This window comes from Erigeron canadensis, chromosome 7 (genome assembly GCF_010389155.1).
Source record: "Erigeron canadensis isolate Cc75 chromosome 7, C_canadensis_v1, whole genome shotgun sequence".
In the NCBI taxonomy this organism is placed as follows: Eukaryota; Viridiplantae; Streptophyta; class Magnoliopsida; order Asterales; family Asteraceae; genus Erigeron; species Erigeron canadensis.
Window position 1 is genome coordinate 34,882,555 of NC_057767.1, and position 144,179 is coordinate 35,026,733.

At 32.1% G+C, this 144,179-nt stretch overlaps 18 protein-coding genes, 1 long non-coding RNA gene and 1 pseudogene across 26 annotated transcripts; 7 read left to right on the top strand and 13 right to left on the bottom strand.

The window, feature by feature from the left end:
- Positions 1-2,768: 2,768 nt before the first annotated feature.
- Positions 2,769-5,879, bottom strand: LOC122607817. 2 transcript variants are annotated; one of them, XM_043780867.1, is made up of 3 exons: positions 5,770-5,879; positions 4,486-4,958; positions 2,769-3,013 (listed from the first exon to the last, which is right to left on the bottom strand). In XM_043780867.1, exons 2-3 carry the CDS (start codon positions 4,931-4,933, stop codon positions 2,889-2,891), a joined length of 573 nt encoding a protein of 190 aa, XP_043636802.1. In that variant the 5' UTR covers positions 4,934-4,958; positions 5,770-5,879; the 3' UTR covers positions 2,769-2,888. The 2 variants fall into 2 exon arrangements, 1 of the variants encoding a protein (XP_043636802.1); XR_006325107.1 differs by lacking the exons at positions 4,486-4,958; positions 5,770-5,879 and adding an exon at positions 3,437-4,479 and having other exon boundaries at positions 2,869-3,013.
- Positions 5,880-10,693: 4,814 nt separating this feature from the next.
- On the top strand, positions 10,694-11,149 carry LOC122609398. The gene has a single exon (XM_043782446.1). The coding sequence runs from the start codon at positions 10,694-10,696 to the stop codon at positions 11,147-11,149; it is 456 nt and encodes a 151-aa protein (XP_043638381.1).
- A 3,037-nt stretch (positions 11,150-14,186) lies between these two features.
- Positions 14,187-16,582, bottom strand: LOC122606903 (40S ribosomal protein S18). Its single transcript, XM_043779790.1, has 4 exons — positions 16,473-16,582; positions 16,164-16,324; positions 15,036-15,224; positions 14,187-14,489 (listed from the first exon to the last, which is right to left on the bottom strand). The coding sequence occupies exons 1-4, from the start codon at positions 16,473-16,475 to the stop codon at positions 14,384-14,386; spliced, it is 459 nt and encodes a 152-aa protein (XP_043635725.1). The 5' UTR covers positions 16,476-16,582; the 3' UTR covers positions 14,187-14,383.
- A 1,974-nt stretch (positions 16,583-18,556) lies between these two features.
- LOC122606762 lies at positions 18,557-27,452 on the bottom strand. Its single transcript, XM_043779617.1, has 11 exons — positions 27,184-27,452; positions 23,368-26,873; positions 22,468-22,609; positions 22,270-22,352; positions 21,707-21,945; positions 21,229-21,315; positions 21,050-21,149; positions 20,613-20,826; positions 19,391-20,189; positions 18,865-19,161; positions 18,557-18,757 (listed from the first exon to the last, which is right to left on the bottom strand). Exons 2-9 carry the CDS (start codon positions 26,860-26,862, stop codon positions 19,411-19,413), a joined length of 5,139 nt encoding a protein of 1,712 aa, XP_043635552.1. The 5' UTR covers positions 26,863-26,873; positions 27,184-27,452; the 3' UTR covers positions 18,557-18,757; positions 18,865-19,161; positions 19,391-19,410.
- Positions 27,453-30,411: 2,959 nt separating this feature from the next.
- LOC122608449 (40S ribosomal protein S24-1-like) lies at positions 30,412-33,112 on the bottom strand. The gene is made up of 6 exons (XM_043781558.1): positions 33,019-33,112; positions 32,686-32,771; positions 32,519-32,560; positions 31,537-31,707; positions 30,803-30,889; positions 30,412-30,649 (listed from the first exon to the last, which is right to left on the bottom strand). Exons 2-6 carry the CDS (start codon positions 32,758-32,760, stop codon positions 30,614-30,616), a joined length of 411 nt encoding a protein of 136 aa, XP_043637493.1. The 5' UTR covers positions 32,761-32,771; positions 33,019-33,112; the 3' UTR covers positions 30,412-30,613.
- Positions 33,113-52,865: 19,753 nt separating this feature from the next.
- LOC122607865 lies at positions 52,866-54,100 on the top strand. The gene has a single exon (XM_043780935.1). It carries the CDS (start codon positions 53,070-53,072, stop codon positions 53,976-53,978), a length of 909 nt encoding a protein of 302 aa, XP_043636870.1. The 5' UTR covers positions 52,866-53,069; the 3' UTR covers positions 53,979-54,100.
- A 908-nt stretch (positions 54,101-55,008) lies between these two features.
- On the bottom strand, positions 55,009-56,664 carry LOC122609399 (non-specific lipid transfer protein GPI-anchored 16-like). Its single transcript, XM_043782447.1, has 4 exons — positions 56,337-56,664; positions 56,203-56,229; positions 55,418-55,513; positions 55,009-55,350 (listed from the first exon to the last, which is right to left on the bottom strand). Exons 1-4 carry the CDS (start codon positions 56,662-56,664, stop codon positions 55,079-55,081), a joined length of 723 nt encoding a protein of 240 aa, XP_043638382.1. The 3' UTR covers positions 55,009-55,078.
- A 6,769-nt stretch (positions 56,665-63,433) lies between these two features.
- On the bottom strand, positions 63,434-63,943 carry LOC122609400 (F-box/kelch-repeat protein At3g06240-like). The gene has a single exon (XM_043782448.1). The coding sequence runs from the start codon at positions 63,941-63,943 to the stop codon at positions 63,434-63,436; it is 510 nt and encodes a 169-aa protein (XP_043638383.1).
- A 39-nt stretch (positions 63,944-63,982) lies between these two features.
- Positions 63,983-64,645, bottom strand: LOC122609401 (F-box/kelch-repeat protein At3g23880-like). Its single transcript, XM_043782449.1, has one exon. The coding sequence runs from the start codon at positions 64,643-64,645 to the stop codon at positions 63,983-63,985; it is 663 nt and encodes a 220-aa protein (XP_043638384.1).
- A 2,650-nt stretch (positions 64,646-67,295) lies between these two features.
- LOC122609403 lies at positions 67,296-69,258 on the bottom strand (annotated as a pseudogene).
- A 609-nt stretch (positions 69,259-69,867) lies between these two features.
- Positions 69,868-72,060, top strand: LOC122606749. The gene is made up of 3 exons (XM_043779608.1): positions 69,868-70,179; positions 71,509-71,650; positions 71,782-72,060. The coding sequence occupies exons 1-3, from the start codon at positions 69,899-69,901 to the stop codon at positions 71,863-71,865; spliced, it is 507 nt and encodes a 168-aa protein (XP_043635543.1). The 5' UTR covers positions 69,868-69,898; the 3' UTR covers positions 71,866-72,060.
- A 592-nt stretch (positions 72,061-72,652) lies between these two features.
- LOC122606748 (COMPASS-like H3K4 histone methylase component WDR5B) lies at positions 72,653-75,045 on the bottom strand. Its single transcript, XM_043779607.1, has 2 exons — positions 74,327-75,045; positions 72,653-73,071 (listed from the first exon to the last, which is right to left on the bottom strand). Exons 1-2 carry the CDS (start codon positions 75,002-75,004, stop codon positions 72,775-72,777), a joined length of 975 nt encoding a protein of 324 aa, XP_043635542.1. The 5' UTR covers positions 75,005-75,045; the 3' UTR covers positions 72,653-72,774.
- Positions 75,046-78,182: 3,137 nt separating this feature from the next.
- On the bottom strand, positions 78,183-79,097 carry LOC122609404 (F-box/kelch-repeat protein At3g06240-like). Its single transcript, XM_043782450.1, has one exon. It carries the CDS (start codon positions 79,095-79,097, stop codon positions 78,183-78,185), a length of 915 nt encoding a protein of 304 aa, XP_043638385.1.
- Positions 79,098-80,469: 1,372 nt separating this feature from the next.
- LOC122609405 (receptor-like protein kinase HERK 1) lies at positions 80,470-82,244 on the top strand. Its single transcript, XM_043782451.1, has 3 exons — positions 80,470-81,381; positions 81,760-81,963; positions 82,062-82,244. Exons 1-3 carry the CDS (start codon positions 80,470-80,472, stop codon positions 82,242-82,244), a joined length of 1,299 nt encoding a protein of 432 aa, XP_043638386.1.
- Positions 82,245-82,264: 20 nt separating this feature from the next.
- On the top strand, positions 82,265-83,944 carry LOC122608582. Of its 3 annotated transcripts, none has more exons than XM_043781677.1 (4): positions 82,265-82,623; positions 82,734-82,946; positions 83,105-83,193; positions 83,297-83,944. In XM_043781677.1, the coding sequence occupies exons 1-4, from the start codon at positions 82,321-82,323 to the stop codon at positions 83,790-83,792; spliced, it is 1,101 nt and encodes a 366-aa protein (XP_043637612.1). In that variant the 5' UTR covers positions 82,265-82,320; the 3' UTR covers positions 83,793-83,944. The 3 variants fall into 3 exon arrangements, with proteins under 3 accessions (XP_043637612.1, XP_043637613.1, XP_043637614.1); XM_043781678.1 differs by having other exon boundaries at positions 83,307-83,944; XM_043781679.1 differs by having other exon boundaries at positions 83,105-83,168.
- A 1,381-nt stretch (positions 83,945-85,325) lies between these two features.
- LOC122608128 lies at positions 85,326-89,688 on the top strand. Of its 3 annotated transcripts, XM_043781222.1 has the most exons (8): positions 85,326-86,317; positions 86,525-86,728; positions 86,917-87,020; positions 87,104-87,473; positions 87,584-87,862; positions 88,028-88,116; positions 88,220-88,410; positions 89,344-89,688. In XM_043781222.1, exons 1-8 carry the CDS (start codon positions 85,406-85,408, stop codon positions 89,358-89,360), a joined length of 2,166 nt encoding a protein of 721 aa, XP_043637157.1. In that variant the 5' UTR covers positions 85,326-85,405; the 3' UTR covers positions 89,361-89,688. The 3 variants fall into 3 exon arrangements, with proteins under 3 accessions (XP_043637157.1, XP_043637155.1, XP_043637156.1); XM_043781220.1 differs by lacking the exon at positions 89,344-89,688 and having other exon boundaries at positions 85,338-86,317; positions 88,220-88,778; XM_043781221.1 differs by lacking the exon at positions 89,344-89,688 and having other exon boundaries at positions 85,339-86,317; positions 87,593-87,862; positions 88,220-88,778.
- Positions 89,689-97,571: 7,883 nt separating this feature from the next.
- On the top strand, positions 97,572-102,597 carry LOC122608289. Of its 3 annotated transcripts, XM_043781378.1 has the most exons (8): positions 97,572-98,554; positions 98,826-99,035; positions 99,682-99,782; positions 99,859-100,228; positions 100,351-100,572; positions 100,720-100,799; positions 100,905-101,406; positions 102,214-102,597. In XM_043781378.1, the coding sequence occupies exons 1-7, from the start codon at positions 97,793-97,795 to the stop codon at positions 101,377-101,379; spliced, it is 2,220 nt and encodes a 739-aa protein (XP_043637313.1). In that variant the 5' UTR covers positions 97,572-97,792; the 3' UTR covers positions 101,380-101,406; positions 102,214-102,597. The 3 variants fall into 3 exon arrangements, with proteins under 3 accessions (XP_043637313.1, XP_043637312.1, XP_043637314.1); XM_043781377.1 differs by lacking the exon at positions 102,214-102,597 and having other exon boundaries at positions 97,573-98,554; positions 100,905-101,451; XM_043781379.1 differs by lacking the exon at positions 102,214-102,597 and having other exon boundaries at positions 97,573-98,554; positions 98,853-99,035; positions 100,905-101,451.
- A 610-nt stretch (positions 102,598-103,207) lies between these two features.
- Positions 103,208-104,226, bottom strand: LOC122606637. Its single transcript, XR_006324968.1, has 2 exons — positions 104,176-104,226; positions 103,208-103,386 (listed from the first exon to the last, which is right to left on the bottom strand). It is a non-coding gene; the product is annotated as an uncharacterized LOC122606637 (long non-coding RNA).
- A 6,297-nt stretch (positions 104,227-110,523) lies between these two features.
- Positions 110,524-118,321, bottom strand: LOC122607123 (ent-copalyl diphosphate synthase 1). Its single transcript, XM_043780041.1, has 15 exons — positions 118,210-118,321; positions 117,548-117,601; positions 116,371-116,459; positions 115,960-116,266; positions 115,386-115,569; positions 114,473-114,687; positions 114,240-114,360; positions 113,733-113,845; positions 113,418-113,644; positions 113,001-113,116; positions 112,088-112,186; positions 111,737-111,985; positions 111,368-111,482; positions 110,944-111,138; positions 110,524-110,847 (listed from the first exon to the last, which is right to left on the bottom strand). Exons 1-15 carry the CDS (start codon positions 118,319-118,321, stop codon positions 110,632-110,634), a joined length of 2,412 nt encoding a protein of 803 aa, XP_043635976.1. The 3' UTR covers positions 110,524-110,631.
- An 11,499-nt stretch (positions 118,322-129,820) lies between these two features.
- LOC122607969 (ribosome-recycling factor, chloroplastic) lies at positions 129,821-135,611 on the bottom strand. The gene is made up of 11 exons (XM_043781052.1): positions 135,471-135,611; positions 135,284-135,380; positions 133,129-133,198; positions 132,922-133,017; positions 132,201-132,298; positions 131,583-131,694; positions 131,278-131,319; positions 131,140-131,196; positions 131,007-131,057; positions 130,167-130,223; positions 129,821-130,091 (listed from the first exon to the last, which is right to left on the bottom strand). Exons 1-11 carry the CDS (start codon positions 135,580-135,582, stop codon positions 130,074-130,076), a joined length of 810 nt encoding a protein of 269 aa, XP_043636987.1. The 5' UTR covers positions 135,583-135,611; the 3' UTR covers positions 129,821-130,073.
- Between the last annotated feature and the right edge of the window lie 8,568 nt (positions 135,612-144,179).

The window sequence follows — 144,179 nt, forward strand, 5'->3', positions numbered from 1 at the left end:
AATTTTTTTTAAGATGTTATATGTAATAAATGTATTATTATTTAAAATTTTATTTTTTATATATATATTCATTCTCTGTGAGTACCAAACAACGGAGTCCATTCTCTTTCCAAATACTCATTCTTTTTCTCACTATTTCCATTCTCTATTACATTTTCATTCTCTATGATTCTCTCCTACCAAACACCCGCTAGGAGATAATCTAATGGCCAACCATTGGATTATCCCCTCAAAAATAAATCCGTACCCTTTATATCCCCCCCCCCCCCCACCCCACACACACGCGCGCGCACACACACACGCGCGCGCACACACACACAATCTGACTGTCTCTCTTCCCCGCTTTTCCGGCAACAACGACGGGATCTTGAACCACCACCATCTCCACCTTTATCTCTGACCGGCGACTACCACCACCACACACACGCTCACTCTCGCTCTCCCCCTCTTGTTTTCCGGCCGGCGATACAACTGTCGTTACCACCTCCTCCTCCTTCTTCTCCAGCGATACAACCGCCGCCACTACCATCATCTCCGATCACCCCTGAAACTCACAGAAACACACACAATCACTCGATTTATCTTTCTCTCTCTCTCCTAGCCACGGCGCCGACGCTGATAACGGCAAAGGCGGAGCCTGTATTGTATCGCCGGAGAAAATTCGACGGCGTTAGTGTCTTAGTGATCTTGATTGACCAATCAAATATAATTAGATAATGTCGCCGGAGTAATTCACTGGAATTGATTAACCGGAGAAGTCGCCGGAGAAGATTCGACGGCATTAGTGTCTTAATGATTACCAATCAAGCTTGATTTGGCTTGACCAATCAAATATGATTAGATAGTGTCACCAGAGTAATTCACTAGAGTAATTCGCTGGAGTACTCAATCAAGCTTGATTGGCTTGACCAAATCAAATATGATTGAACAATGTCGCCGGAGTAATTCACCAAAGTAACCAATCATGTTTGATTGGATTTTGATAATGGTTGATCCAATGACTTAGATTAGTCCCTTGGTTTCTACCATTTTTTAAAGATCCATATGAATACAACCCTTAGTGTATAATGAAATACTATCATTAAAATATTAGATGTTGAATTATTTATGTGACATTTTTTGAATGCATGTGTAATAAAAAGAGTAAATTAACATGTCTATGTCATTGATCACGTGATAATCACATGCCTAAGTCGTCTTTTTGCTTCTTTTGTTTTTGTTTTATGTCATTAGAACAATTGAAGTGCCGCTATCAGACTTCATAAACATATTGTAGTGTAGTATCAGTGTATCACTCATTTGTATATAGTGTTTTTCTATTTCTGTAAAATAATACATATTGTGGTACCCGTTTGCCCGTTTCTAGCTTTCTTGTTTACAAAATAATAAAAAAAAAAAAGTTCGGAGGAAAAGTTCGATTGATATTTTCGGTTGGCTTATAACTATTTATTACTATTAATAGCTTACTTTCTTTTTTTAAAACGAAAACTTATAGCCTTATAGGGTGTTTGGAATTGCTTATGGATAAATATTTTCTTATAAAAAAATGGAAAATGCTAAATGGTTGTACGTTTCCATATCAAAAGCTCACTTCCTGATTTTTATAGTAAGTGTACAACTATTTAATGCACTTTAAGGAAAAGAAAGACTAGGTAGCTAGTAAACTGAAAAACTTTTTTAATTAAGTGAATGAGTGATCCATATAAAACATATAGTATAGCTGAATATATGAGTTGTTGAAAAGTCTCAAATTATATCACTAAATCGTTGTTTCAGCTGTGGTCTTTTGGAATCATATCATACGTGAGATTTGATGATCAATAATTCAGATTCCAATTTTTATGTTTGGTGACTAATTAAGATTAGCTTTATTCAAGCACAAAAAGACGAAGTATAATGTTTTTTAAGTTTAAATTATGGGTCATGTTAAACACAACCCTTGAAAAAGTGCATAAGATAATTGTATAATTGTCATATAATTCAGGAGTAGACTTTTGAATTTTGATACGAAAGATAACATTTGATACAATTTTTTATCTGCACTAGCGAAGTTGAGTCTTTTATGACTAATATATACACAATCTAACAGGGTTAACCAATGTAGACTACGACTAATATATACACAATCTAACAGGGTTAACCAATGTAGACTACCAGGGTGCATTGGTTATGTATGGTCCGAATCTCAGTCCATGATATGAGATAAAGTTGGTTCTCGCACGAGTCTGGTACGTGCAGTTTGATTTTGGTCAAAACCCGAATTCATTTCTAACAGTTTAAATAGAACATCGTTTACACATTACACAGTGAATTATACTTCAAGTGCACCCGGCAGCTCGTCAAGACAATTCTCCAATAGAGACCAGGTTCAAAACATGTAAAATTGTCATGTAACCGATATTATGTACTGCAGGAGTCACAAATATCAGCCTTTCCATATATCCAGTTTTGCTACTTTTTGGTTTTGTATCGTTATACTCCCCTAATAAGAAGTTTGACTAAATAAAGATCAATAAGCTCTTAGGTTATTTCAAACCGACTAGGTCTCATAACTCAAAAAATAAAAGTTTTTGCTACTCTCTATGTATTCTTCAATGTGTTAAGATATGAATGAATCATCGGAAGCTAGAAGCAGGTATTCGTATATTACGTGCGTCCAGTTTGAAACAATTTTCACTTCAAAATGAAAGAGCATAACTTTTTAGCAACTATGACAGAAAAACAATATTAGTCATCAAAAATATGTTATCTTTCAAAAGCGGTGTAAATTTTGAACCAAACATACTTTTTCTCCCAATTAGACTGTTAAATACACACCATTTTAAAAGAACAAGTTATCTTTATTGTGAGTTCCACGAAATCGAAACATAGACATAACACAAGCATTTTCATAGCCCATCAAACAGAAGTCTTGTTGGGAAGTGAACGAAACAAACACAGTGACATGAAAAAACTACTACCATCAAGCAAAAGAATAGCCTCCTGAAGATGTTTCCCTGGTTGGCTACCTTACCTGCAATGAATCATAAAAAATGTTAGCAAGAAGAAGATTTGCAGTTTGAGATTATAGGACTATAGGTGGCAAAATGAGTGGGTTGGGTAACGGGTCAAATGGGGTTGACCTGAAACACTCCTTACTACGTCGGATATTATCAGTATGATTACTATACCATACCATCTTTATCTTTCGTGTTACACAGTTACACACTACACTATTAATATACATACTTGTATGCATTTGAAAAGAAAACTTTATGGCCGATTTTTGACCCATTTCCTTTTTAGATATATTTTTGACCCATTTCCTTTCTATATACTTACTATTAACCCGTTTGATTAGCTAATATAAACATAACGCTAACTGACCCATTCATAAATAACTGGATCAAATCGCTACCTCTAAGTCAAATATATTTCACGTATTAAAAACACTCACCTTGTACTGTAAGTGGCTTGGCAAGATCAATTTCCAAAGACAAAACCATTTGTAGAACTGGACAAGTGGACAGAGACATTGTAAAACAGAGACAGTGAACAGGACCTGCTAGCAACAATTACCCAAGAAAAAGAACACTACAATTGACCTAAAGAGTAGAACAGAAAACAAGCTAGCAACTTTGACTTTCCCTTCTCATCTTTCTTTCATAAAAACCAGAAAAGATGATAAAGAGGAACATTAAAGTATTAAACATGGGGAAATTACTTAACTTAGGTAAACAAAAAGATAAGTTAGACTTGGTATGAAGATGAATTAAGAAAGAGACACTCGAAAATGAAGATAACTTACACACTGCCCACATACAAGTTTGAAAGGGAGGTGCTTGAAAATCACTAAGAACCGACTACAGAGAAGGAATCAACAAATTGAGCCCGGAGTTGGTTTTTTAAGTTAAAGAAGTTTGAAGAAGGATCCTACACAGCTACACAACTAGAATGACCAACAAGATTTCTGAACTATATACAAGTATAGAAAACTAGATGCCTATAGTTGAAACTGACAATAACGACAATAATGTTACTCCAGCAGCAATATCATCGGTTCATCAACCATAAAGAATGCAGATCTCCTCCAAACTGCCAAAAATGTTACTACAACACCATGACAGAACGGTCAGAACCTATAATTTCCTATGTCTACCTTCATAAAGAACCTGCCTCGTCTCTCTAACTCACTGTCTTAATCCATTTTCAGCATACTGATCAATTACCTAGAACCTTTAGATATCCAGACTTCAAGAAAGAACCATTCACTTAACTAGTATGAAATCCCGAAAGAGCGTACCAACAACTTATTCACTCTATACACAATCTACCTCTATTATGCTCCATTGAAGTATGCATTTTTATTTACAGAACTATTAACCACTCCTAGTCAGTCTCAACTCTCAACCATATTAAGGTTGAGAATGCGACGAAGAGTATTGGTAGCAGAATCATAATCACCACTGTCACAAAAGTCCATTTCAAAACACTCCTGACGCATACCTGTTGGCGAAGCAGGAGCTGATTTCGTAAGCAGGGACAACAAATCAACATCATCTGAATCCGAACGTGAAGGTATGTCAAGTGAAACAGTCCTTTTTGGCTTAAAAGAAAAATTAGGAATAGGCAAAGAACTAGGTGGTGGTGAGTTTGAATATGCCGGTCCAGCCCAAAGCTCAGAGTAAAAAAACTCATCCATACAACCACTAATATTCGCCTTAACAGAATGGTCAACATGTTTAACATTTATCTGCATAGGAACCGAGCTATGTTTCATTATTCTCTCAGACTGTGTAAGGTTTTGGTCATTCAACGTAAGTTTGGATGATATATTAGGGGTGGGTAGTATGCCTACTCCGGATTGAAACGCACGACAACTAATTTCTCTGAAATTTTGGCTTCTACCATAATTTTCGTCCTTATGTCGTGCAATAAACATAAGCGTCTCCATTTCACCTCAACGAACGTTTATTAACCTGAATCGTTACAAAGAATAAAATTGTCACACAAAATGACAAAGTTTGTCGCCTTCATTCATTAAAAGGGTATATCTGTTGCACAATTCGCAAGAGTATATACTTTCTACTTAGCAATATACAGTAGTTTTTGTATACTTTCCGTTTGACACCGCCTAGCAAGTTTTTAATACTCGACATTGTTGATGTTTTTGCATTGCGATTTAAAAAACCTCGGGTTAAAAATCTTTGACAAAAATTAGGGATGTACTTAAATAACAAAGGGCGCGTTTAGTTACAAAAAGTTTCCAACTTTCTATTTCCACTTTTCAGGAATATAAAAAGTGTTGTTTAACGTTTATCCCCCGGTTAGCCTGCGTACATCAGAGTCTCACTTTCAAGGGTAAACCGAATAGCGAAAACCTCGTCCATTTACCCAATTTATCTCTAATAAACTACATTACTATTTAAAGGGTTGCGTTTTTTCTAAATGCATACAGCATATTTTAGCTTATTTTTAACTCAAAAATTCACTTGCTTTTAAGCTATGCAGGCTAGGAAGTGTTGCTAATTTTGAACATAACTTTTAGAGCTATAATAATCAGGCATATATTTGCACCCTATACTGGTAGTTAAAAATCTTGAAAATGGGTTTCATTTCTTTATTCATGTAACATGTTAATCAGGACAGTTATTTTGTAATTGTTACATGCAAATTTAAATACATATAACTTTTCATTAAATTTGTATATATTGTAAATAAAATAAAACAACCAGATCTATGCAAAAGAAATTAATTACAATATAAAGAACGTAAGCAGTGATAGATTACCTGATTAATGATGATGTAGATTTGTGAGATCTGTTAGTATTTGTGTTGTGTGTTTTTTAATTGTCTGTGATTTGATGTATGTGTTTATGTTTATGTTTTTTTTTTTTTAATTGTCTGTGATTTGATTTATGTTTCAATGTTTGTGTGAGAGTTTCTTTTATTTGTTTTGTGATGGTAAGGAAGGTAAAGATAATATAAATTGGATGTGAAAATTACTCATAGGTGTATTGAAACTAAGGTGCCGGATGAAATTGGAATTACACATTTTAATTCTTTAATGTGTTTGGTTGTTTAAAAAAGATAGAATCTCATTCCGTAATAATGTAAATATTTCATCATTTGATAGAATTTTTATTCTTTGAGGATAGATGAAAGAATTTCATTTCTTCCAACGCTTGAATTTTCAAAAATCAAAAACATTCCGTCAAATTTTATCTCTACAAATTTCAATTCCTTTAAAAGATTTCATTCCTTCCAAAAACATTATGTGAATTAAACGTGCCATGAATGTGATGGCTCCACTAACAAGATATTAAAAATTTGGAAATCATGAAAAAAGCAAAAGTCATGTTCAAGGAAAAAAACTATTGGTTGTTATTGATTTTTTTATCAATCGGTATTTGATGTTAGGAGAAATTTAAGGTAAAACGTTGCACGTATTTTGTAGCATGGGATATAGATCATGAGTTATTACAAATAATTAAAGAAAACCCCAAGAAATCCAGAAAGTCAAACCCGTTGTTTGAGGTAGAAACAAAAATGACTACAGCCACTTGATCTATCATTCATTATCGATTGTTATCGATTCATTCTTCGTTATAATTATTTTTTATAATGAGTTAATACCATTACTATTGACTCATTATGAAACCACTTATTATTAAGATTGAATAAGAGGCTTTGTTTTTTGATTGGAGTGTATAGTCGGGATCAGACCAACTTCATTTCTTGAAAAGAACCTAATAACTTGTTCGCTTATAGGCATGACAATAAATTAATGATAAATTCAGTGCAAACTTTTATTTAAATTTTGGTCTCTCCAAGCCAAATCTTAATTGATTAACTCTCATGTCAATCCTTCGAGCTTTTGTTCATAACTGAAGCTGATAGCTTAAACTTTTATATGTAGCTGAAAGTATTTGATAGAATAGCTAAAACTATTAAAAAAAAGGTATAAAATGACAAGAAGCTTTAAAGCTATCAGCCTGTTTATATAGTGTTTTGGATTAGAAGTTTTTTTTGTTTTTTACTCAAACTAAATGCTCGAAATTCCTTTAGTCAAATGAAAATTCTATGGTAGGGTTATGAGATTTTTCGCCCAAAGGCCAAAACTAAAAACTAGTAACTTTAAAAAGCTCAATACCAAACATAGGAGAAAAGTGAATATGTGGTTATCTTGTACCCAAATTTGGGTATATATATCCCTTTACATATCGATTTTTTAATATTTGTTTCAAAATGAATAAATCACATGGCTCCCATGAATTTTATAGTTTAAAAAATTGACATATAAGAGGTTTTATACCCAAACTTAAATACAAGATTGACATATATTCACTTCTCTCCAAACATAATTATAACTCGACTAATTTGTTTACACATGCATATCATTTATTCATTATCTTCCTTTAATAAATATATTGGTAAGTAAACTTATGTATGTTTTTCATTAAAATATAAATAATAGAATTAGTAGGGATTTTCTTAAGTTTACAACTTGACTAGTCAGAAATTTTGACCATTGAATTAAAATCAATGGTTAAGATTCAAAACTTATTTTTGAATATTGACTATTATTTTTATTCAATGGTCATGATTGTTCTAACTTGACCCCTCAAGTTATAAACACTTAAGTTAGAAACAACTTGAGAGGATCTACCTAATCTTAATCTTAATCTTAATATATACTATAAGATAGTTGAATTAATGACTTATTAACCAATCAAATTGCTCAATTTTATCAAATTGACTAATTAAAAACTCTAATAATCATTATCCAAATATATTATTATATTATTGTTTATATTAATTTGTAGAAAAAATCTCATTAATTTACACTTTTTTGTTTTCCATCAATAATTTACACTTTTTAGCCCTCAATACTTAATTTATATTTATTTATTTTTAGCATCAACTTGAGGAGATTTTTTAAAAAGGTTAGTTTTTTAAAGTTTCAATTGTCATTCAAATCAAGAATCCTAATTGTTATCAAAGAGTAAGAAAACAATCATAATTGTTATCTAATTATCATAAGACATGTGATTGAAAGTAAACCTATTCATGTTATGAGTCTGCATCATGATCAAATACATATACTTGAATATCATCTTAGGCAATTAGGCAACAAAGGCTCAAGCCTAGGCCCAAACTTTTAAGGGGCCCAAATTTGTGTAGATACACATAACTACATAAGTGAAAAAACGACACCTTTTACATTTATTCATATTTTTTCTACACTCGACAGACTCGTTCCTTACTTTTCCATTTATATGTTCATTTGGTTCATCAAAGTTCATTAGAATAGCATTTACGGGTCTAATTTTTTCTTTTGCCTCGGGCCCTGAATTTTTTACTATTTTTGGAGACAGTCCTGTACATGAGCATAAGTATGTTTATATTTCAATTATTAATACTCTTTAATAATAATATCAAATTATGAGTACAACTGGTTTCAAAATTCTATGATAGAGAAATTATTGTAACATGTGTCTTGTGAAATGACTACGACAAACAATTCGATCAATATGTCCCAGTTAATAATGACAGTGACGAACACGTGATTATTGTACTACAACTTGCAAAGTATAACACTTAAAACTGTATACGTTCAAAATTATAAGTTTTTATAAATTAATGTATTAACATCTAATATTGATAATATCGTAAATCCCGTGTCCAGTATTGGACACGAGTCTAAAATCTAGTTTATAGACTATTGAGGGGGTATGCTAACATTGGAAACTACTTCATTGAAATTTAATGAGAAAAATGCTAGTAAAGATATATTCAAGGTTTGCAAGAATACTTAAATTTACGAAACAATTAATTTGACTATTGTGTTAAACTGTTGGCCATCTTTGAAGGAATTTATCGCAAAACACTCGGATATGACAATGAAAGCATCAAGATCAAAATAACGCAAATTGCTCAAAGAGGATTACAATTACTTTGTTAGTGTTGAAAAAAAGTAGCTCAATTTTCAAATTTTTATCTTTATCTTTACCTACTAAAGAAAATTGATCAAATCACTTCATGTTCTCAAATTAAATATTGCTTATGTTACATATCTTTATATCTACATTTTAAATCTTACTTACAAAAGTTACAACTCAAATTCCATTTCCAAATAACCGGAAGAAAATAGAAATCGATTTTTTTAAGTGAATAATTTCATGATTATCTTAAGTTTGTATTTGACAAAACTTGAACTCATAATTATCTGAAAAGTAGTGGTTGGTGGTCACTAAACTATTACCTGATGGTTTAAAAATACAAGCCTAATTTATTTATAGTTATAAACATTACTAACTTTAATCCAATATTACACTTTCAATTAAAACCTTTCACCATTATCACCATCACCTCACCAACACCACCATTCACTACATCTAAACCAAAACTCTTTTTTTGGACATTGTTGTCGCAATTTGTGGGTAGTGGTGGAGTATGTGGTAGCCAAAGGTCTTCATGACAACCCAACAATATCTATAAACTCTATATTCCTAGTATTATGTTTATATAATTATTTAGTTTTAAAAATAATTGAAAACCCCATAATAGTGTAATTTAATTTTGTAATTTAATTTTACGTTTATTAGTATCATGAAAACTGTTCGGCAATCCCAAAATGAAAATAATGACTTCATTATTCTTCGTGGTTTCCCACTAGTATAACTATATTATGTATAATATAAGGGTGGACGGAAGGCTTTACCACCCCTCCCCTCCCCGATTTTGCTTCTCCTCCTCGCTCGCTGTCTAATGCTAGGAATGCCTCCCCACCTCTCCCCTCCCCTCCCCACCCTTTCTATTTATTTAGGAAGAAAAGACAAAGAATAAAAAGGAAGAAAAAGACAAAAAAGGATAGGCAGGAGATCGGGCACCGTGGTACCCAATTCGCTCCCCACCCTATAGGTACCGGGGGTGGGAGCGGTGTGCCAACAGGTACCTATCCGGTACCGCCCCCCTCCCCTTACCACTCTGTCCACCCTAATGATACAATACAGATAAGCGGTCTATTTTTTATTTTGTATCCAGAGATAGCTAGCCCCGCGTACCCCAGCTATATCTATAGGGTCAACCATGAAACGGACAATGAAACTTTACGACAGCTTTTTTCTACACGTTTACTTGCATCACATCGTTATTAACGATCCACATTGGGGACTGTACAGACCCGAAAATCACAAAATTGTGGTACCAGTCCCGGTCTATATAAGGCGGATCAGGATGAGACCGAAAATTTCGTAGTTTGCGGGATTTTACCGGTCTCCCGAAAACCATAAAAAACCGATACAACTCCCGATCCCATTTGTCACTTGATGACACTTCCCGATATCAAGATTGGGACGATACATGGATAGGACTCTGGGATTTTCGGCTCATTCCCGATCCACATCATTGATTTCTTACACAAGACCATATTTTTATTTTTATTTAACATATCTTTTTACTACTTTTTTATTTATTTATTTTTATTTTTATTACTCGTAACTTTGATATAATATCCATCTTTTCACTCAAATCCCCAAATCCAAAGAAACTCACAAATCAGACACACAAACATATACATACACCTTTTCTGTACGTATATCCCACGAACACACACCACCAATCCTTTATTCAATCATTTCCCAAATCCAATATCTCTCCTTCCAAATCCAAATTCAATCAATACCCATCTCCCCTCAAAAAACCAACCACCATGAAAGTTCACCCAATAACACCCATCAAACGAAACTTAACCATCCAACCACCACAAATCACCACCACCAGCCACCGCCAAAAGAAACTCCGGCGACTCCCACATATCTTTGCCAAAGTTCTCGAACTTCCCTTTTATTCCAACACCGATGTTTCAATCCAAGAAACCTCGGAATCTTTAAGGTTTGTTGTCGACACAGATGATGATATTGGGCCTAATATTTCGGCCCATATGATTGAGATCTATCCGGGTGTTACTAAGATTGTTGTGGGTGGCATTAATTTTAGTAATATTAGTAATCATAGTAATAGTGATAATAATGATAATGTTGTTAATAATGATTTCGACATGATTGATGTATGGAGGTTTAGGTTACCGGATTATACGCAACCGGAGCTTGCTACCGCGTCGTTTAGCGATGGAGAACTTGTAGTAGTTGTGCCCAAATTTGAATAGTTTTTTTTTGTTAATTGTTGTTTAATGTTACTTTGACTTAAATGTGATGAAATTCATGATTATGATGATGATGTTTTTTGATCTTCAAGTATATATGTCTATGTTTATGATTGCTTGTGTTTAGTTATGATGATATTTTGTTGTGTTTACACTATTAGTTTTTTTTTTGTGTTTTGTGATGGTTTTAAGGGTAATGGCATTCGTAGTCTGAATATTTCGTTCTGCATATTGTTTTTCAGGGGATAGTTTAGGATTAGTGGCTGTTGTAATCTGAACATTGCGTTCTACATATTGTTCTCTAGGGGCTGGTTTAGGAATTAGGATCAGTGGCCATTGTAGTCTGAACATTGCGTTCCGCATATTGTTTGTTTTAGCCTTTTAGGGGTTAGTTTACAATTTTAGTGATCGTTATTGCATGTGACATATTGTTCTAGGTGCAGGGTTCTTGCCTTCTTGGGAATTGGGATATGTATGTTTGATGAACTCATAATGTTTTTATGCTAGTTAAAAGTTATGGTCATTCGTCATATTGTGGTACATTGATGGCAAGTCACATGTCGCTGTTTGGTGTATATTTCGAATTTTAGGTGGAATTTTTATGTGTATTTGAAACCTACAAAGAAGTTTTGATCGTTTTGGGTGATTAGAATAGTATGATTGTCGAAGGAAGTCAAGTTAGTCAAATTAGTCTAAACTAAGGGCATTTCTTGTACTAGTTAGTATGGAACTAAGTGTTCTCATATTATTGTTTGTATGACCTTTAAATGATAAGATAGTTAGAAGTTGAAATGGTTTGTTCAGGCTTTAGAAACCGAACTTTGCCACTTTTTCAAATGTATGCCAGATATCTATCAAGTTCATAGAGGCTGTATGTGATGTGCATATACTGATGTTTAGAATTCAGTCGGAAGGGGTAATATCAGGTCCTCATGTGGCATTATAATTCATGAACATTGCCTGCGGCGAATGAGAACCTGAAGTTTTGTGCTACTTATTATTTAAATCAGCAAATTCAGCTTTGCAGGTGCAGAAGTTATGCATTAGAAATGACTAAACATCTGCTTTTTCGAACGATTTTATGGTTTTATAATGCGCCAACACTATCTCTAGTGTCTCTTGCTTACTATTCAGTCTCGATAGCATGTTCTAGTACTCTTGCCTGCTATGCCGTTATCTTATGAACAAATATCATCAAGTTTTACATACATCAGTAAAACTTAGAACTCGACTCTGCAAACCCACAACTCCACCATTTTCGACTTTCTGTGGCTACATCGCATCTTTTATAGTCTCCATGCTTCAAGTGTTAAGTCTGTTCATATTCTGTTTGTCTTTCTTGAATGGTAAAGTACTTAGAAGATTAAAAAAAGATAATTATGTTACTTTTATTTTCAAAAGTGAGTATAAGACTTGGATAATGGTTATCTTGTTGAACATCATTTCACACTTTGATAGATGCCCACCACATGCCTAACTTTTTGTGTCCTTGGAAACCTTTGCACATGGCAGTTTTGTTACTTTTTGGTTTTAAAATTGAGATGTTGGTTTTGTTAGTATTTCATTGGGAAAAAGACTCGAACTTTTTCTTCTTTTGGAACAACATAGGAAAGTTCCTTGAGTGTACTTAATTGTTTCTTACCACCATTGAAATCAACCTAAAAGTTAAACCCAAATTGCTAAACAAAATGCATGGTGTGGCTGTGGCTGCGGGATGTTGTTATCTTGTCACATACCAAATGGTTTTTGAGATTTTGGATACGGGAATAACTTGTGTTCAAACTGCACAGTAACTAGCTTATAATGTTAAGGTAAAAGTGATCACGGCTTTGAATTTTTGATTATATAGGGTCAACACGAATAGATTTGGCGGAAAAAGGTAAGAGGTTGTTGTGATTTACGACTTTAGTGAATACAATATAGACCTATCCCTGTATTATATCGATCAAATGTTAGCAACAATTGAAAAGCTAGCTTACACTCCTAGTAACTTATTATTTACACGACTGGTCTCAAATAAGACTTGTACCTACGACCTCTTGTTTAACGTGGCATATCCAATACCGCCAGGCCAAAGGTCTTTGGTATTCATTTCATGGTTCATCTGAAAAAAGTAATTCTTACTTTCTTTCAGATTACACGTTTAAACATATGGTTCATGTGTATTACTATATTCTAATGTTTATCTCTTTTTGAGGATTATGATGGATAAAGTTGGGGTATGGTATACTATGGCTTTTACTTTGTTTTCTTCTTGCATCTTCTTATTAGCTTATAGTGGTTTGTCATATCACCAAAAACATACAATTGGTCATGATTATATTGCATATGGTGTGATGTGACTTGGTATGGTCGATTTAAGACCAAAAATGATGGTCAGTGCTCCACTTTGGGATGAGTACTTTGTCGTTTTGATGTGGTTTTTCTTGTTACCTAACACGTATATGGTTTGATTCACTTTTAGATTGAGATTAGATATCATTGTTCCCTTTCGGGATCTGAGAATGTATGTGTTACGACTATGTGATTACCATCACGGTTATAATAAGGGTTGCGATAGGTGTGCAAATGGGCTGAGGATTCCTAACATGATTATGATCTCGTTTTAGAGAACTCTCAAACTTAGCATGTTTTGAATTTTAAACGTAGAGCTCAAACTTTGCTTATGAATAATATTTAAGATTCAGCCGATGGGAAAATAAAAATTTTATTAAAAAAATTTCTCATAGATCAAATATGGTTTAAGTTTGTGAGTTTAATCGAAAGGCTTCGAAGCTCAAGCTCATTATCAAATAACCTTTAAAAATGGTTGAACTCCACTTTAACAAAACTCAGACTCAAATAAGTTATTAGCTTCAAGCCCTTAACAAAACACTTTCAAGCAAGTCATGAGTAACTTGTCTAATATACACCCAAAACTAAAAGCTACCCAAATATTTAACTTTCAATTGTTTGAGAAATGGAGGACAAAACAGTTATAGGTTCACTGTCTTGTTCCTTAAACAGGTCGACAAATTTATAGAAATGGGCAAAACTGAAGTAGAACCATAAAGCCAAAATCCATTAATCATCCATTGTGAACAATGAACAACATGAGATCCAATAAACATTCTAGCAAGAGCATTCAAGAAAATTGAAGTATAACCATGTCATTAAAACTTAACACAAACATTCAGAACTGATAACAATGAAGACTCATGAAATTGTCTAACACCCAAACACAGCTTAATTTCATGTTTATCTCTTCTTGGACACACCAACAGTCTTTCCCCTACGGCCAGTGGTCTTGGTGTGCTGTCCACGAACACGGACTTGCCAGTAATGACGAAGACCACGGTGGTTCCTGTAAATAAGCCATATAAAAAACCAATTTTCAAACTAAGCATTGGATGCAAAACTGTTTAAACATAAATGTCAAAGACATTTAAACTAGTCTCGTACAAAGATAACAAGGCATTGGGATAACTATCAACAAGGCAAAACATACTTATGTTATGAAAGACTTGAAGGATGTTTGGAAAGGATTGATTAATAAGTAATTGTCTTTCTGCATAAATAGGCTAAAATGCACCTAAAAGCCAAATTACTTAAATACTGTGTTTTACTTTTCCAAATACACTCTTAGTTGGCCTAAACCATTGAACCTTTAGGTTTAGAAATACTTAATGCCTTGATGATTAGAAAAAATACCTTTCCAAACTAACGATGTAATCTGTTTCACAGTACATTTAGATGGTCACATGCATAAAGTGACTAGCTAGACAAGAAGTTAATTTTAGATGTAATCTTAAACGGTTCACTTGAAGTTAATTTTTCATTTTGGGAAAAAGTGACTAGCTAGACAAGATATAAACAAACAAAGCCAAATATTGAGTGTCAAAAAACCAACCTGATCTTCTTCAAACGCTCAAGGTCATCTCTCAACTTCATGTCAAGGGCATTGGAAGTGACTTGAGAGTATTTACCATCCTTGTAATCCTTCTTCCTGTTCAAAAACCAGTCTGGGATTTTGAATTGGCGTGGATTAGCCACAATTGTCATCAGATTATCAATCTCAGCACTTGAAAGTTCTCCAGCCCTGTAGATATGAAATTTAAAAAACTTAGATTTGGATAATAACTAAAAGACAATATAAGCTAACAAGAGTCTTAATGCATCCAGTCATTCAAAAGATATTTCTTCACCAAAAACCAACGATAAATATTTCTGTGAAAGACAAACTGCAAAAATATATCTTCAAAGCCAAGAAAAAACAAAAAATTCAGTAAAGAAAAGATGCATACCCAGGTATTGTCATCAAGCAACACGAATACTAAGCAACAACCAAATAATTCAGTCAACATATTAAGATAAAAAACACACTAAAATAGAATCAAAATTACAAATCATAGTGTATGGTTACTTATCTCGTGATAAGTAACAAGGTCCAACGTATTCCAAAACTGTATTGTCATCCAACTTACTCAAAAAGACATGCAAACATATATATTGAAGAATACGATTACAACATCGCTACATGATAATAAAATTTCATAAAAACAAGACACTTATTTACCATCCTGCCGGCTTTTAAACCTTCCTAGTCATTAAATGTTGTCCAAACTGGTCTCAAAACTCAGTTAAAAGATCTATTCCAACTTTTCTTCAAAATTATTTACCATCGCTAAGGTAAACTAAATTACTTTTTAAAAAAACATTTTTTGACAAACATCGTCTCTTCGGTATCGCAATGTCTTACAATGTTTTGCACACTATTATTACCCTAAACATAACTCCATCAGTATTTAATTTAATTTAATTTAAGTTATTTTATGTAATTTAAAGTTTCATAACTATATACAATCAACCTTAACAACCTCATAAATCTCATTAAACAGCATTTATATGATATAATCAATAATAATAATAATAATAATAATATTTATAATAATAAAAATAATGATGATGATAATAATAATAATAATAATAATAATAATAATAATAAGAGAAAAAAAATAATAAAGAAAAAAGATTATACCTTTTGTTCATGTCGACATCAGCTTTCTTGCAAACGATGTTGGAAAAACGACGACCGATACCTTTGATTGATGTCATGGCAAACATGATCTTTTGTTTTCCATCAACGTTTGTGTTTTGCACACGCAGAATGTGTTGGAAATCTTCATTTGCTACCAACGACTTTTACACATACAAATAATTAATTAAGTCACAACAACAGAGAGTAAAAAAAAAACACAAACAGAAATGAATTCAATAAATAGATACATATATAGAATAGATTCATATACATATACATAATAAATATAAAGCTTATATATGTATATACCATGATTGCGGAGTTGCAGGTGATGCTGGTAGTGTTTGGCGGTGGCTGCTGCAATGGAATTTGATGGAGAAAATATAAAACCCTAATTTAACATTTGATTGTATATATAGGTTTTATACACAAGGATCAATTGGGCTGGCTGGCAAAGGTTTACTTTCTTTTTCTTTTGGACTAATGATTGGGCCATCTAAAATATGGGCCGTGTTAAAATCATCAGAGTAAAAACATTTCATATTTGTTAATGTGAATGTGAATAAAACTAGCTAATTAGTCCGAGTTTATCTTGAGTATATTAATTAAATTTAAAAAAATATATATACTTAAAAAATGTATGTAATGGTTTTTATTGGTAGATTATAGTTTGATATGCAAATAGTTTATAATCTAAGAGTAGCTCTAACACAGGGTTCGATACTTACTTTCTATATTTAAAAAGATAGACTATTGAGAGGGTTTTTCGAAAGTCTTAAGTTCCATCTTAAGTATTCATGTAATTTAGAAGTAACAAAGTTTGTCGTTCTAAAAAAAGCAACCATTGCAGTTAATAAAATTTAAAAAAAAAAACATTTGATAGCATTAGATAATATAGATTTTTCTCTATTTTTAATAAGTAATTAAGATTTTCTTTAAATATTTAAAGGGGTAATATTTTCATATAAAATATTAAAAACTCATTACATCATAACCAACAAGAAAGTTTTTATTTAATAAATATAGGTTTGACATATTATATTATTTCTAAAAATAGTTATCAAAAACAATTCTGTTTTATTTATAATAATAATAATAATAATAATAATAATAATAATAATAATAATAATAATAATAATAGAGTTTAGATTATATTTTATTTTAAACAGCAAAACATTTTATAATTAAGAGATGTCATAATCGTACCATTATTTTTTATGGATTTACTACAAGTCTACAACATATATGTTTTATAAGAGTAGTTAATTGTATAAACCAATGATATACACTAACGGTACATCTATTTAGAAAAGTGATACTAATATAATATCACTTCCTTATAGTTAAACTCACAAGCCACTAGAGAGAAACAATTACATTAGTACATAAAATGACAAGCACACCTTTTATAGGCGTGTAAACTATGCGTCCTGGTCTTACACCTATTGAAATTTCATAAGTATCACATCAAAACAACATAATGAACTCATCTATACGAGAACTTTGAATTAACCCATAGGTGTATCACCAATGTTTCTATAATTCTATTTAGGCCATCACCAGACAAATGAAATCGCATTCATTAACTACTTTTGAAAGGGTGAGACGTCAATTTCTTTTGGAGAAGTGATAGGTACTTGTGACTGTAACCAAGTCGATAGGTGCCCTCAAAGGTTACTACTGAAACTACATACCCGAAATAGGTGTGATGAATCTTCCAAACTCTTGGCAAAATCACTTGAAGAAACTTGAATTACTTGTACCAGTTTGTTAACAATAGTAGGGATTCTGTCGAGTAAAAACCTCCAAACAAATATGTTAACTTTTTTTGGGACGTACTTGATCCAAACAGTAGGAATGTTATAAGATGGAAGATAAAATGATAATGACAACCCTAAGGCTGTCAATAACAATTTATTGCATACTTAAAAACTTGTACATTATATATTACCCCCTGAATTTTCTAACAAGATACAAAATTTTATGCACCCAATTAATTTTTACTGACAGCCTTATTAACAAAACCCTTAATTGATTATCAATATCCCTTTGCAAACACTGAACGGAAAAATAAGACTAGTCGTTATAATTCCAAAATCCATTTGTCGTTACCTTGATTCAATGAAGTACCCAGAACCTCCAATGATATCCATGTTTATTAAAAATTATATATATACTTTAACATTAAACATTATAATTCTGTATGTTTCATTAGATAAAGGAAAGCTTATATATCTCGTAATAATATAAATGTGGAGTAATACACTTTATTTTATTTTATCATAGGACTCACTTTGTTAAAGAAAAAGACCTTGTATCCAGCTTCATTTCTTTCGCCCTTTTTGCCTTTTTGGATATAGTTTTATCAACCAAATATAAATAACTAGAAAAAAGAAACAAAAACAAAAAAACTAACTACATATCATCTATTTGTACTCCAAAGGACCAAACAAAGTAAAAATAGTACAGTAACACCTTCTACAGGCAGTTTATTATATGTTCAGACAAAACTAGTCTAAGGACTCAAAGACTCGAGTCAACTATTGGCTGAACGATCTCATGAGTTGCTCCTGGCTACAATCGCCAATATCATACTGAAAAATAAACCAGAAATACACCAACAATTAATACACCCCAAAATCGACGTATTGCATGATTAGCGAAGACCAAAATTGCAAGAAATGTGGAGTACATAACATACCTTAAGATGAAGATCTCCCTGCCCTCTATAAATTCCTATATTAACATCAACATGGAGTCAGAAACCTGTCAGGATTCTTGAATCCATGTCGTCATTTGCTACTTTAACTATAAAAAAAGTTCCTACAAACTTTCTAAATAAAGATTAATTTACAAAACTAAAATCTACAAAAAAAAAAAGAAAAAGTGTTTGTCCCTTTTGCCTGTCTGGAAGGCAATGTTTGACTCATACAAACATGCAACTATGTCTTTCACTCTGTCTGGTACTGGAGTCGGATCTAAGTGGACATAAACCTACCTGAAACCAAAGAATGCTTATCGTAAGTTAAAAAATGGAACAAAATAATGATTAAAAACAAAGCACGCTGCTTGTCGGTACTATGGAAACATATACTTTTAAGGGTATATTGCATAAACAGATAACCAGCTTCTATATGATTTCTATTTCGAGTTAACATTTTATTTTAGGCCAGAAAGAAACCTATCTAAGTTTCAAATTGTTACATGTAAATAGTTCTAGCATGTACCTATGGTTCACAAAATGGAGTCAAAGCAGGACGAGAGTTTGACGTTCACAGGATTTGGCATCAGGTTGAATGGAAGGAATGTGATCAACCTGTGACCTTGAGTCAAATATCTCGAATGACTTCGTGCACGCTTGAGAATCATCACTGACGATATGCATATCGGTCTCAGCTACAGTAGGGTGCAGGTTCAAGTCAAACGTGTTTCTCGGAACCAACTCTGGTGATCGGTAATTCCCACAGTTAACAGAATCCATAGAATTAGGTTCAACAGTAGAGCTCGGAAAGGAATCAGAGTCGTGAGAAGTTTGAAAGTCAGTATCACATGGAAGAACATTCGTTGCTGGAAAGTTTAAGTCGCACAGACTATTGGCACCATGAGAATCAACTAATTCATCATTTTCAGGATGTATGACATCCTTCACTCCAGATGGCTCTACAGCTTCTTCATAAGCATCTTTCCCCATAGTAGGTCCTTCTGTTTGTTCATATTCAAAGAGATCTTTCATGCCACCCGATGAATCGACGGGCATTTCCTTATAATCCGTTGCATTCGATGATGTGGTTTCAAGTTGAGAATTATACTTATCATTTGGCTCAAGGCAGCTGCAACCATCCACTATGGCACTAGCCTCTTTAGTTTGTTCATGATCAATGACATTCTTAGCCCGAGCTGAATCTGAAGACCTTTCCTGGTAATCTATTGGATTTGAGGACACGGTTTCTAATTGAGAGATACTCTCACTGTTAATCTCGGTGGTACATTCCACTGCTTTGTCATCAGAAACTACCGAGTTTAAGCCTATGTTCAGAATCAAAAAAGTTTGTTGTCAGCAAAAGCTCAGTAGTACTTCCTAAAAGTTTTTTTCTAGTAATAATTTATATATACAACCCTAATTATATGACCCCAGTGGGTCACCAACAGTATAGATGGCAAAATTGGCAGATCGGAGAGTATGTTATAACTGGGTGATTATAAAGTAAATTTGTTCAGTTTGACCTGCCCGGCCAACACTTTTTTTGTCTTATTAAGTTTTGTCAATCACTAAGACACTGAATACACTATGAGCGAATCTCAACCAGTTTGCACTTTCATTTACAGACCTTCTCCCGTTGGTCTTTATAGATTAAACACAACCCGCGCATCAAACCATGCATAACTAAATGGATCGAAATTGCCACCTCTGAGAAAGTTTGTGAAAAGAAATCAAGCATTCAAGAGTACCTGCCGATAGATGAGGATTTGCATTCACAGAGTGATTCTGAAGAAGGGGTTTTGTTAGCATATCGATACCAGGAAACACCATCATGTTCATGCACTTCATTGCTTCCCTCTTTGATTCTTCAATGGTCACAAAACCGAACATTTTGGTCCATGTTTGCAGAAGTTCAGGAATGGCAGGAATGATCAGCTCCTCCACACCAAGAGAATTCAGACACTGTGTGGTTAACCAATTATAAGAGTTAAAACTCTAGTCATGAAGAATGAACAAAAACTTTTTTAATGATTCGACTTCTGAAACAATGGAAGCTTGGCATATGTTAATATAACACTTGTTGTTCATCTATTATAAAAATAAATATATGTGTATAAGCAATTAGTTCAACTACTCACTTTTGTTAAGTTATTAAAAAGAGTTCACTAAAAGAAATGGAACATACGGATTCAATTGCATCCAGCAGCCGACGACACATCCCTTGACGTCTATACATGTGACGAGTTCCAATGAAAGGCATTTCTGCCAACCGATACCCGTTTATCCTGTCATGTACTGACACTGTGAGGTTTTTAAAGTAACTCATCATTCCACATATTAAAAGAAACTTAAGTAGATAATAACCGTATGGATGCTGCAGTAACCAATTCATCGCCCTTCTCTAAAACCGCTGTTAAAAAGCCAGCATAATTCAGCCGCTTGAAGTTTGAGCTGACAAAAACATTCCAACAATCGAGTACACGAAAAGTATAAGGATTACAGAGCATGATATCTAGAAATGAAAAAATGCTAGGTTGGTTAATAGGTAAAAAAGGGTATTCATTTGGTAAGATTTTGGACCAAACGACGTGAAACATTTTTTTCCAAATAAATTATACATAGCATGTCAAATACTATAACTAATTAAAACATATTAAGTGATAATCTAATCCTTTGAAAAAAATAAATTAAAAGGCTTTATGCTTTTCAAAGGTTGTTTAAGATGCCATGAACAATTAATTCCGTCATATATTACTTTTACCAGTTTGATTTGTTTCCTTTTTAAGTAAGCTTTCAATGTACCCAGTTAACCAGTTAAGATTTAAAACAAATTGAAGCTTACCCGCAATTGTACACGACATTACGGATTACATTAATTCCACTTCTCTCATCAACAATCGGCATAAAACATTCATCCATAACAGAATATGCAACAGCCAATTTGGAATTGCGTTCAACCGTCAACTGAGTGTCACGAACAGTAATATCTTCGCCAACATCAGAACGTTGAAGTAGAGTCCATGAAAATCCGTCTTCAAGTTCATGCTTTACCCCAAGACACTTCTGTAGTCGCTCAAAGAGCTACGAAAGAGGGAAAAAAATCTTTACTTTTCATGAGTAAAATTCACTAGTAAAATCAAATATGATAAAGGCGCATATATATATATATATATATGCATCCCTTTGGAAGTGCATTTTGAAAGTAACTATTTGATTTTATCACTTTTAGGATGCACATCCAAACACCCTACACACAAAAAAATTAATAGGATAAAGAAAATATATATATATACCTATATATATATATATAAATATAATTACTATTATTCAAATAACTATGCATCTAGTATCATTCGGAAAAAAATAACTACGCATCAATAAATTATGGCAATCATGATAGCATACCTCCTGGCATTTCCTTCCACAAAAGGGGAGTATGTTGGAATGTATAGTTAGATCTTCAACTTCTTGTGAGCACAATCGGTGGACTGTTAACATTCAAAAACTTGTTAACAATATCTACTGAATAATAAACTTTCCGCAGAAAATGATAAGTTAGACATATTTTTCGTTAATTATATATATAATATATATATCACCTACATTTTTGCTCACACAAACAGCATGAGAGCATTTCGGAGGTGATTGCATCGTGAGAGTCTTCCAGCTGAGGCGTAGTAATAGAAATCACTCCGCAGAACTTGCACGAACAGTATATGCAATTCCACTCCCCGGAAGGAAAATTCTACAATGCACATGAACCACTTGAGTTATTCAGCCCATAGCATAATCAATATAAAAAATCTTATATTCATAACTTCCTGTTCTACAATATATACCCTTTGTATAATTTAGGTTTACTTTTTGAATCATTGAAAGGATACATGAACATTCTTTATCCTATGGCTCCAGGTCTTCCCAATAAGAAAAACTATAAACAAGCAAAAGAATTTGGATTTTTCGTTGAATTTCAAAACTATACCTATCTCTACAGTCTACATCTTTTAAACTCAAAACACGCATAACAGACCGAAATTGGCATAATAAAATGGATAGAACAGAAGTCAACTTGGGCTGTATTTTGTTGATAACGGGTTAATTATATATAAGTAAGAAAATTTGAAACTCGAGGTGTGGGTCAAATGTTACCTAATGCATATTCAGTTACTTACAATGTCATAAATCATTTTTCAAACAATTTACTATATTATACTTGATAATAAGATTTTGTACCCATACTTACGTATTTATCCTATGAACTTTCCTCAAAATACCAAAACAAAGAAATGGACAGAAAAGTCTAAGCTGACATACATTAAAAGAAAGGTTTCACCAACAATCCAATTTGAACCGTTAAGCTCACCAATTGACAATTCAAGTACTAATTACATCCATACTACTCATGGGGCCACTTAATAAGAAAGACATACTAACAAAAATGGATAACAGACCCATTAATAACAAGTAAGAAGTTAGAATATCAAAGAAAGGGACCATAATTACTTGGATATCAAGGCAGCTCTGGTGGAAAGTCGAAGGGCAGCCATCACAACAAATTAAGTTCCCCCCATCTCCACATATATTGCAAGTATCATCATTCGGGTCATCTCCTTTAACGTCAACAGCACCAAATTTAGTTATACTTGATTCCTCTTCTTTCCTCCACGAATCCATCAAACACTTCCTAAGAGGCGTTCCAGACTCCAAATATACATTATCAAAAGGATGATTTGTTTTCCCTCCACAATGACCCACAAATTCTGATATTCCCATAACTTCGTTACAACAACCACAACAAATCCCGTCGCAAGTAATTGCACCTTCAAACAACTTCTTTTGCCTTCTAGTTTTTCCGTACTTCACCTTCCAGTCCACCAGTATAACCCCCAAATCAATCATCCAAGAGAGAAGATTCCGCTTCTTCGTTAACAAAAGGGCATCATTATCTTGTTTTGCCCCATTCACGGAATCACGAGCTAAAAGGCCCGCCTTTCTTTTCTCGGTGAACTTATCTCCTCTTGATTTAAATATCACTTTCCTCTTTGATACGTTTTTTGTATTCTTACCCTGTTTCTTCTTTTTTCTCGTGAGAGTTTTACCCCTATTTACATTCTTCCCTATTCTGTTCTTCTTCTTCTTATAGCCGAGTTCTTTATCAACCTTCCTGAAAAGCATACTAATTTCCTCTGAGGGTATTGGTGAATATGCAGAGATTTCATTACTATCAGCATCACCATCTTCAACTTTCTTTTTAAGCATAAAATAAGCCCGGGTAATAGACCAATGTGATCTCCTCCCATTAGGTTCAACATAAACTGCATCTTGATATGCTTTTTGTTGCCTTTGCCTAAGCTCGATTACCCATCCAGAGTTCAAAAGCATATCAGATATTTTATCCCTTATTAACTGTTTACGCTTACCTCTTTCCATATGCTCACTAATACCATTTTCATACATCATGTGTTCATTTTCTTCATCATCTTCAACTTTTGGTGTTTTCAGAATTTTGGGGTCTTTCTTAACTACCCTGGGCTTCACCTTTCTCATTTTTATCACATGTGTTGCTAGTGTTTTTGCCTCCACTTTTGGGAGTCTTTTACGACGGTTAATTTTCTTGAAAACCATATCTCTAAGTCGTTTCTTTTGAATTGCTTGTGAAGCCACTTCTTTCCTCAGTACTTTCTGTCGTCTTCCCCATGATGTCATGCGTCCCAAAGGAATCTCGGGTGATATCATTTTAGGGGGTCTTCCACGACGTTTTAGTTTCTTTCTTGGTTTTTCAATCAAGCTTCCCTCTTTTTTTAAGGAGGACGTAAGACCATTCCCCTTTGGAGATCTTCCAAGCCGCTTTCGCTTCTCCATTGGTCTCGGGTTTCCATCTTTAGTTTCATTCCGCACCTTAGGAGGCCTTCCACGACGTTTGAATTTCTTCTTCAGTCTGCCAATGCTACCCAATTGACTGCTTTCAACACCACCACTACTTATATCAACATCAACAGCCATGACATCGCCACTGGCAGTGGTCAAACTCCTTGACCGCAACATCATCCTGCTAACTTGAACCTCATTTGTCTCAACTTCCTCTGTTTTAACTCTTCCATCTCCATTACATTCAAAACCATCTACATTTTTACTTTTCCTCCCCCTTTTAAGTTGACCCCCATTGTTCGCAACTTCCTCTGTTTTGACTCTCCCATCTCCATTACATTTAGAACCATCTAAATATTTCCTTTTCCTCCCCCTTTTAAGTTGAACCCCATAGTTCTCAACGTCCTCTGTTTTAACTCTTCCATCCCCATTACATTCAGAACCATCTACATTTTTCCTTTTCCTCCCCCTTTTAAGTTTCAAGGGCATAACAGTACATTCACCATCATCACTATTTACACCACATAAAACATTAGTTTTCTCTTGGTTACTTTCATTCTTCTTAAATTTCCCTGCGTTTTTCTTTTTCGTGCCGTGCCTATCTTCTCCCTTCCTTCTTTTACATTTATTTAAAAGATTAGCATTCTCGGAATCATTCAATAATGTTTCCTTATCATCATCATTATCATTAACATTGAAAATCGCAATGATATCATCAAATGTTTCAATAACGAAATCTTGAGACTCGTTTTCACATACTAAATTCGGTAACTCTGCTTCCTTCTTAAAACCAATACCCGTTTCATTCAAATCCATAGACACTGATTCATTTCCTTCTTCAACTTGTACTCGCTCAACACTATCCTCAACTACTTCTTTGGGTGATATAACAACCGAATCTTTAACAGGATCTAACACTTCTATAGACACTGATTCATTTCCTTCTTCAACTTGTACTGGCTCAACACTATCCTCAACTTCTTCTTTGGGTGATATAACAACCAAATCTTTAACAGGATCTAACACTTCTATAGACACTGATTCATTTCCTTCTTCAACTTGTACTCGCTCAACACTATCCTCAACTTCTTTGGGTGATAAAACAACCGAATCTTTAACAGAATCTAACACTTCTGATCCCAAAAACAACCCTTTATCATCCGTATTTACAACTTCTTTAATTCCCATTTTAAGATTTTCAGCACATGCATCTACACACACCCCTAATTCCACTTCACTTACCCCCTTTTTACCGAACTTTACTTTAGCAGACCTCAACGATAACCTCCTTTCACCTGGAATTGCTTTATTCTTAACACTCGAATCCATTTTTGGTATTCCCCTTTTCACATCTCCTTCAAGATTATCATCACTATCATCAGCAAACACCTCACTTTCACCTTCACTTATTCCCTTCATACGAGACCTCAACGATAGCCTCCTTTCACCTGGAAATTCTTTATTCTCGTCACTCAAATTCATTTCCACTTTTCCCCCTTTCACATCCATTTCAAGATTATCATCACTATTGTCAACAAACACCTCAATTTCACCTTCCCTTATTCCCTTTATACCAGACCTCAACGATAGCCTCCTTTCACCTGGAAATTCGTTATTCTCGCCACTCAAATCCATTTCCAGTTTCCCCCCTTTCACATCCATTTCAAGATTATCATTACTATTATCAGTAAATACCTCAATTTCTCCTTCCCTTATTCCTTTTTTACAAGACCTCAATGATAACCTCCTTTCACCCGGAAATTCTTTCTTCTCGCCACTAAAATCAATTTCAAGTTTCCCCCTTTTCATATCCATGTCAAGATTATCACCACTATCATCACCAAAAACCTCGATTTCACCTTCACTTATTCCCTTTTTCCAAGACCTCAATGATAACCTCCTTTCACCCGGAAATTCATTCTTCTCGCCACTCAAATCCGTATCCGTTTTCCCCCTTTTCACATCCATTTCAAGATTATCATCAGCAAACACTTCAATTTCTCCTTCACTCACTTCCTTTTTACAAGACCTCAATAAGTACCTCTTACTATCAGAAAAATCTCGATTCCCCAAAACCGAATCAGTTTTGGGCTTCTTCCTTCTCAGAACCTTTTTTGACCTCAATTCCATCCTCACAAACCCTACACACCAACCACCATAAAAATCAAAAAGTTTTCATTTTTATTCAAAATTCATGATCACAAAAACACATATACTAAATAAAATCATTAATAGTTCAAACTTTAGGCCTAATTGATCATCATAAAACATCAATGCACTATCAAAATCAAAAATTTAAGCATAACACACCAAAAATTAATCAAAATTCAACACATTTAATCAACAACAATAAAAAAAACACGAAAAATAGAGAAATAACAGAAAACAATTTATGGGTCATTAATAAATAGCAAAACTGGAATTAAAAAACAATAAAGATTGAAACTTTACCTGAAAAAAGGATCAAGAAACAGAATTTCAGAGCTAATTCATGATGGAATTACAAAATTGTGAAAATGAAACTGATTTTGTGTGTGATTGAATTTTAAAGATTGAAGAAATTGGGGATTTTTAGTGAGAGAAATATAGGGGTGGATTGTTGTGTGTTTTACAGTGTTTTGTGAGTGTTTTTGGATTTTATATTTAGTTCTGATTATATGGGTATCTTTTCATTTTCTTTGCGTCAGTAACAAAGTATTATAAGTAGGATTTGTAGTTAATGTTTTTATATATTTTGTGATTTTTATGAAGAAAAGATATCAAATCTTTTGGGGTTATAGTTTTGATCATCAATAGTGACTTTGAAGCATGAAAGCAATATGACAGTCTTTAGTCTTTACTGACCTGCAAGATGCCATTTTGGTTAGTGTAGTTTTGGTATCTTTGTTTGTGTATCAATAGTTACTGTTGTATGTTAATTTACAAGTATATGAAAGTTGTTTATGGGAGGTTTGTGGGAGTAAAAGGGAATTTGTGTATAATATGGTCAAGTTCTTCTAAGACGGAACGTTCTCCTATCGATGAATTTTACATCACACAGCTTCGGCAGATCGCTAAGTCGAAACATAGTTAACATGGCCACATGGGATATAACTCTAACTCATGTTTCCATACATTGCTAACCCTTTTTTAAGAAACTCCATGCATAGCTCAAAAATATAAACCCATGTTTCCCATGTTGATGGCCATTGTGTGAAACATGGGGTGAGACTTTCCTTTTTTGTGTTTTTGTTGTTTTTTTTTTTTGCATTTCATTATTAAAAATGGCATGAAATGTGTCAGAGAAGATAAGAAGAAAGAAAAAAGACATCAAAGAAAACCCCCTTTCATTACTTTGTTTACTAACAAAGAGAGAAAGAAAACAGAACAAAGTCTTTCATGTATTTATGTTGCTATTATATCAAAGAGTGAAAGTGTGAGTTAAGAGAACAGAATCATACATAAATGCTTTTGACCTGTGCGAAGTATGGATTTGCGTGAGACTGGTACCCGTCCGTATAAGTTTTCGTATTTGCCGTATTGATCCTGAAAATCACCGAAACATGATATTAATCTCAGTCTCATGTAAATTGATACCGGCATTTCCAGTATATCATGACCAAAAGTAGTTACTAGTCCCGATCTAACTTAAAATTAAGTGCCACTTTCCAATAACAAGACCGGTATAATATTAAAACTGGATCGGAATTTAGGAAATGTTTGATATTCTAAATAAAATAGCTTTCAGAAGTTATTGCATTGTAAAGATACAAAACGCGTGTTCAATATAATTTGAGTTTTTATTTTCTTTTGAACTAGTGTAATGAGTAAACTTAGTTATCAAATTACTGTAGTTTCAAAAATATTTATCAAATTAGTATAGTTTAAAAATATTTTTCAATATTTGACAAAATCAAATTTTTTTAGTCAATTAATAGTTGAACCCATATGATTATAGCTCATAAAAGTATAGTAGTAACTGGATATATGTTTTATTGTAAATTTTACTAAACAAGTCTTGCAATAATCTGTATTGGTTTCTTATTTAAAATATTCAAAGTGTTCATATGGAAATTTTGGTTACTCGGTAATTTATATATTTGATTGTTTAAATAGGAAAATCAGATGATCCATTTTCACATTCTCATCTAATGAATATACTTAGGCAAACAGCAGGTTTATCTATGTCACCGAGTTGTAAGAAAATTTTACTATGAGTTGTAACGAGAACTTTTTATTATCAACTTCCATTGAAACTTTTTGTTTAATTGCAGTATCATCAAGTCAACAAAAATTTGATTCATAATTTGATTCATACAGCTAATGATTTGAAAGTTCAATACTCGTTGTAACAAAATAAGACAATAAATATATTTTCATGTACTTAGTTCAATAAATAAGCAATGTAGTCTTTTCACACAAGTTTTTGCTTGCTTCTTGATTTTAACTCGGGATTTTAACTCGGGAAAAGATTAGGTAAAGCACCTATCTAAGGTAAAACAGGAGAAATTATGTAAAATTCAAAGGAGGTTATGTAAAATTTAGGGTGTTATGTATGTTTATCAAATTCAAAAGTTTAATCTGTAACTTTTTTTAATATGGCATTATCTAAGCTTACGTAAAGTCTGCAGTACAGATCATTTTCCCTATTAACTTTTATTAACAAACAAAATAAATTACTAACAAAAATTCCATGATAGGTTAAGTTTTCTATTGGTTGGTATTACTAAATACCAATAGCCTTGCATAATACACCTATAGAAATTAAAACCCATTAATTTTATCCTAATGCCTGTTATTATCTAAAATAGACGGCCTGGCTTACAATAATGGAGTAACTTTTATTGATGATATGGTTATATACGGCTGGAAAAAGCCAAACCTAACCATGAAAATTCTGATTGAAGCTCGACTGGACAATGTTAAGGATGTGAACTTGTTTTTCACAACTTAACATGATCTCATGCTACAACAAACTTGAACTCGGCTCGAATAATATCAAAAATTATCCATTAAAACATGCTCAAATAATAAGCTCAAACAGTTTAGATATGAATATGAAATATAGTTTATACTCATGGAATGGTGTTATGTAGTTTAGATTAAAAAAAAAAAAATTTTTTAGAAAAAATCAAAAACAAAAAATTCCGTCAAACAAGTCACTTAATAGTTAATAATCATATAAAGGTGATTTAAAAGTTAATATTTTTAGGTTATGGGGCACAACTTGCATAAAATGTTATTTTGATAAACACTTAGAAACAAAAACAGATCCATGCCTACATCAATTATCAGCTAGTAGCGAGAGCCAGCCACCAGACATGAAATCCAGATAACTTGCTACTGTGGATCAATTGCAATTGTAACTGCAACTTTTACACTCAGCTTGAGTAATTGTGAAGAGATAACTGGTTTCGATATTTGATAACATCAAACAAGATTTGACAATTTTGACTGGTATACTTGCATATAGGAGATTTTAGATCATATTTTTGCCTTCAAGAAAAGTAACAAAAAAAAGCTTATATTGCAATGTCTGGGTGTTTGAAAACACTATTATTAGAGACCAGTTACCTCACCAACTAGCCCGCCTGACCCATTTTATCAAATCTACAGATAAACAACCAGCAGAATCAGTTCACGATGATCATGTAACTAGGATATTTCAAGTCTTTAGACCACTAAAAGCACTCGACACAATTTTGAATAACGATGATCCATCAAAATAAAACAGATTGTAGACAAAAAGTACACATAATGTTCTTACTATATCAAGCTCTAAAAACTAGGTCCATCTCAACAGCATAATAACTGATGTAAGATTTAAAAGTCGAATACCAAGATATCCTAATAAATAGGATGCTAAGATATTTTTGAAAACTCCAGCAAAGTCTCTCATAGTTTACTTCTTCTTCTTGGCGGCATCTCCGGCCTTGGTCTGCACAAGCAAGAAAACAATATAAATCAATGTATCTCGGAAGTTAACCATTAACTTAAACTAACAAAACTTAAACCAACAAAACTTATAGCTTTATATCACACGATTCAGTTATCTTGAGGTATCTCGGAAGCACAAAAAATCAATGTATACCTTCTTTACACCTCTGATCTTCTTGGCCCTGTTCTTTCGTTCCTTCAACTGTTTTCTGGACTTCTCAACCTTTGTATCCAAGCCATTCTACAGAAAACAGAAAACATAAATATATAAGATGTAAGGACAAACTTAAGGTAACACAAGAGCTGCAACAAGTAACCTAAATAGGTGAAGCTGAGCTAGAAGAACTGGACTGTGGAGTCTTCAATTGAGACATATAAAGATAACATGAGAGTTGTCTTATTAAAGTGTTTTAAGTTTTCTATTGATGCTAAGAGTCTATAAACGATCAAACATATGATATCTTAAAAATCAAACAACACAAGCACATAAATCATTTAAATTTAATGAGTTTATCATTTTTGGGTAAAACATTTATTAAAAAAGAGATGAAATGTAGGGAAATCATATCCCTTAAATTGCAAATCAAAGCAAAGAAAGCGGCCAAATGGATTCCCAAAACACGAACACACAGTAGTATTGATTTGGTGTGCGTGTCTTTATGTTTAATTTACGCCAATCACACACACTAATAATAAAAAAGATGTGTGTGTCACGATGTAGGGAACCTTATTCTCCGTGTAAATACCACGCCACCCCTTTGTTCACGAGATAAGCGCTCGGCCTATGGCGATGTTTTTTCAATTTTTATTTTCGAAAAATGCAACAACATATGATAAGAACGTCAATCCTAACATTTTAAGATGGAAGAAAGAATAAAAAGGAGTTACCCTGACAAGCCTGTATTTAGGCTCAAACTTCTTTGCATTTTCTACTGAATCGTAAATCAATCCGAAACCAGTTGATTTACCACCACCAAAGTGAGTCCTGAATTTAAATACAAAGATGGCATTTGAATCCTTAACACTGTACATTCCAGCTAACTTTTCCTTCAATTCAGCCTTCAATCAAGGAACAAAATTAATATAAACATCAATTTTGAAATTAAAGAAACACATATATAGAACCGAAAATAAGCTTGGTAATAACAAAGCATGCTTTCCCAACACATTTCAATAAACCATACCTCCGAAATGTGTCAGAATGGTACCAAGATCATTACATTATATTGAATGGGTCAGAATGTCAGCTACTAAACTGAGTAAAGCTACAAACTTTAGCTTATAAACGGGTCAAATAGGTCATCTCATTTGAGAACTCTCCAATGCATACTCAAGTGTTTACAATCTCCTAGCTTAACGTAAAGCTGGTAAATAGATACAAATCCCAGTTAAGGCACCCCATTAAAAGTCAAGACTTCAGCTCTGATGTACACACCAAAACTAGTATTCTGGTTGCAGTTTCCTATACTGTTTCCGGGGCATCCCAACTCCCAAGATATGTACTCAGTAAGGGATGAACCCAGATCTCCAAACTTACTATGTTCAACATATAGTCATTGCTTTAATATTTTCTATTGCTATTTTTTGTATGAAAAAACTATAGTTAAAATGCATAAAAAAAATGTTGAAAGAAACACTGAATTTCCTTCAAACCATTGTTTCTATCGGATACCCTGCCCCTCCTATATTGCACTTAGAATCTTAAAAGTACAGCAAGAACGATACATATAAGTCTATCAATAAGAAGCCATAAAATAAATTTTCTAATATATTCAACACACAGATATACATACAAACCAACATAAACATACATCTAAAACATAGCTACAATTTGATAATTAAAAACAAACAAGAAAAAAAGGTTGCAAACCTTGGAGACATTAGCCCTCCCTGGATGAAGCACATCAATCACCTACATTTACAAAACATACACATTATACATACATAGTTACATAAATATACATATATATATATACACACACACAAACAAAGAGACACATATTCATCAGTTATAAATAAAATAATAAAAAGACTCACAAATTGCTTCCTGGAAAGAAGCCTGTTAGTCATAAACTTCCTTGTACGGATAGTCACTGCCTTAGTGTCAGCCATTTTCAAACTATCTATCAAATCAAACACAAAAAATATAAAAAGACTTACGCCCACATAACAAAATGATTTATTTCAACTAAAAACAAAAAATACAAACAAAATAAAACAATCCCAGATGAAAAAAATGAAAAATAAAAAAAAAACCCAGATAATGAAAATTTTATAAGTAACATTAACCAATATGCATAGATATACATACATATATGTGTATATATATATATAAGTTATAACATTAATAATTGGGAAAAATGGTTGAACCTGAATTGGCAGCTCAGATTAACGGCGAGTTTGCCTCAAGTTTTTGTTGAAAGTAATCGGCTGGAGAGAAGTGACAGAAACCCTAATAGATAGATATATATAAATGGGTATGTATGTATCTATAATGGGGCATATAGGGGACTTCTTTGGGTTTAGTGGGCTAGGTTTTATGTTTTGTTTGGGGTGGGTCTGTAAGGAAATTGGCCCATTGGGGTCGATAATGGGTCAATCATCTACGATTTTGCGATTACAAACTCTATTTGAAAAACATACCCAACAAACAGATATAAATTAATATTTAATTTAAGTGAATAAAATTACTAAAATATATGGTTGTATGAAAATCATATGTTTAATATTTGGTTGTATAAAAGTCATATTTGAAACATCAAAACCAATTTAGGGTTGTTTAGTTTCTAGAAAGTATGAGAATTTGTTAGAGTGGAATTTTAATTTTCTATCTAATTTGTATTTGTCATTATAGTTCAATGGTTAAACACCAACTTTTCATGTTGAAGGTATCAAATTCGAGATATGAGAAAGACATTTAAAGGAATTTTACAATAAATTTTTTCAGTGAAACAGATTTGAGTCATGTAAAGGGGGCAGGGGTTTATCCCAATTAAATGTCGTGGCTTCGGGCGGTTTAGTTGAGATTTTCTCCTCCTACTAGGTATTGAAGGTGAGGAGGCTCTCTAGCGCAGACCCGGTTAAGACAACGTAAGTTAGATCCCTTATTACGAGCAAATGAACCACGCCTTTCAAAAAAAAAAAAAAAAAGAAAGATAAAGACAATTTAAAGGGTGTTATGTGTGCATATTACATAAATTTCAACATTTCTATAAATGAAAAACTATTATTTTTATAGTATAGAAGTATAGATATAAAAGTATTTATAATATAACTAAAGAAGAGGTTGAGGATACACTTGGCACCCCTAATCCCCCTCTTTGAGCCCAATCCTTCATCCTTATTAATCATCTATTTTTTAATATTTTATTTAATTTGATAAATGGCCGACCTTATTATTAATTAAAAACTTTTTTTCCTTAAATAAGTCTACCAAAAATTATTTATCTATATATATAGAAACTAGAAAAAACCCTCAAATATTTTTAACAACAAAAAAAAAAATCTACGGCAAAAAAAAAACTACGATCAACTATCAAAAGGTTTTTTTTATTTAAATACTTTGTTCATATTTAATTATTAGTATTATTATTATTATTTAACATTTAATTCTTATGTTATTGTTATTATTATCTCTTTTAATTTAGTTTGTTTTCCATTATAGATTCGTTATGGTTTCTTTTTCAACAACAAAAAATAAGACCACATTAGTTCATCTTGAAGATTTTAAGCCAACACATGTTAACCATCATGTACGACTCCGTGTTGTGCATGTATGGACTGTTTCGGAGTGAAACAACCCGAAGAAAATCAAAACGTTCGAAATGGTTTTTGTTGTTGAATTGGTATGTATTCAAACTATATACTTTGTTGCAAACTTATATTTAACTAAATTTGAAAAGAAAAAAAAGTAAACTGGAATCGATATTTACATGGAGCTAATTTTCACACGTTTTTTCTTTAGCTTGCGTATTGATTAAGTTGTAATATTGGTCATATTGATGGTTGTTCGAATCACATTAGATTTGATTAATATGTTTGGAGACTGTATAGATATCTATAATACCTTATAAAAGAAAATGGATTTCTCCCCTTAACTTAATTAAAAACATGATAAGACAAAAATGTCCTTAAATAATCTTCCTTGCTGAGCACCCTCTCACGTGATATACCAACTATGCCCTTCAACCATTTTCATCTCTAGCAAAGTGAAACCCTATCACCACCACCATCAGACCGCATTCCTCACCACTGCTGCCGCACTGAGCGGGTATAATGCTCGTAGATAACCAAACAACCCCACTAGTCCAAAAATTCAAATAAATAGATTAAAATCATGGTAAAAGAATCTGTCGGAAAGGTTTAAAAAAAATTTATATTAGCTGAACACATAGTTCACGAATTATAGCCAATTAGCCATAATGACAAACAGGATATCTATACTTTTACTCGCACAATACAATCAATCTTTACTTGTCTTGCAATGTTATCCCTACAACACTACTAATTATTTTATTTTATTATAGACTACATACTAGACTAGAAAAGCATGTCGATATTAATTTTTTTTTATCTTTCCCTATACTATTTATTTATTCTTTTTATATGAAGATAATAGACCGTTCAAATTCATTATGTTTATATTTTAAAGAGAAAGCATACTCTATATCCCTTTTATAATCGACAACCTATAACCTACGTAGTGGACCAGTTACGGCGTTATCATGAATAAACATTCTAACTAATCTTTTGAAGACCTTTTTCTATTCGCAACTATATCTATATTCTATAACGTAGCTATAAATATGGTTAGCTACTACACCTAGATATATAAAATCATAGTTCATTTTGTGAATATTCCTAGTATATATATATATATATTTCCCAGTTTTTGCTAGATTTAATATAAACATTCTTACGCTTTCATCCATACATTCACATCACATAATGTGAAATTTAAAAATAAAAAAAAAAATCCTTCTTTTAATAAATAATAAGATACATCAAGTCCAAATACGTTATATGGAATTACTTTCTAGTTGATCCATTACATTACATATTATGACCTTAATGATATATATTATTGGGTCCGTCTTTGTTCAACGGATGCACACCTTTGTCATTCATTATCAAAAATAAAAATCATGTTTTGAACTCATAATCTCATATGCTTGTCTACAAAAGTTGTACATCTGGTACTAAACTGACCAAATCGTTGGTGACTTAAATAACTTGCAAGGATGGTTCTTTTTTATCGGGTGATTTCCACATATACCTAACTTATGAGACATAATTACATATATTGGTTTTAGATAAAATAAAACAAGTATTAAAGTAAAAACAAATAAACAATAGGTTTTTCTTCAGTGATAATCACTGTGCATCATGAAAATCATCGTACATCAATTGCTCTATGAATCTTCGTGCATCAATTTAACCATGATCTAAGGGTCAAAATCTTGTTTTATATATTTTACTTTAATACTTGTTTTACAATACCCAACCCCTACATATATTTCCAAAGCATAGTTAAAAGTATTTGTATTTATATTTATGGATTGAAATCTTTGTAATTATATCTCATAGATTAGAATATATGTAAATCTTCCTTTATATCATATTAATTATTTCCTTTATATCATATTTAAAGATAATGATAAATCAACTTAATTAGTGTGCCTAAATATATGTTTAATAATAAGATGATGACATGTGGAAAAAATCAGGGGGCAATATTAGGAAAGAGAATTAATGGAATCCACCTGTCAAATTCTTAAGGTTTTAGGTTGATTTTTAGACATATGAGTTAAGTTGATTAATCATTTTCACATATTTAATGTTATTTTTGTGTTGAGATTTTTTAAATTGAGATACGATGCTATTCCGTTGGTTATTTAAAAAGGATGACTAGTAGCTTTCGAGATATAAATATGGCACATGACTTGCATATGACCATTTTGGTTTATTATTGGTCCTCTTCCATATGCCAAATTGGAAACGTACCAATCAACCACATGTATGGGGTGTAGTGCTTGCATACTACACATAAACATCCGACTAAATAGTTACAATCAATATATGTTAAGTTATATTGAGTTTTAGTACTACGTACATTCTTAAATTTCACTCATGTTATTTAAAGTAAACATCTGGAACATATATATGTTAATTTCTTAGTACGGAGTAGTTAAAAAAAAGTCTGACTTAAATAGAGAAAATATTACCCGTTTGCTAAATAGCATTATGTTAATTTTTTAGTACAAAATAGTTGAAAAAAAAAGTCTGACCTAAATAGAGAAAATATTACCCGTTTGATGAATAGCATTACATGTGATCAAGATTATAGTATGTGTATAGAAATCGAATGCCATTATTGAGTATACATACCGGTAAGGCTAACAATTTTGACACGAAACTTGTTAACACGAAACGATACGACCTGTTCTTAACAGGTTTTGTATTTGGGTTTAACAAGTTTCGTGTCTTAACAGGTCCGACCTGTTAGAACATGTTAAGACATTCTTATATATATATATACATATTTAATGAAACCCTACCCCTAATTCATCATTTCTTTTTATCACTTTTCCACTTTCATTCTTATATTATTCTTTTTTTCACCCCACAACTTAACAGTTAACAGGTAAGATTCCCTTACATCTTTTAATCTCACATTCGCCTCTTTATCTCTTTCCACGATGGCCAGAGTTATAATGACAGAGGCGAAGAATTTTCAAGCCATATTTTCGGATTATATTCAACAATTATCTACCAATATACTGAAACAGAATTAAGGCATTATTTAATCAACACATGGCGTATTACTTAAGCGACAAGTGTCTTTTTAGTATTCTTAATTAAATCAAACTATAATTCCTAATTAATTTCTACTTATCTTACAATAATTATTAAGTACGAGTATATTATATTGGAAAATGCTAAACAAACCCTTGAGGCTTCACTTAACATGCATAAAAAGATTGTATATTTCAATATTAAAAGCTCACCCCCTGAATTTTATGGTAAGTGTACTAATAAAAAATATTTCTATCACACTTTTTTTTAGAATGTAGATTAACTCATGCATATTTAAAGATTTAACATAACTAATCACCTAATTTAGATTAATTATAAATACAAATGAAGAATACATTAATACAAAACTAAAAAAATTATAAATAGTACAAAATAAGACCATACATCGTACGGATATTATGTTTAGTTATGTATATATCTATAAGTTTTTCCACTTCCGATTGGTTTGTTTTGTTTGTTTTAGAATATTATTGAATCTGATGAAGTGATGATTGATTATATATGCTTTGTTTCTTTCAATATATTATTGTCTTCTTCATTTTCTCTCTTTCTAGTATAATAATCATAAGGCTTTTTTTTCTTTTGACCAAATTTATTGATTCTTGTTATGTTATTGTATTTATATTAAACTGAATTCATGTTATTAGAATCAAAAGCTTCACAATATCTATATCTATATCTATATATATATATATATGGGGAAGGGAATATGAGGTTGTTAGACACCTAAGTTGGTGAAAAACCTCTCATATACCTTTTTTTAAACAATAAAAATCATGGGGGCCCAAACATTGATTCAAAATATTAAAAAATTGGTATGTGAAGGTTTTTTTTACCCAAGTTGGATGCATAATAGTCTCATACTCACTTTTCTCTATATATATTTAAGACTTATGTTGAAATATATTTGTAACTCGATTTGTATTGTGGTATGTGGATGATATTTGTTAAATGATCAATTAAAACTTGTATAAAAATATTGAATGTAAGTTACCATGTTCTTAACAGGTTTGTTAATAGGTGTACCTGTTAATTTTCGTGTCGTGTTCGTGTCCAGAAAAAATGACACGAATTCTTAACAGGTCGTGTTCGTGTTCGACCTTAACAGGTCAGTGTCTTAACAGATTCGTGTCTTAACAGGTTTCATGTGACATGTTATGCCACCCTCACATACCGGTACGTACTAGCAAGGTGTCCGCACAATGCAGCGACGATGACTTATAGTGGTAACGATTAGTAGTGTAAGTTATTGATGTAAATGTAATTAATATAATGGTTCGTTTAATTATTTTAAAAGTTGAGGGACTAATCATTTAGGGTGAAAGTGTATTGTATTTAGGGTGTGTTGTTTTAATTAGAGTATTTCTAACATTTTCATCATGTAACTTTCAACAGGGGATCTTTTCTTTTTAATAAAAAGTATAGAAGTATAGATATAGATAGTATACCACACAACATGTGCATTAGTTGATACTTAATAGGTAACTAGTATGGTAAGCATGTAATTAAATCGAAAATGCTGAATATCCGTCGAGGATTTTGTTTCTGGACAATAATGGATGGTTTATGTTTAGCGAATTGAAGGCGTTGTAGCAGGACGTCGTGTAAGATTAGGGATGACACGATACATAATATAATTGTTGGGATAAAATATCAAAGTCCATTCCTTGAAAATAAATACTGACTTTTATGAGTTAATATATTTTTTTTAAGCGTCAAAAATTAACTGAACCGTTCTGCTATTTCACATGAAGTGAACGATTGACGAAAGGTTACCGGTTAGCTCACATAGACTTTAGGCGCTCTACATTACTCCAAATCTGAAACGACACGACTCGATTTAAAAGAAATAAGAATTTTTTTTCTTCATTGAGCCGCAATGGGAGGTTTCATGTCCCACTGCGTCGCAGTCACAACCGAGACAAAAACAAAATTTTTCATAGATTTCTCACTGAGCCGCAGTGGGAGTGCACAAGCTCCACTGAGCCACAGTGAGAGCCTAGATTTCTCAAAAACCTTATTTTGACACTTAAAATCCACTTGCAACTCATCCAACCCATATTCCAAACTTCATAATACATCATTTTCGAGTTCAAACAAGTTTTAGACACGAAAATAAACATAACAAAAGTATCTATTTGATCAAGCGTTCATTTTACAACTAAATTGGTCATTTACCCAAATTACCCATGTTAACACCGACTAAGCATTTACAATACATCAATATACGAAAGAATATGACTCTGACTCAACTTTTTGCAGAAATGTACATAACAAAACTTTACCAAAAACACTTTAAATGTACCAAGAGCCATTAGTCCAAAGGAGTCACTATGGGTACTAACCACAAACCAACTCTTACCGCAAAAGTCAACATTTCTACATTTCCAAATCAACCTAAATCTTCAAAGCACTTACTCTTGTTTCCACTTCCGGGACAACCTATAAAAAGGGTAAACAACTAAAAAGTAAGCCAAAGCTTAGTGAATACTATTGCATTCGCTTATACACACGAAGGAGGGCAAAACACACAAAGGACTATCACATGTAGCCAATGTCATCGTCATACCATCACTTGCATACTCACCTTTGCGCTAACAACATATACATGGATCCATATACGCTAAACAATAATCAAAGAGGTTCTTAGGCCTCATCTCAATACATAAGAGGTTCTTAGGCCTCAAAGGTTCTTAGGCCTTATCTCAAGAGGTTCTTAGACCTCATCTCAATTCAACTATGGGGTTCTTAGGCCCCGACCTCAAATTAGGCCCTAACGCCAAATCGATTACCACACACGGAATCCACCATCATATGGTAATCGATCCAACGTACATATAATGGTATGCAAGAGTACTCACCTCCTTCGCAACAACCAAAACCATGATGACCATCTAACAATCATATTGCTTTCCACCTAGCAATAATTCACAATTTGCACATATAAGGTCATCAAGCTCAATTACTTCATGCATAAGACTATCAAGCCATACTTTACTATATTTACTAGCATCTCAATGCTCAACCCATCTTTTACATAATTCATATTTTCATCATTCTCTAAAGTTGGCTTCTTTCAAAATCTCATTATTATGACCATACACATTTTACTCAAAAATCATCATTTCTATTTTCTCATAATCACTTCTATATGGTCAGACTACATTATTACTCAAAACCATCATTTTTTTGCTTTAGCCATAAAATCAGTAAAACAATTTTATCACAGTATATTCATGAATTTACATATCTACATGCTCCATTACAAGTAAGGATTTAGAAAAGTATTACAACATAGCCATCTCACTTAAAAATCCTTAATTTATCAATTTTCATGAACCCTGGCTTGATTTTAAGTAATTAACCCAATTTAAGAAAATCCCCCAAATTAATTACTTGCATGAACCCTAATTCCTAAAAACAGTTAAAACTAGGGTTAGAAGGTTGATTACCTCAATGATTCAAGAACAACTATCATGAATTTAAGCCCCAATTTATTCTCTTTCCCTTATGTGTGTCGACACACACTTGCACCACACACAAATTTTCAAATTCCAATTACTAGTACTTGAATGAGGATATTATTATTATTTGAGTTATTATTAATATTACTACTATTTGGAAGATTTGATATTGATAGAAACAAATGAGGTAACAAAACTAGAAATGTAAAATTGGAAGAAAAGAAGAAAAAGATATGAGATCAAGGTAGGTGGAGGTGGAGATGGTTACAAAAGAAGAAGTGGGTTGGCATTCTTTCCATATGTCATGTCCATTTTCATTTTAAGTGGTTATAATACCCGTTAACCACTAAAATTCTAATTAAATTAACCTCGTATCTAAAAATAAAATACTAGGAAACTATTTTAATGTTAAAACTATAATAAAGGTTAATTTTCATTGGCTTAAAAATTTTAGGATATTACAAAATTTGGAGAACACACAAGAAATATAAATGTAAGAGATTGAATCCAAGTTTTCCCTCCAAAAATCAAGAATCACTACCAAGTAGGTTAATAATTGTTGATGAGTATAAAAGAATTTACATATTATAAGTTAAATACCCTACAACCAAGGAGAAAAATAAAAATACCTTATTCAAAAAGAACAATATGACTAAATTTCAGCTACCCATTTCCCTTCCGTCTTTTTTTATCTTCAGTTATTCCCTATTTATTCTCTTTAAAATTTTAAAAGGCGGAGTTAGGTACATCACTCTTATGACCTATCATCCTCAGCAGCCACTCGTTATTAATATCCGTAGAATGAAGCCTATACCATATCAAATCGGATTTTTTTTTGAACGAGTTTTTATTTTAAAAATATATAAAGTATTATAAAAAATCAAAAATGAAAAATAAAAGTGAAAAAATATAAATCATACCAGAGAGAGAGAGAGGAGAAATGAGTGGCGAGAGTGTTCTCAAATAAACTTACCTACAACCAAATGATTATAAAAAAGTATATATTAATGGAATAAAGATTTTTTAAATTGATTAACTTTATAAATAAAGTTTAAACAACCTTCAGCCTCTGATTAAAATCAAAGATCAAGTTTAAACAATTTTAACTCTTGATCGTAGTCGAAGGGTTGGGGTTTCAATTTTATCTATAAAGTTGAAACCAACTTTAGATTTTTTATCCATATAAACAACCCTACGTTTTCTACTCATGGTTTCTTCGAGCTTTATTAGTGTACTATTTTTCCAGAAGTAATTCATAACTTTGAATCTTGACAAAACACCATAATTTTAAACGGAATTATTATGGTTATTTTTACTAATATATATATATATATATATATATATATTCATTGAACCGTTCAAGATGATGACAGATTAGGTGTATTTTGCTGTTAATACGTCTATTCATAGCATTAGATATTTTTTAAAAAATGTCAGTTTTTAAAAGATGATGAAAAATGAGAACTTAAATTTATTGACGAAGATGCATGCGTTGATCAAGTAGTAGAACTAGTAGTAGTTTTTAATAATCTATGGAGACTTCCTAATCCTAATCCTACACCAAGAAAATGACACATGAGGAGGCCACAATGATAACTAGATCTATACCCGGTCGTTAACCAGATAAAAACAATATATATATATATATTGAAAAGTTATTTTGATAACTTTTTAAATCAAGCCCAAACGATTATTATTCTTTACATGAAAATTGTTTTTTGATTGTTTTCTGAATAACTTATATATAATTTTGAAGTTTATAATTGTGTGGAGGCATGGATTATCATCCGTTATACAATTATGTGGAGATTTGGATTATTGATCACATGTATACGAATGATAATCCATGTGATTGACTTGCATACATGTGATCATAGTAATATTCGTACACATGTGATCAGTAATCCAAATCTCCACATAATTGTATAACGGATGATAATTCATGCTCCACACAATTATAAACTTCAAAATTACACATAAATTATTCAGAATACAACCAAAAAACAATTTTCATGTAAAGAACAATCATCGGTTGGGTTTGATTTGAAAAGTTCTCAAAGGTTCTCGCAAAAAAAGGGTTCTCAAAATAATGTTACCCTATATATATATATAACTTTCCTTATTTTGAAAACCATTTTTTTGTATTGGATTATATGTTTTTTTTTGTCCATTCACATGTGAAATGATATAAAAAAGTATGTTGTAGAAGAAACTTTTTTAAATATTAAAAATCATGGGGGCCAAACATTTATTCAAAATAATAAAATATTGGTATGTGAAGGGTTTTTCACCCAAGTTGGGTGTATAACAGCCCATATTCCTTCCCCCATATATATATGAAAGTTATTTGTGGTACATGTATTTTTTATAGTATATGTGTAAGTTAACTTACACACTTCTTCTTCCTTCTTCCTTCCATTTGTAGTATATGTACTTTTTATAGTACATGTGTAAGTTAACTTACAAACTTCTTCTTCTTTCTTCCTTCCATCTCCGACTACCACCACCACCACCATGATCATCTCCGACCACCACCATGATCCTCCGGCGATGGCGACCATCTCTGGCGAGACTTACACATGTGTAAGTACAACTTTTTTAGCATTTTAGGGTTTAAAATTTCTAGGTTTTTTCCTTCGCGAGACAACCACCACCAGCCACCATCATCTCTGACCACCCCAACCACGGCGCCGACGCCGGACAGCAAGGGCTTCGCCCGTACCGTAGCAAACTGCCCTCCTCCTTTTTGAAATATGGACAATCTGTATTATATAATTATTTTTTTTCCTTTATAAAACAAACTGTCCCCCTTTTTTTTTTTTCTTTTTTTTTTTAACTTTCAATCTTCAAAATATTTAAACTACCCTTAATTTTCAACACATTTTTAACTCACACACTACATCTAACCTAAAAAATCTCTAAAATATTTTTCAACCCTAACGATCTAAACTAACTTTTTTTTCCCACTAATTTAAATATATTTTGAGTTAATATACCTATAGCATTCTTAATGAAATTTATTTACAATATACATTCTTTTACTTTAATCCTTAAAATAAATACACTACCTCCTTTTACATCAATTACTTTTACATTGATAACCACTCGTTACCGTCACCACCACCCATCGCTACCACCACCGTTGCATTTTAAGGGTACACCACTCGTATAATACATATAATCTCTCGGTTAGCATGAAACTCAAATGTTCACCATACATATCACACATTAAGGTTGTTTGCAATATTTTAAAGTGCTCGACTCACTCTAAGCTATTGAACTTCAAAATATTTTCAATCCATTGGTAATTTGTACTTGTCGTTCTATATAAAAATATAAAACATAAAAATTTGCTAATTGTACGTAGGTAAGTAACCTATTTGTATATAGTATCCATGATTCAAAAAGTATAGATTAAATAGTATTTAAATGGTTACCATATATAAAATAACTAAGTTGACTTTTAATTTTAAGGGTTAAGATTGTTTTGATTATGAATTTCAATGGTTTAGATCAATAGTTGAAATCATTTTTTTCTCTTAATTGTGGTAGCCATTAATATATATAATTAGTATACTGGTGTATAAAATTTTAAACAAGATATATATAAAAATAAAAAAAAACATATATATCTCAAAGTTGCGACTTTGACGGTTATACATAAGATATGAATAATAAAATGAAAAATCTTTTTAACCAAATAACCTAATAATCCTCCTAAAATATTAAGAATGTGACATGTGGTATCCACTAATTTTCTTTTCTAATCTTTCCCCCTGATTTTTCCACATGTCATCATCTCATAGTTAGAAGAATTATTAGGCTATTTGGTTAAGAGGATTAATCATTTCCCTAATGAAATATAGATTTCAAATTTGCTTTAAAATTAGATGGTAATCCGTTTACACGGTTGCATTGCATAGCTAATGGTTCATGAGTAAAACAAGAGTAAGTACTTGTGCGTTGCGACGGTGAGATGGTAGGGGTGATAGCTAGGTCATAGAGTGTGATATGTCATAGGAGTTGATATTTCATAGAGTATGATAGTCAAATGCATTAGCCGTACGGGCTCCGTCCTCGGATTTAAAAATTCGTCGAAAGTATATCGAATGACATCTCTATTGAAAGAGCATGAAATTTTAAGAACACCCATATAATTTTTATAATTTATCGATGTACGGTTTTTGAGATAAAAGATTTTGAATGAATTGGAGGAATAAATGATATATGGAGGAGAGAGAAAAAAATGATTGGTTGAGATTTGATGAGAGAGAATGAGTATTATAGTTATTTTAGGGATTGAGATTTTCTAAAGTTACTCCAACTTCATAAGTGAACTTGGAGTAACTTCAACCATTGGATTAAATCCAATGGTTAAGATTAAAAGTTGATGTTTTAATTTTGACCATTAGATTTAATCAAATGGTTGAAGTTACTCCAACTTCACTTATGAAGTTAGAGTAACTTTAGAGAATCCTAATCCTTATTTTAGGTAAATATAGAATAGATACGAGAAATATTTTGGGAAAATACTTAAAATTAATATTGAAAAATTAAATTCAATGTTGAAAATCTAGAGGAAATATGCTTTACAATATACGAGAGCAAGTACCCGCGCGTTGCGGCGGTGAGATGGTGGTGTGATACCTAGGTCATAGAGTATGATAGGTTATAGGAGTTGATATGTCATAGAGTATGATAGTCAAATGCCTTAGCTGTACGGGCTCCTCCCTCGGATTTAAAAATTTGTCGAAAGTATATCGAATGACATCTCTAATGAAAGAGCATGAAATTTTAAGAACACCCATACAATTTTTATAATTTATCGATGTACAGTTTTTGAGATAAAAGATTTTGAATGAATTGGAGGAATAAATGATTAATGGAAGAGAGAGAAAAAAAATAATTGGTTGAGATTTGAAGAGAGAGAAATGGTATTATATATATATATATTGCCGGTAGAGCAGAGAGAAAAAAAAATGAATTCTCTCGCTTCTGATTGGCTGAGAGTTTTATTTTCTTGTATTCTAATTGGTTGTATTATATTTAAAAATTATTAAATGTCATTTTTATATTTGGTAACAACTGGATTTAAAGAGAAACTATAGAAAATAGATTCAAATTCTAAATGTGTTGAAAATCTTTTAATATTACTTAACATTCATAAACTCATACTTCTGTAATACATTTGTAGATTTAAAAAAATCAAAAAGCAAATGATATTTTGTTTGTAGCTAAAAAATTTATCAATTTATATATACTATTTATTTATCAACAATGATTATTTATTTTTCCTCACTAAAATAAACGTTCAATGAACTAATATTAGATATATTTTATTCTGTTCTAAGATTATAAAATTAATTAAAAATCTTTTAATTTAATACGGTACGTCTGTTTCTAAAATATTTATAAAGTTGTTTTTTGTTTAAACTCTATCCTCGTGGCATTTCACACTTTAGTGAAATTGGCTTAATATAATGGTACATGTGTTTCTAAAATGTTTATAAAGTTTTTTTTGTTTATACTCTATTCTCGCGACATTTCACATTTTAGTAAAATCGACTATCGATAGTTGAAGAGTTAGCCCTAATTGATTAATAGAATTTATCTTATTATTGGCATGAAGTGTTTTGTAAAAAGGATTGAATAAAATAACGCAAGTAATTCAACACTTTGACTACTTTCAAATATAATATAACTAGATGTTTATTACCAAAAAATACGTTTCTCCTAAACAACTCATTTAACTTAAAAAAAACTATCAATAATATCATTAAAAACTTAAAAATTTTGATTGGCGGGTCAACTTAACAACTTGAAAACTCAACGTGGACCGATCCGAGAAATCATGTTGGTAGGTTAACGGGTTGAAAATATCTGATAATTTCAAGTCGGGTTTCAAGTTGAGTCAAGTATTGACAGTCTGGTTATTGCCTATAAACAACTTAATCATTCATTTACAACATTTTAGTGGAGTATTGTATATATTCCCTACACATACACGATAGTTAATATTTATTAAAACTATTTATAATAAATATTTTTCAAACTATAATTATAATCTTTTTTTTCAATAATAATATTTTTAAACTATAAAAGGTCATAAAACCCGCTTTATGTGTATCAAACCTATTCTATATATATTATAGTTGAAATTGTAGAAGTGTTTAAAGATTATCTTAAATGTATGTTCGATTTCATTTTAAACATCATTTTGGTATATGATAAGATGTATATTTCATGCAATGTCTGTTATATGTACATGTTATTATGTGACTTTTAAGGACCAGGTATTAAACTAGGGCGGGTTGAAATTTAAGATCAGACACTTCAACCTGGATCCAACTCCGGTTGACCCGAGTCGACCAGACTAATACATGGGTTGGCGAGTTCACAGGTTAATCAACAGCTTATTTTAATTTTTAAATAAAACTATAAATCAACTTTTTTGTGGTTTATAAAAGGTATGTAGATATGTAAATAATCGCTATTGTTAGTAAGACTGTCAATGAGTTCGGGTTGGCATGTTGACAGGTAAAAAACCTGTGACCCTGACCCAACTCATTAAAAATTCCAGGTTATAAATTTCAACTCTTGCCTACAACATGTCAACCCAAACCAACCCGTCAACTTGAAAAAAATTGGTGTGGCGGGTTAATAGGTCGAATTTCGGTTGTCGAGTCAAATAGGCTGGTGGGTTGACGGGTTGACGACTTAATATCAGGTCAAATAGGCCATATGGGTTATGGGTTGGTAGGTTGATTTCAAGTCAAATGGGTTGATGGGTCGACCTGTTTAAAAAATTATATAAACTTAAAAATTTTTCACGTTGGAGGGTCGACCTGTTAACCCAATAGGTCAACCGTAACCTAACCCGAAAAATAAGGTTAGTGGGTTGGCGGTTCGAGATTTCACAATCCTAACTGTTATGGTTGTCAATTGGGTCGATCTGTATCGAGTTGGCTTTGGGTCAAATAATCAAGTGGGTTTGACGGGTCAAATATGTTGTTTTCGGGTAACCCGGTCACCGATCGGGTATTAATCTAGTTATAGTTATTTTAGATAAATATAGAATAGATAGGAGGGGCATTTTGGGAAAATACTTAAAATCAATATTGAAAATTTCAAATTCAATGTTAAAAATCTGCTTTATAATATTACAATACTAGATTATTTTCCCGCGTAATACGCGAGATAAATGTATTAAGCTTTAATAATAACATGCTTACAGCATAGTAGATAAGATAAGTTTAATCATGATGATATCATTATTCAAAAAATTTATATATCGAAATTGTTTAGTACGATATACATGTTATAGTCCTAGTGTAATTGATTAGATTTGTTGATAACAAATATGTAAAAGAATGTTATAGTCTTTAGTTATAAACTGAGTAAATTTTAAGTTAGGTAAACTATCTTAAGTTAGATTATCTTGGATCTCAACTAATATTCACATATACTGATGTAATAAGTTAAAAAGTGATTATTTAAGATACATTAATGTATATCATAACATTTGATCTAAATCGAAAAAGAAGAACAAAAATAGAAAACAAAGTTGGTGTAGAATTCTGCTTGGATTTACGTTTAGCTTGTTCTCTCTTTAATTGGCCTTGAAAAAGTTTGTTGTTATTTATAGGGGACCAATAGTACAAAGATCACTATCAAAAAATTCTCTTTATGCAAAGGTCAAAAAATCATTATATGCAGCAAAGATTATATTTTACATTTTAAGAAAATAAAATATAGTTAAAACTTTGGTCTAAATATTCAAAGTATATAGGCAAATGTTATAATTGATCAATAAAAGTAAATAATAACATTATCATTTTGACTAAAGGCTCGAATTAAAAATTAAATCTTTAAGGGTCCTCACTTCTACATAAAATCGGTAAGACCATCTTATCCTATATATAATATATATATATATATATATGTTTTAAGTAAAATAAAACAAGTATTAAAGTAAAACAAATAAAATAATAGGTCTCTCTTTACTGAAAATCACTATGCATCATAAAAATCGTGGGACATCAATTGCTTCGTGAATCTTCGTGCATCAATTTAACTATGATCTAAGGGTCAAGATCTTGTACTATTTGTTTTACTTTAATACTTGTTTTACAATACTCAACCCCTATATATATATAGTGAAGTGATCAAGATAGAAGGTCCTTAAGAAGAGAAAGGAGAAAATATTCGTTTTTTATTTTTTAACTTGTCTTTTTTTTTAAAAATTTTTTTCCACCTTTTTCATCTTTTTTTATTAATTAATTCGATCTATAAAAACTTTTAAAAAAAGTTAAGAAAAATTCTCTAATCCGAGTTAGTGAACTATTCATATAAGATATAAGGATATTAATAAGAGGTAGCTGATGGGAGTGATAGACTAAAAAGTTATAGAAAGTGATATATCATAAGGGGTAATCGATAATAAGATGATATACCTAACGGATTCAACTCCTAATAATTTATTAGACTATATCATTACATGCTAGACACCTCTAGCACTTAATTAAACATGTATACCTTGACATAATAGATAAAGAAAACACTATACGTTGACATAATTATCTACCAATGTACACCTTAATTATTTAATTATGAATATATATTACTTCATTATGTTACTAATCGATCGATCTATGAGACTATCACTCCCTAAGTAATCTTTTTATAAAATTATTATTTGTATTATGATGTTATTATTTATGGTATATTAACATAATTAAAAAGGGTATATTTTGACAAAATATATAAAGTAAAAGTATTATTATTGTCATTAATTAAAGATGAAATAATTAAATTTGATTTAATGGTTATAAATCAAATATGTAATTCATCTAAGGTTCCTATTTGTTTAGGAATGAATTTAGGACCTTGTTATATATAGATTGGTAGATATAAATATTTATTTATGTTTATTAGAATTTTAATTTCTATAACAAGGAATATATTTTTAATTCGCATAAAAGATACTCATACAAGCACGAGCATCAAATCTGAATTAGTGCACCTGTAAATAATTTCTTAATTTTTATATTCACGTCTACATGACTACATCAATTAAATTTCAAAAGTAAAATTTTAAATTTTGAATCAAGACATACGGTTATGAATGATGATGGTTAGTTCTCTTGATCATCAACACTTTTAATGGTTGGTGGCGATTGTGTAGAATATGTAGTCTTTGTTGGTGTTGACCTTTAAAAGAAATACATTGTATTTTATTGATAAATTAACTGGTTAAGACAGATAGGTAAATTTAGAATTTCAATGTTCTTGAAATCTTAAAATTAAAAAGGATTTTACTAATAACATCTTTTAGGCTTGTCAATAATACATTATAAGCAAAATTTTTATATGTAATATAGAAATTAGAGTAATATGTGTGCAAGACATCCTCATAATAACTTTAGTTGTCGTATCAATTTCTTTATTTTATCATATACACACAATTTTTATATTGTAGTGTGTATCGTTTCAAATCCGGACAACTTTGTACCCCGTTTAGTTACATAGACATTAATTTAAGCCCCAAACAAAGTTTACGTTTTCAAGTTTCAACCCACGAAAATAGTTGTAGTTATAATTTTAACTTCACATCCATGTCACTTACCGTGAAATTAAAAAATCATATAAAATAACTACTATATATACCAAATCGTAGTGTCATCAACTGAAAAAAAAAGTTAATGGGGGGAATCCTAGCCCCGGTACTACAATTGGATACCCATCGACCCACCCCGATCATCAACTGAAGACTAAATATTAAGAAGTAACTGACTGTTTTTTTTCTATAAAAGTCGACTGAATTACCTTTTACCAAAATTTAAGATAAGTTTATTCTAGCGTGAATATCATTTCTATAATAATGCTATCATCTACTTTTTTATTCCGTAACGGCAAGATAGCTCAAAGTTATACCAGGACTGGTTACTCTGAATCTACCTAACGTCTTGAATTCGAACCTCATAGGAAGGGAATCCAAAAACGTCGACAGGGCAAGCCCGTAAACCCTCCTTGTCATTTTACATCAAATAGAAACTCGACTCCTCTATTACGCTTTTATGATATCTTGGTTAGGAAATTCAGAAAACTAAAAGTCTAAAAAGAGTTTTACCTAACATGGTAGTATAAATAGTTTCAGATATAATGATTATTTGCAACTATACCACCCATTATTTGTATATTCTTTGTATATTCTTATTAAGAAAGCTATGATATTGTTAATGATGATTAATAAAAAGGGTTTGCTAAATACAGCTCTTAGGGCTGTGTTTAAGGTGCATAAATTGCATAAATTGTTTGTACATTTATTGTGAAAATCAGAAGACGGACTTTAAATATGGAAGGTACAAGTTTTTTTATGCACGTTAAATACAACCCTTAAGACTGTATTTAACATTTCCCTTATACTGTATTCTCGAGTTTTTATTAAAGGAAAAGAAAGGAGAAAATTTGATAAGAGAAGAAAAGATACAAAATTATATTTATAAAATGCATTATTGAGTTTTATCATTTAAAAGAAAAGAAAGTGAATAAAAGGATGTAAAGACATTCTTGAGTTAAAAGAGAAGGATAAAAAAGGATAAAAATATGTAATTTTACATTCATAACCTTATAATTATTATAGTTCATATAATGGTTGAAGGGTATATTGATAAATTTATAATATATCCTTCCAAACCATGCCAAATATGGAAAGAAAGTTTTTAGCCCCAAAACCCCTCACTTTTCCTTTCCATCACTTTCCTTTCTTTTAATAAAAAAACTCAAGAATATAAAAACATAAGTTTTCCTTTTCATCCCTTTCTTATCCCATCAAATTCACCCTTAATAAAAAGACACAATTATGTTTCACCACCGCCAAGAAAGTGGTTAAATGGACATATAAAAATACTCATAACAATACAACTAATACCAATCTATATTTAATGCGAAATTAAAGCTTATTACCACTTATGCTATTATTTAGATTTAATAATTTGATGTTTTTATACAAATAAAGAGATACTTTATATTTAAGACATATACATACACAATCTTACTCTATTCGAATTTATGTTTACACAATGTCTATCTATCACTTCACTTCACTATCACTATATATACAGAAATATAACAATAAATATTACAAAATACGAATACTAAATGTTTTTTTTTTCCTTTTTTTATTTTATTTTTTTTAACACAAGCATTAAATATACAAACATTTTTTTACTAAATGTATCATAACTTTTCAACATTTTTATTTATACTCATCAGTCATCATATATGCATCATATCATGAAACATTTATATATCACGAGTTATATATGTTTGTTTGGCGTAATAATATAGAAAAAATAGTCTAGTAATACGAGTAATATAATGTTGTTACATTTGTTCTAGGTCGATCTTGAGTGTAATAAACAATGAAAAAACAAAATTTAGACCTTACCACAACTCCACTTTCACCTCCTATCCATAAGTAGCAAAACACAAAATTTATGTATCTATTATTATTGTTTGTGTGAGAGAGAAAGATACTTACATTTCAAAGCTATATCTTCCCTACCCCAGATTCAAAATTTCTCAAAGATTTTCAAACCAAAGTTTCATATTTTAGGCTGTTTTTCAAGAATCTTGCCCTAATCCCCTTTTTTCAGTTTCAAAAATTCTTGACAGTTTTTGTGTAAATTTCAAAACCCACTTACAAAGTTCTTATTTTGAGGTAAAATTTATCATACCCATTTCATATTTCAGCTTTAAATGCAAAAAAGTAGCAAAATTTATCATTTTTAAATGATTATTTTTTAAAATTTGGTGGAAATGGCGTTCAAGTTGCTAATATTGCTTAAGGGTTTTGTTTGTTTATAAATATAGAGATATAGATTGTTATACACATTTCATATCTTAGTTTCAGTTACATATAAAAGTAGCAAAATTTATCATTCTTTAGTTATGGAAATTTACTTGATTTGGTGAAAATTGAGGTCAAGTTGTTAATGATTATTGTTATTTCTTGAATTTAGGGGGATGATTTTGATTTTTGTTGTTATTTGAATTCAAGGGTTATATATTTTTTATATATAAAATCATTTCATATCTATGCTTTGAGTGCTAAAAAGTAGCAAAACTAATAATTTTTAGATGAGGGATTTTTCATGCTTTAGTGAAAATGGTGTGCAAGTTGCTGATGCTGCATCTTCATCAAATGCTTCCATTACTACATCAAGTAGTAAAATTGGTCAAAATCTTGTTACTTGTGTTTATCAGTGTAGATTGCGCAATTTCTCGAGTTTCATTATCACTATTACTTGGACTAAAAACTTAATGGGTCAAGGTGTTTCGGTTCAAATTGATGATTCCACTAATCAATGTTTGTGTAAAGTTGAAATCAAGCCTTGGTTGTTTACAAAAAGAAGAGGGGTTAAGAATGTTGAGGTGGGTTCTAAGTTGATTGATATTCATTGGGATTTAGCCTCTGCGAAATTTGGGGTGTCCCCTGAACCACTTGAAGGTTTCTATTTTGCAATTGTTGTGAACCAAGATTTAATATTGATGTTAGGGGATATGGTGAAGGACGCGAAAAACAAGATAGATGCATCTGGTTTTGCTCCAAATGTTGTTTTTGTCTCTAAAAAAGAGCATATTTTTGGGAAGAAAGCTTACTCGACTAGAGGTCAATTTTGTGGAAAAGGGAAAGTTCATGATATCATGATCGAATGTGATCTTATGGGGACAAATGATCCGTGCCTTTTGATTCGCATAGATGGTAAAACGCTAATGCAAGTGAAGCATTTAAGATGGAAATTTAGAGGAAATTTTACAATTTTGGTGGATGGATTGCCAGTTGAAGTTTATTGGGATGTGCATAATTGGCTATTTGGGAAGCTAATGGGTGAAGCTATTTTCCTGTTTCAAACGTGTTTGTCAGCTGAGAAAATGTGGGCAAGTCAATCCATTTTGGAGCCCTCTTGGTCAGGTTCTTTACATAGAGATCCACATACTCAAGGTTTAGGTTTTTCTTTAGTGTTGTGTGCTTGGAAAAACGAATAGTAGTATGATCTACGTTTATATACTTTTCCTGCAGTGTTATGGTCTTATGGAAGATGTTATTTCAATATATTTATTTTGATATCTAATAGAATCAATGCATTATCTTTTACACTTGTTTGAAATCCTTTTGTCTTAGCTTTGATGACATTTTATGGTTGCATTACCAAATACGATAGACTTTACTTACTTATAAACTGGCTGCAAGCCTGCAAAGCCATGGGCATAACTATATTGAAGGTCAAAAATTTTGGCTACTGTCGTGTCTCGCTTGATTTTGTTGTTATGGTAGTGCATACCCTAGTGGAAAAGTGGACTTGCCACTGACTTGAAGAGTCTACCATTACGAGATTAAGTCAAAGTTTCAAATTGAGACCTTAATCGAGTAAGTCCTTTATTCTTTTCATGCTTTAGTGTGTATATACATCTATGTGTGTCAATGCGTGCATGTTTCTGCGCATGGGAGATTTTTTTGTTAGTTTACAAGTATATCATGCATTTACCTTTAGTTTACATGAATACCATGTCCATGTATTTTCCTTGATGAGATGAAATCAACTTGTACTATGGGTTTTACAATATAGTCTTTCTCTAGATAATGATATATATGTAATGGAAGAATTTAACGAGATTAGATGAAGTTTTTTATTCCTTCAGCTACTTTATGCTTGATTTCGCTATGCTTGTAATGCTGCGTGTTATCTTCTTACCGTAAAATGTGATGTATATCAACGACAGAGAATCATGATCCCAAAAACCAATATGAAAAGCGTTTTGGGTGTGCGTCCCGAATGTGATCAATAAGAGTTCAAAAATTAACCTCTGATAATTGGTTGCTAAAGTTAGGGTCCTTGTTATTTTTCATCCATCCCAATAATCTGTTTTCTTACCACACCTCACTTGTTTCTCCAGACTTTAGTATTTGACCCATGTATACTCGAAATGATTTATTGTGATTTTAATTCATAATAATCAGTTGAAGCACGCATCCAAATATCTCATGAGACTACAACTATATCAAACATAATGGGCATGCATCATTTTTCACTATATCCACAAAGTATATGTACCCTTTCCTTTCAATATAAATATTAGTGGGTGAATCACAGAATATATCGGAAGAAAAAGACTTCATGGAAATTGGTCATTGTGGTTGCAACTAACATTGTCAACAGAAGAGATGGTGAAATCAGTAATGGGTTTGAAGCCGATGCGGGTGTAAGAACTGGTCTGATGCCTGAACCAATGGTTGAACCTTGCCTAGCAATTGGTGCTGATGCACGAGGTACCTCCTGTTCTTCATGTGTATCTGGCCCTGGCAAGTCATCCTGTGTCATTTCTGAAGGTGTTGGTGCCGGTTCTGCTGTCTCGGAACCTGAAAATTATCAGGTTTTCAAAATCTCTGTGAAATGATTTGGTTTGTACAAATTTTAATCTCTTACCGTTAGGACTTGGTGGCAAGTCTGGAGAATCAGCAGCCGGTGGAAAAGCTCTGGGTGGAGGAAGTTTGGGCGGAGGAGGAACAAATAATGCAGGACCTGCCATATGTAAGTTTTTATTTCATTAGTTACTGAATTTCATGAATGGTGTGACTTGTTCTTATCCGGGGTGGAAAAATGATTGTGTAGGAATTTTGGGTAATGTATTATGTGTATCAGTCTTAAGTCATTTTTTCAAAATACAGGCCGGGCTGGCCCGTCATCATAATTTCATTCCTTTTCTTAGGTTCTGTAAATAATCCATGTATTGGTATGATATTTTATTTTTATAAAGCACTATCGAAATAATGATATACTCTTTTAAAGTGATTTAACAGGTTGTAAGCATTTGAGTATGTATTATTATTGGTTATTGCAACTTTAGACAAGTTTGACCTTCTCAACCCATTTGACCCATCAACTTTAAGCTGAGTCTATTTGGGTTGTATTTATCTTCAAGGGGTCAAAATGGTAAGGTTAAGAGACTAAGCTTAATAGGAAATGAGTCAACAGTTGTCCAAAACATTTAAGTTTTGAAGGTTACAACCTCCTTGATCGTTTTATTTGACGAAGTATTTTTCTCTGTAAAAGGCAATGCATTATATAAACCACCAAGGAGAGGTAGATAATTTAACCAAGTTATATGATTCTTTTAGGACCATGTGTTTTTATAATCTCAGTTTTGGACCATTACATTAACACAATAAACACCTCAATTAAAATAAATGCTTATTATAGTGGAAAAGTACCTGCAGGAGGTAGAGGAACACCAGTAGCTGCAAAAATGACCAAAAAAAGAGGCAAAGTTAGTTATTTTAGAAGTTTATAGTAATAGATAGTAAAACAAAAGAAACATGTCAAAACTCAAAACCTATGGCCTTACATTTGCATTGCAGCGGTATATTTTTAGAGTTACAAGCTTTAGGGAGCGTAATAGCTAAGGCCTGGCTGATTGGACTTGGTAGTGAAACAGGAACATTTCCTGTAATTATAAGACACGCACACTCTGAGCTTGTGGTCATGAGGGACTCAACTGCAGCACAGCAGCTTGCGGTTGGTGATCCTCCATTTGAACTACTTCCCATGACGTAGTTTACACAAGGGGTGAAGCCAGCAATCATTGATGCTGTACATGGAGTGCTAATTTGCCCGTTAGCTGTAATAGCCGAAATAGCTAGCATTGCAGCCAATAAACCTGTAAAAGCTTCCATGGTTGAGTAAGACTGATGACACCACACTTGTGCTTTGTAACAGATTTATAGGTGGTGGTTTTACACTGGTAATACTATAGGAGTTGAACCACCTTGACTGGCTAGGTGAAAGGTTGGTTGGTTTGTTTTGACTTAAAAAATATGCTTGGGAACTGCAGTCAAGTTAGGTAAACTTAAGCACATTATTCCTTCCTTTGCTGATAGGATTGTGCAAGGGGCTGAACTTAACCGGTACCAAACAATATGGCATCCGAGAAGCTTGTAATGAGTTTCCCAGAATTTCACCGTGCACCAGACTCAATCTAGGTACAACTTAAGCAAATGTTATACGTATTCATTTTTAGAAAGCTAAGGTTTAATAAATATTTTTTCCAACCATTTGTTTCACTATATTCAGGCTGTATCTAAGATACCAATTGAAGCAGAATTCTTTATCTAAATGATGATGTTTCATTAAAGTAGACTTTTTTTTTTAATAGTAATTTCCATTTGAACTGCAGTTGTGCCAAACTAGACCAAGCTAAGGAGACACTTTTTCCTTAACTATTATGAGAACTGAATATGTATCGGTTTGGGTTTGGTTCAGTTTTTACTAGTTTTATCGGTGTTCATAGACCAAAGTCTTACCTTCTTAATCACTTTATGTTTGCATGAACAAAGGTTTTCACCCTCTTTTACACATAAGACTTGAAGGTCCCTTGATAAGAACACGATTTGAGCTCTAACAAAATCAAAATGTATGTTTAAAGCCCGTATATGTATTTGAGCTCGAACACGAGCTCAATATAACTAGATCCAAGTGCCACATGATGTCTCTTTAGTTAATATACATTTTGTCATGGAAATATGTTACTATAAGCTATAAATAATTATGTATGTTTAATTAGATTGTATTTCTTGTAGTTGGTCAACAACAGTAGAGGATTGTAGAGTGTGGTCAAAGGAAGATCTGGTGTGGATTAAATGAAGGACAAAGACACGTTGCTCAAAATGCAGGTTTGTTGAGAATACAAGACTTTATTAGGACATTTTGCTCTTTGACCATCTTTCCCTAAGAAAAAAAAAAAACTCAAGTCTGCTTATCTATATCTATACTTCTATACTCCTTTATAATAATTATCGACCCTTATTTTTAGAAAGTGTTAAAAATAGTTAGATGTAAAAGTACTAAATTACCCTTGTGGAAAGGGTTGTTAGAAATTACCAAATTTGCCCTTAATGAATTAATTTACACTTTAAACCCTTATATTGCTAATTTACACTCTACATCCTTATCTTCTAAAATATTTTCACTATCACCATTACATCAACTTACACGGTTACACAACTCGACACCAATTGTCGATGTAATCACCACTCGTCACCGACACCACTAAACCACCGTCTTCGTCACCGCCGCCGCATTGCGCGGGTACAATGTTAGTTCATTATCATGTTTTAAACACCCTTGTATTGAATTTAAGATTAATAATACACATTGTTCAAAATACAATAAGATAAAGTTTAAATTTAAAAGAAGTTTATTGATCAATACTTGCTTTTTACTAAGCTGGTCTTTTACATGTATCATTCATTAGTACCTAATGTCAATGTTAATGATATCCAATCCCGTAATAAGCTGAATACAAAGAAGGTGGGATGGCGAAGTCATACCCCCACTAAGGGTGGCAACTTTGGACACACAAAATAGTTGGGTTTGGGTCATAAATGAGTCAACACGAACAACATATTTGATACGTGGGTTGACCTTCGAAACCCATTTACAACCTATCCGCATTATTAAAAGCTACCAATGGGCAATGGGAAAAGTAAATAATATATAAATCCAAACAGTACTAGATAGTATATACTGGAACAATTATATGTTTTCAGTAAAAGCAATTCGGGTGATCATACAGATAGAGTCTCTCATTGCACTTTACCTTGAGGCTGGTTTAATATTAAAACTGCCCATATTCCTTATGGTGTAACTAATCTAATTCAGTCCCAACCAACTTTTTAGTGCAATGTTCTGTGAATTACTGTAAATTATACATGAAAAAGTCAACAAACGACCGACAAAAATAGCACAATATACAAGGTGCTTTTGTAGTCTTTTCTAATAGAGTCTGTAACGCTACATGTGAAACATTACGCACCAGCTATCTGGATTTGATATCAGGCAGGATTGACTGTTTATGCCCTTTGAGAATTTTTCCCAATGTGAGAGTTTTTAGCTTAAGAACACCATATAACTTGTATTTTGGGTTGTACAGTTTTTTTGCATTTCTGAAGTACGGGGAAAACCAGATGATCGACCTGATAAATGGACCCTCCGAGGCTTTGATGGTCTCTTAAACGTATAAGAATATGAATAACACCACGTCTTAGATTCTGTGACATATATCTTAGGTTATTCCTAGGGCTGGCAAAATGGGCGGGTTTGGGTAACAGGTAAAAAGTCAAAGTCAAATGGTGCAAGGATATCGAGAAGGCATACTCCATTTGTTGCACTACCCTGACCTTCAAGCCACCAAATTTCGTACTCCAAGTATTGGATATGCTAAGGTATAATTCCTGTTACGATGAACCTTGTTCAAGATTATTGGCATATTCTCAACCTTTTTAAGATCTGGATGCTTTTCTAGTAAATTACCTCGTTGCCTCACACCTTTTGTAATTTATTGTGTTTATGATATCTGCATTTTCTTTCGTAATTAAAAGTCTAATATAATTTAGAGTGTTATATTTAGTTAATTACTGAAAATGATTTCCAAAAGATGGATTCCATAATCTTTCTATTTTGTCACATGTTTTCATCTTAGCTCTAAACTCAATTTTATGTCCATCATTAGTTACTTCTTACATGTTGAAATCTGTTCTATAAGAACAGTTTCTATTTAAGTTTGCCAAATTCCAATGTAATATCCAAAGAATAGCGCATCAAACGTAAGGAATCACATGCAAACAATTTATGCTAAACATGAAATATCTATCCCATGGACCGGATCACAGGCAAATCATCATTGTCGTCGGTCTTTGTTACTGAAGGAAACGTAAGCATGTCCTGCTAAAAAAAGTTTCAAGTTCTCTGAAATTATTCAATTAACAAGAGTCTCACTTTCATGTACTATCCACCGATACAAAAGATTTAACTAATAATTCTAGAGTTTTGCTATTGACAGCCTAAAGAATAGCTAATTGCATTTATCTATATCTATACTATATTATAAAACAAATTTAATTTCAAGTATGTAGTATGGTCTTTTATTATACTAAAACATAGTTGCTCTAATAACTTATTAATCAATCACATCTCTCGATTTTTCTAAATTCTCAATTTTGACTTTTCTTGAATTTTTTTTATATAATACAAGATATATATTTAAACATATGACTATGTCAATGCCGACCATTTAATCTAAGTATATCTAAACAAAGATAACAATTACATTACTTATAAATTATTATAAATTTAATTAAGGATAACTATCACATTAGTTATAAATTATTATATTTTTAAGTATCTAATTTTTTATAATTATTATTTTAATATTATCTTAATCTTAATTTTAATCTTAATATATTCTGTAAAAGAGTTGAACTAATAACTTAGACCAATCATATCGCTCAATTTCATCAAATTGATAATTTTAATCCAATAATTACAACTCAACCTAAAGACAAATATTAGGTTATTAAAAACTATTAAAAATTTATAGCAATATTTTATAAACAAAATATAAAGTCGACTATTCATCCATATGTATAATACAAGATTAGATAATTATAAATTATAAATATGAATATTTAATTTTTAGTATAAATAAAATACACAGTATGAACTCTAAAAATCATAAATACAATAGGAAACACAAATCCCTATCCCACATCCAATATCATATACTACAAATGGTAGATTTACGATTATCTTAATTGAATCTTCAATCCAAACCAATATAAACTGCATTCGAGATTAATATAAATAAAGGTACAATTTTTCACTTTTTATGAATTAATTTTATGTCCCCATAATGTTCGCAGTTAATTGTTATCCAAGCATTTCGTATAATAATGTCATAACCCCCGTGTCCAGTGTTAGACACGGGTCTAATATCTAGTATATCATCTATACTATATTATAAGCAAATTCACTTTTTAACTTTCAACATTCAATTTTAACAATGTACACATGATAATGCATGATATATCATACATCAATGCATACAACTTTCTCTCTCCTCCATAAATCATTTTATTCCTCTAATTCTTTCAAAATCTTTTATCTCAATAACCGTACATCGATAAATTATAAAACTTATATGGGTGTTCTTAAAATTTCATGCTCTTTCATTAGAGGTGTCATTTGATATATTTTTGACGAATTTTTAAATCCGACGACGGAGCCCGTATGGCTAAGACATTTGACTATGACACTCTATGACATATAACCTCCTATGACCTATCACCCTCATTATTTTAACGCCGCAACGTGCGGATATTTGTTCTCGTATATATATAAAATCTTTTAACTTATGGTTAAGAAATTCAGGTTCCGATGTTTTATATATAAAGTATGACCATTTAGTCTATTTATGCGTGTAAAATAACGTGTCAATGACGACCCTTAAATCTATATATTATTATCAAAATCCATAATTTTACACTATTTATAACAAAAGGTGATCACCATTAGAAAAAGAGGCTATAATTTTATAAATAAATGGTCTTTTTTTCACATGAAGCGATAATGAAGACATGACAATATTCACTTGGATTGGAACTTTACTTTCTCCATTTTCCTCATCGTTATGATACTCATTAAAGTGTAAGAATATATCCTCTTCTATATCTCATTGTTCATAGTACCAATGCTCATCTCGCCCTTACAATGCATTGTCTCTTTGAAGCATAAAAGGTCGGTAAAACATATTGATCAAAAAGCTAGTTTGAATGAACCAAATGTTCACCACGTACTAGTTGTCCTCAATAGCATGACATATGCTTTTACGCATAATGTAGTTAAAATGTCGTACATTGAGAATTATGTGAAGGATATTCGTGCATAAGAATATCTAGATTGATTTTTCGTTCTATATAATGCTATTTGAAGACACAATGTTGTTTCATATACTACGGATCAAGTAAAAGTTTCTGATCAAATGTATGGATTTATTACAGGGCAACTACTCCTTCGGCAGTAGGACTGAAGAAAACAAAGTCCTACTGCCAAGGGAGATTTGCCCAGCAATCAATCTACTATGACGACAAGCCGCTAATTCAAGGTAAGTTCCTTCATGTCATTTGTAACCTGTTCCATGTCGTCTTTTTTAATTAACTTGAGTGTCATCCGTTCAGCTAAAGTGGTATAATATGTTGGTATTAATTTTACTTGTAATAACCGGCATGTTTGGCATAAACGTGGTAAATAATTCAGTAAGACAGGAAATTTTGACAGCCATAATCAGCTTTATATTATTGATTTTTTCTTGAGTTTCTAATTAGATAAGGAAGACTGTGGCGATTCACTATGATAACTACTCTCTCGATCTGTTAGTTACTGAAACTGAATTCGCATTGATTTTACTAATTTTCGTAGATCTATATATGCTCATTTGATATATGTTATGATGGAGCTCCTAGTACAATGTTCACTGTAATACAAGAGATTAAAAGAAAAGATTTTGGAAGTGATACGGTTACGATACATCTTACACAAAAAGATGCATCATAATCACAAACGTACGCGTCACTGACAAAATCCTTCCTACACTTCATACCTAAATGAGATTTTGATCCCGATCCTTACATAGAGTAGCATATCGACACTAAACATGGATGATATATATAATGGTAATGAACATCATCTTCGTCAAATCTATATAATATATGATATAATGATAGAATATATTGTTAGAATATGATCACGTAAAATGAACGTATGTCCGGAAAGTATTCAAGCTTACGGGGTCACACCTCAACGTGAATGTAACTATATTATTAATTAATATATTAAAGTAGTATATTAATTAGTTTGACCACGAAATAATTAATTTAAATAAGTTAAAGGATTAATTGTATTTAAATTAATTAGAAGGAGGATTAAATGTGAAATTAGAAAATTAGTGTTGGACCCTAATTCCCTAAAAGGGGCCGGTTTTGAGAAGCCTTTTAGGGCTTTGATTAAACTTGGTCACCAAGTTATGAAACCCTAAATATATCCCTATATATAGAGGATTATAATCTAAGGGTTTGATATACCTTCACACAAGAAAAACCTCTCCTCTTTTTCTCCTTTTCTTTGTTCGACCGTAGCTTCAAACCAAAAGGAATTTTTGGTTTTGTAGTTTTCAACATTTACACATGAACTTAAAATAGTTAATGCTAGCATTAATTATGTCATGTTTTGTTAGTCAACAACATATGGTTTCGGTTCATGGTTTTTCGAATTAAGGGAGATACACAACGGGTTTGTGGGTTCGTGATCAAGTACTAGCATACATACATTTCAACGTTGTGTGTGCAATCGTAGAGAGGTTTAATTTAAACCTTATTATAAAGGTTTCTTGCTTTATTCTCTCCAATCTAAGGTACACGTTTTCTATCTTGGTTAATTAATTAAACTACATAGATCTTGTCTTCCGTTGCGTGCTTTGTGATTTGATTTGATAATAGTTATATAACCCAACATAATTTATCTAAGAAACAGAATTTATCTCAACCGAATTGTAGAATATAAATTGAAACTTAAGCCTAATAATTACTTCTATATATATGTTGTATAGTTTCACTAGCTTGGATTGTCAAATATTCTAGCTAATTGGTGAACCTGGCCGTAATTATGAAGCGAGACTAGGCTTTCGACACATATAGCTTTTGGAATCAAATCCTTCCATAACCGAGATTTAGCATCACAGTATTTACGAAGCCCTTTTTTATCAAGGGTGTATATCAACTTCAGTTTGCGGTATACAACCAGAATTTTGCCATCATCCTTGTGAATTAAAGCTAGTCGATCTACGCCTCTTGGAATCTCCTGGCATAAGATCTTAGTCCAAGATTCTTTTACCCCGTACTCATTCATTAGCCAAACCACACCGTCATATTCCCTGAATATACCAAGCTTTCCACCAACATCAACAAGTTCGCAGGGACCAGGACGCATGATATAATCATCGAGTGATGGCACCTCACTGATAGTCTCATCTGCTAAACTAAAAGCAACAATAATTTTTGGTTGGTTATCAGAACCCTTCGTAGCTAACCGATGAATATTCCCATTAATAAAAGCATTTGACATATTCATCCACGTATGAACAAGATGGATAAGGAAAATCAATCACATGCCTCCAAGTCTTATAAAGGTTGTAATTAAAAATGGTAACAACCTTGTCAAATTATAAACAGGCACATTATAAAGGTTGTAATTAAAAATGGTAACAACCTTGTAATCATCGGTAAAAGAATCATAATTGAATCCATACAGTAAGTATTCTTCAAACTGATTAATACGAGGACCGTCCGGATCAAAACAGCAATTGGGAGATCGTAATTCCAGAAACTCTTTACTAGTTGGGTTTAAAACAATGAGGTGATGGTTAAAGAATGCACCATCATAATCACTAACGGAAAATGCAGACAACAAAACAAGGCCATTGCAACATCCTATGACATCCAATTCATCGTCAGTAAAAAGCACATAGTTCTTTGGTGGTCTTGCGTTTTCTATATGCTGGTTCTCACAAAACGGGAGTAAAGAGAGTGAAGCAGTTGATGCAGCAATGGGTTCGAAGACGAGGATGAGGTGATTTCGGTTGAGGGTATTTATAACTTGATGTGTTTTTATGAATGAGGGTTTGGAAAGTAGAGACCGCCACTCCTTTGAAAGGCTCCTGAATCGACCAACAGATGAGGCCGGAAGACGATACATGATCTCCAAGATGATCTCTTGCGGGATATCTGTCCTGCTGCTGCGTTTACCCGATAATTTTAGTCCTCCCATAATTGATTAAGTTTGATCGAAATACCTTAACAAAGTCGAACGTTAAACCAAAACAATAATTAGAATATAATTACCCTGCCTCGATCCTCTTGTTTAATCTGTTTGAGGACCAGGAAAAAAAAACCAAGCCAAACGAAAATAGGAGAGATATCGAATATATCCAAATACTTGGTTTTTTAGCTAGCTACCCATGGTATATTTATTATATATGTTTGTTTGATGATATGATTTAATCGGCCGAGGAGGTTGTATATATATATATATTCTACCTATTCTTTTCTAGTCTATCTAACACAAACTAAAGTTTCCTAATTTAAAGACTACCTAAAATATAACGAAGGCTAAACCGGTTTTGAGTTACCTTGATCGAACATGTAATCGACCATACACAACAATCCAAAATGGTTGTTAACATTATTTACAATGTTTGAAGGATAACTAAAACACCTGCTTTAAAAAAGACGCAAACACAAATTTGGATCACATATTTTTACACCTCTTATTAAAATAATAAAATTCCATCTAACTTTCAAAAAACTTTTATATATCTAAGTGTCGTTAAACGAAAGAAAGGTATGAGTCGTCATAAATTTTCGTCCCCTTTCAACAAGATACGAAACTGATATAATTTTGACTACTTTATATTTTCATTTTTTTTATGTGTGTACTCGTATACTTACACATAATGTAAATTTTTTTATATAAAAAAATCTCCACATAATTGTATAACGTATGTGATCAATCGACTTGCATACATGTGATCATAGCAATATACGTGCACATGTGATCAAGAATCTAAATCTCCACATAATTATATAACGGATGATAATTAATGCCTCCACACAATTATAAATTTTAAAATTAGACATAAGTTATTCAGAAAACAATCAAAAAATAATTTTCATGTAAAGAACAATCATTGGTTAGGCTTGATTTGAAAAGTTCTCAAAGGTTCTCGCAAAAAAAAAGGTTCTCAAAATAACTTTACCCTATGTTGGAATACCTTAACATCAAGTTTATTAGAATAGGAAGGATATATATATATATATATATCCTACTAGTCATATCAACAACTACTCCGATGGTGTTCCACGATTGCGAGTTTCCGACAAGGTGAGTTCTAGCTACACCGATGGTGATTTTCGATTAAAGGTGGATGGATCTTGATGGTGGTGGTGGTCGAATCTTTTTTATGGTGGTAGTTGGTGGGTCTATGGATCTAGTTGGTGCATCTATAGATTTAGGATTTTGAATATATATATATATATATATATATATAGATCAAACATATGCATTTATATAAATTTGGTGAATGTTTTAGATATATAGATATGATAAATATCTGGACCATTCTTGCGAAGAAATCACACTTTTGGAACCAAAATTATGACTTTGGAAAAGTTTGGCCCAAATGTGCAAAAAGTATGATAATACAGGGACAAAAATGCAATTAGTTCATAAATTTACAGATGCACAATCTCATTTTCACAAAATATCCAATAATTAAAAAACAAAAAACAAAAAAAAAACACCATAATCATCGAGTGATGGCACTTCACTGATAGTCTCATCTGCTAAGCTAAAAGCAACAATAATTTTTGGTTCGTTATCAGAACCCTTCGTAGCTAACCGATGAATATTCCCATTAATAAAAGCATTTGACATATTCATCCACGTATGAACAAGATGATAAAGAAAATCAATTACATGCCTCCAAGTCTTAGTTCTAAGACTATAAACATGCACAACAGGCACATTATAAAGGTTGTTAAAAATGGTAACAACCTTATAATCATCGGTAAAAGAATCATAATTGAATCCATACATAAAGTATTCTCTTAGGGTCTATCTTTTCCGAAAATAAGTAATCTTGTTTCCTAAATTATGAGATTCTTGATAAGTATATATCGTTTCCTTTCTTATCGGAGATTTAGGTTTATCCTGGGAGTCATCAGACATGGTCTAAACATAGCTAGTTTATTATGCCATTTATGACGTCGAATTCAGAAAGATAGGAAAAATTTTTTCGACAGCCCATCAGCTTTTCATTTTTGCTTTCTTGTTAAGTTTCTAATTAGATAAGGAAGACAACCATGACTCAATAATCAATATGATGGGTATGTTTGGTTGAAAGTTTATAAGAGCTTTATTTCAAACATGAGTAATTTTAGGTTTACAAGCCATTTACAAACAAATTTTTACAAACTCAACTTCTACCAATTAAATCACTTCTATATGTTCTCTCTCTTGTTTGATTGGATCAGCTCACATGCAATCTATGTTTGTAACAATTAGTTTGTAGTTTGTTTGTCATTCTAGCATGGATGATATGATGGTGATGCACACAAACAACTATACCTATAAGTCTACAACACAGTGAATATAATAGATACAATTAAAAAACAAATGAAAGACCACAGATGTAAGGTGAAACATATTTATTACATCTCAGAAAACACAAACATATAGACATATACGCGATAATGGTCTTACATCATCTTCAACGACTGAGACGTATTCAAATCTCTATATATAATAATCAAGAAAGAAAATAAAAAATTGGAGTTATCTCAACCGTATTGCATGTAGAATAAGCCTTACTTCCATATGTGTAATGTAATGTAGCTTTACTTGGATTGTCAAATTGTAGCTAATATATTGGTTGATAATTAAGCCGGCCGTAATTATTAGGTGAGACTAGGCTTTGAACACATATAGCTTTTGCAGTCAAGTCCTTCCATAATGTAGAAGTAGGTTTACAATATTCACAACGACAACCTTTCCCTTCAAGGTTGTACATGAACAATACTGTTGGAACCACGTTAGTGTGACCGTCACTGATCATGTATCATTCCTGATATGATGATTGACAATAACTGAAATCCCTATGTCTAGGTAAATATATGATGGACGTATTTACTCTTAGAGACGTAGTATAGGGTTTCCCATTAGGTGATTGTAACTAAGAGGACTAATGATACACACATTAAACACCAGAAGGGTTGAATGTGTAAATACTAAAGGGTTGAATGTGTAATTACTCTCATTATATATAGAGGGTAATTAACCCTAAGTTAAGGTTAATCACACACACATAATCCCACACAAATTCGTGTGTTTACTCCTCTCTAAATTCGTGCATCATGTTTCAGCCGAATTTATCATCCCATTATTACTCAATCACCTTGTTATGGGAACCCGAAATCAATAGCAATTATGCTTTAATGTTCTTACAGGTTCCACAGGACGATTGGGGATGTTTTATCACTCGAATCGAATCATGTTTATTCCAATAAATACATCTTGGCGTACAATCAGAATATTATTATTGCCATCTTGATTGTGAAATAAAGTAGCAGTTGGAATCTTATGGAGTCCATGATATACTCTAATCTTAGTCCAAGATTCTTTTACCCCGTACTCGTTCATTAACCAAACCATACCATCAGATTCCCGGAATATACCAAGCTTTCCACCAACATCAACAAGTTCGCAGTGACTAGAAGAACGCGTGATCATATTATCATTGGGTAATGGCACTTCACTGATAGTCTCGTCTGCTAAACTAAAAGCAACTATTCTTTGTTCGTAACCAGGATCACCTTTCTTAGTTGCTAACCGATGAATATTACCATCAATAAACGCATTTGATGAAGTCGTTACCATACCGAAAGGTTCATAAGGGAAATCGATCACATGCTTCCAAGTATTAGCTCTAAGACTATAAACATACACAGCAGGCTCATAATAGAAATACCAATCTCGTTTTTTGTAAAAGATGGTAACAACCTTGTAGTCATGGGTAAAAGAATCATAAACGAATCCATACAAGAAGCGTTTATTAGAGCGATCAATAAGATGACGGTCCTGATAAAAACAGCAATCACAACAAATCTTTAGTAGTTGGGTTTAAAACAATGAGGCAATGTTTTAAGACTTTGAGGCCGCAACTGGAAACTGCAGACAACAAAACAAGGCCATTGCAACACCCTATGACATCCAAATCACCATAATCAGAATCAAAAGGCAAAGCATATTTCTTTGGTCGTGATAGTCTTGCGTCTTCTATATTGTTTTGATGAAACGACAGGAAATAGAAGGGACTAAATACATCCAAGGATTTGAAGACGATGATGTGGTGATCATTTCGGTTGAAGGTTTTTTCATGTGTTTTTATGAATGCGGGGTCTGTAAGGAGAGACAATTAACCACTCCTTTGAAACGGTCCTGAATCGACCAATAAAGTTGGGTGGAAGGCGATAAAGGATCTCCATGATAATCTCTCGTGGTAGGATATTCTTAATGACGCTGCGTACGTGCCATATATATATGTTGGAGTTTTAGATCGACCTCCCTGCAAAGCCTAATTATAAAACTCGACAACCAAACTCCTTTATTGAATACCTTAACAAACTGAAGAAAACCAAACTCCTTTACATATATATATATATATATACTACCTCTAGTCCAACTCGTACTAAGTTTCCTAGTTTAAGTCTACCTACCTAAAATATAACTAAGACTAATATTAAACAGGTTTCGAGCTAGTTTGGACTACAAGCAAAAACTGTATACAACAATCCTACATGGCTACATGCATATCTTTACTTCATATCTTTTATTATACTAAATCAAATACAGTTGCTCAAATAATTTATCAACCAATCATGCCTATCGATTTCTTAATGTTTGACTTTTGTTTTCAATTTTGACTTTAATTTACACTTTTTTGTTTTCATCACAAATTTACACTTTTTACCCGATAGTTTTAATATAATAAATAAATAATACGGAGTAATAGCTATTATATATCCAATAATATGTTCTATCATATATTAAAAATTATTAATTAAAAATAATATATCGCTCGATTTCATCAAATTGACTCTCGCTGATGTCATCATAGTTTTACATAACTTTATTTAACTAATAAAAATAAATAACTAAAATAATTATTAAAGATGAGATGACAAAAAATACTACAACAAATTTTCGAAATCTGAAACTTTCAGATGATGAAAGAGGGTATATGCTTGCAATGTTCTTTTATTATCTTAGCTAAAGCGTGTAGGCTTTCATTTAGCAAAACATATAAATAAATATAAAGGACTAAATTTATAAACGTTTCTAAATCTAAAGGACTATATCTCTCATATTCCATTAACTTCCAAAACGGTAACGTTTTGCCAGGAGCCACTGGAGGCTAAAATCAATATACAGTCACAATTTTCACAAAAATATCCAATAATAATAATGGCAACACCTATATCTGTATCTATATCTACATTCTCTCGGGTAACCGTGTCACCGGAATCTCATCACTCCGGCGACCTATTCTGGCCTGCACTACATACATCTACTTTCCGCGCCAAAACCTTACGCGTTCGTAACAGCAATTTATCAAATGGAAAACCGAGTAACGATGATTATAAATCAAAGTTTTTGAATGAAGAAGGTGTTATTGAAGATATGGACGGTTATCTCAACTATTTATCTCTCGAATACGACTCGGTTTGGGACACGAAACCGGCGTGGTTAGTTTATTTTTTCAAAATTCCGGTTTTTAGTTAGTTAATTCTGCTACTTAGGTCTGAGTATAAATTTATATAAAATATATGAGTCTGTATATATTATAAGAAGTTAGCGCTTGATTAGTTTATTATTGAGGTCGGAATTATTTGTATTTGGAATATTATCGTTTAGTTATTTCGTGTTAAGTGAGCTAATCTAGGGTTAATGAGCGGAACGAGCCTAGTCGAAGTGAGTTTAATCGAGCTCGAATTTGAAATAATAGTTTACTAAAATATTTTTTAAGTATATAAACTGTATAAGGACAATATATTTGAGTTCCAGCTTGAGTAACTGTAAAATGAGCTAAACGTCTAATACGTGGGTTGTTAACTCCCCTTGAGCTTTACAAGCACGGAGTGAGGCTAAGAAGAAGAAAAGTCGTCTTATTATAGAAATTGCAATTGGGAATTTAGAGGTGACATGTGTCTGGTGCACCTTTTTTGCACGTTCGTGTAAAAACTATGCAGCAGATACAATAAGGAGACTTTTCTCCTGATCCTTCTCTTATGCATATGAATCATTGTTGTGTTGATTTTAGAGAGGGATAGAGTACAATTGATTTGAGAAATTTTAGCGCTGAACTTCTAGATTTGAGTGAGGATCTATACTAGGTGAAAATCAGTGGCCGTGCCTTTTACGAGGTGTATTCATGCAAATGATTGTTTTATTGAAAAGAGTTATAAGAGAGGGAAATTAAAACAGAATTTGTCAATTATTTCGTCTCTGTATACAGTTATCCTCTACAGCAGTTATTTTCAAGCGAGTGTTAGCTGTTGGTGTAGATGTTACTTTAGAAGATTTTAGGGTTCGACATTTACATTTGATTGAGGAGCTGTAACGGGATGAAAGTCACTGGTAGTGGTAGTGTTGTTGTTGATGTTTATTTTGTGATAATGATTATTGGATTTAGAAGTTATGTCAGAACGGGATAGAAAATAAACGATGTGATCAGTATTATACTCTAATGCTTGAATGTCTTATGATTTAAGCTTATGTTTGTATGTGTGAATGATGCTTAAGAAGTTCTTATCATTCAATGTTGTGTGAGAAGCCCTACTAGGTGAAAACAAGGGTATGTAAGGGGTTTATGTTACCTACATAATCACAATAGGAACCAAAAAAACGAAAACTAACATTTTATTATACCTATATCTAAGGAGGCAAAGACATTGCTAGAATGCTATCTGAATTGTGAGTGTTCTTGTGTGATGTACCTACATTTAAAGGCATAGCTAGAATTTCTTTGTAACTTTCTCAAAATTCATTTTTCTCTGGTTTAATATGTTCGTCAGGTGTCAACCGTGGACAATAACCCTGACTGGACTGTCTGTGATTGCTGTTAGCTGGGTAATATTGCGCAATGTGTTAGCCACTTCAGCCGCTGCCACTTTAATTGGCGCTTGGTGGTACATCTTTCTATATTCTTACCCAAAGGTACGGGCAAACAGCGTATAAAAGTGGCTACTGTCTCACTATAATTCTATAAGCATTGAGCAAAAGCAAGAATTTGGCGACTGTGTTCTAAATGCAATACTCTTCATTTTCGTTTATTTTGATTGTTTCAGTCATATACGGAAATGATTGCTGAGCGAAGGAAGAAAGTTACTAGCGGGGTTGAAGACACTTTCGGCTTGAGAAATAGCCCTTAATCTTATGCTGGAAACCAAATAAACAAGGAGGCAGGATAGTTGATTGTTGGTTTGTAAATTGTGTATTGAGATCACATACAATGACATGGCAGCATAATTATTACTTCCAAAAAATTGCAGTACTGCACTGCCAATGCAACAAACAAGATTCATATCCCATGTAATGAACCAGACTTGTCAAGCCTTTTTTTACCAGCAGACTTGCCAAGCAGCCTAAAAAGGGCGTTATAATATACTGTACATTGGAGCCATTCTTAAACATTATGGTACATTACATAACAAACATTGGTGTGTTATCAAACGAACTAAGAACATTTGGCTGCAAGTCTGCCAGCTTCAGCATTCAAATGAGCAATATCAAGACTGGAAAGAGACCGTCTTGAGACTTCTTTTTAAATTCAAGGACAAAACAAGAGTTGGCAAATTCAATTATATACCTATTAATGGTTGATTTGGATGTGGTATTTCCTTATTTCTAATGGGTTAAAGCAGCCAAAAAAAAAGTTATGAGAGAAATGGGTCAAAGGGGCTGCGAAGAGTACTTAAATTATGTTCATCAGATACTTGGATTAATACGTTTATGAACATTTAAAACACAGAGATAGTTTGTAAAAGGCCCAGCAAGAAATTTGGACAGTGTTTTCACACAACCTAACTCAACCTGAACAGAAATATATTACATGTTTTGACCTGTAACCCACATGACCAACCCACCCATTTTGCTTCATCAAGATATAACCCATCTACTTGTATAGGAATCTAGCAAGACTAGTGACAGTATTTAGAATCATCACAAACAGGTCAAACTCTTATTCGAGAATCAATTATGTTCACCGTAAAAAATCTCGTATTACATTATACAGAGCCAGCACTGATAATTAGGAACAAATTAGGAACAAACTATCTATGTCATTCACTACTTGGTTGGACCCATATTTTGATTGTTCGATCACCAATAAGCCCTGCAGAAGCAATCATGTTGTCATTCGGGTGGCAATTTACAGAAATAACCGTATCAGTGTGGCCTTCTAGCTTCTGCAGCAAGTTCTTCCCCTGTAGATCCCAAATGTAGACACAGTGATCTTCTGAACCACTGACAATGTATTTGCCATTTGTCACGGAAAACGTAGGTGTTATGCAATAGGTTTTGTTCACATGGCCGGTATATATCTTCAAGAACTTTCCAGTCGAGTAGTTCCAAAGCTTCTGCAATGATAATAGGAAACTAAAGTCAGGAGCTGAACACACTAAAATAACACACTTACATAATACAATACCAGGAAGCATGGAAAATGTTAACATTAATTTTTCGTAATTCAGAAAGATACTTATTAGGGTTGATGGAATGTGCTACAAAGGTTGATGACACTTTCATTTTCGACAGAAATAATTCTGATATTTAATACTTGAAACAGCCAGAAATATTAGAAATGAAGATAGAGAAAGAGAGTTGCTGAAAAATAGACTTGATAAACATGACATCATCTACAAATTGGATTTGTATCCTAAAACTCTGATTTTTGATACTCAATGTTGGGGACGAGTTACAACTGTAAATTGGCTCTGTATCCTACAACTCTGATTTTTGATACTTGAGTTGAAGTTGGGGATGGGTTACAATTTACTACTTTAATTTGTTCTGTATCCTACAAATCCAAGCTATATTAATCAGGTTTTAATGAGCTTCTGTTTCAAACAAACTTCCAAAAAAATGGCTCCAGGTTCTGATTTTTGACCCCATGAACAGCTTACGCTCATCTCAAAAAGATATCAGAATTACTATCTTCTATGATTCAACTGCTATACGCCTACTAGATAAAGCACAGAGTGATGCACAAGATTTAACCACCCATTAACACAAGTCCACAAATGAATATAAAATCCAGCTTAATGTTCTATAAATCAATGCAATGAAGGCGTATTCTGCAGTCTGTTTAAGAACTGCTTACAATTCTCATACATGATATTAATACCTGTTTCTATTAACTGAAGTTATGGGTATGTTTGGCAAAACTAGTGGATCGAGAACTGTTTGCCGGAGCCAGCGTTTACAGTTGGTATCTAAAGTTTGTTTCTTTTCTGTACAAATGTTCTTGTCAAAGTAGCCAAACTCAATTTACCAACAATACGTGTTTGTAGAAATGAATCTAAAGCCTTTCTTAGTGAGAGCATGGAGATGCAACTAAATAAACGGTATTTCTGTTTCCATAAGCACAATCTACTTCTTACAAGCTATTTGAATTAGCCTATGGCTTATGAGCTCGAACTTTTCAAGATCATAAGCTTATTCTTGGGGGTTTCTGAAAGACAATCTTTTTCTTTAAAAGCTACGAGTACAACAAAACATCCCCGAAAAGACAGCCTTAAGTTCTCACTAGCTAACATCACAAATTCACAATACATACATATATAATTCACTCATAGATACAAAAAGAAAAAGAGAATGCAGAAAGTAACCTACCAAATTATCATCAAGGGTAGCAACAAGTATAAACCTGCCATTAGGCGAAAACTTGGTAAACGAAACAGCAGGCACTTTATCGTCAATCAAAGTCTTTAAACACGTCCCAGTAACCGTATCCCAAATCTTACAACTCCCATCATGACTACCCGAAACGATCAACGACCCGTCTCTATTAAAATGCACACTAGTCACTGGCAACGAATGTGCCCTGATCACATGAACACTTTTCCCTGTTTTCACATCCCAAACTCTCACTGTCTCATCAAAAGAACCCGACACAATCAAATTCGAATGTACACTAAAACTCACACAAAACACGACATCCGTATGTCCCCGAAGCGTCTTTACGCATTCGTAGTTCCTGGCGTCCCAGATTCGCAGTGTCTTGTCGTCCGAGGCTGAACAAATGTAGTGGGAATCGTAAGACCAGGCGAGGTCCGATACGCCTTCGGTGTGGCCTGTGAGTTTGGAAATTAAGGTTAGGGTTTGGGCGTTCCATAAGATTACGGTTTTGTCTAAGGAAGCGGAGGCTAAGAGTTTGCCATTGTTGGCGAACTTGACACATGAGACGGCTGATTGGTGGTCGGTTAAGGTTTTTACTAGTTGGTATGGTGCGTATGGCGGCGGCGGTGGTGGTGGTTGGGTGGTGTTGTTATTGTTGTTGTTGCTTCCCATCTTTTGGCTTTGATCCCCAGGTAAAGGTAAAGTGTGTATATATGTGGGTTATTATATTTTAATTAATTTTTGTTTATAAAAGAGGAGTACTAATAAATTAATAATAACCGCACTATAACTAGATGGGTTCCACACTTTCACCTCAATAACCCCATATCTGTTGGGGAAATCCAAGCCCCGATAAATTTGGGCCAGGTTCGGTCCGTTCTGATATGTAGGTTTAAGGCCGGGTATTTGGGAAAGTTTTATTTTTTTTACGGGTTTGGGTTCGGGTATGATTTTAAATGACAATTCGCATACCCGATGTATGTTGGAAACTCATCCATAACACGTATATATTAAATCATAAGTATCTTTTTTTTTAAAAAAAAAATTAAACTACTAAACAAGTAGTATTTTATTATAGCTAAACAAAAAGATATAAACATCCATATAACAAATATGCCTAAAAATCTAGTTTCACAAAGAAGCCTCAAAGCAAGTGTAAAGTCTCATACACTCTATTAACAAATCGCTTACACAGTTTATTAACATTGCAAAAGCAGAGCCAATTTTTAAAAGAAGAATAAAAGCATCCAATTCAAGAACAATGAAAAATAAAAATTATATCGGATCCCCGAAAACCCGTATGGAAACCCGTTACCCAATGGTTCGTAAGTAAACGGAGACCTTTTGGGTTTGGGGTCGGGGTTTGGGATGGAGATTTTTAATCGGGACCAGGTATGGGTGACCTAAACCCGATACATACCTGGCCCATTGCTATCTGACGCAAACGAAAACAAGAGAAACTAGTTAAACATGTTGATTCAAAGAATATCGATGCTTCTATAATTCTTTGATTCAAAGAAAATACTGAAAATTGAGAAATTTCAAACTAATACACACGTGTATAGAAAAAAAATGATTTATGGGTAAACTAAAAATTGATCATTTCCCCATGTTTATATACATATAAATAGATATGCAAAATTTGAACGTGCCTAAAAACATAAGTAGGCCAAAAATTATTACAAAAAGAAAGTCAAAAACCCGAAAAACATAGATAAAGGCATATAACTCATTGAAGATGACGTTTTTGAGCCCGAAGACTGACCCATTTAAGTGATTGGTCGCACGTTGAAAACGAAGCCCTATAGCTCAAGTTATGAGCATTTAAGTGAAAGTCTTTTTAGGTTTTATACCCCTATCTAAGTCCTCCAAATAAACTAGTGCTTGTTTCTTTTGCACTTAGGCCTACATCACCATCTATACGACTTCATGATTATCTTGTAAGGCTTTTATTTCGTTTAATATTCAGATGATTTTTTTTTTCAAACATTCAGTCAGTATGCGACATCAGAGAAACATCACCATATAATTGTGAAGCCTTGCACGTACCTTAGACAACGAAATATTGACCATGAGCCGTTACTAGTATTCGGAGGGAAAAAACCCCAAGACTTGCTAGCCTTAAAGATCGAACTCAAGACCTTGAGTAAAACCTGGGATGCTTCTGACCAGTTGTATAAGATATAGAATATGCGATTCTTAATGTCATATTTATAATACTTAATAAAGGGGAGCTTTTTTTTTTTTTTTTTTTTTTCATTTCAACAAAAGACTATTGAAAAGTGGGTTGTGCCCCACATCTCTAAACACCATTCTACCAACACATTTATGATTTATCTAAACTAACGTTAATGAAATATGTTACAATATGGATCCCCATTTGAGATAAAATGCAACCCGTATTGGCCCATTTCTAAGCCAATGGGTCGAAATTGCCACCTTTTGGTCTGTTACACTCTATTCTCGAGTTTTTATTAAAGGAAAAGAAAAGAGAAGATTGGATAGGAGAATAAAGGATAAAAAATTATATTTATAAATTGCATTCTTGAGTTTTATCATTTAAAAAAAAAGAAAGTGAATAAAATGATTTAAAGGCATTCTTGAGTTAAAAGAGAAGGATAAGAAAGGATAAAAATATGTGGTATTACATTTATAGCCCCATAATTATTATAGTTCATATAAAGGTTTGAAGGGTATATTGATAAATTTATAACTTATCCTTCCAAATCATGCCAAATATGGAAGGAAAGTTTTTAGCTTTAAAACCCCTCACTTTTCATTTTCATTACTTTAATCAAAAAACTCAAAAATACAAAAACATAAGTTTTTCTCTTCTTTCTTTTCTTATCCCATAAAATTAAAACTCTAAGAATGCACCCTTAGTGAACTCACATACTTCACTTACACACAGGTGTTGGAACTTGGAATCGTATCATATTCAATCATCATCGGCCTATCTTTGCACAATTAAACCTTTGCTTGGAGCATTATCTTTGCATCATTTCTTTGAAGAGTTTGCATTGGCTGGCTGCATCTCACAAGATGGCAGAATTTTTTGCGATTAACAGCTCCTATAAGCATTGGCATAGGGACTGGTATCTCTTCACTTTACAATCATAGTAGTCCCAGAGCTCTGGTTATTGAAGGTATTCTAGACTCCATTTTCTGCTGGGATTTTAGTTTACAAGGCTGTAGTGATCCAATTGCTGCTTAATTCTTGAGTAAGAAGATAAAAAGCAATTTGGGGGATCATATAGTGTCTTTTATTGTACTTTTCCTTAGGGTTGGTTTAATGTCCTCTGTTGCAGCCGCGGGGGCCTAAAACTGCCCATTTTCCTTATGGTGTAACAAATCCAACTCGATCCCAGCCAACTTTTTATTCCAATGTTCTGTTAATTATGGTAAATTATACATGAAAAAAGTTAACAAACAACTGACAAAAATATGATAATATACATTGTGGCCTTGTAGTCTTTTCTAAGAAAGTATTTAATGTTACTGTGAAAGCATACTTACATTTATAGTTATGACACTCATCAAAGTATATAAGAATATATGAAGCTAATTTTATAGATGAATGGTCTTTTTCACATAAAGCTATATATAATGAAGACATGACAACTTACACTTGGATCATTAGATAACTTTATTTCCTCCATTTTTCTTCTCAGAAAGCACAAACATATAGACATATATGTGCAGATAACGAACATCATTGTTCAACGACCGCGGCATATTCAAATCTCTATATAACAATAATAATAATCAAGTATAAATAAGAAATAATACTATTAGCTCGTGATGAATAGAGTTTATCTCAAGCGAATTGTAGAAATATCAAACAAGCTAGCTAATCGGTTAACCCATAATTTATAGGTGAGACTAGGCTTTCGACACATATGGCTTTTGCAGTCAAGTCCTTCCCTAACGGATAAGTAGCTTTACAATATTTACAACGACCTTTATCTTCAACGTTGTATATCATTATAAGATTGCGGCGTACAACCAGAATAATGTTGCCATCCTGATGAGTGTGAAGAAAAGCTGGTTCATTACATATTGGATTTTTATGGAGTCCATGGAGAGAAATCGTAGTCCAAGATTTTTTTACCCCATACTCATTCATCAACCAAACCTTACCGTCCACTTCCTCGAATAAACCAAGCTTTCCACCAACATCAACTAGTTTGCAGTGACCAGAAACCAAGACGTCACCATGATAGGGTGGTGGCACTTCACTAAAAGTCTCATCTGCTACACTAAAAGCAACAATTGTTGGTACATAATAACCACAACGATTCTTAGCTAACCGATGAATATTCCCACTAGTAAAAGCACTTGACGAACTCATTTTCGTAGTTTGAAAAGGTTTATAAGGAAATTCAATCACATGCTTCCAAGTATTACTTCTAAGACTATAAACATGCACAATAGGCAAAAAGCGCTTATTGGAAAAGATGGTAACAACCTTGTAATCATCCGTAAAGGAATCATAACTGAATCCATACAAGTAGTATTCTTTAAAGTGACGAATCTGATCACCTTTCGGATCATCAAAACAGCAATTGGGAGATGGTAATTCCAAAAAATCCTTAGTAGTTGGATTTAGAACAATGAGGCGATGGTTTAAAACATTGAGGCGGCGGTGCTTGCAATAGGAAAATCCAGATAACAAAACAAAGCCGTTGCAACATCCTACGACATCCAAAACTACATCAAAATCAAAAAGCGAAGCATATTCCTTTGGAAGCGTTGCTTCTTGCATATGGTTCTGATGAAATGGCAGGAAATAGAGTGGACCAAGTGAATCAAAGGATTTGAAGGCGCCGATGAAGTGATTTTAGTTAAGGGTATTTTGATGTGTTTTGATGAACGCAGGATCTGTAAGTAGAGACAACCACTCCTTTGAAACGCTCCTAAAACGACCAATAGATTTGGCCGGAAGACGATACATGATCATCATGATGATCTCTTGTGGGATATTTTTTATGACGCTGCTCTTGAATCTACCAACAAATTTGGCCGCAAGACTATACAGGATCTTCATTATGATCTCCGATTAGTAAATATGATTGCAATATACATTAAATAGTTTCAAATAAACAAACCCATAACTAATTACATGATGCAAAACACATACGTGCATAGGTTGTAATTCTCATATAAATATTCTTAATCCTAATTTAACAAAATGTAACAACAAATTTTAGCCATTCATTTTAAAAAATCGAAAAGTGCAAAATAAAACTTTCGTATTTGTATATTCCTATAAACATGGATCTTGAACAAGGATACAAGTTTTGAATATTTGTTTTAGTTTCATCTTCTTTTTTGGAAGTGGTCTATAAGTTGTATAATTAGTGAAATATGCACATTTTGAAGTTTTGAGTTACGGAACATTTTGAAGTTTTGAGTTACGGAAATGGTCTAAATCGTCTTGGTCAAGAAACCCAATCCTGCGGGTCATCCCGTAAATTTATGCTATTCAGCAGTAATTTCGAGGTTCATAGTAAATTTCCGTCAGTGTAAATAATAAAATGGAAAAAAAAAATTGATCTTAAATTGTTGGTGTGCTACTAAGAAACACTATAAAATGAATTCAACTTTCATACTGTCTATTAAAACAACTATAATCTTAATGTGATACAAAACTGTTTACATATTAACTGTAATGAACAAGTGCTTAAGGCATTAAGTTGGAGTGCTCAAGAGTGTTATACAAGTTTTTGATGGAATCATGGAATGAAGTCCAAGGACTAGTATTGACAGTTTAGAATACAAAAATAGAGGGTTGGTTTTGCTATTTCATCAAAGAATGGTCAACCCATCCATTTCATGTTCTGTCTACCTGTCCTGTCTCTCAATATTTCATAAGTCAACCCTTACTTTTGATCATATTATTATGTGTATCTCTCCCTTTCAAATTATTGTTTCCAGTCTTTATTTGAACCAATTTTAAGTCTGTCTTCGAATCCTTGATTCAAGTTTGTAGATAATTGTTTGTTTGATCTAAATAAGATTAGATCTTGGTAAATCTATTTGTTTTTTGTTCACTGTCTCAAACTTGTAAATATAGCAGTTTGTGCTTGATCTTATATTCATTTAATAAACTTATCTTTCATTTGTTCTAAATAATAATGTCAAGCATAAAAGAGTTTCAACATCTCAAAATTCCACTCCAGGACTTAATAGCGGCCACCAATAACTTTGGAGACACCAACTTTATCGCTCGAGGAGGGTTTGGGAAAGTTTATAGAGGAGAACTTGTCCGGTCCGACGGGCTCACCATGGTCGCTGTAAAACGCTTAGATAGTGCATTGGGGCAAGGAGCCCCAGAATTTTGGAAAGAAGTCATGTTACTCAGTCGGTACAAACATGAAAATCTTGTTTCACTTCTAGGCTTTTGTGACGAGGGTGGTGAAAATATCCTTGTGTACGAGTATTTAGCTAACAAAAGTCTCGACTTGTACTTGAGTGGCCATGATCTCTCTTGGATTCAACGTCTTCGTATCTGCATCGGGGCTGCACATGGACTACAATTCCTTCATCATCCTGCAGAGGGGAGTCAAGAAAGAGTTCTACACTGCGATATCAAAAGTGCAAATATTCTACTAGACCAAAACTGGAAACCAAAGATTTCAGATTTTGGTCTTTCCAAATTTGGACCTGCTAACCAACAATATAGTTATCTTTTCTCGAACGCTGTAGGAACAATGGGGTATTGTGATCCATTGTATATTGAGACTGGCTTCTTGACTAAAGAATCTGACATATATTCGTTTGGTGTGGTTTTGTTCGAGGTTCTTTGTGGAAGACATTGTGTGCAAAATTATGAGGATATTCGTAGATTTTTGGCTAGATTTGCACGAAAGTGCTATGAAGAAAAGAAACTAGACGCTATCATTCATACTAGTCTAATAGAAGAAATTTCACCACATTGTTTGGAAAGGTTTTCAACAATTGCGTATCAATGTTTGCAGACAGATCGCAGTGAACGCCCTTCCATTGCAACAATAGTGAAAGAACTGGAAATTGCATTGCAATATCAAGTAAGCTGTTTCCATCCGTTTCATTTATTGTACCTATTATTTAACTGTATATGAAGCTTCTAAAGGGGATGTTTGAAATGGCGTTTGCATTATGCTTTGGTGGTGAGTTTTCACTGTTGGTTATCTATGTGAAATACTGAATTTGAAATTAGCTTATGATCCTAGTTTTTGGAAATTTTGTAATCTCTTTAAGATAAGAACCACAAAGGCACAAACACTCCCTTAGAAATTAGCCGGCCAATGAATAGAAAAACGTAGACGGTTTGCTTGCCCGTGATTTTATCAGGTAGCAATCACATATTACAATAAAAAATTTCTAACCACAAGCACTATGTTTACAAATCACGCGTTATACATTTGAAGTTGTACATTTGATAGGTGGAATATGATTTTGAGAAGGAAAAGAAGTTGAAGCAACATGTAGTGATAGACTTTGACTCTGACAAATATTGGGAGACAAAGCTTCCAAGAGACTTAGAGGTAATAGTCAAGATGTTCAAGATTCCACATGCCATCTATGCTGTAAAGAAGGAATTGTTTGCATATCTTCAAAAGGGACTTCTTTATGATGAAGGCAACAAGGTAAATGCTACTTCTTTGATCTAGATGTCATTAAAGTGATCATTTAATACATCAAAAGCAATATCATGGCAAACTTAATTGTAACTTATTATCTGTAGTTCTTTTGGATAAACGATTATGGGAAGAAATGTGTATTGCTATCAGCAAGAATTTTTCTGAATTGCGATTTGACAACATGGATATTCCAACGTGATTTGAGGTATATTTTGTATGTGATTGTATGTTCTTTTCCTCCGAGACGAGCACTCTCCTCTCAAGAAAAAAGGATGTTTATATACTGAAACCTGCAGGTTTTCAAGGGTAGCTGAGTATTTATATGGAGACTTATATGACATTAAATGTCAAATAAAAACTAGCATGTTATCACTTGGTACCATGTATGCAGCTTGTTTGGTGTTCAAATATCGTGGAAAATCAAGGATATACCAAGTACAATCTGAGATTATGACAATTAAATGGAAGATGGATGAGTTGAGTGTACACTCTACGCATTGTGCAGAGAAAATATCTGACAACTGGTATAAGATAGAAATGTGGAACTTCATTAATCATGGGCCGAATGCTGATTTTGATATTGTGCTGGAGAAACTTTCATATCTTCGCGATCCAATGAAAACTGATCTCTTGATTCAAGGAATTGAATTTCAACCCATAGAGATGGCAAGTTTATTTTTCCTAAATAAATTATTTTGGTCATCATTCCATTTCATTTCAACCCATAGAGGTAGAGCAAATTCTCTTTTTTTGAATCATAATTACAATCAATGCAGGATGAAGATACTGAAGAATTTAGAAGTCTTCCTATGACATATGAAGAGGATATAGATACAGATATAGACGCTAATGATATTTACTGGGAGAAAAAGTTGCCAGATGACCATCAACATTTTATTCAAATGTCTGACAAGCCTTTGGACTACACCACAAAAAAGGAACTCTACCTCCGTTTTTGTGAAGGTTTCCTATGCGCTAATGGCCGATTGGTACTCCCATCATCCTTGTCGTTGTTCTTGTGCTGAAACAATAGAGATAGTATTTAAATTTAATATAAGGTTTCATAAACAAACATCCAAGTTTCAATCTCTAGAAATCCTTGTTAAAATATTCAAAATCTAACATTTGGCAGGTCTTTGACTAACAGTTATTATCGTTCTGCAAATCAACACGGGGAATATGTGCTATGCTACAACCCACAGAAGCCTCCGGTGATCTCCTTGAATCCGATTTGAGGTTTTGAATCCATGAACTATGTGTGATATTGAACAAATGTATTATTATGAAATCTGTATATTTTTGTATTTAAGAATTCTGTCTAATATAATTGATACAACAGACATGTTCAGGTGGAGGAACCTTTAAAAGTTCGCTACTGCAGTATCGTGAACTTTAGTCTTCATCCGCACATTTTTTCATCTCAGCACATCTATGAATGCCATCTTGTGTTCAAATTTGAAGAAACTCCAACTCAAATAGAGGATACTGTTATGTTTGATGCAGAGTGCATGCTGGATGGTTTTTCTCAAGGTAGAATATATGCATATATGAGTTTCTCTTCAATGAATATACCGATCATCAAACCAAAGAATGATTATGGATGGCACGAGTCATCAAATATACCAGCAAATCGAGGACACAGGATGCTAAAAGCTCACAGCAAGCAGCTTGTATATAGTAGAGTTGGGGAAAGGAAGGATGGTTGGATGGAGGTCATGTTGTATAAATCACGATGCCACTTGCAGGATCATATGTTACTACAGGTAAAAGTACGAAGTATCAACACCCAGACATTTTTTGTAAAGGGCATTGAGTTTAGACCATGTAATCTTTGAAAGATCACTAGAGTACATTTCTCATCTATGTAGTAGCGGTGCAGGAATTATGTATATTATGCCTAGTGAACACAATATGTACCCTTATTCGTCTATGTTATTATAGTTTATTAAGGTAAAGTCTGCCTTGGATGCCCCGTACATGATGACAATGTTGGTCAAGAAAGAGGCTTAAGTCATCGCTTCAAATTCGAGAAAGGGCTTTTAGTTTTGGAATTAATCCTTAATAACTAGTAAATTTGGGTTGTGTTTGTAACAAACAAAAAATTTGCGCTAACAAATTAGACCAAACAGGAAACAGGTCAAATGGTGGTTGTGTTTGTAACTTTCTAAATTGCTTTAGGTTATCATGGTAATAATATAGTTTTGTAAATCATATTTTACGCACTTAACTTTTTAAACTATAAATGTGCTGTGGGTCTCTAATCCGAGTCCATCCCATTCCGACGCGGACTTAAACTTACCTGTTTTTACCCATTACCCAACCCGCCCAGCCTGCCCAATTAATCACAACTATAATCAAGTGATTTACCACATGACACACATAACTTCTTTGCAAAACTTGGCTACCAGGTAGCAATTAAGCCTTTCTTCTGGTAGTTGCTTTATAGGGATGGAACTACATAACACAGAAAAATTATTAGAACATTTATCCTTAATGTTTTGCTAGTTATGCATTAAAGTATCTACAGAACCAGTCACTCTCTGATGCCAGACCTTGTGGATTAGATATGTCCTGAACTCCTTGTAAAAAGAAAACGAATGATTTCAATTTGTGACCCGAACTACAGACTGGATAAAGTGATGTTAAATATAATTCCTAAGCCATATATAAAGAAGTAGCAAACATAGTGATTTGGAGGGCTGTGGAATGGGTCAAACTGGGCGGGTTGACCTGAACACATGTTTCCATCATCTTTAAACTTTTTCAATTAACAGTTTTGCATAAAACTGTCTAGGAGGTTCTATGCGTTAAAAATACACTTTCGAAGAATTTCTTCTTGCTTGGCCTCGACCCACTTCTCATTTAACTATTTATTTTATTGGGTAGTTATCATTTGAAAACTAAAATTTGTGTGAAAACCCGAAAACTGGCCAAACACACAGTGATTTGAAACTTAACACAAATATTACTTTTTATAATATAGTATAGATAAAACATGCTAATCGTCAGATCTCCTTGTAGTTTTTAAATTTTTTTATAAAAAAAAAAAACTTCTAATATTTATACATAATTGGACGTTAAATTTGTATGCTGATATACCAAAAACTTGGTTAATTTATACTAGCTACTCGTTTGATTTTAGTTATAACCCTTCCATGTGATCTTATCTGTCTCTCAATAATTTCATAAGTCAAACGTACCATCACTTCCATGTGATCATATTCTGTCTATCTGTCTCTCAATATCTCATATATAAGTCAACGCTTCCATTCGATCATATTCTGTCTCTCAGTATCTCATAATTAAGTCAACTTTTTCATTCAATCATATTCATCTCTCTCAAATTCTTGTTTTCAGTGTCTCTTTGAGTAATCAGTTTGATCCAAATGAGATCAGATATTGCTTGATCTTATATTGTTATTGGATCTTTCATTTGTTCTAAATAATAATGTCAAGCATAAAAGAGTTTCAACATCTCAAAATTCCACTCCAAGACTTAATAGCCGCCACCAATAACTTTGGAGATACTCACCGTATCGGTCAAGGTGGGTTTGGGAAAGTTTATAAAGGAGAACTCGTCCTGCCCGACGGGCTCACTGTGGTCGCTGTAAAACGCTTAGATCGTGCATTTGGGCAAGGAGACGCAGAATTTTGGAAAGAAGTCATGTTACTTACTCGTTACAAACATGAACATCTTGTATCACTTTTAGGATTTTGTAATGAGGGTAGTGAAAATATCCTTGTATACGAGTATCTAACTAACAGAAGTCTCGACTTGTACTTGAGTGGCAATGATCTTTCTTGGAATCAACGTCTTCGTATATGCATTGGGGCAGCCCATGGACTACAATTCCTTCATCATCCTGCAGAGGGGAGTCAACAAAGAGTCTTGCACCGAGATATTAAAAGTGCAAATATTCTACTAGACCAAGACTGGAAACCAAAGATTGCAGATTTTGGTCTTTCCAAATTTGGACCTGCTAACCAACAATATACTTATCTTTTTTCTAACGCTGTAGGCACGATGGGGTATTGTGATCCATTGTATATGCAGACTGGCTACTTGACTAAAGAATCTGACATATATTCCTTTGGTGTGGTTTTATTCGAAGTTCTTTGTGGGAGACTTTGTGTGCAAAATTATGAAGATGTTCGTAGATTTTTGGCTATATTGGCACGAAAGTGCTATGAAGAAAAGAAACTAGACACCATCATCCATATGAGTCTGAAAGAAGAAATTTCACCACCTTGTTTGGAAAGGTTTTCAACAATTGCGTATCAATGTTTGCAGACAGATCGCACTGAACGCCCATCCATTGCAAAAATAGTGAAAGAACTGGAAATTGCATTGCAATATCAAGTAAGATGTTTCAATCCATTTTGATTAGAGTTAATCAATAATCTACGAAAATATAAAGGCAAAAATACATTATTATACATATCATTTAAATATATATATATATATATATATAATTGAAGAATTAGGGCCAACAATTGGAAAAACCAGATGATTTACAATCACATGTTAATATAAAAAAATTCTGACTACAAACGATTAATTTGATAGGTGGAATATGATTTTGAGAAGGAAAAGAAGTTGAAGCAACATGTAGTGATAGACTATAACTCTGACGAGTATTGGGAGTCAAAGCTTCCAAGAGACTTGGAAGTAATAGTTAAGAGGTTCAAGATTCCACATGCCATCTATGCTGTAAAGAAGGATCTGTTCGCTCATCTTCAAAAGGGACTTCTTTGTGATGAAGGCAACAAGGTAAACACTTATATGATCTACATTTCTTTAACATGATCATTTAATAAATCAAACTAGTTTCTAACTATATATGTAAATTTCTTATGTGTAGAGACATGATTCATAACATAGTATGCTTGATAGGTTATATACTCGAATTATGTTCATGTACCTTTTGTTTGAACTTTATTGTAACTTTTTATCGGTAGTTCTTCTGGATAAACGATTACGGCAAGAAATGTGTATTGCTATCACCAAGAAGCTTCCTAAATCATGATCTGACGACATGGGTATTCCAACGTGATTATTTGAGGTATATTCTGTATGTGATTGTATGCTTACATACTTAACTTGCAGATTTTCAAGAAAAAGGATGTTTATATACTTAACTTGTAGGTTTTCAAGGGTAGCCGAGTATTCTTATGGAGCCTTATATGACATTAAGTGTCAAATAAAAACTAGCATGTTATCACTTGGTACCATGTATGCAGCTAGTCTGATGTTCAAATATCGTGGAAAACCCAGGAGAGACCAACTAGCATTTAAAATTATGTCAATTAAATGGAAGATGGATGAGTTAAGTGTACAATCTATGCATTATGCAGAGCAACTATCAGACAATTGGTATAAGATAGAAATGTGGAACTTTATTAATCATGGGCCGGATGCTGATTTTGATATTGTGCTCGAGAAACTTTCATTTCTTCATCATCCAATGAAATCTGATCTTTTGATTCAAGGAATTGACATTCAACCCCTAGAGATGGCAAGTTTATTTTTCCCAAACAAACTATTTTGGTCATCAGTTAATTTCGTTTTAACCCATAGAGATATAAGCGAATTCTCTTCTTTTTTTTTCTTTTAACCCAATTACAGTATATGCAGGATGTGCGGGATGAAGAGACTGAAGGATTTAGAAGTCTTTCTATGACATATGAAGGGGATATAGATATAGATAAAAATACGGATCTTATTATGACATATAATGGGGATATAGATACAGATGTAGATACTAATGATATGTACTGGGAGAAAAAGCTGCCAGATGACTATCAACGTTATATTGAGATTTCGGACAAACCTTTGGACTACACCACAACAAAGGAACTCTACCTCCGTTTTTGTGAAGGTTTCCTATGCGATAATGGCCGATTGGTAATTCTCATCATCCTTGTCGTTCTTGAGCAGAAAATTAATAATGAGGTGGTATTTAAATTTTATTATATTAAAGGTTTCATAAACAAACATCTCAATTTCAATCTCTTGAAATCTTTGTTACAATATACATAATCTAACATTTTGCAGCTATTTGACTAACAGTTTTTATCATTATGCAAATCAACACGGGGAATTCGTGCTATGCTAGCCTACTTGGAAGACTATGATTACTGGGAACCTGATTATATGAGGTTTTGAATCCATGAACTACTTGTGATATCAAACAAAAGTATTATGATGAAATTTGTATATTCTTGTCTCTACGAATTCTGTCTAATATAATTCGTACTACAGGTCTCACGAGGATGGGGGGAAAAGTGAAACCCCGCACTTCCGTCGCTTATCCTTTTCTGAGCGTCGACACATGTTTTCACCTCATCATAACTATGCATGCTATCTTGTTTTCAAATTTCCAGAAAAACCCACTCAAACAGAGGATATTCTTTTGTTTAGTGCAGAGTGCATGCTGGAATTAATCTCGCAAGGTACAATGTATGCATGTATGAGTTTCTCTGCAACGAATATACCCATCATCAAACCAAAGAGTGATTATAGATTGCACGACTCATCAAATATACCAGCAGATCGAGGACGTGGGATGATAAAAGGTCGCACCGAGCATTATGTATATAGTAGGATTGAGGAAAGGAAGGATGGTTGGATGGAGGTCATGTTGTGTAAATTATTATGCCACTTGGAGGATCCTCGATTCCTGTCGGTTAAATTAAGAGATCACGAGTACCATACAGTTAGAACCTTGCCTGTGAAAGGCATCGAGTTTAGGCCATGTAATGTTTGAAAGATCACTAGAGTACAGTTTTCATCTATGTAGCTTCTATCGTACCCAGTGTCACATAATAGCCTTATTCGTCTATGTTTTTAAGTTTCATTAAGGTTTTGGTTTAGCTTGGATGCCCACATGATGGGTATGTTGGTCATTATTACCCTTAAAAACTAGTCAGTTCTGGTTTTGTTTGTAATGAGTCAACAGATTGAGCTAAAAAAATTCAACCAAACAGGAAGCGGGTCAAATTGGTGCCGGTAGGTCAATCAGGTAGGAAATCATCCAAAATCTATTTGAATCCATAATACATTCTATATTGCTTCGTTTAAAATTAGTTTTATCTCGGTAACAATATAACTTTGCAATCACTTTTACGCACTTAGCTTTTTGAACTATAAATCCTATCTAGTTAATCCTATTCTGGCACGGACTTAAAAACTTACCCAATTTCACCCATTACCCAACCCGCTTAGCCTGCCCAATTAATCACCCCTAATCAAATGATTTACCAAATGACACCCATAACTTCTTTACAGAACTTGGCTACCAAGCAGCAATTAGGCCATTTCTTCTAGCAATTGTGTTAAATTGATACAAACCATTACTTATAGTTGGTTAAGTGTTTGTTTTGTAGGTATTTTTTGGATATGAAGTTTCAAGAATTGATGCAGAAGGACTAAAGTTGTGCAATGCTGAAAGACACAAGGTTTGGACTAAAAGTGATCAAGACAGGGAGTTGGAGGTTAAAGATGTAACTTCGAGTAGTATATATACTCGCTTATTTTAGGGTTAGGGTCAACAACACATAACCCTCTTCCGATATCGATCGATATTATATTTTCTCTCTAATATTTTCTGTATTCGTATATATATATATATCATATCGATATATATATTCTTCTGCTTTCTGATAATCATCATTTAGATGATTATATATTTGTAATAATAACTCTATAACATTTAATCTTTTTCATAATAATCATTCATATAATTTCTGGTATTATTGCTTGATTCAAAATCTGATAATCCTTTTCTGGTTTCTGGTGTTATATGTTCATAAATCTAACAAATTGCTTTATAGGAATGAAATTACATAACAAAAAAAATTTACAAAAACATATCTCCTTAATGTTTAGCAACTCACGCAACAAGATAAGCCACCATACTTTCCACTACAGCATCTAAGAAGCATTCGCCATCTGATGCCAGACCCTGTGGGTCGTGAACTCCGGGTTAAAAGAAAACGAACAATTTCAAATCGTGACCCAAACTACAGACTGGAAAAAGGGGTGTGAAATGTAGTAGTACTTCGTAAGCCATAACTAAAGAAGTAGCAAAAAGAGGGAGTTGGAGGGCATTGGAATGGATCAAAAAAGCTGGTTGACCTGAACACATCTTTCCATTCAACTTTTTCAATAAACAGTTCGTGTGAAATATGATGACAAAACTAACAATGTTTCAATAATAATCTAAAGTTTTGCATAAAACTATTTAAGAGATTCTATGCGTTAAATGTACACTTTCAAAGATTTTCTTCTTGTTAGGCCTTGACCCATTTCTCATTTAAGTATTTACTGTATTATAATACCCATTTGGAATGTAGAGGCACCATATATCCACTAATTCACAAGTAAATACATGAAGAGGACACTAATCCAACAACCATACAGATCAACCCAGATACTATATAATTTTGACGTTTCTCCTGCAAAAATATGTCCAGAAATTAAGCGTTCTACTTTTATCTACCCAGAACAAACATTATTTTAGATATGAGTGAGTTTTTGCATGATAGTAGCCTAGTCGATCGTTCGGATATGTGCATAAAGACGAAGACTATGCGTGCCAATCCGGACCCAATATCCATATACCGATATAGTAGAGGCAGTGAATTGAGTGAATTGGGTAATGTACGAGTGATTTCGTATATAAGTGCATAATCGATTAAGCAATGCAGTTTCAATTGTCATTTTGAACACATAGTTATTTCGAAATGGTCACATATTGTGTTCAAGCTTTCTATAGCTACGCAAATAAAACCTCAATGTTAGAATTAGCTTCATTATAAAATTGCAAGTACATCATATATATATATATATATATATATATTCTCTTATAAAGAAAAAACCTCCTTTTTATTTTAAGTAATTCTACCTTTGAATTACTAGAATTGCTCTTGATTTTTTATGTTTAGCCTTAATGAATTATAATTTACACTCTAAACTTTTATTTTAATAATTAACACTTTAAGTCCTTGTTTTCTAAACATTTCCATTATCACAATTACATCAACCTACACCACTTGACATCGCCACCACCACCAATAGTACCATCACCGACACCACTACACCCGCCTTCCCCGCCACCGCCACCGCATTGCGCGAATACCATATATATATATATATGGGAAAGATAATTTGAGACCAACTAAAAAAAGTCCAAAAAAGGACCATTGATTTTCGTAAGTTACACACCACCATCATGATCTACTACGATATACAAGACTTTTTTGTAAAAACACTAAGACTTTCCAGTGACGGGCCCACAGAAAAATCATGTGTAAGTTAACTTACATATGTGTAAGTTACACATGTGTAAGTACTTACATATGTGTAACTTAACTTACACATGATTTTCTGGTGGGCCCGTCGCCGGAAAGTCTTAGTGTTTTTACAAAAAAGTCTTGTATATCGTAGTAGATGATGATGGTGTACAAAAATCAATGGTCCTAGTTGGTCTTAAAATAAGAGGTGGTCTCAAAATATCTCACCCCTATATATATATATATATATATATATAGGAGGGGTTATTTGAGAACCCTTAAAACAAAGAACTCAAGAACCCTATCCACCATTGGATAAAAAAATGGATGGATTAAATTAAAAATAAAAAAAAAACTCCTCCCAACACTAAAGGAGTATTTTTTTTGTCACTCTTTCTTTTTTCTCTCTTTTACTTTATTAAATTAATAGAATTTTATTTAATTCACTAAAAAAATTTTATCTCACAAACCGTAAATTGTTAGACGAAAAGAAAAGCATGGGTAGTCTTAGAATTTCGTCATCTTTCATTAGAAATGCAATTTGACATACTTTTGACAGCTTTTTAAGTTTCATTTTTTTTTCTCATCACGTTCATCTTACACATGTGTAAGTTATTATTCTTTGATGTCCTACACATGTGTAGGATGAACCTTTTAGTGTTTTTCACTTGTCCTACACATGTGTAGCTTAAACCTTTTAGTGGTTTCCACTTGTCCTACACATGTGTAGCATGAACCATTTAGTGATTTTCACTTGTCTTATATATGTGTAGGATGAACATATTAGTGGTTTTTACTTGTCCCTACACATGTGTAGGATGAACCTACACTTGTGTAGGATGAATATGATGGGGAAAAACTTGTCTTACATATGTGTAGGATGAACCTTTTAGTGTTTTCCACTTGTCCTACACATGTGTAGCATGAACCTTTTAGTGGTTTCCACATGTCCTACACATGTGTAGCATGAACCATTTAGTGATTTTCACTTGTCATACACATGTGTAGGATGAACCTTTTAGTGGTTTTTACTTATCCCTACACATGTGTAGGCATGTGATAGGAAAAAAACGAAATTTAAAAAGTCTACATAAGTATATCGAATTGCATCTCTAATGAAAGATGACGAAATTTCAAGACTACCCATGCTTTTTTTTCCGTCTAACGATGTACGGTTTGTGAGATAAAAGTTTTTTAATAAATTAGATATTTTTATTAATTTAATAAGAAGAGAGAGAGAAAGAGAGATGTAGACTTTTTCATAATGACAATCATGTCCTTCTTGATCTTAATGAATGAAGGACTGAGATTGATTCTCGTGTTCTTTATTTTTTAGTGGTTCTCAAAATAACTCACCTATATATATATATATATATAGTAAAAAGATAATATAAGAACCAATAAAATGTCGAGAACCTTTTTAGATAAGGGTAATTTTGTACTTTAATAATTATATGACAATAAATATTAATTTAATTTCTTGAACCCCTTAAACTAGATCTATACCCGATCGTTGACCGGGTTAGAAACGATATATATATAGTTAAGAGTAAACGAAACATGTTGAACTTTATTATAAACAATAACAAAAGTGCAAATATCAAACTTTTATTAATAACACATAACAAAAAACGTTAAAAACCCAAACATAAGATTACTTGAAAAAAAAAAAGTTCTAAATTTTCAAATATATATTGACGGTGCAAAAAGTGGTTCATAGTAAAGATATAAGACGATGTACACAATAAATAAACAAAAACATTAAAATATAACAAAATAAGATGTTAACACATCAAAACTTCCGTAAATGGGAAATTCGAAGATTCAAACCTTTAAGAATATAAAGTAAAAGAGTACTATGCTTTTGAAAATTGTGATGTTTTTTAAAATGCTCTTGAGTTTCACTTTATTCATGTTCTTCCGTTTGATCAATAGGATATCATCATAAACAATTTTTCATAACACAAGTACATGATTAGTATATAATTAAAAATAGTAATCTATATTATATTATAAAGTAATATGTGAAAAAGAGAGTTAGATATTTTTTTAAATAAACATCTATATTATATTATAAAGCAAATTACTTTTGAACTTAAATTTCAACATTGATTTGAAGTTTCAACAATGTACACATTTTATTTATTAAGATAATTATTAGCTGATTTGTTTTTCTATTTTAGTGGTGTTATACTTAATGGTTGACTGTTAGTTAAATTTCAATGCAATATTGAAATTAAATCTTCCCATTATATCCTTGAGTACAACTTGTTTACCTATCAAGTTTTAAAGTCATTAATGGCATTTATGTTGCTTTCTCTTTCCAACTATATTGCCCCACCAAATACCGGAATATGATAAATCCTCCTAAATATTAGCCTAAAAATCATCTTAAAACTTTAAGAATGTGACATCAGTTATCCATTAATTCTCTTTCCTAATTTTATCCCTGATTTTTCCACATGTCATCATCTAATTATTAGGAATATGATTAGGAGGATTAATAATTTCCCTATTGGAAATATTGCTTTGTAAACCGAGATCTATAGTATCAACTATCAAGAATGAGAGTTGCGTTGATATTCCTTTCGACCTGGATGGCTGTGATTCATATGGTGTTGAAACTCGAAAAAGTGTTTTTCTTAAGAGAGAGACGATGTAGTAGCATCAGGACCTGATTTATTAAGTTATCTTATATTTTTATAAAGTTGTTTTTTTAATTTTATTTAAAAGGATAATTGATGATATACCTCCCCGGAGCTCTACCTCTGCACCCAGAATATGGAACAACAGAACACTAATACGAAGCAACACCTTCGTAAACAGAAGTAACTACAGACCTCGTAGGTTTAACTACCCCGCTTCGGAAAAGTATAAATGTTATACGGAATGCTTATCGAAGCTCCGATATACTCGGATATAATTTGGTAACAAGATTACCACAAATCTCCTCAAGAAGGACACAAGATATTCACAAAGGAGGAAGAGATTTACCCTAATTCTATTACCATCTTTTCCAAGTTATCTACTATCTATATAAATAGAGGAAGAAGCCTCACGGCACGTCATTCACGGACGATACACAAAAACCCTTCCATCAAATATCGTTTATTCGACCTCCGAATAAACCCTAAATAAAACCCTAAAGTCAAACACACCGCTTAGGATCAACAAAACCATAGGCGTAAAGCGGCCATAGTGCGATTAACACCAACAACCCAACTCACACCTTCGGTTGAGCCATAGTGCGATTATTTGATCAAACAATAATTATGAGTTGATTTTTTTTAGTGGCGTTAGAATTAGTATAACATTAGGATGGTAAATATAAGTGTCATCTAGACCTAATGGTTTAAAGAGTAATTAGTGAACGGGAACAGGTAATCAAGGGTTTATTTGAGAAACAAGATTCAAATATTAGTAAACAAGCTAGTCTTATTAATCTTGAGAGATTTTCAGTTAACTAGAAAGCAAAGATGACATTGAATCCGAAGATAATTAGTGTAAGTAAAAATGCCAAATAAACAATAATTTACTTAAATTTGAACAAAATGAATTAAATAATCAATAGATATAGCCATGTTTATATCACTTTGAAAAGTAATCGAAAAATATAACCATTAATTATAGTTGTCAAACTCGTACGAGTCAAAACAATTTAAAAACGAGGCAAATCGGTAGATGACTCGTCTTTGCTTCAGACTCGTAGCATGGCTTGTGTTTTGTTGTGCGAGTCAGTCCTAGTCATGTTCCGAGTCATGCACGAGTCACAAAAAAAAATATTTTTCAACTTTTTTTTATCAATACTATCTTATAAAGCATTTTGTTATTATTTAAAATCTCAAAAGATGATTTGAACTATCTAAATTATCCATCTTCTTTATTCACTAATTTAAACATCTCTACCAAATATACCTATAATACCCTTAAATTTCAACCACTCATTTTTTTTATACTCTTCACCATAAATCATTTTATTCTTCTAATTCATTCAAAATCTTTTATCTCAAAAACCGTATATCGATAAATTATAAAAGTTGTATGGGTGTTCTTAAAATTTCAAGTTCTTTCATTAGAGATGTCATTCGATATGCTTTTGACGAATTTTTAAATCCGATGGTAGAGCATGTACTAAGGCATTTGCTATCACACTCTATGACTTATCACATCATATGACATATCACCCCACCATCTCACCGTCGCAACGTGCAGACACTTTCTCTCATAGTACAAAACATATTATAAACTTACTTGATTAATCATTTTCACATGAATAAAATTGTCTCTTTTTCCTTTTCAATTCTTTAACTCCTATTACTTATATTATTCATAATAAGTTAATAACATGAAGACTTCATAATAAGTTAATGACATGAAGACTTCAAAAATTTGAGTTTACGATCCGAAATCACAGGGCTATTTGTCGTCATTCACTATGCTTATAAGTTCTGATTTTGATGTGATTGTAAAAATTTAAGGTAAATCCAGAACTTTAACTAAACATATATTATATTTATCATTATTGTTTATTATAACTTAGATTCAATTATCGGTTTACTTTAACTTCAACTTATTTCATTCTCACGAATCATGTATGAGGCATATTCGATTCGAATTTCTTTATATTACAATCTATATAGCTACCGTACATCGTAGAGTATTAGGACTAGTTTTTTTAAAGTTTGCTGTTATTACAATTTATATGTTATTAAAGTTTGATGTTATTTTTATAGTGTTTTCATTATTCCGCTTAAGATATTAATAGAATACTATATTCTTACAATAAATACATATGTATAATTATAAAGTTATATATTATGTATTAAATACTATAACTCTAATGATTCGAGTCGAGTCACGAGTCTAAATTCACGAGTCTAAATTAAATTTCGAGTAGAGTCGAAAATAAGGAGTTGATAAGTATGCCAATAATTATGTCAAGAAACAGCATGGGTTTTCTAAAAAGGTAAAAATTGAAGGTCCAATGTTGTCTGAGTGGAAGGTCAAAGCTTAGTCTACGAGTGCAAGGTGGGTCAAAAATCATCCAAACCTCCCAAATCTTCCCTCTTCAAGATCTTGGTAAAAGCTTCAACTCAATTTTTTTTTATAGAACGGCATTAGCTTCGACTCAAATTAATTTATTTATTTTAATAAAAGGGTTTATAGATCCGAAATAAACAAAGATGAATACAAACAAATCTGTGCTCATACACTTACAAATCGGGTTAGATCTAAGAAACAAGATGGGTTGCATAAAAACATAATAAATTAACCGAAAATTTTATAAAGAAAAACACTAGATCAGCTTGTGTTGGTACAAGGTCCATCTTTTTTTTGTGTTGTGGTAATTGGTAAACATGTTCGTGAATCGTACGTGAGTGTAGCTTTCGAATCTGAGTTTTTGATTACAAGTTCGTGCGAAGAAACATATTAGGGTGACGTGGCACGAACTACAAGTTTACGATATCATATATAGGGGTGAGTTATTTTGAGAACCATAAAAAAAAAAGAACGCGAGAATCAATCCTGTCCATTGATTTTGATCTTAATGATATTTAATTTTCTCTCTCTTCATTTTCACCCAATTCATTCAAATGGTTTATCTCACAAACCGTACATCGTTAAACGAAAAAAAAAGCATGGGTAGTCTTAAAATTTCGTGCTCTTTCATTAGAGATGCGACTTGATATACTTTTGATAAACTTTTAAATTTCGATTTTTTTTTTAAATTTTTTTTTAGCGATAATCCTACACATGTGTAGGATATACATCCTACACATGTGTAGCATGTGTAGGGTATACATCATACACATCCTACACATGTGTAGGTTATACATCCTACACATGTGTAGGTATGTCCTACACATGAGCAGGTAAAAAAAAATTTCGAAAAAAAAAAAAATTTTCAAAATTTAAAAGTTTGTCAAAAGTATATCAAGTCGCATCTCTAATGAAAGAGGACGAAATTTTAAGACTACCCATGGTTTTTTTTTCATCTAACGATGCACGGTTTGTGAGATAAAACGTTTTGAAAAATTTGGATGAAAGTGATGAGAGAGAAAAAAGAAGATGAGATGTGTGGGCGGTTCTCACCTTCTTTTTTTTTATGGTTCTCAAAATATTAATTGGTAGATAAGAAAAATAAATTTTGGGATCTCAACTTTTAACAGCCACTCAATAGACTGGTGTAACATCGAATGTACATCCCTTTCAATATTAATTTTGGGACCACACATATGTTGATTGAATTATTATTTGTTTAACAAAATATATATAAAAACAGATTAAAATGTCATACTATATTACTATCTCAAGCTTTTGAATAGCAGTTTGTGCTTGATGTTACATTCTTTTTAGTCCTAGATCTTTAATTTATTCCAATCATCAATATAATGTCAGCATAAAAGAGTTTCAACACCTCAAAATCCCACTCCAAGACTTGATATCGGCCACCAATAACTTTGCCGACACTAACTGTATCGGTCGAGGTGGGTTTGGAAAAGTTTATAAAGGGGAACTTGTCCAGCCCGACGGGACCACTATGGTCGCTGTAAAACGCTTAGATAGTGCATTTGGCCAAGGAGCCCCAGAATTTTGGAAAGAAGTCATGTTACTTTCTCGTTACAAACATGAAAATCTTGTTTCACTATTAGGCTTTTGTAACGAGGGTCGGGAAAATATCCTTGTGTACGAGTATCTAGCTAACAGAAGTCTTGATCTGTACTTGAGTGGCAATGATCTTTCTTGGAATCAACGTCTTCTTATATGTATTGGGGCTGCACATGGATTACAATTCCTTCATCATCCCGCAGAGGGGAGTCAACAAAGAGTCTTGCACCGAGATATTAAAAGTGCAAATATCTTACTAGATCAAAACTGGAAACCAAAGATTGCAGATTTTGGTCTTTCCAAATTCGGACCTGCTAACCAACAATATACTTATCTTTTTTCGAACGCTGTAGGCACGATGGGGTATTGTGATCCATTGTATATGCAGACGGGCTACTTGACTAAAGAATCTGACATATATTCCTTTGGTGTGGTTTTATTTGAAGTTCTTTGTGGGAGACTTTGTGTGGAAAATTTTGAGGATATTCGTAAATTTTTGGCTATTTTGGCACGAAAATGCTATGAAGAAAAGAAACTAGACGCCATCATCCATACTAGTCTGAAAGAAGAAATTTCACCACATTGTTTGGAAAGGTTTTCAACTATTGCGTATCAATGTTTGCAGATAGATGGCACAAAACGACCATCCGTTGCAAATATAGTGGAAGAACTGGAAATTGCATTGCAATATCAAGTAAGATGTTTCCATCCGTTTCATTTATGATTAATTGGTTATCTGTGTGAAATAGTGAATTTAAAATTAGCTTATGATCCTAGTTTATCGAAAACTTGTAATACGTACAAACACTCGATCTCTTAGAAGTTAGTCGGCTAATGAATGGAAAAATGTAGATGGTTTGCTTGCCCGTGATAATGTCAGGTATATTATGGTATCGTTGGAAGCAATATCATAGTACTATGTTTAAAAATCACACTCAGCCCATTTTAAGCTGTACATTTGATAGGTGGAATATGATTTTGAGAAGGAACAGAAGTTGGAGCAACATGTAGAGATAGAGATAGACTATAACTCCGACAAATACTGGGAGACAAAGCTTCCAAGAGACTGGGAAGTGATGGTAAAGATGTTCAAGATTCCACATGCCATTTGTGCTATAAAAAAGGAACTGTTTGCTCATCTTCAAAAAGGACTTCTTTATGAAAAAGGCAACAAGGTTAAGGCTTCTCTGATCTACATTTCATTAACATGATCGATCATTTAAAAAACATCAAATTAGTTTTCAATCATATAAGTTTCCTTAATTTTTGAGATATGATTCAATGATTCTTATTGTAAAATATATTACGAGTAGTTAATTTAGACATGTAGGTTTAATGTTAGTTCGAGAATTAAATATGTAAAGTTGAGTTTTACTTGGAGTGCAAGTCAAGTAACCGAGAATGTCTAGGTGTCGAGTTTGTATTAGACTAGGAGTTCCCCGGTCGACTAAATTGTACCATCAAAAAAAACGAATTAAAGCTTGGTAAGTAAACAAGGATAATTCGGTCTCTCTCTTTCTTTTGTTGAGTCGCATAGAAACAAAAGGCAAAGTAAAGGGTGATATACAATTGGCTAGAATTGGAGTCGTCGGTTCGTGAGGAGAATTCACAACCATGTGCTTACATTAATTACAAAGTAATTAATTTAAGCAGCTCAAAGGTGTTTTGTATTATTTAGCTTAGTTAAGTTCGATATTGTTATGGTATTAAGCCTAATAAGAGTTTAACGGTTAAACTAAGGTTTTGTTTAGAGGTCTAAAATTCCTAACACTTATCATTTTATATCATGATAAATTTAAAATTGTAACTTTTTATCTGTAGTTCTTCTGGATAAACGATCACGGAAAGAAATGTGTATTGCTATCAGCAAGAAGCTTTCTAAATCTTGATCTGACGACATGGGTATTCCAACGTGATTTGAGGTATCACTTCCTCCTAGATGAGCTTTCCTCGTCAAACGTATCAAGAAAAAGGATGTTTATATACTTAAACTTGCAGATTTTCAAGGGTAGCCGAGTATCCTTATGGAGACCTATATGACATTAAGTGCCAAATAAAAACTAGCATGTTATCACTTGGTACCATGTATGCAGCTTGTTTGGTGTTCAAATATCGTGGAAAACCCATTGCGGACCAAGTACAATTTGAGATAATGAAAATTGAATGGAAGATGGGTGAGTTGAGTGTACAATCTACTCATTATGCAGAGCAACTATCGGACAACTGGTATAAGATAGAAATGTGGAACTTTACTAATCATTGGCGGGATGCTGATTTTGATATTCTCCTCGAGAAACTCTCATTTCTTCATGATCAAATGAAAACCGATCTCTTGATTCAAGGAATTGAATTTCAAGCCATAGAGATGGCAAGTTTATTTTTCCCAAACAAACTATTTTGGTCATCACTTAATTTCGTTTCAACCCATAGAGATTTGGAGCGAATATTCTTTTCTTCTTTTTTTTTTTTACTCAGTTACAATTTATGTAGGATGTGCGGAATGAAGATACTGAAGCATTTAGAAGTCTTTCTGTGACAAATGAAGGGGATATAGATACAGATGTAGACGCAAATGATATGTACTGGGAGAAAAAGTTGCCAGATGACTATGAACCTTATATTCAGATGTCGGACAAACCTTTGGACTACACCACAAAAAAGGAACTCTACCTCCACTTTTGTGAAGGTTTCCTATGCAATGATGGCGAATGGGTAACTCTCATCATCCTTCTAGCTCTTCTTGTGCTGAAAATTAATGAACAGAGTATTTAAATTATAAACAAATATCTAAGTTTCAATCTCTTGAAATCTTTGTTACAATTTTCATAATCTAACATTTTGCTGTTATATGTCTAACAGTTGTTATCGTTACACAAATCAACACGGGGGATATGTGTATTATGCTGTAGAATACATGATACATGGCAAGATGATTTGAGGTTTTGAATCTATGAACTACGTGTGATATATCAAACAAAAGTATTATGATGAAATTTGTATATTTTTTCCTCCAAGAGTTATGTCTAATATAATTCTCACAACAGGCCTCACTGCCGCTGCTTTACCTTTTATACGAGTCCGCACATGTTTTCACCTCAGCAGATCTACGCATGCTATCTTGTGTTCAAATTTCGAGAAAAACCCACTCAAACAGAGGATATTCTTTTGTTAACTGCCAAGTGCATACTGGATGATATACCTCAAGGTAGAATGTATGCATATATGGGTTATCCTCCGATGAATATACCGATCATCAAACCAAAGAATCATTATGGATGGCACGACTCATCAAATATACCAGCAAATCGAGGACGTGGGATGCTAAAAGGTCACACAGAGCATCTTGTTTATAGTAGGATTGAGGAAAGAAAGGATGGTTGGATGGAGCTCATGGTGTGTAAATCGTTATGCCACTTGGAGGATCATTCTAAGCTGGAGGTGTTTCTATATGATTTCGAGTGCTATACAGTTGAAACCTTGCATGTGAAAGGCATCGAGTTTAGGCCATGTATTGTTTGAAAGATCACTACAGAACAGTATTCATCTGTACGTGTAGCTTATATCGTACCTAGTGTAGCGTAATTTCATTAAGGTTTTGGTCATTAATACCCTTAATAGCTAGGAAAACCTTTTTGAAACGGGCATATTTTAAAGGTGTTTTATCAAATAAGTTTTCGAAAAAAAAAAATCATAAAACCAGTTAATCCGGTATTTGAAATACCGGATTTAAATTTTTCCCTCGAATCCGGTATTTGAAATACCAGATTCAAAAAGCAACATTGAATCCGGTATTTCAAATACCGGATTCGGACCATGTGTCAGTGTGATGTGACAGGAGCTACAGTGATGAAATACCAGATCCTTTTTTGGAGCTGACTTTTATCATCTTTTTGGACCATGCTATTTATTGTCACATCAAGTCTGTACCATCGTTCTGTACCAGGACCTATGGACCTATCTCTACTAATTTCCTAAGGTAAATGCTAGGTTCTCAAAAATGAATATAATAATGTATGTGATTTTCATATACTAAATCAAGCTATATATGGTTTCAGGCACGTAGGTAGGCTCCTGTCACATCACACTGACACATGGTCTGAATCCGGTATTTGAAATACCGGATTCAAAATTGTTTTTTTTAATCCGGTATTTCAAATACCGGATTCGAGGTCGAAAAGTGAATCCGGTATTTCCAAAACCGGATTAACTGGTTTTGTAATTTTTTTTTTTCAAAAACTTGTTTGACAAAACATCCTTAAAATATGACCGTTTCAAAAAAATGAGCTAGTCAGTTCTGGTTTTGTTTGTAACAAGTCACACAGTTTGAGCTAAATATATAATTCAACCAAACAGGAAACAGGTCAAATGGGTGCCGGAGGGTCAAGCAGGCTGAAACTTACCCGTTTCGTAATCCAAGTCATCCCATTCTAACGTGGACTTAAACTTCCCCGTTTTTACCCATACCCAGCCTGCCAAATAAGTGCCAATCTGTCACCCTGCTTGATCAAGTGATTTACCAAATGGCACACATGACTTCTGTTCAAATCTTGGCTACCATGTACTAGCAGTTAGGCCTTTCTACTGGCAATATATTGCTTTTATAGGAATGATGAGACGACCTTTCTACTACAGTTCACATTTTTAATAAGATAACAAAAATAAACAGTTGTAAGCATGCGCATATATATTACAGTTCACGGCTATGAAAATTATTTTTGTAAGTTAGTGACAAACTGGTGTATACAGAAACACATAATAAATATAATATATTGACAATTTGTCTGCCATTTTCTTCATCCTATCATTTCTATAAATTTGTTGCAAAAGTCATGGTCTATATATCTTATGCGGGAGGAACGCGAAGCGAACATCCCTGATCATTTAGACGAAAACAACTTTATATCCCAACTCATATGGAGCACGTACAAAAGATGAGCGCAACAGGTCCGACCCCAAAACCATATAGCAGTACGTACTGTAGGAAGGGTAGCCCATAAATCTAGCTATAGATTTATACTAGATTAGGCCGGATAGATTACACCTTTAACTAATCATTTACTAGCTAGCTAGCATAAGCTAGCTAACATGTACTCGTATTAATCTATACTTATACAAAACCATGACGACCTGTATTTCTCAATCCTATTTCATTTAGCTAGGCACTTTGTTGAATTGCCCTTATTAATTAGACTCACCTAACCAACAAATTAATATCCATCAAAGTCAAACTTTAACTAACTATACTGACTAGCTTCCAGTGACCAAACCTGTAACACCCCAACAAGGCGGAATCATGGGGTATCACAAGAAAAACACAGCACGACATGGAAATTATGTAGAGTGAGTCTAAATGCATAAAAAGGATCAAGTAATCCATACGAACCATTCAATAATGCAAGTATCTAGATCACACATAAGCATAACCCCTAATTCGGGAAATGAATCACGGATCCAAGAAGTCCAAGTCCAAGTCTAGCATGATCAAGCAATCCACCATCCAATACGTCTATGAGCTAACCTGTTCACCTGAAAAGTGTACTAACACGCGTCAACATAAAATTGGTGAGTTCGTAGGGGCAAGTAATAGGAAACAAGTGTGTCGGGATAACAACCGTTAACGATATACGAGGATTAGAATACCTAATCACGTTCCAAGGAAACCCTAAAAGGTTTCACATTATTACAATTCAACACATATCGGCACGACTTACATATATTTCAAAGGCATGTTCATTTCGGCATGACTTACATATATTTCAAATGCATGATCAACGGCATGACTTATATATATTTCAAATGCATGATCAACGTTACGTTACAACTAAGCATTCATATTCAATATACATGTTAAACAATATCGTTAACAACAAAGTTATGCCACAAATCGTGGCTTATCGTTATGCCATCAACATGGACTTAATCGTTATCACCATCACAAATCTATAATACATTAAGGGGGAAAATGTTATCATGCGAGATCCTATGTCCCGATCTTTATCAAAACGTTTTCCATCAATCAACAACACAATGCACATACACTTCTTACGATTCTAATTTCAAGGAATTATTGATGCTTATATATAGGGTCACCCGCAGCCTTCCCACCACATCTCCTATTCATTGAAAGTATAACCGTCTTCCATGTATGTACAACTACCCAAACCACAACAAGTATTCATAAACGGAAGCATAATTAACCGAGCAACAAGTCAATACGTTAATCAAACAATCAATCAATCGATTAAACGAAAATAACAAGCACGTACACTTTTCAGCCCGAATCTCAATTGAGTAGGGAGGGTTTACGAAACTCACCTTGATTGGATATGCAAGCTAAGTACAAGTTATAATCGAGTTATAATGTCCAACAATCGCTTAGTGTGCACCACCTATAAACATATACATTACAAATCACGTGTCAAACCCTAAGTAGGTTTTAGAAAAGCAAATCAACCTTAGAGGACAATTGGGACTTAACTCGGTTACGTCACAACCCTAAAGTGTCTTATTGGTTCAACCGAATATGAACAAGGACACTTTATCACATCATTTTTGAAAATGTCAGTGGATTCAAGATATAAGGATTATACCATGATAAAGTAGACTCTCTCACGATTCCATCAATAGGTCATACACCTAAAACGGACTTACGGTTCAAAAGTTATAAGCGTTTGAAGTTGGCAAAAGAAATTGTTCGGGCAGCAAGTTCTCACTGCACCGCAGTCAAGACCAGGGAGTCCCACTGCGCCGCAGTGAAACCAAAAACTCCAAAAATGATCAGGGGGAAGCTACTGCGCCGCAGTGGTGGCTATCCCACTCCACTGCGTCGCAGTGGCCAATATCTGAAGCCAAACAACAGCAGAACAGCAACAAGAACGAACCCAAACCCAATTTTTGACATCCAAATCGACTTGTGGTGTTTCAAGACTCGTTTTTAGGCTCAAACAAACATCATTAAGTATAACTAAACATGTTTCATCAATCAAATCCAAACCCATAACACAATTACATGTCCAAATCGTTCTTGACCCAAATCAACCCTAATGAAACCCTAATTTGACCCAATTCAAGTTTTAACCCGATTTCGACCAAAGGTTTCTTAGACATGACTAGTAATGAAGTTTTAAACATAAAAGGGGAGATTTAAGATGAGTTTCACTTACCAAATCTTACACCAAAAGCTCAAACCCGTTTTTGACCCGAAAGTGAAGATTTCTTGCATCTTGAAGTTCAAAATTTTGATATGTTATTAAGATGATGAAGATGATGAAAACCCCTAACAATTTCTTGCTTAAAATTCAATAAATGTGACGATTTTCTAGAGAGAGAGAGAGAGTGTGTGTGTGTGTGTGTGTGTTCTTTCATTTGAGAGAAAAAAGGGAAGAAAGATAGGGTAGAGAGAGAGAGTGAGTGAAGAAATGAAAAGGGAAAGGAAGGGGGGAAGGGAGTTGGGGGCCGGCCTATAGAGGTCCAAATGTGGCTCTCGCTCCGCTAACTTCGACCAATAGCTATTTGTTACCCATTTAAACGCTAAAACGAGACCGTAAACATAATCTAACTCAACGTTACGTTAAAACATGTCACAACGTTCCGGAATTTATCACTTAATCATACCTTAAATTTTGTTTCGTTAAAAGTCAACATAGGTCAAAAGTCACGAATGTTACAATATCAATTATAAACCATCCTTTATTACACTACACATTAATTCTTCTGGCCCGGTTTTGAACAGGCCAGTGCAACATGTTCAGTTGAGCATTGATTATATATAACCCCATGCATATATGCACATCCGTTATATTTTAAACTCTTCTCACTTTCGTAGTACTTGTACTTTTTAATTAGGCCATTGAAAAACGGGCGGCCGGTTTTTGTGTACACGCGGTGCCTAATTAAATCCTTGATCAATTTAACTATTCATCGATCCGTAGTTCACATGCATGCCATTATCGGTTAATTAGACGGTTATCTATCTCAAAGTTAAAAAAAATTGGACACTTCTATGTAAACTACTACATACTGTAATAATTAAGAACTGGAGACTTTGCATCATTAATTCTTGAATTGGATAAGGACCTTGCATGCATGCATGTTCAAATCATAACGAGATGTTAGACACGTACTATACATACAAAGAATTATGATTTATGAAATTAATCGAATTATCTATTTAGATCTGACACGGAAAACTAATGTGTACTTATTCTTGGTGTCAAAAGGTGTAATACTTTAATACTTGTCTATGTTGACCAAATGCATTAGTTTACTGAACCAGTGTATAACCGAAATATTAGTCCCCAAATTTATCAAAATATGATAGCATCAATTTAAAAATAAATAAATAAATAAAAATTGACCTCTATATGATGTGGCCCATAATGGTTCAGGCCCTTTTTATTCGTACTCACACACTCGATCACTGTTTGTATGTTATGTATTTTAAAGTAACAGAGGGATGAAAAAATGAAAGGAAAAATAAAAAGCTAGAACTTTCATAAACTAATAGGCTATATAGATAGCCCAATGAACACACGTGAAAGTGTGAAACAACCAACCAAAAATAAACTGCCAACTCCCTAAAACATGGATCACTCCTTCACTTGCTTTGTCAAAACTAATCCTACTCAACCCACAATACTAGACATTTTGAGAACATAGGCCCGTTTACTTTTTGTTTAATAAATATAATAGTTAAAAAATTTATAATAATTAAGTCGAATTTCGTGTTTTCTTTTTTACTTAACGAGCATGATATCCGCGCAATGCGATGGCAGTAGTGGGAAAGACGGTCTGCTTTATTAGGAATTTTAGGTAGTTACGTAAAGTAGAAAAAAAAACAAAAAAATCCAAGGGCAAATAAGGTATTTCAAAGACAGATATATTTAATAAGGGGGGGGGGGGGAATTTGCTTTATTAGGAAGTAGAGATAAACAAAAATAACAGTTAATTACATATCATTTACTTAATACATACAGACATTACTTATATATTCAGTCACTTAATACACTCACGACCAACTATTTATCAAGATTAACCCATAACAGCCCACTTCTTCCGGTTGGCAACAAATGAGACTATTTGGTTTTTTGACATTTGGCATACTGATTTGGTACCAGTACCGAAATAAGTCGATCATAGTGAAGTATCGGTCCAAGTACTCTTTAAAAATAAAAAAAATACTATTCCGGTCCAAGTAACACTGCTATATAACCACTATTTGATAAATCACCACAAGTTAAAAGAAGCTAGCCCAATTAATATTGCTGAAGATAGAAAAGGATTCTGAGTTCCGACATTAATTTGTTTGTTGGAAAACGATAGTGGGTAAGCCCATTTATTTATTTTCCAACGCGAAAATGTTAATACGAGTAATATATAGCTATCAAACCTTAAATTTCTTGTTCTATTATAAACGTAAGTTAATTTGTGTATAAAAAATAGTAGCTATATGCGATAATTTGCTTAAATAATAATAATAGTAATATTCTAGCTTGATTTTTAAGAGAAGGACATTTGATTTACATTCTCCTCAAAACTTGAAAACTAAAAATATATTTTTCTACAAATCATGTTTATATTTATTTATTTTTGGTTATAAAGTTAATTTTCATTTTAAATTTACTATGAGAAACTTAGTCATTTTTATATAAAATATATAAACAATATGCTTAAGTAAAACCAAAATACAAAAATGTACAGTAATATGGAGAAAGATAAAATATTAATCAAAGAATAATACACATAGGTTTTTAGTTTAAAATAATGATATTTTTATTTAAAGACAAAAAAAACTAATTTATTATTATTGTTGTTATTTTTTTATCTTACTATACCAGTAGTGATGAATAGTTTTCATCAAATATAATTTCAATTTCCAAATAATGAAATGGAGGTGGCGGCGATGGTGGTGATGTAACGCTGAAGGTGGCGGTGGCGACGGTGAGTTGTGAAAGTTATTGACATAATGTGACTATGATGTATAATGCATAAGAATGTGTACATTGTTGAAATTTAAAATAATATTGAAATTTTAAGTTTAATATTGAAAATCAAAAGTATATTTTCTTTATAATATAGTACGAGGGATAGTGTCCACGCATTGCGGCGGTGAGATGATAGGGGTGATAGGTCAAGTCAAAAAGAATGATAGCCAGATGCCTTAACCGTACAAGCTCTGCCCTCGGAATTAAAAATTCGTCGAAAGTATATCAAATGACATCTGTAATCAAAAAATATGAAATTTTAAGAACACCCATACAATTTTTATAATTTATCAATATGCAGTTTTTGAGATAAAAGATTTTGAATGGATTAAAGTAGTAAAATGATTTATGGAGGAGAGAGATAAAAATGAATGGTTGAGATTTGAGGAGAGAGAAAAATGAATGGTTGAGATTTAAAGGTATTATAGGTATATTAGGTAGAGATGTTTAAATTAGTGAATAAAGAAAAAAGGTAATTTAAATAGTTCAATTACTTAATTAAGATTTAAAAAAAAATGACAAAATACTTTATAAGATAGTTTTAGATATTGAAAAAAATGACAAAATACTTTATAAGATAGTTATATATATATATATATATATAGGTATTTGGGGGTATTTTTGGGATATTGAAAAAATTGTTTGAATATGAAAATAAATTTGTAGTTTGTATTATAAGAGAGTTTAGACATGTAGATCATAAATGATGGATTATAAAGAAAATAAAGGAACAATATCCCATAAAATTTTTTCCACTAGGTTGATTGCCATAAAATTGTGAAATTTCTTCTGTTGAAAATTAAAAAAATGTTAATGGACTTGATAATTTTAAGCTCAACTCTACATTTTTCAACTCGAATCGACACTTTATAACTCAAACTCAACCCGACTTGACAATTTTGTGGAAAATGTATGGTGAGGTGAAGGATGTTCTATGAAAAACATATTGATGTGGGTGATGAGGTGGATGTTGTCCATCCATGGGTATTTATGGGAAAAGATGGTGTTTGTGTGTGTATTAATTGTTTGCATATATTAAGAAGGTTTAGAATATGTGAGTTTCGTATACTTAAGCTTAGGTATAAAACCCTTAAATATTAATTTTTTAATTTATATAAAAAAATGGAATTAATCATTTATTTAATATTATACATTAAATAATAAGAAGTTGGTATGTAGAAGATTTCATATCTAAGCTTATATACATAACAGTTACATATTTACTTTTTTATATTATTTTGGGTGTTTGCGATAAAGATGAATATATTATTGTTTTGAATAAAAATTAAACTAAGATTCTTAAAAGTCGAAGATCTTGACCATTTAATAAAAATCAATGGTCAAAATATAAAAATTATCAAATTATCTTTAAATCTTAACCTTTGATTTTAATCTAGTAATTAAAAAAAAATCAATTTTACAAGTAAAGTTGTTTCTTTAAAAGATCCTCATCGATCCTCATCAATAAAAGTTATTGTGGGTAAAATGTATGTAATTAAAACTGATATGTTGTTTAAACTATTTTTATAAATGACTAACATGTACTCGTAGCCTCGTAGGTAGTCTTACACTTTAGTTTTTCTTAGAGATACTTTGTTGTGCTATTGGTTGTGGTGAAAAATTAAGAAGAGGCCTACATGACTGCACTTTGTCACAAAAGTATTTGTCATTTTGTGATAATCAACATATGTGACTTTTTATCTAGTTCAGTCAATCCTTATCCCGGTTGCCGATTCTTTTTTACTTACAAAAAGGTACTCGTACTACATTAAGTTAGAATGAACACACGAGCAAGTGTTTTGTCAAACCAACTTGTTCAAACCTACTTCTTAGTAGATTCTAAGTTTTAAACTTGAAACTAATAATTTCTTCCCAAAATATCTAACTACTTATATACCTTTAGGATTAAATATTATTTTAATTAGAACAGACTTTTTTTTTAACAATTAATTCTACACTATTCCTACTTTAATATACACAAAAAAAACCAAAAAATATCATTGTCAAGTTTGAACTTTGACCATCTTCTCAAGAGACTAAAGCTAGTCTATACTAAAGTGAGCTAAACTCATCTTGACAATTATAACAGTTTAAAGGGAAGAATATATTGTTATATTGCTATGTCAGTTATATTTATCCTTTTATATATATATATATATATGAATCTAAAATCTTATCACTTATCTTATAAACTTTTTTACCGGTCAAAACAACATATCTTGTAAGGAAAGGTTATGACACGAACATGGCATGGGGCCGAATGCAATCTGTCATGGTTATGTAGTGTCGGATTCGATGATCTACCACTTTGAGTAAAAAGAAGCTTTGAATGAATATGTTCTTAAAAGACACAATGCCCCATGCATCATCCACCACAATGCCACCAAATTAAAACATTTGTGCCTCTCCCATACATACATCCACTAAAAACTTTTGATGCATAATATATGGCTTGTTAATTAGTTGCAAGTCTCATCAACTCACTCCTAACCAAAAGTTGCTTCTATTTTTGACTACAAGACAATCCAAATTTTTTATGTGTTACTTTCATGGCTTGTTGCTCCAGTTTTGCCAATACCATTTCAAATACTATATAATAATACTCATCAAACATTTTTGGTGTTTAATATATCTATATCTTTTGGGTAATACTATATGTAATATCATGAAAAATCTTGTATATGGTATAATCCTTTAATTTTTCACACATTCATGATTCATGCATATTGCTTTTGAACATGATATATGCAACAACTAGCTAGCTAGGGACTTAAATTATCACTATTTGTCATACTACATTTTCGAATAGTACTTTAGAGATGTGAGCATCGATTGTCTCTGGATCACAGTAGGCCTTGTAGTATAAGGTTCTTGCGACAGTCAGGAATGTCTGTTTTAGATCGCGATCAAGGCCTTCTGGTGAGTTGCTCAACACAAGTTGCACCAGTTCTTGCATTTCGGAATCTATCGCCGTCTTATAAGTAGTCCCATTAGTGCAATTCTCCTGCATATACAAAAAAGATTTGCATGTCAAAACAATTGAATAAGCAAAAAAAGAGTCTTGACTACTGAATACTAAACGGGTATGTAACAACTATACCTTCAAGTCATGGAATTGCGATATTTCAAGACAAACTTTATTAGTGAGTGTTAAAAGGCGCTGGTATTGAGGATGAGCCACGACTTCTTTTGATACCCATTTCCCGGCAGTCATGTTTATCGTTTGTACTATCAATTCGGCTTGTCCTTCAGTCATGTCTACTCCTTCTTGCCACTTTGCCAACCACATCTCCCACTACATCCAAATGACATAGAAACATGAATTTAAGAGCGACCCGCTAATTAAAGAGACAACCATTTTACATGCATAGAAGAGAGGATACGCACGCAAAAAAAATTAGACATACACAACATGTATAAGTAGATCACTACACGGTGTAAATCGTGTAAAATTGTATTCATAGTGTATGGATACATTTTTTTTTGTACACATATTATTTCTCATATAAGATATGTTAGCTTACAGCATGGTGAAGCTGCGGGTGGATGTCTCTTTTGTGAACCATTAGCGCATCCAACGCAATCTCATGCAGAGTCCCCTGCAGTGCCACCATCACCTCGTGCCATGGTTTCCCATTTCTGTATAGCAAAACAATACGAATGACACACACGTAGAAAGTAATACTCTAGATTATAGTGAAGCAATATAGTTTTAAGCGGTATAGCAATATAGTTTCCCATTTCTACACAGTTAGGCGCAGCTTTTTGCGCGCCTACCTGCTATTATGATGTAATTGGCATATTAATTGTGAAATATACATTAATTTTTATCCAAGTTTATTAAATTTTCTTTAATAAACTAGATAGATATATAGTGAAGAAATCACACATACTTGGAGTTTTGGAGGGGGATGGATGTGTTTCTGAACTCTTCAATAAAAGCTCTCTTTTCCTCTTTTGAGAGCTGTGGCGAATCAAAGAATGAGGAAATGGTGTCGACTAATGTGGTGGTTTTAGCCCACGCTATTCGCACATTGAACTTTTCTCGCTCAAATAGGTTGGCCGCAGCTAGGTAGTAGGACACCAAAAGGCTCCTCATGTCGCTCGTTCCAAATTGTTCGATACCAAAATCAGTATACCATCTAAGTACAAAGTAAACATATTTGTCAGGATTAACTTTCTTTTAAAAGCATATAACATATTAATTACATGATATAAAAAAATAATAATAATAACGGACTTACTGCTGCATAGTGTTCCATTCGATCTGATGCATGACTTGACAGTTATGGTAGTCCACTTTAGCCAATTCCAGATACGTGTTGTTGCTCACCTTTCCCATTCTGTATTTTTCATATATACATATATAATGGTTCATTTTATGTCAAAAAAAATATACATAAATGTGAGACTCATATATCAAACAATAGTAAAGAAAAATACGAGTAATTATTTAATTACATCACTAATTAGTTACAAAATTTCTTTTTCAATGCATATTTAGACGGGGTGTGAATCGACCACCCCGACTTATAAATTAGCAGAACGTACATGTTTTATTGAAAGGGTTATAAATGTTGACCGTTGACGTGTTTATGACATATCCAAACATATAAGAATTTAATTAATGATAATGTTAATATGTTAATTACGGGTCATGTCAGGCGGGTTCAGGAACAGCATGCCACGGCTACATACAAATCTGATTGGATCATACATGGATTCTTAATGGGACCCGGGAAAATCTTCCAAATTTGACGGTGTATATAATTCAAATGTGTGTCCGTATATCAAAGAGATATATAAATAATCTAATTATAAGAACGGACATTGCAGATACAAGTCCCAATATTATTTGTTTGATTGTACTTATCTTAAGCGACAACCAAAACTACATGTGTAATATAGCAGATCCAAAATTTAGCAAAATTCGAAAAGGTGCATGTGAATATGTAAATTAGTACGTACTAGACTATGCTAATTAAAAGAAAAATGCCTTAAGCTAGTACGTTTTATAAAATTAAACACAAGTAGATTTTTATAAATAACCAAGTAGCGCCCCTTGAGATGTTAGAAACGTTTCAGTTACCCTGGATACTTAACTATATATGTGGTTTAATTATGTTCACAATTATATGTAATGATCGATAATAATACCTATATAAAGTTTTCCCGATCCAAACATCATCCTCGCCACCATATTGCTCCAAGTAAAATCTTGTCTCGAGTCGAGGTAAGCTTGCATACCATGGCACGTCCAGTGCATATCCGACCTGTTAATTGGTTCATAATTAAGTTTCAACTTAGTTGCCATATATAGTCTTATAAAAATATATATAATTGCTACCAAATTAATTAAGAAGGTACATTAATTTTGTGACTAAATCTAGAGACAATTTAACTGCCTTAAGTTTCAACTTAGTTGCCATATATAGTTTTATAAAAATATATATAATTGCTGCCAAATTAATTAAGAAGGTACATTAATTTTGTGACTAAATCTAGAGACAATTTAACTGCCTGTATAAAATAAAAACACAAAAAAATGTTTGTAAATGATGTTTGTATATATACCTCGCCAGGCAAGTCCTTGGCAATGATCCATTTATCAAGAAGCTCGTTTGCTGACTGCTTCTCCTTCAAATAGTTACACGAAAAGTTCTTGGCGTCATTTAGAATTTTCTCACCGGGGAAGAGCACTTGTGAAGCCCTATATAAGTTAAACATTCCAGTTACAGCTTGTGTTGACTGTCCGCGAAAGCACACAAATTTACCATCTTTCTCAAATTGTCGAAATACATCTGCCACCAAAAATAGAAACTAATTAATATCGAATTTGTCAAAAGAGACATTGATCATATATATATCTACAAAAGCTTGATAACAAACCCGGAGTAACTTCATATCCGTGCATTCTCATAATCCTAAATGCCATCGCGGTGTCATCAATATCTTGTACATTCGAGTTTTTTGCCCAACAAATCCCATCCTTCGTCCAATAACTGGTTCATTCAAATTCGGCACAAAATAGTGTTAATACCATTCTTTAGTGTCGGAGGGTTTGATATGGTATGTAGTTAATTAAGACCATATCTATCTCTACAACTTGATTTAATTATATTTAGTGTAAACTTTTTTTAATGTATTGTCTTTGTCATATGTGCACATTTATAAGCGTGAAAACAAGAAATTGGAAAGTCTTTTAACTGTTTTCCTAGCTGTACCAAATATTGTTCATGCAAATAAGGTGACAGATAAATATGTCCATATACGAAGATATAGATAGATATGTGAATTTGTCACAAACAAATACTTCATGCAAAACTATGTGAAACTTTCTACAAAAAAATGAAAACATTCCACTCAAGGTTTAGTTTTTAATTACAAATTGCATACCTATGGATAAATGCAACGCAATCCTTGATCTCTGGTTCGAAATAACGAGATATTCCAAGTCGTTGAAGGCGATCAACGACCCAGATATGTTCAAAAAGATCCACTGGATAGACATTGGGTACTACAAGTAAGATCAAGGATACAAATTTGATTAAATTCCATGATTAGCAACATTTCTTTTTATAGAACAATAACAAAAAAAAGTTCCATGCATTGAATTAAACCATACATACCTCCACCATTGAATTTGGTAACCGTATTTGTAAGATATTGAAGACACTTTTTATCTTTTGTTTGCATAAGTGCAAAAGCAGTAGATGATGGAGAAAAGAGAAATGATCCATCTTTGCACTGCAATGTTAGAAGCTTTTTCCAATCCAAATTCGGCATTCCTTCCAAACTATGAAGTAAAGTTGTAGGCACTTTGTGCATTATGTCCTTCGGAATCCTATTGTCACAAAAAAACATAGTAACTATTTTCGTACTTCTTTGTTGTCTAGTAACGACATTAATAACTATAGCAAATCGAGTTGAAATAACACAATCGAAATTATTGGTTGAGATAAAAACTTGTAATTTATTTGTTCAAGTAATTAATTAAATTGGGTTACGCTGGATCGATGATCAATTTAGAATTTTTCACCGACAATGATCGTTATGACGGCCAGTGTAGCCTGGGGCCTGCTTTGTGTAGGTATTTTAGCTATCGAAAGGGTATTGTAGATAATTCAAACAATTAGGTGACAAAATAGTACTCTAATAGATTAGAGGAGTAACATATGGATATCAGATTTTTTTATTTTTTTTTTTTATGAAATTAAGAAGGATTTAATACTATTATAAATAAAGAGAATTGAAAGGTTGAATGCATTAAACAAATCTTTTAATGTAGATGATGTTGACTATCCAACTATTTTAGTATTTCTTTTTTGTAATCTTTCCTCTTTGATTTAGGCTCTAACCAATTTCTTTACCTTTTTTGTTTTGTTTTCACACATTAGACTAACCATTTTCTTTCAACTTTTTTGTTTTTTTTTTACACATATTCAAGATTAGACTGTGTTAATATTTAGACTAGTTATTAAGAGGTTTAATTATATACAATATATTCTTAATGTTTCTTGTTTAATATAGTAAACTACTTACTTTTTGAGCTTTAAATTCCGCATCGCATAGATTTCATTCAAGGCAGGAGTATTCTCAGGGACTTCAATATCAAGCTTCCTTGCAATGTCAATGAGAGAAGGGAATGCTACTTCGAAACCAATTGGCATATGTTCCATATTCTCATCTTCAAGTTTACTTATGTTTTCTTTTAGAAATTCAACTCCTGCATTAGTAGTCATAGATTTTTAAAGTCAATAGCAACACAAAAGGCATTGATAGATAGATAAAGGTTGCATAAATATCTAGTAAATCCCAAGGTCTCTACGTACAACAAAATTCTACTCGTGAAGAAAATTTATGTGTTGATTCACATCTTTCTCCATATAATTGTATAATTATTTAATACTCGTAAATAATACATTAAAAGTTTGATGATCTTGACTGATTTTGTAAGATATATATATATATATATAGTACTCATAATAAAATAGAATGATGCGGCATATTTGAACTAGTCTGGGCATATTGCCACTTAAGTAATTTGCTCGCTAGGCTAAATGCTCAACGGATATTTACATGTAATAATATAAATAATAATGGTCGCAAGAAATACCTTTTTGGCATTTACTAGGATGAACGTTCCAAGATGTTAGCGCAATAATACAAGCCAGGGTATTAATAATTCTATCATGAGCCGAAAATAACAGATGGTCACCCCAAGACCCGTCAGGGAGTTGATTGTTTATAATCCACTCCAAACTTGACGGAAACTGGGGGTGACCACTTCCATTAACATCTTCTACGAGTGCAACCCAAGCTGTATCATAAGCCGACACAGTTATATCTCCATCATCCATTGAACCCAACATCGCTTTAATTCTCTCAATGGAATCCTTGATTATTTCACTTGGATACAAAATCTGTGAATATCAAGCAACATTATATATGACAACACACAAGTTAGAAGAAACAAAATAGTATAACTCTAAAAGTAGAAAGTTAGAATTTAAAGTACAAAACGCACCTTATCTACTGTGTCCAAGTCATCCTCCACATTTTCTGTCCTCCAGTTGATATATGGCAAATCTTTTTCGTGAAGTAAATCAAGGTACTCTGTACCCACTTATACATGATTAACAATAATTATAGTTTAGAATACGTTACAAACATTATTACATAATCTCAAACGATTTGCAGATGAAAGTCCCATGAATAGTTGATAACAAATCATTGGTCATTTGAAAATATGTTTTTTTGTGAATGGAATATTACACAACTAATTAACAAGCATAAAATGACGTGTATATTTATATTCAAGGATAAAACTACAATGAGGTGTAAATATCTACTTTCCTAGTTTAAACCTTAAGATATTTTTTAAGTGTATCTTGAAAGTCAACCTAGCTTCAAATATATAAAAGTAAAAAATACTCGTAGAATTTTTATTAAAATGAGGTGTAAAATTTACTATATTTGTTTAAAAACATTTTCATCTTTCATATAATTCGATATTAAAGTTATAAACAGCTATTTCCTAATTTACCCTTCAAAAAATTTTTAAAGTTTTATCTTAAAAGTCAACCTAGCTTCAAATATATAAGAGTAAAAGAGATTTATACTAGCGTAACTATCATAAATTTAAATCCATAAATTTTGCATAAGTCATGTTATTTTATATATATTTTTTTTTCTCTCATTTTGAAGCATAATCTTTACCAATTCGGCTAGCCTTTTATTTCTCTTTTTAAATAGGCATTAAATCTACATGCATAATCATAGATAAAAACTAGAACTTGCGCACTATTGATAAGGTTTCTGTATCTTAGGGTAATTTCGTTAATCTTGAGTTTCATTTTCGACATGTATTCAATACTTTAGGAGCCGAAAAGTGAGCAGAGTATTTAATTTGCAGAGTAATTAAGAGAGAAAAGAACTCACGACCTATTAGTTGACAAATTAAACGGAATTCAAAATGCGTGTTTTAATTTTGTAACATGCATATGTATGCGCTTGAAATCAAATCACTTCCATTTTAGACATTCGGACAGTCTAGAAGTACAGTAGAGTATTTTACCGAAAAAGAAAAAAAAAAAAAAAAAAAAAAAAAAAACTCACGACCTATTAGTTGACGGGTTACATCAAATTAAATATCATACGGAAATTAACCAAATAACTTGTGAGTTTTTTTGATGGATATATACCTTCTGTGCCAGACTTAGATACGGCTTTGCACCGGCTTTTGCTGGTTCTAACAACTACACTGCTTCCTGAAAAAAAAAAAAAAAATCTTGTTAGAAAGTAATTAAATTAAAAATGAAATGATTTAATTTTGATCTACAATAAATTAAATGTATAACATACTTATATGGAGTGTTAAGAAGAGAAAAAAGAAAAAACTGATGAATTGAATTCATAATAATGAGTGTTAATATTATAACATGCATTTAAGTGCTTGAAATCAAAGCACAATAGAATAAAGTAGCAATGATAACGGTTGGTCATCATTTTTACTACATCTTCAAATATTAACATTGAGATCCAACGCATGCGCATATATAGATATAGATATATCATCCCAAAGAGATAAAATTATATATAGCTAGCTAGCTAGCTAGCTAGCTAGAATTATATATCTTGTAACTAATTATATATCAATAAGCACATAAGTTAAAGAAACATGCATGACGTTTTATGTGCAAATGAGTCGAAAGATACGACAAGTATAAAACGGTTTAATCTATCAGCATTAATTTATTTAATGTACATATATAGAGATATACTCCTAGCAAAATGTATTTTTGTGCATGTCTTTATATAGTGATAAAAATGAAGAAATTATTAATAGAGAGAAAGGTGGAATAACCGATGGAGCGATTGATGATGAGGGGAGGAAGACGGTGATAAGAAGTGGCGGACGGAGAGGAGCGGTGGTGGAAGGTGGTGGTGGTCGGAGAGAAGATGGTCGTCAGCTTCATGGCCATTGGATAAAACTAAAAAGGGTGGTTGCTTCTTGTTTTTAACTAAAGAGTTTTTTGCACAAGACTACTGTGTTACCTACACGTAGCACAATATGAACTTTTGAGATATTGGTTTGTTTTTTTTTTTCCTCTCTTTTTAATATGTAATGGATGGACTTTGCGAACTATGTATATATAGACTAAAATATGTAAAGGTGGGAGAAGTACGGTGGAGAAAGAAGACAAAAAGGTGTTAACAATGGATTCTCAGAAAAGAATGCATGGGATCATTATTGCATTTGCATCCTTAGATGATTAACCAAGTAATAATAAAATATAGAGAAATAATATATAATATATCTTTTTTAATAAATAGCTTCTACTCATTTGCTTTTCTGATTATATACCAAATGTACATGATCTTATAGTTAGCAGAGAATTGAATTATTTAGGAGAATTTATTATTTTTCTATCAAGATCATCTACCAATCTATATATAATAAGGTCATAAATTCATCCCTAAACAAATAAGAGCCTTTAGATGGATTCAATCTTTAATTTAAAATCATTAGATCAAATTTAATTATTTCATCTTTATTAAATGACAATATTAACACTTATATTTTTGATGATTATACAAAAAATATCCATTTAAATTTAATTTATACTTTTTGGTTTTTCATTACAAATTTACATTTTTTACCCAATAAATCTAATATAAAAAAATCAAAAATAATAACTAATAGGGTAATGCTAATGGAAGCCATTTGGGCTCTAGATAACAATACTAATTAAGTTAAGTTTAGTTATATATAAATCAAATATTTCATTCATTAATTGCGTATAATCCGTCAAACAATTAACTCCTATTTTTACTCCAACATTTCATTCCATTATCAAGTAAAACGACTAAAAATCCTAACACTATAAATTATTTTTTCTCTATTGTTTCATTTCATTCTAAACCTATCTATATAAATATTAAAACAGTAGGAATTCTAGCATTTTAAGTCATCCTCCTAAATCAAATCTATGCTTAAATGTTGCCACATAAGATTTATCCTGTGTGGCATCTCCATGTTTTTTTAAAATTATCAATTTTATAGAAAATATATAGTATAAATTAGAATTAGAATTTAGAAACTATAAAATTGGATATATCGTATATGAAAAACAATATATTTATGGGATTGATCAATATTAATTTGGCAATAATATTACAAATCCACAAATTCTTACATACCCTTTATTATTGTTGTTGTGGTTATTATTATTATTATTATTATTATTATTATTATTATTATTATTATTATTATTATTATTATTATTATTATTATTATTATTTATATTTTTATTTTTAATAAAATCGTCACTTTGTACATACGATTACAACTTCTAGATTACTAAATCCTTATATTTGTTAGAATTGTACGTACAATTACAAATTCATTTGTTATTGATTCCATTTGTATGTATTTAGGATGAATGGTAATATAATCTAATCACATTAGTAATTCTATAAAAAGTGTTTTTTTTTAAGCTTTATTTTGTGTATGTATATAATTGCTATTTAACAAATAGTTAAACATTCATCAAGCTCTATGTAGTCAAAAGATTCAATCATCATGATGTGGAAATAATATACTCTATATGAACTAATAGACGATAATAGATGTATCAAAATTGGTTGGTTCAAAGTCCAGACATCTTCACCTAATTCTTGATCATATACTCTGGGCACTCCAATAAATCGAATTTGCGTGTTTCAACTTTACATGTAGGTATACACTACACTTCATTGTTTTGTTTTGTTGACCTAATTGTATGTTGTGGGTATTCGACCAACTATAACAATTCTTTAAAGTATAGCCAAAGTCTTCAATGCCAAATTTCAACCTGAATTTAGGTTTATTTGTATGTTAAAACATTATGCATGGAGTTCACATTACATAATCTATCACCCAAGGATTAGAGATCACTATATTTTTCATGTTTCATAATATAGTTTCTTATTATACTGCTTTTAAAAAAATCCGCACATCGTGCGGGTAAAAGACCTAGTTCTATATGTAAGTATATCAATTCTCTACAACTGAATGTAAGTATATCAATTATAAAACTCAATGTTTTAATTTTGTTCTTATCTTTGTTTTACTCACTAAATCCGGTATTTAGTTTGAAGTACTAGCCCACCGCATGTTACCTTATTTCGTCTTTTGATTTATTTTGTATTACGATTTATACTTTGGCTTATACATTTGTTTTTATTTACGTGTTAAAACTTTGATTCATGTTTTTTTATGCAGTAGTGTAAATGTATACCGCTGATCATATATCACACGTTGTGTTTTTAGTCTTTTCTAGTTATGCTAGTTCATAAATGATTTTGCTAGTTTATAAAAGAAGTCGGCAACCTGTGATATATGATTGAAAACTAGCACAAGTTGGAAAAAAAAAACCATTTGGATGGGTTAATTTGAAGTCTACGGACAAATAGGATTCACAATTAGAAACAACTCATTTATTGGTCATTAGCAATTAATGAATGAAATGTTGGAGTAAAAATAGGAGTTAATTGTTTGACGGATTATACGCAATTAATGAATGAAATATTTGATTTATATATAACTAAACTTAACTTAACTAGTATTGTTACCTAGAGCCTAAAGGGCTTCCATTAGCATTACCCTATATCCTATCTAAAAAAATAATAGTTAATATCATATAAAAAAAAAACATATTTTAGTCGAAATATTTAGGATATATTTCATTTAAAATATATAGGTCAATTTTCTATTAATAAAAATAGTATGCTAAATTTTAGACCATAATAAATTAAAATTGAATATTAATAATGTCGTAACACCCTGTATCTACAATAACGTCGGTTTTAGTCAAATTATCAACAACAATGTTGAGAATACCGAGTTTAGCTTAGGTGAGTGGTAAGTTTGGGAACGCCAAATCTTTAACTTAATCTGCAATTTTGGAGCATGTGGTGACGGAGAAGTTGCACTCTATGGAACGAAATAAAATAAATTATCAAAATTAATTATATAAATTAAATATGCATGACTATTGTGATTACTATTATAAAAGAATTTGAAAAATACATAATGTATTTACATATAACTATATTATCAATGTATTGTACATTTACCCAAAATAAAGAAAAATCTTTTTTCCAACCTCTTTTTTTTCTATTCTATTAAAATTAAAACAACTAAAAATTTTTACTTTACCAATAGAGAAGTGTATCTCAAAATAATGTTTCCAACACCAATGATGTACTTCCAAAGAAGAGACTTATGACAACAAAGTCGACGTTTGTATGTATTCTTTATCTATTAATATTTTATAGAAACAAAAAAGTTTACATTGTACCAAAATTGGAGTGGAAACTTCATCCATGGCTATATTTCATAAATTTTGCAAAGTTATTATAGAATAAAATCTAAACTCAACTAATGTGTTGCCTATAGTGGATTCTTACTCAACAATTCAAAGGATTAAGGATTTATTATTTTTCTCTATTTCGATTGATAAAGATTACAATATTTTATTTTATTTTTGGTCAAACTCAAAATTGGACTGGAAGACAATTGTCAGGTATAAAAGTATGTGGTTTAGGTTTTGGTGGTCGGATGCTCTTAATTTAGCACTGATATATACAAATAGATATGACATGTGGTTCAAAATCTGGATGTCATTAGGGTTATAATCATCCATGTGATTCATGGTTTTGAGTCTGCGTCCCTATGTAAAACAAATGGTAATAATATATCGGCAAATATATGTTCCTCATTCTGTAAGGCACACTCGATTGTTAGCCTCCTTAAGATGTTATTAAAGAACAGTTGAGAGTGAAAATAAGACAAAATTCTGGAATGATCATTGGCTTGATGGTGACAATCTCGCAACTCGGTTTAAAAGGTTGTATGTCTTTGTACCATCTAAAGAATGTGTAATGTGTATTATTTTTTATGATATGACATGGAAATCCGAATGACATCGAGATATTTGTGATGACATGGATAGGTAATAACTTTTGGCATTGAACAGATTATTGAATCAGTAAGAGTTAATGAGTAACACAATAAGTGTTTGTCAATTATCAAGGTCAAAAGAGCAAATGTTAATAAAGTGAAATTAAATATTTTAATTTGTTAAGAAAATTGTTTTTTTGATATATCTATATAAATATTAAAATAGTAGGAATCCTAGCCTTTTAAGCCATTCTCCCTAAATCAAAGTCATGCTTAAATGTTGCCACATAAGATTTATCCTATGTGGCATCTCCATGTTTTTTTTAAATTATCAATTTTTTTTATAGAATATATAGTATAAATTAGAATTAGAATATAGAAACTATAAAATTGGATATATCGTATATGAAAAACAATATATTTATGGGATTGATCAACATTAATTTGGCAAGAATATTACAAATCCACAAATTCTTACATACTTTTTATTATTATTGTTATTATTATTATTATTTATTTTTATTTTTAATAAAATCATCACTTTGTACGTACGATTACAAATTCTATATTACTAAATCCTTATATTTGTTAGAATTGTACGTACGATTACAAATTCATTTGTTATTGATTCCATTTGTATGTATTTAGGATGAATGGTAATATAATTTAATCACATTAGTAATTCTATAAAAAGTGTTTTTTTTAAGCTTTATTTTGTGTATGTATATAATTGCTATTTAACAAATAGTTAAACATTCATCAAGCTCTATGTAGTCAAAAGATTCAATCATCATGATGTGGAAATAATATACTCTATATGAACTAATAGACGATAATAGATGTATCAAAATAGGTTGGTTCAAAGTCCAGACATCTTCACCTAATTCTTGATCATATACTCTGAGCACTCCAATAAATCGAATTCGCGTGTTTCAACTTTATATGTAGGTCTACACTACACTTCATTGTTTTGTTTTGTTGACCTAATTGTATGTTGCGGGTATTCGACCAACTATAACAATTCTTTAAAGTATAGCCAAAGTCTTCAATGCCAAATTTCAACCTGAATTTAGGTTTATATGTATGTTAAAACATTATGCATGGAGTTCACATTACATAATCTATCATCCAAGGATTAGAGGTCACTATATTTTTCATGTTTCATAATATAGTTTATTATTATACTGTTTTAAAAAAAATCCGCACATCGTGTAAGTAAAAGACCTAGTGTATATATATATATATATATATATATAAGTATAAAAGTAGATTTACTCGCGTATTATGCGGTACAATATATTTTCTTAAAATAGATGAACCATTACTGTGGTGATTCATTGGTTGGACACAAATCTTTAAAACGATAGAACTCTTTGAAGGGTCTCACATAAAATATTATAAGGCCACACAGGCTTAGTTGTTTTAATCTTGGGCTCACAAAGCGAATGTTAACCAGCTCTTGCGATTAATCTGCTCGTAAAAGTGAGTAAACCACCCGTTACAAAATATAATAAATAGTCTTTCGGTCATTTTTTGACAAAAGTAAAGGAGAAGGTACTTATCTTTAAAATGCTTTATTTACAACGGTTTAGTTTATTAAAAGTATATAAAAATTTAAAAATAATTTATTTGTAAGGCAAATGTATTTTTCCTATGAACCACCTGAAATAATAATAAACTACCTCATATTAAATATTGAACCTTGGTTCACACCTTAAAAGGCAACATGCTCTATCAAGTAGGGAAAAGCACGGGACCAATCCCGTTCTGTACCATTCTTGATCCCATATAATGTAGCATCTGTACGGAACAAGGACGGTACCGAAAAATTTTTACAAACTATGGGATTTCTTGATACCGTCTTGGTCCCAATCTTTAAAACCACCAAAAATGAATATTTGTACCGATCTTGAATCGGATTTGGTGCCACTTTTATATATTATATTGTATTAAAGTTATATTATACATTGTGTTTTTTTTAAATAACATTATATATTATATTAAAGTTATATATATTACATATTATGTTATATAATTAAAATTATATTATATATTATGCTATATTATATTCATAGGTAATGATAATATGTAAAACTTTGAGATTACGATATAAATAATGATTATATGTCAAATATGTTTAAGTATAACCAATGACATATAATATTAATGAATCATTAAAAACTTCTTTATAGTCTATATTTATTAAATATAATAATATAACAAACAATTTCATTTAAACAATGATAAATTTTAAAATACATATAGCTTGTTAAAAAAAATGGGTAGATTAGTTGATGCTCTAATATTTGGGTTGATATAATTGAAGTTGAAAACAAAATTTACCAATAAGATTTCTTTATAGATTAACAACTGGCCCTAAATAAAGCATAATCTTAAAAGTTCTGTGTGACACATGCTGATATCAAAAATTGTTGTCAATATATTTTGTTTTGGGGAGAAAATGTGATAAGATGGGGAAATGGACAAAAATTTAAACTTGCTCTATATATCCGGAACATAGTTGAGTATATTGTTTTTGAAAAAACAAAAAAAAAACACTATATTGGTTCAAGTGATAACGTGGTACTCGTGCTACGTTAACCTCCAACATTTTTATTATTGAAAGTTACATAGAAAAATTATTTAAAATATCATTAATAATTAAATTACACCATCAGTTATTTATCTTTTAAAATATTTTCATTAACCCTTTACATCAATTATTTTTTATCAATTGTCTACACACTCAGTGTTGTCTCCACCACCAACAGTCGCCCACACCTCCACAACGTCTTCGTCATGACCATCATCGCGTTACGCGTGTACCGTGCTAGTAGATTAGTAAATAAACAAAAACCATAATGATTCAAGTGGTAATGTGGTAGTCGTGTTATGTGGGAGGTCATGAGTTTTATCCTAACCTCCGTTATTTTTATAACGTTACATATTAAATGTTACACAATTTTAAGAGATTAATTGCATTTACTTGTAGGTCAGTAAGATTTAATAGAAAGAGTTGGAATATAGTTAAAATGAAAAATACATTAAAAATTGCCACATATATAAAAAGTTATTTGTCAAAAAAAATAAGACAACTATATAAGATCTAGAATATCTTCTTTCAAATTTTAATTATATAGAAAAAATGTTAATTGCAAAAATCTTTTCACTTTCGTGGTTTATATTTGTCCTCCAAAATTTTAATTTCATCCGTCTTAATAATTATATGCCATATATAAATCCCATCTGGTTATATTTACGATTATGTTTGAAGTTCGTACGTGATTAGTTACTAGTGATACACTGTAATATTGACATCTATCAAATATCAAATCAAATAATCTAAACTACCTTATAAAGTATTTACTACATCCAAAATTTTCAAAAAAAAAAAGTCTGCCCAAACTACTCTTCTCCTAAATTTACTAATTTGAATATCTTCACCTAATATACTTATAATACCCTTAATAAAATTATTTATAACATATATCTACTCCTAACCCTTATCATTTTACATCAAATAGTTTTACATTAGCAACCACACCGCTATCGCCACCGCCGCTGTCGCCACCACCACCCGTCTTCGCCACCACCATTACCACACCGCCACATCACTCAGACATATGACTAGTAAATGGTAAAGAATTCTCATTAGTATGTCATATGATACGGTGAATAAAGATAAAAGTTCTTTGTTATAGTGTATGTATTTTTGTAATTTTATTTGCTCATTGAACTTGTACATGTAATTTACTTTTGAGAAAAGGTGAATAAAAATGAGACGTTTATTCTCTTGTTAGGCCATTATATTTTCTTCTACGTTTTTTCTTAACTAAATATATCAATTGATCAATTAATAGAAGTTTCAGAATTCAGATTGGTTCTTGAATATTTAAAAGTTTGGTTTTTCTGGACACACATGTTATCTCAGCTTTCTCTTACGAAATTGAAAAGTGCATTTAATAATTTACTCGTATATTTTATAGATACTCTTTCGTCTACCCTTTAAACTTTTGTTCTTTAAACTTTTGCTAAAAAAACTTAAATAATTTGTATTGAATGTATATTTAATTGAACATATTAAGTGAAAGTCATTACATTTTTTCCGAAACGAGAATAAAACGTCTCATTTTTATTCACCTTCTCTCAAAAGTAAATTAAATGTACAAGTTCAATGAGCAAATAAAATTACAAAAACACATACACTATAACAAAAAACTTTTATCTTTATTCACCGTATCATATGACATAGCAATGGGAATTCTTTATCATTTACTAATCATATGTCCGAGTGATGTGGCGGTGTGGTAGTGGTGGTGACGAAGACGGGTGGTGGTGGTGACAGTAGCGATAGCGGTGTGGTTGCTACACATTTTTTCCGAAAATGTCTTTTAGTAAAATTCTGTTATATATCATTTTTAGTACAATGTTTGTTATTACTACTAACTTTATAGTTCGTATCAAATAAATTAGATGTTTATGATATTTTTAACATAAGATATATCATTTAATATATACAACTAAAAAACTTTGTAAATTTAAATCTAAAATATATGAAAAATGATAAATTCAAATATAAAAATATAAGTAAATCAAATCAAAGTAAAAAAATATAATAATTGAACATTGGAAATATATACTGTAATTTATTTCTATCTTTTGTAACTATTTTGAAATATATGTTTTTAAATATATCTTTAAAATAATATTAAACTTTTTATTATGTTTCACAGTTTAAAGTATTATAAAATCCATGAATTTTTACTTTAAAATTCGAACGAATGCTAACTAAATTTAGTCGAGTAAAACCAAATATATACAATAAAATAAAGGATATTTCAAATGCAGCGTTATAGTACATTTTTTTTTTTAAAAGGCAGCGTTATAGTACATGAAATGGGTATTATATATATACTAAAAACATATGTAAATGTATAAGTACTTTATGCGTGAAATTTACAGGCTTTTAAAGCACATACTAATTTTAACTAAATTTCGTTTTAACCCCCTAAATTTTAACCAAATTTCGTTTTAACCCCCTAAAATTTCTATTTTTTAACTTTTACCCCACATCAAAGTTTTCTCTTTCATTTTCGTAACGCTAAACTTTTAGGTTTCCATGTTTTCATCATACAACTTTCACACAGTTACTGTTTTACTTTTAAACATTTGGTCTTTGATTATTTTCATTTGTGTTTTTATACATCTAACGTTTTCATTAAACAATAACTTTTATTATTGTTACGTCTTACGTTCATATTACATTTAAAACATTAATATAGTTATTGTTTGTGTTTTTATATATCTTAATATTCTTTTACATTATTTTCATTGTATTGCTACATGTTTAGTTGTTTTTTAATGAAAGTTTTCATCTTTTAACTTGTATCCCACATCAAGATTTTGTTTTTATTTTTATTGACACAAAACTTTTGGGTTCTCAGGTTTTCATCATACACTTTGCACACAGTTATAATTTTACTTTTATAGATTTGGTTTTTGATTATTTTATTCCATTTTTATACATATATATAACATTTTTAAAATATAAGAATTTTCATCATGCTTACGCCTTACATCCATGAAACATTTAAAGCATTAATATAGTTATTGTTTGTGTTTTATACGACTTATTATTCCTTTATAATATTTTTAATGTTATTACTAAATGCTTAGTTTTCATTTTTAAAGTTTGGGTTCGAATATTTGACATAAATTTGTCAAAACTTTATTATATAAAAAACGTACTCCACAGCAAAGCGCGAACTCAATAACTAGTTTAAACCATAAAATCATAAACTATTATCTTAATATTTTTATTGAATAAATTAAAACAGAATTGTAGTATCATTTAATTGACACATGGCAGCGACATGTGTCATTTGTATTTAGTCTACTAGTGTTCAGACCCGTCCATTGGACGAGTAGTCTAAAAATATATAAATCTTATAATAATTGTGAAATAAAAAGTGTATAATCAATATCACAACTTAATGAATATGAAAGCTAAAGAAGAAACATATGAAAATTAACTCCATATAAATATTAATTCTAGTTTACCTTTTTTTTCAACTTTAGTTAAACAAAAAAAAGAAACAAAAAGTGTATGAACAATATCACAACTTAATCAATACGAAAGGTAAAGAAGAAACATATGAAAATTCACTACATATAAATATTGATTCCAATTTACTTTTTTTTTCAACTTTTGTTAAATAAAAAGAGAAACAAAAAGTGTAAAGTATTAAAAGAGATGATTTTTTATAAGATTTTTTATTAAATAAATATTAAAAAAATAGAGGATTAATAAAGAGAGAGTATTAGGCGGAGAGGGGGTTATGGGTGTCAAGTGTACCTCAACCTGTTCTTTTAGTTATATTATAGATATTTATTTATATTTATAATCTTTTATTTAATTTCTATATACATATTGAAAACCATTAATCATATACGAATATGTTGATATTATAACAGTCATTATTTTTCAGACATATAATAACTGCTAGATAATTTGAGTAAAATATGATCAATCCGTACATCATACGTGTATTAAAACTAGTGGGTCCTGGTGGTGAGTTTTTCCCAAGGTCTCAGGTTCGAGTCTTGGGTTTCTCATCTCAAAATATTTTTCATGGTTGGATATCCAGTGATTTGTTGGTTAAAATTGTCTTTATCATGTCTGAATAGAAACTAACTTTAAAAAATAATAATAATGATACAACGAATATATAAAACGTAATATAATCATTCATATTCTATATAAAACCTATATATAATGAATTCATAGTTCCGCCTGACCACCAACGGTTGGTAAAGCTGATCGTTATCTTTAGTTAACTACTTAACTCCTTTCGTTTTCCTGCATTATGTGATTTTAGTTATCTTTTGACATTAATTAATTAATTATTTATTTATTCATTCATTTATTATTTATTGAATTATGTTTTAATTTAATTAACAAAGGAACGTTTCTCTTTTTTTTTTTTTTTTAAATGAATTTCACTTGAAACTTTGTGTCGCGATTCGACAGCGAGAGATCTAGCATACGTTTTTTTAACCGGGTCCGCGCTAGAGAGCTCTCTCGAAGTAGAAATGTCTATTTTAAATACCCAATGGGGAAAAAACCCCTACTAATCCGCTCGAAAACACGACGATTAATCCCTCAGACTTGAACCTGGGTATACCCAAGTCAAGCCCTCATAGAAGGACTACCTATATCTCAAAGTTGGTAGAATGGAGATTCGAACCTGAGACCTATGAACTCCAAACCACTCCACCAACTCATCAATGATAACAAAGGAACGTTTCTTAGTATGAACTCTAGTTTGCAGAATTGCAGGTAAAATCAAACTAAAGAAATCAAAGTTGCTTTTGGAATCTCATTCCCACGTCAAATGCATATGATATTCTAAAACTGGCGACAATGCAAGATCGGCATGTTCTCTTTACTAGCGAAATATAGATCAAACTACATTTTCTCGCAAAATTAGGAAGTCTGGCATGTCAATTCTAAAATTCTGAACAAGCTACAAAAGGTAAAACACATCTTTGTATCAGATTTTGATCACTTACAAATCCCCCAAAATTAAGCCAAGAATCCAAACAAAGTTCTCACAGAAACGAGAAAGCATTTGCGAGTTCTATGAGTTCTATGAGTTTACAAAAAATGTACAGATTACAAGAAATATGGGTCGATAAACTTCACTTCAAAAAGGTTAAAGACTTGTCATTTGAGATTTATAATTGAGGTAGTATAATGACATATAACCTGATGCATATTGTCTTCATACCGTAAGCAATTCCTGAAAGATAATGTAAACTGTCAGGAATTTGCACATAAGCTTGTGCACAGTCCAACTAAAGCAAGCAAAACATACCTTCTCCTTCTGTTTGAAGATGGTGTCGATTTTCTTTATGTACTCATCCGTCACTTTCTGCAAGAAACATGAAGCGAGAATCAGATATCTATGTTGAAAATACAACATCAAGTCCAAGTCATCAGTCAGCAAGTTGAAGGTTATTTTAAGTTGACTAAGTCTATGCAGAATTAGTCCTCTGTACGTTGGAAGTCTTGTGGTTCAAGTCCTGATTTTCAGATTTTGTTTGTTAGTGGTTAGTGGGTCACTTAGTGGGTTAGTGTTTCCTATTTCTAGCTAACTTTCAAGTTGTTTTTGCCTATATATTGCTATGTATTTTCAGTTTAGAAATGCAATCAGAAGCATTGAGTGAAATCCACTGTGTGAAGTGTGTGTGTTTATAAATTCTGATTCAACAATCTAAATGCAATGTGGTAAGATCATGTCATGAGTATCATACATACATATATCCAATGACAGTGAAGACTAGTACACTACTGAAGCCAAAAGAACACTTGACTGTTTTCTCCTTCTTTTACGTTGTAAAACATTACAAATTTCTTCAAAACTGTATCAGCTTATAAATGCAGGAGATCACATGGGTCCGCCAGTGCTTGGGTATGCACATGCATATTTAAACTTTGTAATTATAGGCATACACCCTACTTTAAGTTCCTAGATCCGCCACTCACGGGATTTACTCACAGAATCATGATTATGAGATTGTATTTCGGTTTCTCTACAAGACTCAAAATAACATGAAAATTTTAACGGTGGTAGTTGCTAATCATTGTGATTATGAAATGATTAAGAATTATATGAACGTATGGCGACCGAAAATTGTTATACTAAATTTAATACCTGCAAATCAGCCGACAAGTCCTTTACATTGTCTTCCGAGAGCTTTTTCTCCTGTACAATTATAATAACAATGGTTGAAAGGTGGATATACAACTAATATCACACGTGGGAAATAGACGTTTGAAGTGCTAACCTTCTCAAGTTTATCATACGATTTAATGGCATCTCTTCTTATGTTTCTGATTGCTACCTACAAAACGGATGATACAATTAAAATGAGCTCGAAGTCTCAAACAAAACAAAGAAATGAGAACTACTTATTAACACCTACTTTCCCTTCCTCAGCCTGCTTCGAAACAACCTTTGACAATTCCTGAAATTGAAAACAAAATTGAACTACAAAAATTAGGACGCATATTGTCAGGAGTACAACTGGTCACTGTTAAATGTCAATTATTAAATAATATAAAATATAAACATGGATAAGAAAGTGTTTGTGGGTCAATCCAACCCAAGTAGGTTTGAAGTTTGAACCAGTGTATGCTAATATATGACTGTTTTCTTCCCAAACCTGTTTTGACCCGTTACCTAACCTGCCCATCTTGTCACCTCTAACAGGTATCATAAAGAAAGCACCTTTCTCCTGTCTGATGTGAGCTGCGGAATGGATAATCTTATCACTTCACCATCGTTACTTGGAGTCATACCAAGATCTGAGTTGACTATGGCCTTCTCAATAGCCTTTAAGCTGAAAAATAACATGCATTGTAACATAAGATTGACCCCATGATATTAAAAAAAATATGTATCTTTGATGCTTATCAGATTGAAAATAAAAACAAGACTTTAATAAGACATAATCTTCAAACCATCTGTCTAATTCCAAAGCTCAAAGATTGTAAATTCTATCACCCGGCTATGCAAGGCACCAGAGGGGGTAAAATAGGAAGGTCTAGCAGGTAGGGTAATGGATAATTTTCACATGACCATAAACACTCTGTGACCATAAAAGTACCCTTTTATAGACGATCAGAGTCTTATATATAACCACACATATTGTATTACTTAATTAAGAATATGTAACAAACTGATCATGTTTTAAGCATTTAAAATATACTGAGGGACTTTCGACCCACTAGACCCACTTGGTACGTTCCTTTTATTTCGCTAATTTTTAGTATAACTGTTAGATACAAAACACTCCCGAATTGACCCACGGGTGCTACAAAGGCTCGATTGGAAGAGATACTCTACCTGGATTTGTCATAAGGCTGCACTAAGAGAGAGCTCGAATCAGGAGTGCTGATTTGCGCTATAGTCTTCAAATTGACAGGTGAACCGTAGTATTCCACCTAAAGAGGGAAACTATTTTCATTTAAAGGAATACACATATAGTATAATAACAACAGAGGTGAACCACAAATGGATTCCATAATTATCGAGTAAAATCAAGACTCTTATTGCACATGAGCTTGAAAATTTATTGGAACTTGTCAATTAATAATGGACGTGGCGGGATGGATAGGTTGGGTAACGGGTCATTTCTCAATACAAAACAAACCAGGCAGGAATGACCCAGGAACGCTTTCTTGCCCATTTTTATTCTTTTTTAATAACTAATTATTAATCATGTAGCTTTTTGTATGCAATAAAAATACACTTTGGATGACTTCCAACCCTTTTGCTTGGTTCAACCCTTTGACCCATTTGAGTACCAAACAGCCGAAATTGATTGATATATAAGCAAATGGTTCGACAACACTCCCTCTATTAGGTTCAAGTCTCGCAATGCTTATAAAGAAAATTCTAGATCTACACAACTGTTACAACTTATTACTTTTTACCCAACAAAAGATAAGATACAAAGCTATGGACTTTCTGGCTGTGCTGATATCCGACAAACTAACCTGTCAAATAAATACGAGTACTAGTAATAACATCTAAAACTGAAATCACAAGGTGGTCCAGCTCTAACCTCAACTTTATCAAGCATAGCTGGGTTTGAGCGTCCCGTCCTTATAGAGTTGAAATTTGCTAGCACACTGTCAATAGCCTTGTCCATCCTTTCTTTCTGAAGTAAACGAAAACAATAAATATCTGATAACAAAAACTCAAATGTTCAACAAAATCTTTAAACGTTATAAAGTTGAAAAGAATGCATAGATTTCGGTAATCAACATACCGCATTCTTTTCAATCAGAGATTTCTCAGCCTCAATTTCTTCCATGGTGGCACACTTGATGGTAGCAGTTCTGAAAATACACATCACCAAATTCACATAATTTATATCTAAATCCACGAGTACACACTAGGTTGCACCGAGACGGGTACGGCGAAGGGGTACGGGGACGATACGGGTACGGGAAACGGCAAAAATTAAAAAATCAAGATACGGGGACGGCAAGGATACGGCAATATAATAAATATATAAATAAAAAATATATTAAAAAAAACTCAAAAATAGATAGATATTGATGTAAAGTGTAAATTCAAAGCATACTACATGTTCCAAAAATAATTAATTATCAACAATCAAATCGACAAATCCTTTTCATATTCCGGTTCATCAAATGAGAGATCAGCAAACTCTAGGAAACGTCCTAAATGGGCTAGGAAACGTCCCCAAATTCCGGTTCATCTAATGGGGTTTAGGTTTTACATGGGCCGGTTAGAATACAAACTTTAAATCCTAAATGGGCTAGGAAACGTCCCGAAATTCCCCCGAAACGTCCCCAGCACCCTTCCCGCGCCGTCCCCCAAATCCGAAACGTCCCCAGGGCGAATCCTAGCCATCCCCGTCCCCCAAACGTCCCCGGGACGGGTACCCCGACCAAACAGGCGTCCCCGTGCATCCTAGAGTACACACCCTAGGATAAAAAACATGATTTGTAATTAAAACAGAATGCAACAAAATGACCCAAAAAAAATTCCAACAAAAATGGTAGGCAGAGTTCATTATTCACACCGATAGCAGATAATGTGAAGGCTCATCCCATTCAAGGTTATGATTAATCATACCATGAAAGCACATAGAGTCACATATCAACTATATATCAAGGGGGTGTTTAGACGTGCGTTTTCAAAGTGATCTTTGCCACTTGCATCACAATCACAAGCAGATAACCAGTTAATTATAGGTAGAAATAGTTCGGTAAATTTGCATTTATTCCAATAATAAGTTTAGTTATTGCTACTCTCGTCTGCTTTCCCAGTTCTTAGTTCTTACTAAGAGGGCTAGGCCTAAAGTCCTAAACAATCTATAGTTTACAATTGTAAGGAGCATTTGGAACTGCATTTTCAAAGTAATGACCGTGACCAGAAGAACCAAGCTGATGATAGTTAGATAACTTACGATTCCTCTCAATTTTCAGGTTTAGGATAGCTACTCAGCACACATTATCCTTATTTTCAAAAGGTAGATTTTCCGGTAACTCCAACCGACCAACACTTAACCAACCCACGCCCATCACATTAGAGGTAGCTCAAGTTCACACAACCACCAAGGATATTTTGTGATTGAAACCAGGACACTTTTCAAATCTCCCAATCTTCTAAACCATATCTAACTATTGTGAACCTAGACAATCAAAAATTCGTAACCATAACCGTTTCACATCCAAATATCACATCTCGAACCACATATTCTTACAAATCAACGAATCCTAATTACTAACATATCCCAACACCCCCTAAACACATGACCACCAAACAAACGAGAAAACTAAGATAGCAAGAAACACATCATAAAATATTCTAAACACACACACACACATAAAAAGAAGAAGAAGCTAAAAAATCCTTACATCTCCTACTATAGGTGGGGTGACCTCCAGTTTTGGTATGTTGGGGGATATCATTATTGCCGAACCTTTAGCTAAATAGACCTTGAGACTTGAGAGTTGAGACTATGTTTAATATATGCAAACACGCATAAACGTAAACAATGCTGTAAAAATTGAATTACTAGGTTGACTAATCATAGAAAACTAACTTCAAGGTCAGGCCGAATGGGCAAAAAGAAATCAGTTTGGTCAAAACACTCTGTCAACTTAATAAAAATCCGGTTCGAAATACTTGACCAATTGTGTTAATGTTTCTAAGCACATTCCTAGGATCCTATAAGCATGTCATACATATAACTTGCAAGTTTATACATGCTATTCCAACCCGAGTAATCGCTTTACAAGATACTCGGACAGCTAGCAACTTTTACAACCATAAACATAAATATAATGTAGACAATAATAATAACACCCTAAAAATTGAAGGATAAACATTTAGGTACAATTTTACCAAAATCTTAAAGAAAAAAGTTCCTAAATTGCAAATAAACTTGCCTCTTTTGTGACACCCCTTTAACAACAAAAGCATCAACACCATTTTTTGCTTTCAGTTTCATATGACACACAGAAGAGCTCCATGACAACAAATTTCCTAAAACCAAAACAAATACATTTTATACATTATTAATATATATACAAAGAAACAAAAAGGGTCAAAAGTAAAAATGGAAAGAAATTGGACCTTGAAATGAAGTGGGTAATTTTGTGGGGTTAAAAGTAACAAGCTTATTGGTGACAATTCTTGGTTTTTGGTAAATAGATGATGTTGAAGGTGATAATGATGACATCGCCATTTTTATCGGAAAAATTTTGAAGCTTGAAAGACTTCAGAAAGAAACGATTTATAATGGATAATGAGGTATACCAAACAGCCAGTCAAAAATTACTGTGGTAATTTCTTAATTTCACCATTTTCATATTTTGTTTTCTACTTTTCTTTCTTTTCTCTTTTTTGTAAGCCCAATAAAGATGTGGACTATTGTGGCATTTGGGCTTTGCTGTATGTTTCTTGTTGGACTTATGATTTTGGGAGTCGGGTTTTGGATATTTGAGTTTGACAGGATATCCACTTTTATTATCACTTGCAAGCCTTTGTTAAAGATTGGGGAATGATTAATTTTTTAATTCGTTAGCCTGGCGGGTTCTCTTCCGGATCTTTCGAAACTGGAATAAAGGGGTCCGAAGTCGTGTCGGTTTGATTTCAGTCCGTTGTAATAATCTTTTTAATTTTATTGGATAGTGATAAGTGAAACTTTAAGGGGAGAGATTAGGAAATATATTTAGTGAAATCCACTTGTCACATTTATAATGTTTTTTAGGAAGATTTGTATGCTAATGTTTAGAATGATTAATCATTTTCTTTAACAATTAATTTTATACCAGCAATTGATATATCCTTTTAAAAATTAGCCTGATAATCCTTCTAATAATCTTAAAATATGACAAGTGTAATCCATTTATTTCTTATCCTAATTTCATTTTTTGATCTTGCCAAGTGTCATGATTTAATAATTAGGATGATTATTAGGCTAATTTCTATAAGAGGATATATCATTTGATGGTTTGGTTATTAACATCAAAAGGTCCTATGTTTGCATTATGTTTAGTGCAATCTTGAAGGTGCTTAGTAAACAGTTCGAAAATGCAATAAGATAAGGTTAAGTTGCGTATAATATATAAAAAAAATAATTTTAAAAACTTGTTTTATAAAAGTAATTTGGATAGTAAAAACATCATCCGTATATCGCATTGATTTTTATTTGTAGTATTCTTATAAAAAAGTTAAATAGATCTAAATCATATGTAGTATACTTTTATATGTTTAAGTTAGGGAAAAATTTATAAAAAGGTAATCTATTTACACAAGTTTCCTATTAAAAGTAACCTATTTTGTATTCGCCTATTTAAAGGACCCTATTTTCAAAAATTTCCTAAAAAAGAATATCTCGTTAGTTTCAGACATACGACGCCCGTTAAGTGCCAAATTAAGAGTAGAGTAATGTTCAGTTTGTTCAATAAGTGATCAATTTTGATAGATTGCTTTTTGTTTATTGTTGACTTTTAAAATTAAAAAAAGAAAAAGAAAAAGTGTCTTCATCATTTTGAACAACTTTTCTCTTCGATTCCGTAGTGTTTGTGCATCATATTGAACTGAATTTCTTGAAGTTTTTTTCGTGGAAAGATTATGAGCAAGATGATGTGTTTATTTTTCCGATTGACTGAGATTTAATGTCGGTTGAATTTTCTTGTGACCTGACACATTGTTTGACGAGTGTCATAATTGATTTCTGTTAGTCAGGGTTTGTGCGGAATTGATTTGTGAGTATTTTGGTGGTGGTTTCGAGTCTTAATTCGGAAAAAACGAGGGAGTTGTAGCGATTTTTTATTTTCTGACGACTTTCCAACGAGCTTCGAATCTGAATATTTTTGCTGAGGGGTTGTTCGCGATTCAATTTAGAGTATTTTGGTACCATTATCGAGTTCTAGTTCGAAGAAACTTGGGAGAAATCGGACTTTAAAGATTTTCCGACGTGTTTTTGCATTTTTTGGCGGGTTGTGATCTGCAAATAGACTTTTTCGGCCGTTGTTGCAAATAGACTTTTTCGGCCGTTGTTGTTCATCTTCTTTTCTAGAATCACTCATTTGGAGAAGTCACGAAACAAGCATTTGCAGATCTGATGACGTGGCATCGGTGACATGACACTTAACAGACGTCGTCTGTCAAAAACTAACGAGATATCCTTTATTAGGAAAATTTTAGAAATAAGGTTCTCTAAATAAACAAAAACAAAATAGGTTACCTTTAATAGAAAATTTGTGTAAATAGGTTACTTTTTATGGATTTTTCCCTATAACTTATAAGGTATTGAAAATGTTTGTCATCATTTAGTGCTGAATGATTCTCAAGCCTGAATGGTTCATAGATCCTGAATGAATGTAATTCTGAATGAAAATAATATGTTTGAAATCAAGTCTGAATGAGTATTCTGTATGAATAAAAATGACTATTTTAACCTTTGGTATAAATCCTTACAATAATATAAAATAAAGAATAATAATCCTATATTTGAAAGCAATAATATGTTTACATTTACATATTGTTGAGTAGTATGATATAACTTGAATTAATATTTACAATAATAACCTGAATCAATATATATACAATAATATATATCTCAATTATATATATGTTTGTAGCAACATTAGAAAGAAAGAAATAAAAAGAAAAGAAGATCGAATAATGAGTGAATGAATGAAAATATGCATCACGGATCTGGCTTACCGCTCACGCTCACTTAATCGCTAACATTTTAACAACCTTCAAGAAAAATCATTGAACAATAATAATAATAATTAATGTCATTTCAATATTTGGCTTTTCTTGTGTTCTTTACTCAGCACCATCGCTAACAAGATTTATAAAACCAAAAACCTTAATCAAACCTTTATAACTACCAAATGAAATCCATGTTTGGAATTAGTTGATCATCATGTTTGTATTTGTGTGGAATACGAAGATTAAATGAAGATAGAGTGGCCGTAATAGGGGGAAGGGATATGAAGAAGATGAAAGGAGACAGAGATTTGATGATAAAAAAAAGGGTAGTAGGGTAAAAGTTAGTGTCCTGAATGGTTAAGATAGAGTTATGAGGAGGAACCATTCAGTGTATTTTTTTTCTCGTTCGACGTTCAGAAGTCAAATCAAACGGACTGAATGCTGACCGATTCAGCACTCAGTGCTGAACCATTCCATTCAGATGAAATCAAACACAACCTTAGTTTAGTGGGGAAAAATTTTGTCACTGAATTCAAGGAGTAGAAATTCGGATCTCCATAGCTATAATTTGGTATCCAGATAAGTAGTATTTGATAATTGATAGTGTTTATGGATGCTTTTATGTGAATGTTTACTCAAGTAAAAAACAATCGTCCTTGTGGCACATTTTTCCGTGTCCTTCGACATCAAGGTTTGAGAACCTTATGTATGATTTTGAAGGGTAAAAGAACATTATGGCTATGTTTGGCACAAGCTTTTCGAGAGTTTTTTAAGAGTTTTAACTTTTTGTTTTAAACTAAAAGCTCCTAAAATATTAAAAACTTTGTTTGGATGCAACTAGCTTTAGCTTTTGTTTGAAAAAAAAAGCTCAAAAATGAAACGCTACTTATGAAATGATGTACCGAAACTCCAAACATGTAGCCGTACCCATTTCAAAAACTCCATAGAAACGTTTCCGCGTACGAAACACGTATGAAACGTTTCTTTGAATTTTCTATAAAGACCAAAACGTTTCTTTGAAGTTTTCATACTGTCTAATTAATACCAGGATTTTAATAAACTTTTTCTACTCAAAAACCGACTAACATCTTAGCATTTGTACATATCCCCAAACATAAACAAGCTATATTATATACAATTTGATCAACATTAAATTTTTTATATTCCAAAACCAATTATTAAACAGTAAATATTCGTTTTCGATGAGTGATCACTGATCAAGCATATATTATATACAATTATACATATACAATTATATATAATCTTTCAAGTCTTTCTTTACGAAAATCTACATAATCTATATTTATGTATTCTTTTATTGTCGTACCCGTATCTTAGATTTTTTAGTTTTGTCATTCCCCGTTCCCGTATCGTTCCCATACCCCTTTGTCGTACCCGTTTCGGTGCTACATATGTTTCAGGAGCTTTTAATCTTTCAAACTACACAAATACCTCTTGAAGTTGCAGCTACAACTATTATACAAAGCACTTTTAGAAAATAAAAGGTACAGATTACAGCTCTAATTAAAAGTTTAAGCTTACAGCTCGAATTAAAAGATACAGTTACTTTTGTCAAACATATATGTATGTTATCATGTTTATTATGGGTATGAGTTTAGCAGATTAAAAACCAAATACGAATTTTTTTTATTGTTTTAGTTCTTCCTCTTGTGGAACCAAACCTTCAAATCAACACACCCGAGCCTTTTTACTAGCACATGTTTCTACATCCAAAATGTAAAACTTATGTCGTTTTGTTCTCATATTAACTATGGGAAAAACCGAATAGGAAGTTATAGACAAACTTATTATTACTTTCGAGATTTTATCCCCACATCATTCTTTTTAAACACATTTTTTATAACCAAATAATACTAATTGTTGTGTCATGAGAATATTTGGATTATTATATGCATATTATTGTCATAGGTTATGTCATGTGAAAACATGTTTATTATTCGAAATTATAATACTCGAGTTTCTTAGCTTTTTTCGATTCACATGTTTTTGAAGGTTATACAAAGTGGAACATCCCACCATTTTACAATTTTAAATAAATAAAAAAAAAACATTCTTTTTAAAACGTCTGCTTTGGGTCTGGGCTTTCGAATAACACATTCAAAAAAATCTGGGGAAATACCCCATAAATTTTCACTCCAAAAAATCCAACCCAAAAGGCCAAAACCTATGGGTAAAATACAAATTATATCTACACTCTTTTATAGTGAACTACTTAAATTTTGATAATGTGAATACACCAAACAGTTTATATCTTAATTAATATCATTTTATTAATTAAATTTTTTGTTAATGTATTTAACTTATTTAGTATATAAAAAATTAAAAACTTGTATTTGAAGTTTTAGAAACAGAAATAAACTTTTTATAATTTAAAATACACATAAAATAACTTTTTGATTGAACCTTTTTTTTTCTTTCAAAAACACTATTATAACGTATTACGTTATTATTTGAACTATTGAACTTTATATAAAAACTAAAGTCGTCAAGTTTTATCAATAAAAATTTTATATTCTTATCATATTGTATGGTCACGGCATTAATATAATATAATATATAGTACTTAATGTTTTCACTTTTTCTCACATTTATCTCATGTGATGTGATGCAAAACTTGAACATGTAACTATAACATGAAGGTGTAACAGTTGATGTTATATTTTGATGTTAAACAAAATTAACTTTTAGAAACACATTTATCATTTCATTTGAGTACCTACAACTTGTTAACTAAAAAGTTCATGATTATACAATTTGATTTTCAAATATCGTATAAACGAATTTAAAAATCATGTCCTTACTGCTATAGTTGCAACGAGTAAATGGGTTTAGATATATGAGAAATACCTTAAAAAAACGATATATGTGAAATGAGATAGGGAAATAAACTATTAAATTAAATTTCAATTTAAATCTTTAATTAAAATCTAAAATAACATACCAAAAACGATCCGTTACAACTTTAGTGCCTAAAATTTCACATGAAAATGCAATGACATTATGAGAGTATACATAACCAGCTAAGAATGTAGTATAACAGACAAAGAAAAGATGATAATTAACTTTGAATTCAAAAACAGATGGGTACAAAAATATATATCACAAAATGTAAATAACGTGACAACTTAAGCACATAAATTGTGGGCTTGGGATTGCTCCAATCAATCCGACCATTTTAATTTCTTCTCATCAAAGTTGTCTCTCTCAAGTCACAACTCACAAACATAATATTCACTGGGAAAGTGATAATGGGTTCCCGCATCACTCGACAATTGACGATGAAACAAATAATGTTGTGTATGCTACTAGTAATCGAGTTAGGCCCAAAGGTGAAGGTGGTTACTGGAGAAGTGTTTAAGGTTGGGGATTCCGCTGGCTGGACTACTAATTCTAATTTTGATTACAGGATTTGGGCATCTTCAAAAACTTTTCATGTTAAAGATGTTATTTGTAAGTATCTTTTTTTGATCGATTATTTTCTCCTAATGGTTGTTTTTTCTCAAACATAAATCATCGATTTTTATTTTATGCGTGATTGAACAGTGTTTGTCTACAATGCAACCAACAATAATGTAATTGAAGTGACCCACTCTGATTACCGGTCGTGCAACACCTCGGCTCCGTTGAGAACATTCAACTCTGGTAACGACTCGTTCACCATCAAGTCGCATGGTCACTTCTTCTTTACAAGTAATTTTTCCGGACGTTGTCAAGCCGGTCAAAAAGTCGATGTCAGAGTCCTCAAATCATCACATCAAGTTGCCACCCCGCCTCCACGTCCAACCACCAGCCCCAGTCCCAGCCCGTCCAATGTAGAGTCGAAGACCTTGGCGCCTAGCCCATCTGATGAAAACTCCGCCGCAACTCATCATTCCAAGTGGATTCTTACGAGCATTGCTAGTGTGACCCTAAGTGCTCTTGTGGTCATTGTTCAAGGTTTTGCTTAAAATTAAGTTGTGCTAAGTATTTTGATCTTGTTATGACTAGAAGATAACTAGGTCGTTATTTTGGGCATTTGGTATTTCATTTATGTGTGGTCATTTGGTTTTGTTAGTCTTAAAATGAGAAAATAACTATATAATTAATAAATATCTATCCACATGGATTATGTTTTATAGCGTGTCATGATAAAAGTCCTCGAAATACAGAAGATAAATGATAAACAAACAAAAATAATACTTGTAAAAAAAAATATAAAATATAAAATAAAATATAAAAGAAAAAAAATAATAAAAATAAAAGAAAATAATACTCGTAATATTTAGTGAACAAGTATATTAGACAGGGAAGTAATATTTTTAAGGTTAATGATACGAAATATGTGTATCTATCAATTTAACTAAATATATCTGTCTATCAATATTTACACTGCAATGTGCAATCGTTTGGAAGTTCAATCTTAACGTGACAACCAAAATAAGTATTAACTATTTAATAATTTTGAAAACATTTTTTTATTATTGTTTTTCGTTTTTCATTTTATATTTTCTTAATTTTGAAAACTACGAATTGTTTTCTATTTTCTAGTTTTTAATATGTTTTTAAAATTTGTATTTGTTTTCTAGAATATTCCTTTTAATTTTTAGAAATTTCGAAATGAAAAACTATAAAATATTTTATACAACAAAGCATGCCCTAAATAACTACCGTGCTCTATGAGACTATAATATCCCGTTTTCTTTTTACTTAATAAACTTAATAGTTAAGAACTTAATAATTAAGTCAAATTTTATGTTACTTTTTAGACTTAATAAACAAAAATAATCATCAATTACCTATTTTTTATTTAATACATGCAGATATTATTTATACATTTAGCAACTTAATACAATCAATATTTAATAACTAAAAAAAACTGGGCGGTTAAGTCTATAATTAATACAGAGTAGTATGGATGTGATCCCTGCGTAATTTTTTTTTTTTTTTTTTGCTATCTATATTATAAAGAGTATTGAATTTCTTAAATTCATCATTTTTTTTCTTCCCAAAATACCTCTACTTAAACATAATACCTTTATATACCCTCCTTTTCCCCATTCTCTCTATAATTACACACTCTCATCGACTTTCTCCCTCGCTCTTCACCACCACCTCCCTTTTATATTGTCATTACTTTCTAGCCGTTGCAACGCGCGAGCACTATGCTCATAAACAACAATATAAACATAGAAGGGTAATGCTTAGACTTTAAAGTGGGGGTCATGGATTCGTGGAGTCATGGGCCTTGCCTAAAGCCTTGGTGTTGATAGCGTTGGATTAGCCTGTAGCCTATAGGCCTATAGCACATTCCCAACGACTATACTGTTATGTATTTGATTATTTGTCAATGTGAGACTACATAACTCACTTATTAAAGGCTTATGTTTTAATTAAAAAAAGAAAAGAAACAAAGTTAAGCCTTTACATAAAAATATATGAGGTAATTTAGAAGTATAATAGATTTGAGCTATTAATGGTAAAATCATGTAAATACAGTAAAACTTCTATAAATTAATAATATATCGGGATCAAAGTATTTTATCAAAATATTATTATATCAATAAATTAATAAATTATTAATATAAAGGGATTCATGTAAGACGAGCTTGAGGGTGATTCCGTAGCTTTGAACCGGTCACTTGAAAAAAGCATAACAAGTGACAACAACAATTCACAGGTTTTCGTTGCACTACGAGAAGATAATGCCTCAACACTTAGGTGCAAAGGGAAGATTTAAAAAAAAAAACTCATTATAAATTTAAAGTTAAAAAAGAAAACAAATAACTAACAAAATTAAGTAACTCCCAATGTCGTGTTCCACGAAAAACAAGTGACTTTAAATTCATTTTACTAGACAATTTTAAAATTTTAGAATATTTTAGAAATTATTAATTTATAGTTTCGCCGGGACTAATATATTTACACTAAGATTTCAAAAAACTATTATCTTGTTATTTTATTGATTGGGGTCAATTTTGTACTGGTCTCAAGTTGAGACCAGAAAAATTATTAGTTTTATCGAGGTTATTAAAGTTATCGAATATTATATTATAGAGGTTCTATTGTACTCTAGATAACGAGGTATAAAGTTATAAACTATGAGTTATTATAGGT

Bases quoted from the DNA above. Each gene is read 5' to 3' on its own strand.
- LOC122606749 (XM_043779608.1), top strand. From the start codon at position 69,899: ATGGCAACACCTATATCTGTATCTATATCTACATTCTCTCGGGTAACC. The intron at 70,180-71,508 runs GTTAGTTTATTT...TATGTTCGTCAG, and splicing joins TGGGACACGAAACCGGCGTG to GTGTCAACCGTGGACAATAA. The intron at 71,651-71,781 runs GTACGGGCAAAC...TGATTGTTTCAG, and splicing joins TTCTATATTCTTACCCAAAG to TCATATACGGAAATGATTGC.
- LOC122607817 (XM_043780867.1), bottom strand. From the start codon at position 4,933: ATGGAGACGCTTATGTTTATTGCACGACATAAGGACGAAAATTATGGT. The intron at 3,014-4,485 runs GTATGCGTCAGG...GATTCATTGCAG, and splicing joins AGCTCCTGCTTCGCCAACAG to GTAAGGTAGCCAACCAGGGA.
- LOC122607969 (XM_043781052.1), bottom strand. From the start codon at position 135,582: ATGGCGATGTCATCATTATCACCTTCAACATCATCTATTTACCAAAAA. The intron at 131,695-132,200 runs GTAGAGTATCTC...GTTATTTTTCAG, and splicing joins CAGCCTTATGACAAATCCAG to CTTAAAGGCTATTGAGAAGG. The intron at 131,320-131,582 runs GTGCTTTCTTTA...TTTCAATTTCAG, and splicing joins TCACATCAGACAGGAGAAAG to GAATTGTCAAAGGTTGTTTC.
- LOC122608582 (XM_043781677.1), top strand. From the start codon at position 82,321: ATGTTATCACTTGGTACCATGTATGCAGCTTGTTTGGTGTTCAAATAT. The intron at 82,947-83,104 runs GTACTCCCATCA...TTTGACTAACAG, and splicing joins TATGCGCTAATGGCCGATTG to TTATTATCGTTCTGCAAATC. The intron at 83,194-83,296 runs GTTTTGAATCCA...TTGATACAACAG, and splicing joins CTCCTTGAATCCGATTTGAG to ACATGTTCAGGTGGAGGAAC.
- LOC122608128 (XM_043781220.1), top strand. From the start codon at position 85,406: ATGTCAAGCATAAAAGAGTTTCAACATCTCAAAATTCCACTCCAAGAC. The intron at 87,863-88,027 runs GTAATTCTCATC...TTTGACTAACAG, and splicing joins TATGCGATAATGGCCGATTG to TTTTTATCATTATGCAAATC. The intron at 88,117-88,219 runs GTTTTGAATCCA...TTCGTACTACAG, and splicing joins TGGGAACCTGATTATATGAG to GTCTCACGAGGATGGGGGGA.
- LOC122606762 (XM_043779617.1), bottom strand. From the start codon at position 26,862: ATGGAATTGAGGTCAAAAAAGGTTCTGAGAAGGAAGAAGCCCAAAACT. The intron at 22,610-23,367 runs GTAATTATGGTC...TGTGCATTGTAG, and splicing joins AGAGCTGCCTTGATATCCAA to AATTTTCCTTCCGGGGAGTG. The intron at 21,150-21,228 runs GTTATTATCTAC...AGTACATGACAG, and splicing joins GTTACTGCAGCATCCATACG to GATAAACGGGTATCGGTTGG.
- LOC122609399 (XM_043782447.1), bottom strand. From the start codon at position 56,664: ATGGAAGCTTTTACAGGTTTATTGGCTGCAATGCTAGCTATTTCGGCT. The intron at 55,514-56,202 runs GTACTTTTCCAC...TACATATGGCAG, and splicing joins TGTTCCTCTACCTCCTGCAG to GTCCTGCATTATTTGTTCCT. The intron at 55,351-55,417 runs GTAAGAGATTAA...GATAATTTTCAG, and splicing joins CTTGCCACCAAGTCCTAACG to GTTCCGAGACAGCAGAACCG.
- LOC122609404 (XM_043782450.1), bottom strand. From the start codon at position 79,097: ATGCAAGAAGCAACGCTTCCAAAGGAATATGCTTCGCTTTTTGATTTT.
- LOC122606748 (XM_043779607.1), bottom strand. From the start codon at position 75,004: ATGGGAAGCAACAACAACAATAACAACACCACCCAACCACCACCACCG. The intron at 73,072-74,326 runs GTAGGTTACTTT...TTATCATTGCAG, and splicing joins CTACCCTTGATGATAATTTG to AAGCTTTGGAACTACTCGAC.
- LOC122609401 (XM_043782449.1), bottom strand. From the start codon at position 64,645: ATGGGAGGACTAAAATTATCGGGTAAACGCAGCAGCAGGACAGATATC.
- LOC122608449 (XM_043781558.1), bottom strand. From the start codon at position 32,760: ATGGCTGACACTAAGGCAGTGACTATCCGTACAAGGAAGTTTATGACT. The intron at 30,890-31,536 runs GTAACTCCTTTT...TGTTTTCTGTAG, and splicing joins CTAAATACAGGCTTGTCAGG to AATGGCTTGGATACAAAGGT. The intron at 30,650-30,802 runs GTATACATTGAT...TTGCTTGTGCAG, and splicing joins AGATCAGAGGTGTAAAGAAG to ACCAAGGCCGGAGATGCCGC.
- LOC122606903 (XM_043779790.1), bottom strand. The intron at 15,225-16,163 runs GTATAATCTTTT...TCATATCTACAG, and splicing joins GATGTCGACATGAACAAAAG to GGCTGGAGAACTTTCAAGTG. The intron at 14,490-15,035 runs GTTGGTTTTTTG...GCTTATTTACAG, and splicing joins GAGCGTTTGAAGAAGATCAG to GAACCACCGTGGTCTTCGTC.
- LOC122607865 (XM_043780935.1), top strand. From the start codon at position 53,070: ATGAGGGATTTTTCATGCTTTAGTGAAAATGGTGTGCAAGTTGCTGAT.
- LOC122608289 (XM_043781378.1), top strand. From the start codon at position 97,793: ATGGTCGCTGTAAAACGCTTAGATAGTGCATTTGGCCAAGGAGCCCCA. The intron at 98,555-98,825 runs GTAAGATGTTTC...TACATTTGATAG, and splicing joins AAATTGCATTGCAATATCAA to GTGGAATATGATTTTGAGAA. The intron at 99,783-99,858 runs GTATCACTTCCT...TTAAACTTGCAG, and splicing joins GTATTCCAACGTGATTTGAG to ATTTTCAAGGGTAGCCGAGT.
- LOC122609400 (XM_043782448.1), bottom strand. From the start codon at position 63,943: ATGTCAAATGCTTTTATTAATGGGAATATTCATCGGTTAGCTACGAAG.
- LOC122607123 (XM_043780041.1), bottom strand. From the start codon at position 118,321: ATGAAGCTGACGACCATCTTCTCTCCGACCACCACCACCTTCCACCAC. The intron at 112,187-113,000 runs GTATTATTATCG...TGAAAAATACAG, and splicing joins ATCGGGAAAACTTTATATAG to AATGGGAAAGGTGAGCAACA. The intron at 111,483-111,736 runs GTATGTGTGATT...TTTGCTATACAG, and splicing joins ATCCCCCTCCAAAACTCCAA to AAATGGGAAACCATGGCACG.
- LOC122609398 (XM_043782446.1), top strand. From the start codon at position 10,694: ATGAAAGTTCACCCAATAACACCCATCAAACGAAACTTAACCATCCAA.
- LOC122609405 (XM_043782451.1), top strand. From the start codon at position 80,470: ATGTCAAGCATAAAAGAGTTTCAACATCTCAAAATTCCACTCCAGGAC. The intron at 81,382-81,759 runs GTAAGCTGTTTC...TACATTTGATAG, and splicing joins AAATTGCATTGCAATATCAA to GTGGAATATGATTTTGAGAA. The intron at 81,964-82,061 runs GTAAATGCTACT...TATTATCTGTAG, and splicing joins TTTATGATGAAGGCAACAAG to TTCTTTTGGATAAACGATTA.